The 144,179-nt window shown below is 35.3% G+C and overlaps 1 pseudogene; it reads right to left on the bottom strand.

Moving 5' to 3' along the window:
• Positions 1-47,981: 47,981 nt before the first annotated feature.
• LOC112318983 (bifunctional phosphoribosylaminoimidazole carboxylase/phosphoribosylaminoimidazole succinocarboxamide synthetase pseudogene) lies at positions 47,982-115,391 on the bottom strand (annotated as a pseudogene).
• Positions 115,392-144,179: the final 28,788 nt, after the last annotated feature.

Raw genomic sequence — 144,179 nt, 5'->3', positions numbered from 1 at the left:
AAATGCTTTGGAATACTAATTCTGATTTATGTTCCATTTTCCCACTTTTTGAATATATATCTATAAATGTTATATATGTATGTCTTACTATCTTGTGTTGGAAGCAAATACCTTATGTCTTTAGATTTATATATTCACAGAGGGGGAAGAATTGTGCCTCAGCAATCGTTTAATGGATTAGAAAAGAACTCCATCCTCATGATTTAGATGATTTAGTTGCATCCGATTACTTAGAGGCTGAGATTGGGAATTTCTGAGCTGACGAGAACGGAAGGGGACCTTTAGGAATTTAGGATGGGATGACTGTATTTTGCGCTCGGGAAGAACATGAACCTTTGGGAGTCAGCAGGTAGACAGTGATATGATTTACTAATTACATTCTCTCTCTAATCCCTAGGTCCTGCGCATATGCTTCATTGCAGGCAAATAGGTCTTTGCAAAAGTAATTAAATTTATGGACCTTACACTAGGAAGATTATCCTGGATTGCTTTGGTATATGAACCTTTAAGAGTAGAAAACTTTGTACTCCAGTTGGAGTAAGAGAGATGGGGAAGAAATTAAAGTTGGAGGATTCAACTTGCCGTTGCTTTCTTTAAAATTAAAGGGAGCAAATGGATAAGGGATGCAAGATGCACTAAGGATCTGAGAGAAGTTCCAGACTGAGTCTGCAAAGAGACAAGGACCTCAGTTTTATTGGTACATTCAACTAAATTTTGCCAACAACCTGAATGAAACTGAAGACAGATTTTCTCCCATAGCCTCCAGATACGAATTGTGCCAGACTAGGCAAAACCTTGACTATGCTTATGACACACAGAACTTTGAATAATACATTGCTGCTCTTTTCAGCTGCTAAATTTGTGGTGATTTGGAACAGCAACAATGAAAAATTAATATAGCCTATAATTCAGATGTAATATTGAAGATGTCAAAAGGTATCTCAATCCAGGGAGGTATTCATTGTTACAGTTGTATCTGTTTCTATAATTAACATTGCAATGGCAGAATCCCAATTCTGCCATCGTAGAGTATCAGATACAAATCTCGGTTCTGTGCCTCCTTCCCACGCAGCCTGGGCAATAACCGAGACTGGCGTCTATACTTATCTGTCAGAGGATTATCTTTTTCCTAGTAAATACACAGATACTTTACATTCGCAGTTCTTCATAAGTGATAAAGAACCTTCACATATAATATGTTACTTGATACAATAATTTATTGAGTGTATATTGTTGTCCATCTATGATGTGAGAAACACTAACTTAGATGGATTAGTTGACTTTCCAAACAAACACACATCTTAGCGTACTCTAAACTCTACTCAGCAAAATAGCCTAATATTCTTTTCAAATGGAGCTGTTTTCACAGTGTCTCACTCAACTTTTCTTTATATCAACAGAGTAAATTTTTAGTTGGGCAATTAGAATTAAATTTAGTCAGTTGTTTCTTTTAGGGGATTTTAGCTCTTTTAGTCACAGTGTGAATAGTCAAATTTAGCTGCAAACATTGGGATGTCCCGCTTGTCCATACCTTTCTTATCGAATTTGATTATTTCATTTGTTTTATTAGGTGTCCATCTTTGAGTGAGTAAGGTCCAACACTAAACATTACTTTTTGACTTGTGTCTTCTGTCCAAGTTCTATTTATGTTTCTTGGCTTTATTATTATCTTGGGTTTATTCTTCTATTCTTTTATATCTGCCTAGAGCAAAATAAAATAATTTCTTTACTGCTTTCAAGAAAAGATCATATTTTGTATTTTCTTTAAATTATTATTCTAGAAACAAAGTATTCTTTTCTCCTTTATGCTATTTTAATCATCTACGTATCATCTGTCTACCTATTACTTCATGAAGACTCTCTGAAAATATTTTCTCTTTACCCATGTAAATCAATTATGTAAATATATTTGTTTTAATATTATTCCAGAGATGTCCTATACCTTCTTATGTATTCTAAAACGAGAAGGTGGGAAGCAACCCTGGAAAATACTTCCTGCCAAGTTTTGGACTATTTAGTGCAGAAAAACACCGCATGATGAATTTGGGCCTACCTTCGATATTGTTTGAAATTTAGGTAATGATTTCAGCCCTACAGCTCAATATGAATTCTCAAAATCCCAGGATTTTTTAAGACATACTTTGTAAAAAGACACAGGAAATCCTTTACTGATTTTTGTCATTGGCTAAAGTGAGACCTGGGAAGGCTGTGGCTTGTTTTCCTTCTCTCTGGTTTCTTGTAAATGAGTTGACTCATGAGAAATTTTAAATAAATATAGTTTTAATAAAATGAAATATGAGAAACCCTGTTGTTTTTTTCTAAGCAAATAAAAGAGATCAGTTAGCTGATCTAAAAAGAAGACATACTTCGTATAATAAGGTCAACATCAAAAGGTATAGCAACGAGGCTAGTAGAAATAAGGTATACTGTTAAACCTGGGTCAGAAGACAGGGCAGCATATAGAAATAAATCTGTATATAACTCCATTTTAGGAGCATACACAGTGTTTTATTCCAACTAAGAAACACTTGAAACACTGATAATTCTGTCATGCAACTGGTATGTGGCACATAGAGTTTTATCTTTAAATCTAATTTTCTGCACACACGCTATCTTGTCCCCTCAGCAATTCCCCTCATTCATATAAAAGCAAGCTCTGATACTTAACCATAACTTGCCAGAGAAGTAATACTTAATATTACCTTAAGTAATCTTTTTAAAAAGTGAATAAAGAATAGAGACAAGCACAGACTCAGACAAAGCCGATTATGACTTTAGTAATGGGAAGAAAAGGATTAGGATGGGGGAAACAACAAGTACTGTGACTGTAATTTCTGAGACGACTTTCGAAAAGTAATTGTGTCTTTCTGTGAACAGGTTAATCAATTTTAAAAATGATACTTAAAGTTCCTATTTTACTTACTAAACAGGTTACTGTGAGAATGCTTAGCCAGACAACATACATGCATAACCCATAGACACAGATGACAGTGTGGTGATGGCCAGAGGGAAGGGGTGGAGGTGGGTGAAGCAGGGGAAATGGGGACGTCTCTATTAATGTCAACAATAAAAATAAAGTTAAAAAATGCTTTTCAAAGTTATAAATTTCTAAACCATTTCTCCTTTGTTTTTTTTTTTATATCATAAAGTGAGGGTTGTCTGAGAAAGATGTATGATGGCCACATGTAGGGAATTCAGTCCATAGGGATAAAAATGGAATATAGTCAAAAACAGTTTCATAGACCATTTTTTTCTATGGTGCTACAATGAGGCAAAAATAGTAGAAACAATGAAATATTAGCTCTTTATGAGTACTACTAATGAGATCATTTCAAAATGGCTTTAGGTCAATTGAGAGAAATAGAAGAAATAAGGAAAAGTAGCAAGTACATAGGATTAAAAAAACATGAAATAGCTTTCCTTGGATGAAGAGCAGGATACGCAATCTGCATTGATGAGGGTGTTTAGGATCTCAGTGTCAACAGGGGCAGAAACAGGGACAACACTGTAGACCTCTGAGACTATGTTGAGGTGTTTACGATTCTGTCCAGTATTCAATAGTTTTTGAATGCTGTGAGTTGGAATATTAAAAAAAGAAAAAGTTTGGAAACATGAAGTAGTAATGACTAATGATACTTTGTGCTATAATTAGTCTCTTTGCTTAAACATGACTAGGTGACACATGTCATTCTCCTCTCTGCCTGCCCTATCTGAGTGTAGCAGATGATCTGTACATAAATAGTACCACTGCCCATCATCTGATGCTATTGAGGCAAATATTTGGGAGCTAGGGAGGGCTGCAATTTTGTAGTATAACTACAAAAAATATTGCTGGTTCAGATGTTGACATCTTTACTACTATGGGATCTTATGTTTCTGTGTAATCTTAAGAATTTTTGGTAATGGATCATTAACTTGAAAGCAATAAAATGCCAATAAAGACCTTATTTTCTAACAATGAAAATCTAGAGAGTTATGGCTTCTTATGTCTTGTTGTTTGGGAATTCCTCTAAATATTAATTTTTTTATTTTAATTATGTATTTTTAAGTAAAATATAGAATATTTTGGATGATATTCATAACTATTATCTATAAAGTTATATCTAAGGTATCATAAATGTATAAAATGTTTTTCTAAGATTTATTTTACTTATTTATTTTTGGAGAATGGAGAAGGGAGAGAGAAAGAGAAGGAGAGAAACATCAATGTGTGGTTGCCTCTAGTGCACCCCGTACTGGGGACCAGGCCGGCAACCCAGGTATGTGCCCCAGCTGAGAGTTGAAGAGGCAATCCTTTGGTTTGTAGGCTGGCACTCAGTCCACTGCAGCACACCAGCCAGGGCAAATTATAAAATGTTTTAAATTATATTCCATATAGATATTTACTTTTGTAATTAGGTATAATTGTTGACTATACATATTTATAGGCAATGTATAAATTATTTTAGCTATTTTATTCTGCTAGCTTGTTTTTTAATAAGTGTAATGATATGTTTAAAGCATAAATTCCAATCCATTTTCTGATATTTGAGCACAATAGCCATTTCTCTTCATGTGTAAATACATTTAAGCAAGTACAAAGTTAGGAAATCTAAACTTCCAGTTATGTATTTAAAAAATGTTTTTAAACAAACGGATTTTTTAAAGATTTTATTTACTTATTTTTAGAGAGAGAGAGAGGAAGGGAGTGAGAAAAAGAGAGAGAGAAACATCAATGTGTGAGAAATAAATCAATCGGTTGCCTCTCCCAAACCCTGAAACGGGACCCAGCCTGCAACCCAGGCATGTACCCTGATTGGGAATTGAACCAATGACCCTTCAGTTCACAGGCTGGAACTCAACCTATTGAGCCACACCAGCCAAGGGATGTAATAAAAAAATTTTAGGTTCCTGGTAGACATTTTAAGGTTGATTTATATTCCCTATTAGAGTTGAAATTTTATGCATGTTAAATATACATATTTATGCCCCTTAAGGTAGATACATTTAGCTAGTTACTATATAAATACCTTCTTTTTTCATCAATAACTAATTTATTTCTATAATGGAATGCCAGTTTACAAAAAAAAAATTCTTCACATAATACAAATGAGAAATTAGTGTACGAGTTCTCTAATAATTGAATAATTTAGGCAGAATATAGGAAAAATGTAATATATGCAAAATACTGAATCTGCCAAAAGTAATGTGAAAAGGGAAAAAAAAATTAGGTATTATAGGGAGAAAAAAGATTTCAGAATCACACAGTTTCAAAATCTTACCATTAAGAAAACAATCCAAAGGTCAGTTTTCCACCCACTTATTAAGATACTAAATTGTAGTCCAAAGGAAATAGAACCACCCCAACAAGCTTACTGTAATAAGATTTAAAGGATTACTAATATAAGACTATTATGTAAAGCTGACTGATAATACCTTCTAAATGTCTCTTTAGGCCATTTGCTTTCTTGTGTAACTTCAGGGGCTCTCATGATGTTGTTCAAGAGAGCCAGAGTTCTAATTAGCATTATTTATTTATTTATTTACTTACTTACTTTTTATTTGTTATATTTTTTACCATTGTTCAGTTACAGTTGTCCCGCCTTTTCCCCCATTGCTCTCCATCCCTGTCCCTGCCCCCCACATCCCTACAATCAATCCCCACATTGTTGGTACCAGTGAGTTCTCTATTCATGTTCCTTGGCTTGCTCCTTTCCCTTCTTTCCCCCTTTCTGCCCTAACTCCCCTTTTGGTCACTGTCAGTTTGTTCTTTATTTCCATCTCTCTGGTTCATTTTTGCTCATTTGTTTTGTTGATTAGGTTCCACTTATAGGTGAGATCATATGGTGTTTGTCTTTCACCACCTGACTTATTTCACTTAGCATAATGCTCTCTAGTTCCATCCATGCTGTCGTAAATGATAGGAGTTCCTTCTTTCTTCTGCATAGTATTCCATTGTGCAAATGTACCATAGTTTTTGATCCACTCATTTACTGATGGGCACTTAGGCTGTTTCCAGCACTTGGCTATTGTAAATAATGCTGCTGTGAGCATTGGGGTGCATAGGTTCTTTTGAATTGGTGATTCAGGATTCTTAGGGTATAATCCCAGCAGTGGAATTGCCAGATCAAAAGTCAGTTCCATTTTTAGTTTTCTGAGGAAATTCCATACCGTTTTCCACAGTGGCTGCACATGTCTAAATTCCCACCAACACTGTACTAGGGTTCCCTTTTCTCCACAATCTCGCCAGCACTTGTTGTTTGTTGATTTGTTAATGATAGCCATTCTGACCGGTGTGAAGTGGTATCTCATTGTGGTTTTAATTTGCATCTCTCTGATGGCTAGTGATGGTGAGCATTTTTTTCATGTGTCTATGGTCCCTCTGTATGTCTTCCTTGGAGAGCATCTTTTCAGGTCCTTTGCCCATTTTTAATTGAGTTGTTTGTCTTCCTGGTGTGGAGTTGTGTGAGTTTTTTATGTATTTTGATGATCAAATCTTTGTCTGAGTTATCATTGGCAAGTATGTTTCCCCACACAGTTGGTTCCCTTTCCATTGTGTTGATTTTTACTTTAGCCATGCAGAAGCTTTTTAATTTGATGTAGCACCATTTATTTATTCTTTCCTTTATATCCCTTGCCCTAGGAGACATATTGGTGAAAATATTGCTGCGTAGCGTATCTGAAATTTTCCTGCCTATGTTCTCCTCTAGGACTTTTATGGTATCATGACTTATATTTAAGTCTTTTATCCATCTTGAATTTATTTTTGTATATGGTGTAAGTTGGTGGTCTAGTTTCATTTTTTTGCATTTACTTGTCCAGATCTCTGAATACCATTTATTGAAGAGGCTACTTTTACTTCATTTTATGTTCCTGTCCCCTTTTTCAAATATTTATTGACCATAGAGACTTGGGTTTATTTCTGGGCTCTCTATTCTGTTCCATTGGTCTCTGTGTCTGTTTTTCACCAGACTGTTTTGACTATAGTCACCTTGTAATACAGTTTGATATCAGGTATGGTGATCCCTCCTATTTTGTTCTTCTTTCTCAAAATTCCTGAGGTTATTTGAGGTAATTTGTGGTTGCATATAAATTTTTGAAATATTTGTTGTCTGTGAAATATTTCATTGGTATTTTGATAAGAATTGCATTGGATCTACAGATTGCTTTGGGTAATATGGACATTTTAGTGATATTAATTCTTCCAATCCATGAACACAGTATATGCTTCCATTTATTTGTGTCTTCCTTAACTTATTTCTTCAGTGTTCTGTAGTTTTCTGAGCACAGTTTTTTTACCTCTTTGGTTAAGTTTATTCTAAGTATTTTATTTATTAAGCTTACAAACTCACAAAAATAAACGCAAGATTTTTCCTCCTATATATAATAGCAGTGATGCTATTTTATGGATGAAATTCTTTCAATAGCTATGAGATCCTTCCCAGAATTAATGTTACAATCTGTGCTTTCCCACGTAGAATGTAGAAAACTTAGAGAAATATTATTGAATTATGAAGATAATAAAAACCTTAGGTGGTGATTTTTAAACTAAGAAAAAGTTAAAGGATGTATAATGCTAAAGTAAGAAGACTGTAGATCATTTTATTAGACTTCATCTTTGTAAGTCAGACCATTACCAGTTTTCAAATACTTTAAAATCACAAAAATATTCTAGGACAGACTATATGACTACTGAATACATAAACAGAAAAGATTGGCTCTATGCTAAAAACCTGTATAATTTCATGAAAAATTATATTTGTTTCAAAAGTTCTTGAGAGTTTGTGGAAGAATGCTGATGTTTTTAGAGAAATAAAGAATGGCATGTATTCTGCTTAGAGAAGTGGTTAATATTTATAAGATAAAAAAGTCTATACAATCCTTCTTTTTAATGTACAATCCTAACTGAGAATGATATCATCAGCTCTCCACTGGAAAAAATGTTAACACAAGTAGTAAATGGAAAAACTTACAGTACTATGTTTAATATATAAAGATGGTGGTGATAATCTACTATGAATAGTTTGGCATGATTTTTTTCTATTGTATTGATGCATAAATTGGCAATTTAAAAAAAAACAAAAAGCAAACCAGGATTATAAATCAAGTAATCTTAATAGTTTATTAAGTATGGAAAGATTTTTACATTTCTAGACTATCTAAGTTTTTACTTATTGAGTATATACATTTTGAAAAGGTTTTACTACAAATACATATGGGAATTCAAAATATTGACATTCATTTTTTTCTCTTTAAATTACAGTTTACATTCAACATTATTTTATATTGGTTTCAGTTTTACAGCATAATGGTTGTACAATCATATACTTTCCCAAGGGTTCTCCCCCAATATTACCAGTACCCACCTGGCACCATACAGTTATTACAATATTATTTACTATATTTCCTATGCTGTACTTTATATCCCCATAACTATTTTCTAAGTACCAATTTGTGCTTCTTAACCCCTTCACCTTTCTCATCCTGCCCCACAACCCCTCCTCCTCTCTAGCAATGATCAGTCTATTCTGTATGAGTCTTTTTGAATTTTTTGTTTGCTTATTATGTTTTTTAGATTCCACATATAAGTGAAATCATATGGTACTTCTCTTATCTGATTTATTTCACTCAGCATATTACCTTATAGGTCCATCCATGCCATTTCAAAAGGTAAGATTTCATTTATTTTTATGGCTAAGATTCCATTGTATACATGGTCCACTGCTTTTTTATCCACTCTTCTATTGTAGGTAACTTGGTTTGTTTCCATATCTTGGCCCATTGTAAACAATGCTGCAATGAACATGGAAGTGTGCATATTTTTTTAAATTTGTGTTTTGGATTTCTTTGAATATATACACTCAGAAGTGTCCAAAGGAACCCAGAATCACTGGGTCATAAGGCAGGTCCCTTTTTAATTTTTGGAGGAAATTCGATACTGTTTTGCATAGTAGTTATACCACTCTGCATTCTCACCAACAGTGCACTATGGTTCCCTTTTTTTCCACGTCATTACCAACACTCATTGTTTGTTGATTTATTGATGATAGCCATTCTGAGAGGTGTGAAGTGACATCTCAGAATAGGAGTACATAGGTTCTTTTGAACTGTTGTTAAATATAAGTCATGATGCAATTAAAGTCCTAGTGGAAAACATGGTAGTAAAAGTTCATATATCCCACGTAGCAATATTTTTGCTGCTATATCTCCGAAGGCAAGAAAAATAAAAGAAAAAAATAAACAAATGAGACTACATCAAATTAAAAAGATTCTGCACAGCTAAAGACAACATCATTAAAATGAAAAGGGAACCAACTGTATGGGAGAACATATTTGCCAATGATACATTAGACAAGGGTTTAATCTCCGAAATATATAAAGAACTCATATGATGCAACACCAAGATGACAAACAATCCAATTAAAAAATAGGCAAAGGATCCGAATAAACATTTGTCCAAGCAAGATATACAGGTGGCTCACAGACATATTGAAAGGTGCTCAACATCACCAGCCATCAGAGAGATACAAATTAAAACCACAATGAGATATCACCTCACACCTGCCAAAAGTGGCCATCATTAATAAATCAACAAACAAGTGCTGGCAAGGATGTGGAGAAAGGGCACCCTAGTGCACTATTGGTAGAAACAAAGACGGTGCAGCCATTATGGAAAACAGTATGGAATTTCCTCAGACAATTAAAAATGGAACTGCCTTTGACCCAGTGATTCCTCTGCTGGGCATATACTCTAAGAATCCTAAACTATAAATTGAAATGAACTTATGCATTCATGTATTCATTTCTGATGTTATTTATTTGGGTTCACTCTCTTTTTTCTTTGAAAAATCTCATGAAGTTTTATCAATCACATTTATAATTTTAGAAAACAGTTCTTGGTTTTATTAATCTTTTTATCATTTTCTAGACTTTATTTGTTTATATTTTTTTCTGCTCTAACCTTTACTATTTTCTTTCTTCTACTTTCTTTGGGCTTTATTTATTGTGCTTTTTCTAATTTCTTTATGTGCAAAGTTAGATTGTTTACTTGAGATTTTTCTTATTTCTTGTGCTAGACCTGTATTGCTATGAATTTACTTCTTAAGATTGCTTTCCCTGCCCATAGATTTTAGGTTGTTGTGTTTGCATTTTTAGTTGTCTAAAGGTATCTTTTGATTTCTGTCTTCATTTCATTGCGAACCCATTGTTTAGTAACATGTTATTTAGACTCTATGTGTTTTTCAGTTTTTTTTTCTTGTAATTGATTTCTAGTTTTATACCATTTTGGTCATATAAGATTTTTGATATGATTTACATTTTCTTAATTTTATTAAAAATTTTTTTGTTCTAACATGTGGTGTTTCCTGAAACATGTTCTATATGTACTTGAAAAGAATGCATATTCTGCTGCTTTGGATTGAAATGCTCTAAAAATATTAAATCCATCTTGTCTAATGTGTCATTTAGGGCTGTTGTGTCCTTGTTTGGTTTTGGTTTGCAAGATCTATGCATGGATGTCAGTAAGGTGTTAAAGTCTTGTACTGTGACTGTATTACTGTTGCTCTTCTTTTATGTCCTTCCATATTTGCTTTATATATTTAGTTGCTCCTATGTTGAATGCACAAATGTTTACAAAGTTTATATTCTCTTGTTGGATTTATCTCTTTATCATTATCCATTTTTGTCTCTTATTATATCCTTGTTTTAAAGTCTGTTATATTTCATATAAGTATTACTATCCCAGCTTTTTTTGTTTTCGTTTGCATGAAATAGCTTTCTCCATTTCTCTACTTTCAGTGTGTGTCTTTTGATCTGAAGAGAATCTCATGTAGACAGTATATATATAGGTTTTATTTTTTTATCCAACTACCCCATGTCTTTTGATTGAAGCATTTAATCCATTTAAATTTAAAGTAATTATTAATTGGTATGTGTTTATTAATATTTTGTTAATTGTTTCCTGCTTTCTTTCTAGTTCCACTCTAATCCTTTCTCCTACTTTTCCTCTTTCTTTTTGTGGTTTGATGACTTTCTTTTTTAAGATTTTATTTATTTATTTTCAGAGAGAGGGGGAAGGAGGGAGTAAGAAAGGGAAAGTAACATCACTGTGTGGTTGCCTCTCATGTGCCCCCTACTGGGGACCTGGCCTGCAACCCAAGCATATGCCTTATACTGGGAATTGAACTGGCTACCCTTTATTTGGCAGGCTGGCACTCAATCCCTGAGGCATACCAGCCAGGGCTGATGGCTTTCTTTAGTGGTATGCTTATATATTTTGTTTCTCATTTTCATTTGCATATTTACTATAGGATTTTGCTTTGCAGTTGTGGAAATCATTAAACAGACTACCTTCTGATTTGCAGGGCACATTTATTGGCTTGGGCTGAGCATCCTACTAATTTTTATTTTCAAATGTGTATTTCTATTTCTTCCATTTTCTATTAATTTCTAATTTTCTATCTATTTCAAATCCTTCATTGTGTATTAACTCACTTCTTTCAGTCCTCTTTTCCTCTGATTTCTAGTAAAGTACTACTTTTTAATATGCCTTTCCTGCTTACCCAATCTAAGAATCTCATCACTCTGAACACTACCTAACTCTCTCTCCTACTTTGATTTTATTCTTAGCACTGATTACTATCTAGTGCTTGTATATAGCATTATATATCATATATGTGATATAATATATACAATGTTATAGAATATAATATATACAATATGTATATATCATTGTATATATAAAAGCAAAGTATTTCCACGATTCTCCTATATTTTAGTGTAATAATTCTTGCCAAAGTTCTTCATTTAAAGAGTGCTTATACAGAGTATCCTCAACATTGAGGATCAAGTATTCAGAAGCCATTTTAATTACTACACAAATAATTTAAGTTCAGTAAGATAATTGATTCCTTGACAGGATAAGTTATTTAAAATAATAGAAAGAATTTTATGATGGCTTGACTAATCTTCTTTGGAGAAAGGACATGATTAGATAATTTAAAAATCTCTATATATAATTTTTAAGTGTTTTTTTTGTGTGATAACTCTTCTAGTTTTAAAACAGATACATATGCAAACTCTTTTAGAAATCTGGGCTATGTGGATTAGTTCCATGGTCCACTTTGTAAAGTTTTTGATCAAAAGCTGCCATTTGCATTAAATAAAATTGAATACACTTTGATATTTTTATATGCTTTTAATATTACATGACATTGAAATTACTTATTGTGAAAAAATTTAAATAATTTACTTATAAATTCTCTAGGTTCAAAAATTCTTTTTTGGTGTATGAAGGTTAGAGACACAATTTAAAACTATTTTATATATGCATTTCTTTGTCTATACATAGGTATGCATTTGTATCTTTCTTATGATGATTTTTGTTAAACTTTCTAAAAACATTTTTGTTTAGATCAATTTTATGCTGTTGGTTAGTAGATATATTTATAGATACATATTTTATTAGAAGATATTTTTTGAATTACACATTGTTTCAATTTAATATATTATTTTATTTAATATTAAAAGTAATGTTGGCTACTTTTTTTTGAAATAAATCAATCTATGTCTTTGCTTTGTTTTAAACTTTGTATTTAACTATATTTACATGTGTCTTTTGGAAGAAAACTGGTGTTCAATTTTAAAAGTCATATATGTACATTTTCTTTTCTTAAAGAATAGTTTGGTTCATTTATGTTTTACATTATCAGAATACATCTGAGAGAACTAGTGGAATGATGGAGTAATGACATCCAAATAGATGCTCTCTCATACAAACAAAAACTCTGGTGAAAAATTGCCAATATAAAGTTTTCCCAATTCTGGAGATGGCCCAAAGGCTTGCAGAAATTCAAAGAGTGTTTATTCAAGAATAGTAGCTGTATCTCAGTAATAATTAGCTTCATCACATTTAAATTTACCCTATTCTCATCCCCACGATAACCTCTGGCTGTCAGAACCAGTAGCCTGATAGCCTCTGAATACCTGAGAAGGAATTACTTTTTTACCTCTAGCTGAACTTGAGAATCCACACAAGTGTGAAATGAAGGCTTACAAACAAAGTTGCAAACTGCCTGCCAGAGCATTGAAAGCATACCCCAGCACACATACGGAGAAGATAGAAGATTTATTGTTCTAAGGCATTTAATGAAATACTTACCCACTCTTTGACTGGCCTTTAAGGTACGTATGCACAAACTTCAGGGCTTGCACATGGCAAAGGATGCAGTCTTTAAATGTATAGCTCAGTGAATTCATTTGGAAAATAACAAAAATGAACATCAACAGAAACAATTCCTGGGTCTCGGGCAAGAAAAAGTTAAAGGAGTTCATCCCCATCAAACTAGTATTAGAAGAAAAGTTAAAGAGGCTTTTAAGGAGAAGGAGAAAACATTTTAAAATATGAGTAAGAAAATATCACAAAGAAAAAAATAACTCTCACTGACAAAGGCAAGCACATAACAACAGTGGATAAACCAACATTAAAGCTGTTACAAAGGTTAAAAAGCAAAAATAGCAAGATCATGCATAATTATAGAAGTAAAACAAAAAAATACACAAACATATGAAAAGGTAAAAAAGATAAAAATATAAACATGGAGAGGGTAAGTGCAAATTGTAGTGATTTTATAATGTGTTTGAACTTAAGCAACCGTGAACTTAAAATAGACTGCTATATACATGGCTCAGTATGTATGCAGCTTATGATAATTACAAACTAAAAATCTACAAGAGATATAAAAGAAATAAAGAGGAAAGTATCTACAATACTACAAAAAGTCATCAACATATAAGAGTAGAGAGAAAACAAGAGAGGAACAGAGAACCACAAAAGCTGTCATAAAACAATTAATAAAATGTTACTAACTGTATAACTATCTATAATTATTAAGTATAAATGGAGTAAACGCTCCAGTCAAGAGATGGGAAGATGTGGTACATGCATATAATGGAATATTACTTGACCATAAAAAAGAATGAAATCTTACTATTGATGGCAAGATGGATGAACACACAAACAAGCTCATACATACAGAGAACAAACTGATGACTGCCAGATTGCAGGAAGGTTGGGGATCTGGTCAAAAAAGGTGCAGGGATTGAGAAGTACAAAATGGCAGAAACACAATAGTCACTGGGATGTAAAGTACAGCTTAGGGAGTACAGGCAACGATATTGTAATAACTGAGCCTGGTGTCAGGTCAGCGTAAGACTTATCTGGGGGATCACTTCTTAAGTTACACAAATGTCTAACCACCATGCTGTACACCTAAAACTAATATAGTATTGTCAACTGTAATTAAAAAATAAGCAGAAAACAAAAACAATTACTGAGTATCAGAGAGGGGAGACTGATAGCCAGAGTTGCCATATTATATTGTTAAGTGTACATTTTTTTAAATAAAAAATAAATTAGAAGACACATAAGAATTAAGAATGTATAAACATGCACAGTACATGCATATACATAAATAATAGCTGTCTATTGAAACTTCCCCAAAGAAACTAATATTTTCTGCTTACTAGAAAAATATTTTAAATCAGTTATTATATTTTTAAAGTAAAGGAAGTAGTATATAAAAAATACAAGGAAAGTATGAGAATGGTGTCTCACCAAATAGAAAATGTTAACAAATAAGTACAAATTATTTAAAAGAAAAAAGAGAGAGCAACAAATAAATATTTTAGACTTTACCAAAAATTGTTATAGATGATAAACAAATACAGTGAAGATGCAGGATACAAAATCAATACACAAAAATCCATTTCATCAAATCTGAGGCTCAGTCAGTTGGAGCCTTGTCCCGTAGACCAAAAAGCCGTGGGTTCCATTGCTGGTCATGGCATATGCCTAGGCTGCAAGTTCAGTCCCTGGCTGGGGAGCACACAAGAGGCAGCCAATCAATGTTTCTCTCTCATATTGATGTTTCTTTTCTTCTCTCTCTCTCTCCCTCTCTTCCCCTCTCTCTGAAATCAATAAGCATGTCCTCAGGTGAGGATTAAAAAATAATAAAGTCCATTGCATGCCTATATACTAACAATGATGTTTCAGAAAAATAAATTAAAAAATTTTTTTGCAATTGCAACAAAAAGATATAACACCGAGAAATAAACTTAACAAAGTATGTGAAGGATCTATACACTATAAACTACAAAATATTATTAAAAGAAATTGAGAAGACACAAAGAAATAGAAAGATATTCCATCAATGATTGGAAAAAATGGTAGTTAAAATGGACATATTGACTGAAGCAATATATATGATGCAGTCCCCATCAAAATCCCAATGGCATTTTTTAAAGAAATAGAACAAAAAAAAATCATCATATCTGTATAGAACCACCAAAGACCCTGAATAACCAAGGCAATCCTGGGGAAAGAAACAAAAAAAGAACAAAGTCTATGGTATCACACTCTCTTGACTTCAAATTATACTACAAAGTGACAATAAACAAAACAGCATGGTACTGGAAGAAAAAAGAAGATGGATCAATGGAACATAACTGAGAACATAGAGATAAACCCACAAGTATGCAGGCAAATAATTTGTGACAAAGGAGTCCAAAACATACAATGGAGAAAAGGAAGCCTCTTTAATAAATGGTACTGGGATAATTGGAAAGCAACATGTAAAAAAATGAGATGAGTCTGCTATTTGTCACCATACATAAAAATTAACTCAAAATGTATCAAAGATCTAAATATAAGAGCTGAAACCATAAATTACATAGGAGAAAACATAGGTACTAAATGTATTAATCTTGGCCTTTGAGAGAATTTTATGAATTTGACCTCAAAGATAAAAGAATAAAAGACAATTGAATTATATCAAACTAAAATGTTTCTGCAGAGCAAAAGAAACCATCAACAAAACAAAAAGGCAACCAACTGAATGGGAGAAGATATTTGCAAACAAAACCTCCAACAAGGAGTTAATATTCTACATGTCTAAAGAACTCATACAATTCAACAACAATAAAAACAAATAATTCAATTTTAAAAATGGGAAGAATGCACAACTGAAACTAATATAATATTATATATATCAACTATACTTGAAAAAATATTTTTCAAAAATGGGTAGAGAACCTCAACATGCAGTTCTCCCATAAAACCTACAAAGACCAACAGGTACATGAAGAGATTTTCCAAGTCACTTAATACTACAATGAGATACCATCTCACACCTGTTAGAATGGCTATCATCAACAAGACTAGTAATAACAAGTGTTAGAGAGGTTGTGGAGATAAGGAATCCTCATTCATTGCTGGTGCAACCACTACAGAAAACAGTATGAAGTTCCTCAGAAAGTTAAGAATGGAGCTACCATATGACCTAGTAACCCCTCTTCTAGGTATCTACCCCCAAATTTGAAAATACTCATTTTCCAAGATACATACACCCCTATGTTCATGATCCAGACATGGAAACAGCTGAAATGTCCTTCAATAGATGATTGGATAAGTATGTGGTACATATATACAATGGAATACTACTCAGCCATAAGAAAAGACAAAATACTGCCATCTGTGACACGAATGGATCTTGAGAATATCACGCTAAGCAAAATAGGTGAGACAGAAAAAGTTAAGAACCAAATGATTTCACTTATATATGTGGGATATAAAACTGAAAGAAACAAATGACCAAACAAGACAAACAACAGGCGCCTCATAAACAGACCACAGTATGGTGGCTTCCAAGGAGAGGGAAGGGTGGGGGGAGCTAGTAAAGGGTAAAGGGAGGCAAATATATGGTGACAGAAGGTGATTTGACTTTGGGAGGTGAACACACAATGCAATATATACATGAAGAATTACAGAATCGTGTACTTCAAGCCTGTATAATCTTATTAACCAATGTCACCCCAATGTATTTAGTTTAAAAATTAAAAAAAAAGAATAATGATGCTATGCTAAAAATCCAATGAAATAACTGAAATTCCAGTCTTTGTCCCTGATACTGAAGTCTAGGTCTGGACTATTCAGTGGGTTTGAGTCTTTCAGCAGGTCAGCTATTCTCATATTTGGAAACCTGGAGCCTGGAATCCAGGGAAGGAGCCATGAGAAAAAAGAATAATTAAAATGAACTGAATACTACATAGAGACTAATACTAGATTTTCCTAAACTTTAAAAAAATTCAATTCTAATTCCTTTATTTTCACAGGGTACTTGACAGCCACTGATGATTCAAAATCATGCCAGTTGGTTTTAGTAAGTAGTTAAGTCATACTCTGCTTTTTAAGATATCTAATAAGTACACGATGCTTTCTTTGTACCTTAAAAATATATTCAAGTATACAATTTAAATTGCTGTATATTCTGTTTAAAGCATGGAATCTTAAGAATAATAATATCTTTCTAAATTCACTTAATTTGTCACTAATTATTGTTTATTATTATTTTTTATTATCTGGCAATTATGAAAAAATAGAGGAAAGACTGATTAACTCCAATCATGGCAATTCAGAACTTGAAAAAAAACCCTGAAGTATAATTAACCTATGTAGTATTTAAACAAAATAGTATAATCAAATCTCTTGGGAGGGAGTGAAAAAAGCTTACAAAAGCCCAGTTTTCTGGACCTCCGTTATTTCACCTGTGAAAGGAGGAATATGGACCAGCATGGACAGAGTTCAGCTTGGGAAGGGTCTGTTACACGAGGGTGTTTGAACATGGGAAACACATTTTTTTGTTTTGGGTCTTGTTGTTTTCTTTATAACTGACAGTGCACTACTGGCTTTTAATGAGAGGACTAGGACTATACACATTTGTAATATTCAGTATGATTCTGTTCAGTGAATGATTTCATTTGCCCTCCATTTCTTTTACTTTTATAATGCTTTAGCTTCCTAACGCATGAAAAGAGGGAATATAACAATGTTTTGGACAAAATGCCAAGAACACTGTATTAGGGAACAATGAAATTGAGTGTCTTTGAAGTCCTCCATAATTTCACTATTAATGAATCTATGAACACAATACTTTATGGTTATTTAATTTTTTAAGCAGTGGTTGTTTCACTTTTAATCCATATTCCCAAATAACATCTACTCGGTAATACTCCTCCAGAGTAAATGATCTATACCTTAGAATGTTTGTACTGTTCCCAGTGTTTTGCAATCAGTGACTGATACACAGGAGATTTTTAGTTACTGAATGAAAACTAATGAGTAGTTTAATTACTTACTGTATATTCCTATTAGAATAAACTGGTGTTTCATTCCCCAAATTCAGACTTTCCCTTGGTTTCATGACCTTTCTCAAAGTGTTAGTTAAATTATACTACACTGTAAAAACGTCACGTTAGCTCAATTCTTCTATTGCTTCTGCCACATTAACTATTTGTATTTTCCTTTTAATTTTTATCATTTCTGAGATGAATAAAAAGTATTTAAGTATTAACCTGTGTGATAGTAAACACTGTATTTAAAGTGGAAAGTGATTTAGAGTTTGAGTCTCTCAGTAGCTTATAATTTCATCAAATAGTCCTTTTGAGCTGAAATTTTATTCGTTTCTTCTAAACCTAACGGTAAAATATTTTGGGAGTTTTGGTCAAAATCAATTTGATAGGGTTTTATTTTTTCTTACATGAGAATGAAAAACGTTAATATTCTCATTCTTACAAAAATCCCTCCAGCATCTATTTTTACTTATACCACTCCAGAGCAGCTAAAATTTAAGGCTGAAATTTGATAGGACCAGACCCTTACTGTGGGGAAAAATTTATGCACTTATGAACGTTTTTCAGGGTTTTTTGGAAGTTGAAATAGTTTTATACATATAAGTTTGTGAAATGTATTATGGATATTTTGTTCATTTTTTCCAGTGAATAATGCTACATAGTTATAGATTGAATATAGAATTAAAGTCAGAAATTCTCAATTCTAATTTAAATTACTGCTGTCAACTTTTTAAACTTTATTTTCTCAGTCTCTATTCCTTAAAACAGGAGAAAATAATAATAATCAGTTTGGTACTCTGTACTATTATGAAATGTGAGAAGTTATTTTACTGAGAATTTTCTGAGGATTGACATGTATATGAACTTCACTGAACTTCAATTAGAAGATGTAATTAAAGTACATTAAGGAAATCAACTGGAATCACAGAAGTGGATTACTTTCCGTTCAGATACCTTATTCCATGCACTCTGCATGTTTCTCTGAAAATAAAATCTTCATTCCATTATTCCATAACGTTGATTACAGTGCTTTCTTGATCTTATATAATTGAAGTTCTCTTTGTCATAATTTACTTGAATATTACTAGTGTTAAAAGAAGGACAATATAGATATGGAAGAGGTTTGAGTTTGACATAGAATTTTTAAAAATCTTTCTTTGGTAGCAAAAACCAAAGTCAAAGCCTTTTAATAATACCTATGTGGTGACCCAATGCTAAAATTTGGCCTTCGTGTAACTCTATGGAGACTTCTGAGTTTGCCTGTTTTTAAATCAGTGTTTGTGTCATTTATTTCACAAGTGTACTGTCATAAACAAAGAGTTGTGAATAAATTTTTCCACCATTTCACTTCTTAGGCAATAGAACTATTTTAATTTCACAAAGTTGAGATTAGTTCCTCTGTTGTGGCTCTTAACATACAGTAAGGTCTTAGAACAAATGAGTGCACGTTGACACCTCTGACACACCATCTCTGCTTCTTCTCCTGCGATAACAGCAAAATTCATTACCTAGAACTCTCAGTGTAGCCTCCTGATTCGCATCCTATCCACTTGCAACCTTATTTTAACTGATGCACATGTTTGACAACCAAAACCGATTACAAAGCCTTATTAAAGCCTGATACAATAAAAATGTTATTTTACTGGCACCTTATTTTGTGACGCTGCTATTTTAGATTTACATTTGTTCACTGTGGGCCGTATGATGCCCTATTACAGGGACAAACGAAACAGAAAGAAAACTTACTGAAATCTAAAAGAGCGCAATTTGCCACACAGCATGCCTTCCGGTACGCACAAACAAGAACTTGTCATAACCATCTGTAGCTCTGTTTACACGGAGATAAACACACTCCAAAAACCAGAGGAAATCTGTTTGAATGAATCGATGTGTGGAAGACGAGCTTGCAAGACATTCATGTTTAACAGATATGGGCAAGTCTGACTTCAAGTGCAAAGGAACTTGTAATCAACTAACGTTCCCTATCAGCCTAAGTTTGTTTTTACTTTTGCTATTTCAGAAACATGCCATGATATCAAAAAGATGTTCTGGCAGCAGGAGAGGTAACTAAAAAATGGTATATTTTAGTTGTATATACGTCCATTTCTGATAATTTGATTTGTTAATGCTCTAATAATGATAAAAATATAATAATGATAACATTAATTGAAATTTACTGTGAAAGAAATGTGGGGTGCTTCATAGTCTATCACTTTAATCCTGAATGCTACATTTAGGCTATTATTTTCTTCATGTTAGAGATGGAGGCCCTATGTGCTTACGAAGGTCACCCAGGCAGCACACAGAGGCAGGGCTGCCATCAGAATCTAGGCAAACAACGGCATCACACCTCCTGGAGTCTACAAATGATCTCCTGAGAGCGAACACTCCTTGTCAAGAAGTCAATGGTCAAGAAGTCAAGAAGTATGAACTGCATCCTGGCACACATTCAAATATTTATTGAGCGATAGGCAGTAGGTATTTGTAGCTGACTAGATATTGGTTATGCCTGGGGCATAACATGTGCCTTAATAGAAAATGAACTTAAGATATAGATGCCAAATCTAGAACTGTGTGTACAGAATAAAAAAATTCATCAATATTTCAGTTTTCTAGAGTGACTAAAATTCAAAATCTTTATTATGACCTGCAAACCCTACATAATCTACCTGTATTCCAACCACACCTCCTACTCTTCTGCCCTTTGCTCATCTCTTTGTGGTCACACTGTCCAGGTATGCTCTACCTTAGGAAATTTGGAATGCTGTTACAACAGATATTTGCATGGTTCTCTCTCTCAATTATTTTAGGACTTTTCCCAAATGTCACCTTGTCTGAGAGGTCTTTTCTGGCTATCCTATCTAAAAGTGCATTGCTCCCTCTCCCCCAACAATTATTTACCTACCATGCACTAATTTACTGGTTGACATTGACCATGAGCTAACAAAATATATACTTAAATATTCCACCTTTTAGTATTTGCTTCTCCCCCTGGGATGCAATCACTATGAGAGTGAGGAACTTTGTGTGCCTACTTCAGAATAGTGCCTGATGTATAGTATATGTTCAATACATAACTGTTGGTTGATTAAATAAATGAGTAAGTGCTGCATTTAATCTCTTATCCTAATTTACACACAGTAGTTTCCGACAATTCTCTGCCTACCTTCTTTTAATTTTTAGAAGATTTTATTTATTTAGTTTTAGAGAGAGAGAGGGGAAGGGAGTGAGAAAGAGAGAAACATCGGGTGTGTGAGACATACATCAATCAGTTACCTCTCACTTGCCCCACTTGGGGACCTTGCCAGCAACCCAGACACATGCCCTGGCTGGGAATCAAACTGGCGATCTTTTGATTTGAGAGCTGGCACTCAATCCAGTGAACCACACCAGCCAGGGCGCCTACCATCTTTTATTCCCTGGTTCTCTGTTATATGGAAAGTTTCTCTCACCCTTATGTCTGATGCTAGGTGTTCCAGATATTGCTAACTTGTCTAGATGTCTCCATTTTGTGGTAGATTCCCTCCAATCCTGTTGAAAGTGGCAAATCCTTTTATAATCCAACTGTAAATTATCCCTCACTTCTACCAAAAAGTCTACTCCAATATCTAGGATATATTCATTGTAGAAAATTATTTCAGTTACTGCTCAGATTCCCCCACTTCCTGGCTATTTTCGGGTCTTCTACATCATAACTTAATAATACTAGACCCTAAAATGACAACCCTCTGGAAACACCTGGTTGACTTACAGAGCCTCATCCCTCAGCACAACTGAGTGTTAAAAAAATGACAAGACTGTATTGCAAGGGACATTGCTTTCTTGTCAGTTTTTTCCATATTTCTGTGAGTTAGTTTTCTTGTTAAATTATTCATCACTTAGTAATTTTGGCAAAGCCTCCTAAGCATAACTTTATCACATTAATATACGGGAGTGCACTTTGACAAATTCACCATAGAATACAGACTCTACAAATATCTTCCTCCCCAAGTTTGTACTTGAATATGTCCTTCAATAAGTACTGCTTTCATTTCAAAAAGAGACAAAAAATTTATAAATATTCTTGTAATTTTACAAAAGCAAGATGTTACATATAAAAATACTTTCTTGATATCTGGGATTCATATTTTGTGCATTTCAGTTTTGACTAATACAGACACTCATGTTCATCTGAAGTGGTGTGAGTATTCGTGCTTATAAGAAGGATTTCTTTTAAGTACTTGCATGAAAATTAAATCTGAAGCACTTTTATAACAAACAACATAATAGAGAGCAGGACATTTTGTTCATGTTTGATTAGTTAACGCAAACCCAGAGAAACCTCACGGGATGCCCTCCCCCACACACTGCTCGGCATTTTCTCTCTTCCTCTTTATATAAAAACCCTTCTACAACCAGCTTGTGGAAAAGTGTTATTATGAATTACATAAAATTATCTTTTCCTATTATTGTTGTTTCACATATAAGAATGCCATGGACTAGCAAATTTTCCCGACTTTTTAAGGATAACAAAGTGACACTTAAATTGGAAAAAAACTTAAAAAAAACTACTTATATCAGGATGAAAGTCACTAAGGACCCTTTAAAATATTTGCGTGATATTGGGTTAGGAGACTATCACAATTCTTATCTTTCAAAACATATCCCCAAAATCTTGGAAACATTTTCTATTAAACCAGGCGCTTCACAGTTAAAATTCTTTAACAGTAAAGTAGCAAAAATGATCTTTTAGCAAGTACAAATGGCATTAACTGTGTTAGCTATAAACGTTGTTCATAATTTCCCTTCGTCCCTAGCTCAGGGACTAAAGTCACCAATGGTTTTATATTGTGAGCCATTGATCAGGATCTGCACTGCTTTCCTCTAACGCAGATCATTCCAATGAAGCTATCCTTTTTTTCTGGAACTCTTCAGAAAGACTTTCCACTTAGAAACCACTCTTCCAATTACAGCTGCACCCAGTTTTTAGCCACCGTTTCTTCTCACACACTCCGCAAGTGGTACCCATAGACCTGTACTGGTGTGGTCTCAGTTTTGCAGCCCTTAGAGCAAACGTTTGACTGTATGAAAGGTCCTAGAATAAAACAATCCATATTTCAATATTGGTTGTATTCAGTTATGCTTAGCAAATAACTTAATACAAGGCTTTGGTTTTTCTCATCACCAGAGTTTATAATGTAAAAGGAGTGAAGATAATGTATAATCATACAGGAAGCAGTTACATGCAGGAAGTAGATAAATACCACCTCAACATTTATTAGCTTATAAATTGTTATGACCTATTTATAAGGTCATACTCATTATCACCTTGGTAATGATAATGGTACAAATGATCATAAAATATTCTTCATCAAAGAGTGTAACTATTACTTTTATAATTGTGTATTATTAGACATTGTCTGCCTAATAATTTTCATTATCACATTAACACCATGGTTAGAGTAACCTCCAAAGTAGCCCTTACGTTTGAAGTTAGTTTACTTCAGAAATAGACTCTGCAAATTAGATTTGTGTGCAGGTCACACAAATCTAATCGGCAGGTCAATTATTGGGGAGTTCTTCTAGGACACTACCAGTAACGGTGTGAGGGAAACTGTACCAGTAGTGGGGAAAGGAAAACTGTGATTCATCAGCAAAACACAGTTTCAACAGAGGACAACGCTGATCCTATGAAGGACTCTGAAACAGAGATGGACGTTCATAGCAGTTCTCAGGCAAGACAAGGGAGCCAGACCTTTGCACCCCAACATGGACCAACCATGAGGTGCATGCAGCTGCTGTCAAGAGATGAGGCATGGTCTTGGGCAAGGCAGGTCCCTTCAGATCAAGCTAATTAATTCAGCTGTGGTCTGTCAATAGCTAACGTGCCAAGTAGCTAGAGGAATTAATGTTTGGGTTCTGAAGGGGAAATCTGGGTCTTATACCAGACTCTAACTGTGTCTGCCAAACTGATATATTTCATATATCCATATTTTTTTAATTGGACCACAAAAAATGTTGAAAAGCTAAAGCAATCATGAGAAAGAACAGAGTAGTTAAATATATACAGTGGAGAAAAGGCAGTCTCTTCAATAACTGGTTCTGGGAAAATTGGACGGCCACGTGCAAAACAAAGAAAGTAGACTAGTGTCTTATACAATACACAAAAATTAACTCGAAATGGATTAAAGACTTGACTATAAAACCTGAAACCATAAAACTCCTAGAAGAAAACATAGGTGGTGAGCTCCTTGACATAGGTCTTGGCAGTTTTGTTTTGTTTTGTTTTGTTTTGTTTTTTTGGATGTGATGTCACAAGCAAAAACAAAAAAGCAAAAATGAATGGGATTAAATAAAACTAAAAAGCTTCTGGTAAGTAAAATGAACCAGACTTAGAAAGACAAATACCATACATTTCACTCACATGTGGAATCTACAAAGCAAAACAAAAACAAGCTCAGAGATAGAACAGATTGATGGTTACATGAGGGGAGCGGGGGGTAAGAGGTGGGCAAAATGGGTGAAGGATGTCAAAAGGTACAAACTTCCGGTTTTGAAACACATCATGCCCATGTAATATACAGCATGGTGACAATACATATTCCCTATATCTTAACAGAATATTTGAATACTCTTATTTTGAAAGAAAATATTTTTTCTAAAATTAAACAGAATACTAAATGATCCCTATCAAAAAATCATAGATATGCATTGGTAAAAATGTTATAAAGATATTAAATGGGACACTTTGTAATCAGTTCAATTATTTTTTTAAGGCATACTGCATGATGATTTAGTATACTTATATATTGTGAAATTATTACCAAAACAAATTTAGTTAACACATCCATCACCTCTATTGTTATAAAATTATTATTACTATTTTGGTGAGAACATTTAAGATCTACTGTAATAGCAAATGCAATATAATATTTTTTAATTTTTAATTTTTCTGATTATAGTTTATGGTCAATATTATTTTGTATTAGTTTAAAGTGACAACACAGTGTTTAGACAATCAGGTACTTCACAAAGTGTTCCCCTTATATGCCCAGTATCCACCTGGCACCATACACAGTTTTTATATTATTGACTATATAACTTGTGCTGTACTTTACATTCCCATGACTATTATGTAACTACTAATCTATATTAATCCCTTCACCCTTCTTTCCAGGCCCCCAATTTCCCTCACCTGTGGCAAATATCAGTCTGTTCTCCATATCTATGACTCTGTTTCTATGACTTTACATGAGGTAAAGTAGCCTTGTGTAACAGGAGTCCTGTAGGGCCCAGTGGCACAGCCTCCCCAGTTACCCGAGTGAGGCATTCCAGGTGGGCCCGTGTGGGCTGTGCCCTGGCCTGTGGTCGTTGACCTTTGATTGCTGTTGGCATCACTGGGAGGGACTGACCTCCAGGCCAGTTGCCTGTGAGGACTGGCAGCGACTGCAGCCGGGGAGCCACTGTGCAGGAGTCCACCCTGCACAGCGGGAATTGCTTCAGTGGGACTTTGGTGTTCCCCAAATTCACGTCTTGAGTGTGTTGCTCGTGGAGGTGGCAGAGTTGTCTATGGCATGGTCTGAAGCTGTTCTTAATTATTTTCTTTAAATTGGTGACTAGTTCCTTTGTTGTTATATTGATTTTGCCTTATTGGACTATCATTGGGTATCTAGCTGAATAGTATGGGTGACTGAGATGTCACTCTCTCTCAGAAATGCACAGAGTCTTGGGAGCTTTGCTTCTTCTTGTTGCTGCCTAACATATAATATAAACTGAACAGAGCCTTTTTATTGATAGGGACAATTTTCCAGAATTTAATGATTAGCACAGATTTTGTGCCATGTTTCTAGGCATCTATCACTTGCAGAAGACAAGCATATAAACATGTAATTAAAATAAAATGAGATAAATTTCATAATAGTGGAAGGTAGATATGCTAAATGAAATCTTAGAGTGTAACATCTTCCTGAACTGGGACTGCAGTGAAACTGGGCTGTTCTCTAGAGATGAATAACTGATCAGATAAAGAGTTTGGGAAAGAGAATCTAGGCTTAGGGAACATGTAAAGGTCAGTGACTCAGAAGAGTCTAAATTTTGAAACGGGTATTTGGTGTGCTTAACTATAAAGATGGTGTGGCATGCAGAGATTGGAGAGAAGTAAGCAAAAAGGCTGGGAATCGATTTAAATTATGAAGAGCCTCAAAGCCTCTAAAGAGTTATTTTTTTCTGAATGCCAGGACAAGCCATTAAAAATTTTAAAATGAAGAACTTGTATATTGGTTTGTGTGTTTGACAAAGTTCACTCTGGTGGTAATGAGGCATATCCATTGAAGAAAAAAAGCTGAAGTTAGAGAAATGAGTTTTAAGTCTATTTTTGTAGTGCATGTGATAAATGTAAGGGTCTCTCCTAGACAATGAAAATGAGACAAGAAAAACATTTATCCAGTGTCCTTACTGGCCTTCTAATCTTAAATTTGTACTTTCTTCAACCCGACCTGGCAGGCACTAGATTAATCTTTCCCATGCAGAACTGGAAGTTTGTCACAACCATGTACAAAAGCATTCCTTGGTGGTCTCTTCCTTCCGAGTTCCATCTTTGCCTTTGCATCAAGTCTTGTATTCTAGCTTTTATTTTATTTTTGATTTTTTTATTATTTTCCTCCACAACCATAAATCTAGTCAAACCAATTCTTTTTTGTGTACCCTTAAAATGTGTTCTCATAGAAAATAGACTTAACTACAGAATTGTTATGAAGATTAAATCTGATAATCACTCATTTACATCATGAAGGTACTAATCTAGAAAAGGTTATTTATGAGATCTTGATGCGGGCACTACTGAAGCCTAAAAAACTCACTGTGTTTGTCTAGGTGACTACAGCAGAACTAATAAATTATCATTTTGAACTAAGTTGAGTTTCTTACACGCTAACGCCATGTACAACTTAGAATGTCAGATAATTAACTGAAGGTCTGTCAATTATCAGTTTTGATTGAGTTTATTTTTGGTAAACTGTGCATAACAACCCAGTTTTTTCACCCTTGAGGAAAAGCACCCCATGCTGCTGAAGGGGGAAAATGAGACTTGTGAGTCTGTAGCTAATGTTAGCAGATGAGGTGGGATGACTGGGATGCTCACGCAGTATAAGAGGAAGAAGAAATGAGGATCGGAATATGGCATGGTTTATAGAGAAAACACTCAATTCTAGATTATCATATAAGAAATGTAAATTATCACATAGGGACCTAAACTATAATTTTTGGCTAATAAAATTTTGGTTAGTGAAATTAATGACTCCTAATATATTACCTTAAAACAGCCTTATTAAGTAAATTGGCTAAGTGAATTACTGATTGCTAAATGACTATTGCTTAGGAATCAAATATTTATTTTTAAAACCCAAGAAAAGATGATTACTGTAACTAATTCATATTCAATTACAATGTCAATGAAGATACTTCATTGTTTACTTTTTTAAAATTTTTATTTGTTTATATTTAGAGAGACGGGAAGGGAAAGAGAAAGAAAGGGAGAGAAACATCAATATGTGGTTGCCTCTCTGCGCTCCCAACTGGAGACCTGGCCCTCAACCCAGGCGTGTGCCCTGACTGGGAATCGATCCAGCAACCCTTTCGTCCACTGAACCCTTTGGTTCAGTGAATTGAGCACACACCTGCTATTCATTGTTTAATCAATAACATTTTATTATTTTCATATTGTCAGACACATGTTAGAGGATTGAGGTGAACCTACTCAGAAGCAATAGTTGTTATCACTTGGACAATTCTTTTAAGATATAAATGCTTGACTTTTTAATCTTAAAAAATAATTAATGATGTATTCATTGCAGTTATTATTTATGAAATTTTGTTTTGATTCGACCTCAGATAGAACCTATTTTACACCTTGCTAGGTAATACAGCATTCATCTGAATCTATCAAGTTTTTCTTCAGAAAATCCAATATGAAGACACTACTAATTTTGCAGAAAAATAACCTAGAGTGTGGTAGAAATTAACAAGGAGTTATCTACTGATACAAAATAATTTTGAATCTCATTTGTAAGAAAAGTATCATTTTTAAACAATAGTGTTAATAATTTAATTTTGATTTATTATATGATAAACAAAAATGTATTAGTAAAAAACTTATAGTCTATTACCCATTTATTTTCTCTGTGGCTTCTTCACACATAAAACAGTTAGCTTTTACATGGTAGAGACTCAAAATAAGTTTGTTAATTGAACTGAATATCAAATGAAATGACTGTTTTAACTCTGAGTGTGACAATGACTAGAAATTTAAGAACATATTTTATGTCTAAGCTCATTAAATAAAATTAGCTTGTAAGATTTTTTTGTTGACTACTTGCTTTCATAAAATATATTGCATTTATATGAAGAAGAGATTACTAACAAAGTAAAAAATTTCTGCTGTTATTGAATAAATTAGCCAGATTTTATTCTTCCCCATAGAACACTCTTTGATAATGATTAGCATCTGATGGATAATAGACACAAATTCATAAAACAGTTTGTCAAAATATGCAGTATAAAATATTGTATAAAACCCCTAGCAGAAAATCAATAAGGTGCTAGTATATTAAGTTTCCTGTAGAATAAAACATTAAATTATAATTATTGAGGGTAAATATCTAAACAAATTCTGAAAAAAAGCTGGAAATGACATGCACAGCTTTCTGCTAAATATATTGTATTTCACTATTTAATTTTTGTCATAGGATACTTTAAATAACTGAAGTCAGTTTTCAATGGAAAATGCATTTGTTTGTCATTAAATTTCAAATAAAACTATCCTTCAGCAATCTAATTTCACTTATAAGTGTAATAATTTCAATAAGCATAATGATTTCAATACATTTTGAAAATATTATCTAAAATTGAAGTGTTATAAGGAAGGAAAGTAAATACAATATTCCAGCTTTGTGACTTCTAACCCAATATTCCTTTGGTGTTCTGTCCAGAGTCAGTCTTGCCAGGACTTGCATGGCATTTTGGATCGGGGGCACCAGCAGTTCATTGGCCGGTAGGAAGACCCCCGGCCCCTGGAGAAGCAGAGAAAGAGGGCAGTTCAGGCTGACAAAGTGAGTCCAGGTATCCTGGTCCCAACCCCACCTTCACATCACTGGAACTACTGAGTTAGTTTTCATTCAAAATGTGTTGCATAGAGAATGAATCAGGCAAAATGCCTTCAATTTCTCTCCACAATTTACGTACTAATTATTAATTTCTGAAATACCAAAAGATTGTTAGATGTCACAAAATGGATGAACCGTATAATTGAAGGTGACGAACGGTAAGGATTGTACAATCACGCCCACACAGCCACAGGCTGGCCGGGCTTCGCAAAGATAAGAAATCCTATTATGCACCGTGAGATGAGGGCACCAAAGGTCCCCAGACCAGAAATATATTGCTGGGGGTTTACCAGAGATTACCACCAACACTCACTCCTTGGCTAAAGCAAAATGGCTTTGTTGATAAATCATACGGAAAGCAAAGTCAGGCATGAAAAGTGTTCCCATTCTTATTGTTTATATAACAGAGTCTCTACCTTCACACGAAATCTTTCCAGATGCCCACATCATCAAGTAGATTTCAGAGCCAACAAATTATAAGTGAGGACTGATTCATAGTACAGAAAAACTTAAACAGCTTCCTGCATATTACTAATAATGTATTTGTATATTCCTCATATGTAAGGCAAATTCCCTTTTTCAGCTCATGTGCAGAATGATATTTTGTTATTTATAAATGGATTTACTTTAAAATATATTGTCTGCTCGATACGTGTGGAGCACCACTGAATTCAGTATATGGGAAACAAAACATGGACCTTGCCTTAAAGATCTTCTAGTCTAAACATTATGACCTAATGATTGTTTTAGATTATTGCAACATTTGAGATTTAACCATGTCTTTATCATGGCATTAAAAAATAAGAGTAACATCACTGTCATTGTGAAAAATCTAAAAGAGAGCAAATATTATGGTCTCTTTAATAAATTTGTCTATTTCTATATTCATAAAGGAGAAGCTTGAGCTCTTCCTACTATATTAAAGTTTCATACGTTTCTAATCTAAACAATATTTTATAATATATATTTAGTTCAATAAGAAACAAAAATAAAGAAAAATATTAAAAGCAGCAAAGTAAAATAACATTATCTTCAAAGCATAACAGCATGATTTAAAGCTCACTTCGAGATGTAGCAAGGTTTCGGGATACAAGTTAACTAGCTAAGAAGGGGAAACATTCCAAATATTCATCTAAAGGGAAATGAATAAGTAAAATATATTATATCCATACAATACAAAGTAATATGTAAAAATAATGAGCTAGTGATATATAAAACACCAGGAATAAATCTCAAAATAATTATACTGAATAAAATAATCCAGACAAAAAGATTACAGACAGTATAGTTCCTTTTGTGTATGTTTGTAGACACTGCAAACCAGTACACAGTGACAAGAAGTAGGTTGGTGGTTGCCTTGGCGTGAGCGGTGTGTAAAGGGACAGGAGGGGGAATTGTGCAAAGCTTCGGATCAGATGAATTTGTTCATTATTTGGATTGCGGTGACAGTGTCCTGCATACACACATATGACAAACTTATCAAAAGGTAGTTTATTGTATATTATTTGTCAGTGATATCATAAAGACATTTTTTAACAGAGGCTGAAATCCTTCTAAAATATTTTCAGCCCTGAGGGAAAAACAAAAATGGTAACAGGGAATAAATTCGCTTCTGTTCTAATGAAAGAAACATCAGTGCAAACAGTTGAATTATTGCCCACTTGGGAAGTGCTAGGAGAGCAGTGTGAACACGAGTGTGGATCTTGAGAAAAGGAAACTGCCTGGGAGAGTTAGGGAAGGAACTGCCTGATTTATTTGGGAGTTATTATTTTGTTTTCACTTCCTTATATACCATTCAAATCCTAAAAATGGTAGTTGGGCAGAAAGACAGATATGAAAGCCTCAGAATGTATTGAATCCTTTTATGTAGGCGGTGTTTCTTAGGGCACATGCTCCTGCTTTTAGATGCAGTGCTTGGAATCCAGTGAGCCCGGGAGGTGTGGTTTTTACAGCGGCTGGGGAAGCCCTGCCGGCCTGCATGTAGGAGGCAGGGCTGGTGCTGCCAGATGTCTTGCGATGCCAGGAGAGTGATACGTAGGTCCTGTTAGGCAATCACAAACAAACGCTTTATTGTGTATCTTCCACATTCCTAATTTATTTTAAAAATCTTAACTCACAGGATTGCTGTGAAACTTAAATGAGACAATATGTAAAAAATTAGCAAATTGCCAGACACATTGTTTACTAAATTTTGGCTATTAGTAGCTATCAGGCAAAATTAGGCTTATTGAAGGAAAAAACCTAAAAGCAAGATAGCAGTTCCCACATGTAACCACCCGTGGCTACGTCATTTCAGACTTTCAAATAGCTGTAGCTCGGGTAAAATGCAGTCTTTTTTTTAAAGCACATCTGAGGGAAAATAAACAGCCTAGGACAATGAAAATAAAAAACAAGTTATTTCACAAATGCGAATGAATTAGAATTTTCTCATCTGGACAACTGTAATTTAAAACAAATCCACTACTCTTAGAGATCTATTGGAACATGGAGAATAAGGGTTGTTATGTTATATTCTGTGCAGACATATACATGAATGATTAAGACAAGAGGGAGTTATGGTTTATATGTAACATTGTAACATTATCAAATAAGATCATTTATATTTGCCAAAATATGTTTATATTTTTATTAGTTTTTATGCTATAGAATAATAAGGAAGATTTTGGTTAACATAAAATGACCTTTTATATCAAGAAAGTTATATAAAACACCAAATATCACATGTGGAAGTCCAAGCTATTGATACCATAATATACATTTAGGAAGCAAAATTACAAATTCTATTTTGTTCTATGATGTTAGGTTAGTTTGTCTGCCAGTTGAAACCCAATACAGTCTAAATAATACAGCTAAGGGCCTAGATTTCCTAGGAGACTCTAGCATTTAAAGATACTGTGTTCTTGAATTAGACAGTGTATATCACCATACATTCACGCAATTCTATTCTATTCATTATATGAATTCTATTCATTAATTCATTATATTCTATTAATTACTATCTAAATGCCCACATGCCATGGGGCTTGTGCCCGATAGGCACAATATGACAATGGCTAAAGGGCATTGCAGGGTGAAAGACTGTGTTTACTTAGTGTGGGCAGGGCAGGGGAGAGCATGGGGGAAGAATGAGGGCAACTGTAACTGAACAATAATAAAAAATAATTTTAAATGTGTGTGTGCTTTGGAAACAGAGCAAGGTTTGGCAAAGTGTGGAAGTACTTCAAAGAAGAGGCTTTAAACACTGGCATAAAAGAAACTCATCTGTATAATGTAGGAAAGGTCAAGGAATACGGACCTTCTGTCCCTTGAATTTTTCATTTTTAATATGACAAATTGAATGAATGAATGAATGTCTTTTTTCTTCAGTTTATATCTTTAAAAAAGCTCATTAACTTAAACTGACAAACAAACAATCTAAGGAATAGTCCATTTATTTTGGGTTTTTTTGGACAACTTTAACTACAATGTAGTAACTGCTATGCTGTCTTTAAATCAAATTAGTTTAAAGGCTGCCCAGCACAGCATTCTCATGGTTCAGGCATTTAACCAGATCCAGGTGAATATTTGATCAAATGTAATATAGATTTAATGATTAACTTGAATTATTGAATAAGTGTTAGTTTACTTCATTTAACTATAAATTATATATTCAGAATATATTTCAAAATATGGGGAACTCTGATATGATAAGTTGCACATAACCCAGCTTTCCATACAGGTACAATTTCAATTAACTTACAGTTTATGTATATGTAAAAATTGTATATTTTAATTAAAGGAAAAATGAAAGAAGAAAGTGAAACACTAAAATATGCAAGAGTAAAAAGTATAGATCATTCTAACACATGGATAACAGATATTTAAAGGTTCATTAAAATAATACTTCCTATTTTTGTATATAATTTGAAAAATTCCATAGTAAGAACATTAAAAGATTGCTGATGGGCCTAAACAAGATGAATAATATACCCCAAAAATATTTTAAATGTGAAGGAGTTTACAGTTAAATTACCATTGTACACTTACTAAACTACATAAAATAGTCTAATTTTTTCTCTGCAATATAAGGTAATATATTTCTCTCTTATACTTTAATTAAATACTTAATGTTTTGAATAACATGGATGCCTTCAAATTATGGTTCTAAAGAATAAAAAGCCATTAATTCTTGATACACTATACAGGCAAATTGAAAGCACTTGGCATCCTTTTCTTATTCTCAAATGATTTTCTAAATTCTCTTCTGCATTTTGTCAAAGTCATTACTAACATGGAGTGATTTGCTAGCAAACATTAAACTATTTCAAGTCTAGATTGATTCAGTCTCATTTTTTGCTATATTTTCACAAAGAAATATTTTTTACTAATTAATTTTTGTCCTACCATTAAATTATATCATCATTCCAAATAGGTGACAGCTTTGTCCTGAGTGGGTGTTGTGTCTGTGTAAACTGTGAGATTCATGCATGGATTCAGACAAGCATTGTTATTATCAAAAACCATTTTGTTCATTTGACACTGCTCCTTGAGAATTACTAAATTTTGACTAGTACTAGTACAATGGGAATTTCCATGTATTTTTACAACCTAACTTCAAATTTGCTATTTGATTCTTTGTTACCTCCATAACATTAATTAGATCATATTTTGTGATCTATGAGACCTAGAAAATATGCATATGTTACCATGGCATATTTTGAAAAAGAAACAAATAAGACAAGATAGCTATAAATACTGATTTTGGATACTTAATTTCAAAATGTGATAAAGTATGATTGTAAAATCATCTCTTAAAAAACAGAAATATGAAAGTAGATAGTTAAGCATGGCAGCAAGCTCTTTCTTTTTTTAGATTTTATTTATTTATTTTTTAGAGAGGGGAAAGGAGAAAGAGAGGGAGAGAAAGATCAACGCATGGTTGCCTCTTGCATGCCCCCTACTGGGTACCTGGCCCACACCCAGGCATGTGCCCTGACTGGGAATCCAACCAGCAAATCTTCAATTTGCAGGCTGGCACTCAACCACTGAGCCTCACCAAGCAGGGCTATGACGGCAGCAAGCTCTTAAATTATTTGTCAAAATTTAAGAAATGACTTCAACTGAGAAAACATAGTAGCCTTTCTACACCAAAACCCTAATAGATAAAGATTTTATACTTTTATTAATATGTCTTTCTTTTGAATGGAAAAAAGTGATACATTATATTGAAATCAAAAAAGAAATTCCAGATTTGATTTTTAAGGATTTTAATTATAGTTATAATCTTAAAGCATAGACATTGATCACTTTTCAAGAGAAAAATTGAATAATAATTTGTGTTATAGAAACTGAATTGCCAAATAATGTTTTTAAGTATTAGGCTCTTCATCTAATAAATTTGGGGGCATCCATCACCGTTAACCTCTTTAAAAGGAATCATTTGTATTTTTGCAACCACCATTAAGTAAAATTTACCTTATATTGATTTTCATAGAATAGCAAAAATATATAAAATTATTCTTTATAGCATGACTTGATCTTGTAACTTTTGAATTTTTAATGTACAACCTAACTTGCACTGATACAAACTAAATCTTCTTGTTCAAATTTTACTGAAAAATAGCAGACCATAATATATATATTTCTAGATACATATGAATGTGGAGTAGAAGCAAATAATTCAAAAATTTAGGTACAGCTTGTTGCCTTTTGTCCCTCAGCAAAAATAATCTGCCAGTTGGGTATTATAGCATCTTAAGAAACCATGGCAGAAAGAATAAGGAAGGGCTGAAGTGGAGATTCTCAGACAACAGTGTTGCAGGACTTGGGTTGTATATGTTGACATTGTCATTTGTCAACAGGATGATGGTAAGAGTAAATATCAACTGGATAAATAAATATTCTCGTTAGTATATCAGGTCTAAATTTTTTTTGCCAGAGCAAATAAATTATTTGCTCTATAATTTATTGTGTTGAGCAAATTATTCACTGGAACTTGCTCCGCTTGGGCCCTTGGGGTAGAGGCGCTGGGAAGCAGGCTGGGGGAGTAGGTGAGACAAACCTGCAACTGACAAAGCGCCTGAGGATGTGCCGGCCTCAGAGAATGGCTCTTTCATGGAATCAGGCAACTTCAGTGAAGGCGCTGTACACATTGTATGGAAAGGTCAGAAACGCTCTTCACTCTAGTGCTTGGGGGAGGTGTCAAGGTGGAAGTAGCACTTGGCGTGGCTTTGAAGGACAGGTGTGCATATCACCTGTCAGTTGAAAAGACAGGCATGTTACCTGTAAATAGTAACTCCACAGGAAACAAAATATAAATTTTTAAAATAGACTCTATCTATGTCAAGTAGCTCTGTATTTTATTTCCCAAGTATATTACTTCAAGATAGAATTGGGCTTGCCAGTGTAAATAAGCATTTTATTTTAAGAGTAGGCGTACTTTTTACTAGATTTCTGACACACTATTTTACTTTAGTTAACAGTGATCAACTATGAAATTGAAATAAATTTAAACCAGCACTTATAATGACCGATCTCATTGAAGTGTCCAGGTAAATATTGACAGCCATTCCTACCTAGCCAATTAATACATTCCTGAGCAACTTTGGCTCTGACCAGGGAAACGCCACAAAATTGCATGACTAAACAAGTACTGAGGTAAAACCCACATCTAATTTTTAGATTGAAAGAGATTATAAATATAGTAGATGCTCAGATGAAGGACATCTGAATTAGAGAGTTGTAGAGAAAAATAGAAACATATAAAATTATAGTGATTTATCTAACATTTCTGGAATCTGGCAAGTAAAATGACTAAATAAAGGGAACCACATTTTTTTCTGTGTATTGGTTGGTACAACAGGCTCCAGGGTATGCGGACACCTTAATTGTCAAATTATGATGTTATGAAAATTAGTTTTTCTAGGATAAATTTTATCAACAATTTATGATAATGCCAGACTTTTTTTTCCATTTGATTAGTATAGTGTGATATCAGAAAAGTCAAGGTGAAAATCAGAGTGTGTATGTTCATTCTAACTACATTTAAAAACCAAATAAAATATACCTTTAAAAATCAGACTTCCATTACCTGTGTTATTCCTGGCCTGCATTAGAATATAATTGAGAGTTAGTGTAAGTTATTATAAGATAGAAGCCTGTCTTCATTTGTCATTGTCTATTTTTTCTCTCTATGCACATATCTTGTCTCCAAAATTTATCAACCCTCTATTAGAATCCCTTCAACTAAATTTAATTGAATAAATCATCTATAAAATTTAATGGGCAATGTCATACATCTGCTTTTTTGCTCTGGTGTTGAAAAAATGTTGTTTTGTAGTAATAAGTATATGGAAATGGTGCCAAAATTAAAGTTTTCTAATATACTGTGGGCCTGCAGGGGCTCATGCGCCGGTCCTGTATCTTTACAGTGTGTTGGGATTCACACTGATTCAAATTAAACATATATTATCAATTTTCATAAAAAGCAATCTGTTTCAATCACTTTCAGACTCAGATATATGTACTATGCGAGACCCATCTGTATCGCAGTCTTCTTCTAATACTCTAGTAGCATTATTTTAATCTAAATTATCTGATATCAATTTTAGTAAATTACTTAGATGTGTAAATAAAAAACTCTATGTAACTTTGAGTCACTGCAGTAAAATAATCATTTCAGAAAATAGGAAATAAATCTTAACCACTGTCTAGAAATCTCAAATGCAGAATGTAAAAAGGGTAATCATATCAGTTTTGTGTCCTGAAAAGCATTTTGGTTTTCATACCACACATTTTAGACAAGGAAATTAATCAGACCTTAAGTGACTATTCATTAAGCATTTTAATTTGATTTAGATTTTATAATTTTCATTAGAGGAAATCAATTAATTGAATAAATGAGTGACAGTACATTTCTAGTTTTCAGCAAATTTGTTTGGTTAAAGTTAAATTAAATATAGCAATCAATTTTCCATTTGTTCCTCCTGATACCCATGGTTGGTATTGGTAATTGATTATAGCAGTCTTTCACAAAGAGTACATATTTGATCATAGAATCCTTTTTAATATTACACTTTGGTCAGTTATTGTGAAACAATGAGAACTGGCATTCAATATTAAAACCACATGCTACATTTAGCCTGGAGCCAAAGAAATATAAATGGTCAAGGGAAAATACAATATTTAAGTGAGACCACTGGTCTTTCAAAGCCTGATTTTGTAACAAAACAACTTGCAGGTCAGCTTTCTAACTGTTAGTCTTGCTACCTAAGATATTTGAGAATGCACTTGCCACAAGTGAGCAGATATTCCTTTAAGAGAGGTTAGTCATGACCTTATCTGGACAGACCACGCTGCTCCCTTCCCATTGAGAGTAGGTGTAATATTTGCAACAAAGGCACATGCTCACATATATGCACACACATGCACACAATTTTCTTCACTTTATTCCACATTTGCAGATAACCTAAACTGTGAATATATTTTCCTTCCCCAATATTATGTCTTAGGTAGAAGCCCCATCCATTTTACCCAGAAATACAGTGAATACTGTTGAGTAATACAAAATCTAGGATAACCTAGTTCTAGGGAATTGGAGGCTGCTGACATCTTAGTTATAGAGTCACTTTTCAGGTAAAAAAGAAGAAGAAATCTTGAAAAATAGAGTATGTTCTAAAACAAGTGACAAGTAGCTTCTAGACAGTCTCTCGGGTGTGGATTTAAACATACAGTACTCCACCTCAGCCCCACTAAGAAAAGCAGTTAAACAAAAAGAATGAAGGTCCAAGTATAAAACTCTGAGAAGAATCATAAGAAATTAGAGAAGAGCATGTCAGAAAGGTGTGTAAGGAAAAACTACAGAATAAAATGTGTAACCCTAGGAGCACAGTGATTTGAGAAATCAGGGTGGATCAAGGTAATGATTGAAATTTCTTACATTTTTCCTCTTGGTATTTGAAAACAGATTTAAAAATAAATACATAACATTACTGGAAAATGAAAAAAATGTCTAAAAATGATCAACATTAAGAAATTCCCCCAAATTAAAAGAATATGGAATTAGACCAAGGGAAGAAATCAAACATTTGTGCAGAATATGAGCGGTTCCAAGGATACTGCACCTTCAAAGCAACAAACATAGAGAGCAAATCAGGGAGGTAGAGTGAGTGTTAGGTACATAAAAGCAACTATTACATCTGTGGTGGTTAATCCTATCAGTTAGCTTAGAAGATGGTTTCAGATGAGATAAACATTTAAATCAATGAACTTCGGGTAAGCAGACGGCCCTCAATAAGGTGAGGGGGCCTCCTTATCTACTCAGGTGAAGTCCTGAATAGAATGAGATGTCTGGTCTGTCCTGAGCTGTCTCTCTTTCCTCTATCTGTCTCTGTCTCTGTCTCTCTGTCTCTCTCTCTCTCTCTCTCTCTCTCTCTCTCTCTCTCTCTCTCGATAGATAGGTAGATAGATAGATAAATAGATAGATAGATAGATATAGTTGCTAGAGTGGTTCTAGAGGAATAGAATCTTGCTGATGAATCTCCTGAATTGGTATTGGTTCTAGGATTTCTGGAATTGGCTCTCTAATCAATTGGACTTGAAAGAATACTAATTGCTCTATTTCAAGCATTGAAGAGATCCCTCATGATCTGGCTACAGCGACAGGTGGGATATCACCCTTGGGCACTCTTAACCATTTCCAAAAAGGAAGGGTCTGGATGATCATGACTCGCAAACACTTTTGTCAAACTTAGGCATATTTGATATTGGTGGGTTGCTCCTAATGTCACTGGATAAATCAAAGGTAAAAACAAAGATGAATTCAGGAATTTCAATTATTTTAAGCACCACATAAATAACCTGAAATCTTCTATGTCTACCATGAGAGAGACCTTTATCTGCTGTGGCCACAGGGCTAATATTGATGAAAACCAAACCTAGAATCTCATCCTGCCAGTGGAAGAATTAGAATGGAAATTATATTTACAGCTTCACCAGATATCTACTGTTAAAGTGAGAGCAATGACTGGAAAAGAATGGGATTCTGAAAGCTGGAACAGAAACATGTCTGGGGATATTTCGCCCTTAAATCCATGATGATGACTTCAAGAATTCATTGATGACTCTTTTCAGTAGAAATGATCTCTATCCCTAGTAAAAGCAGCCTCCCTGTTCCCGGGAGAAGCAGCCCCAATATTCTCATTGGAGAAGATTAACCCTGCACTCTGGCTGGGGTGGCTCATTGGATACAGTGCCGGCCTGTGAAACAAGGGGTCGTTGTTTCGATTCCCAGTCAGGGCACATGCCTGGGTTGCAGGCGGGTCCCCAGTTGGGGGCATATGGGAGGCAGCCACACATTGATGTTTCTTTCCTTCTCTTTCTCCCTCCCTTCTCCTCTATCTAAAAATAAATAAATAAAATCTTAAAAAAAAAAAGATTAACCCTGCATTGCCCGAGGAAACAACGACCTCCCTGAGGCAGTTGCCTTGTAAGACAATGTTGATTCTTTCAAGAGCCACCCCACTACCTCTCTTTGCTCCTAGACTTAAGTGCTAAAAGACCCCTGAAGATGAGGACCATGATGTGATTTATAAGAAAGTTTGCTATCCCCAAAAATAACTACTTGAATTTTCAACTTTGTAAAGACAGAATACCAAAGAATTCATTGGGAATGGACATTTAGCATCTGGAGTAGAGGTGGAAGGAGTAAAGATAGATCGGGCTGAAGTTATTGTCACGGGTTCACTAAACACAGATTCTGTCTTTAGTGTTGCAATTCAGGGAGTTAGAACACAGAGAAAGAGAAAAGGAGTCAAAGACTTACAAACATTGTAAAGTTAAAGTGTATTCATCATTTATGATTTACTCAGCTACCACGGGTGGATCAAGAAGACATAACTTGCACTATGACTGCGTGAAATGAATTTGTGAGAGGAGCCTCAGCATCACTGAAGAACTCGTGATCACTCTTCTCTGCAGGCCAGAACTTACAGTGAGAACGGCAGCCACTGACGCAGGAAACTTAAATGTGGTGAGTGTAGTTGACTCAAATATAGTGCATATGATTGAATCCCAAAGTGCAGGGGCTATGTGGCCACACTCAACCAGTAAACTCAAGGTGGGTGTGCCTACCACAATGGACCGCACAGTCAAAATAGGAGTCAGAAGTCTGAATTGCACAGACCTATGGCATTGGCCAGTGCATCATGGTGTTCACAGAAGTGAAATAGACAGAAAGTCTACGTTCTTACTTTATCTGTATAAAGAGAAGTGTTCTAGGTCAAGTGCACGTAAGTTTTACCTGTGTTATAAAAACAGAGCATTAACCTCTCAGTCAATTCCTGGACTTCAGCAGTCTGTAGACCCAGAACCCCTTGTGTAAAGGGGAGGCTGAGTTCCCCTGAAGAAGGATCCTGTTGGACTGTTAAAAATTTCTGCTGTTACCCTTTCTCATAGCCTTCTGCAAAGGGATCTATAGCCTTCTGCCAGGCTAACTGTGCATTGGGGAAAAGAAATTAAGCAGATCTTTTGGGGACTATGAGACACTGGCTTTGAACTGACACTGGTTTCAGGAGACCCAAAGTGTCACTGTGGTCCATGAGTCACAGCAGGGGCTTATGAAAGTCAGGTGATCCATGGAGCTTTAGCTCAGGTTAGTCTCACAGTGGGCCCAGTGTGTCACCAAACCCATCCTGCAGTTACTTCAGAGTTTGGGAATGCATAATTTGGATAACTATACTCAGAAACTGGCAGGATCCACATATTGGCTCACTGACCTGTATGAGGAATATTATGGTGAGAAAGACCAAGTAGAAGTCAGTAGAACTTCCTCTACCTAGAAAAAAATAGTAAATGAGAAGCAATATCATATTCCTGGAGGTATTGTGGAGATTAGTACTATAATCAAAAACTTGAAAAATGCAGTATAGTGATCCTCACCACATCCCCATTCAACGCAACTGTTTGGCCTGTGCAGAAGACAGATGGATCCTGAATAAGGACAGTGGGTTATCATAAGCTCACCCAGATACGGGGACTTCACCGCAGCTCCTGAACCAGATGTGGTTTTATTCCTTGAGGAAGTTAACACATTCCCTGGTACCTGGTACATGGACATTGCGCTGGCAAATTCCTTTTTCCCCACCTGTCAATAAGGCTCACAAGCAGCAGCTTGCTTTTGACTGGAAAAAGTAGCAATACGCTTTCATTGTCTTACCTCACAACTTAATACACTGGTCCACTACATCGATGACATGAATGTAGAGACATTGGCAAGTCTCTATATGTGAATCACAATGCAAACTCTTAAGATTTTGGTTCAAATTCCTGCCATCCTTTATCGATGAACTGCTCTCTTTTCGAGAAAGACCTTTGGCTTCCTACTGGGCCTTAGTAGAGACTCCATGCTTAGCTATGGTCCGCCAGGTCACCATGCGTTTTGAGCTGCTCATCATGAACTGAGTGTTATCTGATCCAACAAGCCAAAAAGTTGAGCATGCACAGCAGCAGTCGTCATCAAAGGGAAGTGGTGTATGTAGAAGATTGGGCCTGGCCAGGCCCTGAAGTCACAGTAAGTTGCTTGAAAAAATGGCTTAAATATACACAGTCCTCACTTCTGCCCCACTTTGTTTTCTCTCTCATCCTGCGACTGGGGCCTCATGGGAAGCTTCCTACTGTCATTTGACAAAGAGAAAACGTGGGCCCAGTGTATGGATGGTTTTGCACAATATTCTGGCACCACCTGCAAGTGGACAGCTGCAGCGCTACAGCCCCTCTCCGGGATCACTGGGACATCCCTGAGAGACGAGAGTGAGGACAGAATAGTCCTCCCAGTAGTAAGAACTAAAGAAATGAACTTAGTTGTTTCTTTTTCTAGAAAGGAGAAATGCTTAGATGTGTAATTATATACCAATTCATGGGCCCCGGGACAATGGTTTGGGAGGAATGGTCAGTGATTAGAAGAAATGTGATTAAAAAATCGGTGACAAAGAAGTCTGAGGAAAATATATATGAACAGAATTTTCTGAATAGGTAAAATACCTGAAGATATTTGTGTCCTATTTCAATTGATACCACAAGGTGACCTTAGCAGCAGAGGATTTTAATAATTAAGTGGATAGGATGACTTGCTCTGTGTACTAATCAGCCTCTTTCCCCAGCCACCCTATCATTGCCCAATGAGATCAATTACAAATATGGTAGTTATTAATCCACAGATATTAATAATCACTTTGAGCCCTGGCTAGTGTGACTCAGTGGATTGAGTGCCAGCCTGCAAACCAAGGGGTCACTGGTTCGGTTCCCCACCTAAGGCATATGCCTGTGTTGTGGTCCAGGTCACCCGTAGGGGGGTGTGTGTGAGGCAACCACACATTGGTGTTTCCCTCCCTCTCTTTTGCTCTCCCTTTCCCTCTCTAAAAGTAAATAAATAAAATCTTAAAAAAATAATCACTTTGGATGCCAACGGCCTAAATGAATCAATTAAACAATGGAGATTGTCAGAGTGGATCTACAAGAAACTTAACATATTCCTTCATTCATTTAACTTTAAATTACATGTATAATGATGTAGATTAAAGTTAAATGAATGAAGGAATATGTACCATACTAACACTAATGAAAACATAGTAGGAGTAGCTTTGTTAATACCAGACAGAGCAGACTGAAAAGCAAAGAAGGTTATCAAGGATAAGAAAAAGGGCATTATATAGTGACAAAGGGGTTAATTCTTCAAAAAAAGGTATAACAATCTTAAATGTGCATGTGCTTAACAACAGAGGATCAAACTATGTATGTGAGACAAAAATCTAATAGAATTTGCAAAGAAAAATAGATGAATCATAGTTAGAGAATTCCATATCCCTCTATCACAAATGCACATACCTAGCAGGCTATGTGTCCATATGTCCATACTAGTAAGGACATAGTTGAACTCAGTGCCTCCATCAACAACTGGACATAATTGACATCTATTGACCACTTTATCCAAAAAAAAGCAGAATATGCATTCTTCTCAAGATTACATAAACATTCAGCAAGATAGAGCACATCTTGGGCCATAAAACACTCATTAACAGATTTCAAAGAACTGAAATCATATAATGTCTATTCTCAAACAACAGTAAAATTAAACTAGAAATTAATAATAGAAAGATAATTAGGTAATCCCCAAATACATGAAAATTAAACAAACTTTTCCAAATAATACTAGTTTAAAGAAAAAAGTTCAAGGGAAATTTTTAAATATTTTAAACTAATTTAAATTACATCTTATCAAAATTTGTAGGATGCAGAAAAAGCATTGAATGCAAATGTTGGAAAAGGAGAAAATTCCAAAGTTAAAAAACTAAGCTTTTAATCTTAGGAAATTAACAGAGAAGAGCAAGTTAAAAGCAAAACAAGCTGAAGAAAAGAATAAGTATTAGAGAAGATGACATAAGTTGAAAATAGTAAATCAATAGAGAAAAATCAATGAAGCCAAATGCTGGTTCTTTGAAAAGATCAATAAAATCAGTAAGCTACTAGTCAGTAAGTCATGACTCCTTATCTAACATCATTGGAGGAAGATTATATATATATATATATATATATATATATATACACATGTATACACACATATATACATACATATATATATGGTTGCAATTTAATATTGATTGTCCTGGGTATAACAGTCTTCTAAAGCTATTAATAACTGTTTCAAAGTATATGATTTGAATATATGGATTTGGGACTCTGGGATTTCTGCAAATGTGTAGGGAGATAACTGAATTAATTGTTAATGTTCAGAAGAAACATCACTCTAAAATCTAGCCAGGGGAATTATTTGTGTAAAAACTACAAAATGCTAAAACACTAAGTTTTATTATGTTCAGGATAATTCATATTCTTAATATAGTGATTGCTATGTCCAAGATAATTACATTGTAGTGTTATTATTAATTGGTGTTTTTAAACCACATATTTTTTAAATGAAAGCTTAGGTAGAGTCTTGCTTGCTGAGAAAATGAAGTACAATACATGAGATGGAAACTAGTAAAAAAAAAAAGGTTATAAAAATGTATTCTTTATGGTTAAGTATTAGATTTTTAAGAAATTTTTCACCCCTGGTGTTATTTTAAAATTTTGGTTTGAGACCATAACTTGGGAACTCAAAAAGTGACTCAGAAGAGTTCACACTGTATAATTAAAACTAGAGGTTTTGCATGTAATAATAATTTCAAATGAAAATTTCCATTAGTGGAGTATTGAATAGTCAGTTATTATTCTAAACCAAAATTCAAGAGGTGGTGGATATGACTATATGATAGAATAAGATGGTTGATATATAGTATACATTGGTAATTGGCAAACTGGTTCACCTAAAAGGAACCAAAGCTCTCATAAGAATATCGCATTCCATGTGCTAGGCTGAAACAATTAACTGAAAACTAAACTCTTTGGGAACTGTCCAAACCAGATAACTACACAAACAATTGAGGTTATAAGAAGTAGTAGTAAAAAGACAACTTATTTTGAAGATTATGACAATTTGGTCTTCCAAAAATAATTATGACAGTCATTTAAAATAAATTGATGAAATAAAAATGGTCATCAATCAATGCTGAGAAAAAGACCAAAGTAACATCAATTGTGTTGAAGGGTATTTTGTTTTTTAGAAGATGTTAAACTCAAATCATTTTAATTGTTCTTGTGAACATGGAAAGTTAAGAGCACATAATTTTTATAATGCCCCCTCTCAGACAGCTAGCCATAGTACATCAGATCATAAGGTAGTGTGAGGGAAATAAGGTATGAAATTATATTTTCTCACTTGAAATGTATAATCCAACAGAAAAATAACTACTGTAGCCACTGTGGCTAGAGGGCAGTAGGGCACGTTTTGTAGAGACTGAAAATATAGGTCTAGTAACTAACAAGTAGATTTTAATGACAGAAATGAGGATATAAGAAACAAAGGTACAAAAAATGATAGTCCAAATATCATAAGGAAACAAGTTCCCTTGGTGGGTTATAACAATTCTTAACCTAAAGACTATGGATAGACTTCAAGGGGACCCAAGGACCAATTGGATACCTTGTAACTTGTGTATGTACATTTCTCTAGAGAGTGGGTAAATTCACATTTTCAAAGGAGTCAATGTACAAAAGATATTTTAAGGATTTATGTTGTGAGTCCTTAGACAATCAACATCAAAAAGATTGGGTTGAAAGCCTCTGCACAGACAATTGGTAAACAGGGTAAATTCAAGACTTGGTGATGAGTTAGATGTAAAGATCAAAAAAACTGAGGACAAAATCAAGCCTCTGATTTGGTACAGTGAGTGTAAGTTACAGGCTTGGTGGAAGAAGAACTGAGTTTTGATTTGGAACACTGAGACAGAGAGAAACAGACAAGTAAAAATACCAGTTTACAGACATAGGTGGGAGTCAGTAATGCTAGTTGTAGCTGAAGGAGTTAAGATGATCCAACCATAATTTGTAAACAATGAAGACACTCAATAGAAAAAAAAAATCAGTATTTAAGAGTAGTATAAGAGAAATGGTCAGAGAGGTTGGAATATCTTGGTGTCTAGTCCAAGGAAGGACTGGTTAGGTCAAGCACACCCTGCCAGAGACCAAGTGAATGTAGTGATAATGTCAATGAATGGAACCCATGGGGTACTGTTACCAAAACAAGCCCCCTCCCCCAGGGTCTTTCTGTACTATGGATCTTCTTGCCCCCTGCCAGCTGTTAGGGACTAGGACTCTCAGTGCCAGAATTTGGTAACAAGGAAAGGATATTGTAATTCAAAAGTTATGCAGGTTTAGAGTAATGGTGGCATGTTGCTGTTAAAATCCCAAAGTCCCTTTAAAACATCCACAACCACACACACACACAGTCCTGCCTCCTCTTGCTAAACCAGGCCAGTCAGAGATACCACATCTCAGGAAAAGAAATAGAAGTTCATACCTCGGCTAGACTCCCGGTTCCTCCCAGTAATCCATGCTCAGCTGGGCAGGTCTCCCGCAGTCCCTAGCACCATCAGCTGTGTCACCTCCGTCTCCAGTTCTTAATCCAAAACTATGTGGCACCTCCCCATGGTCCATCATTGAGAGTCCTTTCACCCCTTTCCTTCCTGCATGGTCTTGCATTGTCCTCTCTCACCGTCCTGCATTCTCTCTGTCCCACTGGTGGCCCACCTTTGGTTTAAATCCCAGCCTGGAACCTCTTCCGTAACCCCATTTCCGACTCCTCCCACAATTGGCCACACCTGCCAGCACTCCCATATTTTCAGCCTTTCTTGGCTACCATATTAAGTCCGGGCAGGTGTGGCCCTGCGGCGTGGAGCAAACCATCTCCAAGCTCTCCTGCAAACACAGTAAGGGGAGCTGCCTTCCAGTTACATCATGGGCTTAAGTCATATATATCTTTCTGGCTCCACTCAGGCTGGAAGACTAGTCTGCTGTTATTGTTACACAAAGTAACTCTCAGTGGCCCTGCTCCATGTCTCCCAACCCCCATCCAGACTTGTGGGGGGTCCCTGGCTGCACCCCATTACAATAAGACATGCTGGCTGGTTAACATTTGAGAGAGAGGTTAAAAAGTGTAGACTGTGTATGCCATTGGCAAGGGTCTTACCAAGATTTCATTTGTAGTAGACATTTTTAACATTTTTTGATAAAATGAATTGTCCCTTTTCATAAAAGGGAGCATGTGCATAAAGCTTAAGGGGTTTCATGGACACGTGGATGAAAGTTTAGTAGTCTATAAAGTCCTCAGGGCTGCATCATGTAACAGTGATTTCCAGTCTAAGATTTGTAGATTGATGATGAACTGTAATACCTCTCAGTAACTGCTGCTCCTTTACAAGTGAATCTTGCTGGGTACGCTGCTCAGACTTATACTATTATAAGAAAGAAACTAATTATGGTTATCACCTGGGAAATCCGATTTCTGAAAATGATGGTATGCTGGGGATTGTTAGTGTGGCTAAAAGAGTGCATTATCAGAATTTAAATAATTATATGATCCACAGAGACCCCACCACAGCCAAGCACGGTTCATTAAATCTTTCCTGTGGAAACCAAAGGTGGCTCTACTTTTTTCCATGGAAATTTGCCTTAACACCTGTCAGATGTTCTCATAAAAGTCCCCTTTCCATGGCTTCCACATCATCCCCTTTCTCCCTAGTCCCACCACCAATCCCAACTTTTCTTTAAAAAAATCAAAATCAAAACATCTCTATCAATAGCTAGAGATACACCCCATTTTCTGAGATACTGACTGCAAATGAAAGCATCATGTCCTGAGAATTTTGTAAAGATCAAACTGAGAAAGAGCACTCTGTTGCTCTTACCACCCTTTCTAAGATAAAATCATTTTAATTTTCTAGAACTTATGGGCTGACATATAGGTCAAATAGTTACTTCAGAGCTCTGTTATAAGACATTATTAGCATTTAAGAAATATCTTTATTACCTACCTAGCAATGACCATATAGTGGGTAAGAAGTTAATTTTAGAATGTCTTTAAATATGTACATATATTATATAAGTCCATGAATCTAGAGAAACATTTATTCACTAACAAATTTTATGTTTTCTCTGATTTAAAATGTTTTCCTCTTGCTTGATATTTTTGTTTCTTCAGCTAAACTAGAAATTTATAGTTTTTTCTCCCCAAAAATGAAACAATGTTCTTTCCTATAAATCGCCCTCTCAGATTTTCTGGTCAGTCTGCTTCAAGGAAATCCCCTTATTCCATATACTTTCTGGCAGTTTGGATCATACCAAATGGTTGTTTAATCCAAATATTTGAGCAGCAAACTGAGCTGCTTCTGGAGAAAGTATGGCAGAACAGCCGAGACCACTGGGCAGCCGAAGAGACCACACACCCTGAGCTCCACAGTGTGGAGTGAGAGGACAACTAATAATTGGATATGCAGTGTTACCAGATATCACTGGTTCCAAATTATTGATTCTGCCTGCCACTGCCACAAATATTGTAGGCATGCCTTCCCCTTCACACTCAGCTCTAATCCTCAGAGTTTCATCTGGTCCTTTAGGGGCAGAGGTTACCTGAGGTTCACATGAAATGCCCAAATTTCCACAAGCCTTCTTGATTTTTTCAGTGTCTGAGATCAGAAGTTGAGCCCATCAGTACAACCCTGCATTTCAGCAACCCACTCAAAGTTTTTCCTTACCATCTGGAGCCCTTCAAGAGTCACTGCCTTGAGGTCAGGTCACAACCGTCTTTCTGTTGGCTTTGATCTCCTGATGGCCAGCATCTACAGGAATCATTATCAGTAACATCAGCAAAAACAATTTTTTTTTGGTGGTGACATCAACGCCAAATTCAGCCTTTGTATCAACCAGTGTACAGTCCTGGTGCAACCAGGATTCCTCCAGCATTTCAAAATTAGCCTGGGTAGCATGACTCACGATATCCGCTTAGTTTGACCTGTGACAAGTCCAGCAAAACAAAGTTTTGCAGCAATGAGCTGTTTCTCAGACCACTGTGGGCCATTGTTGGCACGATCCTTAAAAAAATCTCCACTCTAAGAGGGTAAAACTTGTACCCTTTCTTGACACCAAGATATCTTCTGAGAAAAGAAACAGTTGCTATTCTACAAACCCGTTCAATTGGAATCATTTCACACTTGGATGCCATGAAAGCTGTTTCCCCACATTTTCTGGTGAAAGCAGTTTTGATACCTGATTCTTGTAACAACGGAAAAATACAGCTAGTAATTTTATTTGAGATTGCAGCTTTTCCATCCAGGTAATCCTTTCTGCCTGTATTTCCTGCTGTAATTGGGTCTTGGACTGAAGAAGGACTTTTTGTGGGCTATCTAACAATTCATATGGACTTTTTTTGTTTTAGCCTCCTAAGTTTTTCTTACCAACATTCAGTAACTCAACTGTCACCGTTACCCTGCATGGGCCGAGGGCAGGGGCAGCACCAGACAGTCGCAGGACTCGACATGCGGAAGGGTATTTGAACACACACAAGTTCTTAGGTGTAAACAAGAAACTCGATGTATTGATCAACCAAAATTATATAATTTCCTATTTCTGCTTAATATATAATTTGTGTTCATAAACAATTTATAAATTTTATAATAACATTAGATCATATTTTAAATGTGTACATGTTATGGATATGATTTTTAAAATAAATGTATCTTGAGACACAGTGTGTGGTATATAGATTGGCCATGGAGAATGTAGAGAATGGAAAATTACAGATTTTTTCTAAAAAAGAAAATGAGACATTTAGGCAGAATCATAAAAGGAGGAGGAAATTAAGATTTTACTAATAAAAAGAGATTCTTAAGTCACTGAATTTAGGAGATTATGTCTCCAAATTTCCCAAGCAAGATCTTATCAAAAGAAACCATCAAAACAAAGGAATATTTCAGAGATTTTTTGTAAAAACTAAAAAGGAATGAGTTAAACAAAATATCAAGATGTATAAGGATCAGTCTTTAGTTTTAATCTAAGAGAGAAATGGAACCAATTTTTCACATTTCTTTTTATTATGTCAGTGTTTGTCGGTCTATTTCATATTTAAGTTATGGTGATCATTCTTAAAACCAGTTCCTGACCCATTTAAATTAGTTCTCATTCTACTTTAGACTATTTTTAAAAATCCTATGCTCTTTATTATAATATTTGAAGTGTGCAGGGTAAGTGGAGGCAGTCTGGCTTCCTCACCCACATGTCTGGATAGTTAAGGGGAGCAGTGTTCCCATGGCCTTGGAGACACCTGATAACTAGTGTTCTCCTAGCCTTGAGACTGGGTCCAATAAAGTGAGCTCACATGCATGGAATTATGTTACATAATTTCTGGCATCTTGCAGGCTTTGTTCCCCTCTAGTACTTAAACAGGTAGGGACTCCCTGCTGGTGGTGGTGATGATGAGAGACACGCAAGGGGAGCAGGGGCCACGACATGAGACGTGCAGATAGACGCGCGGCTTGCAGCGTGCCTGGCTCACCCACCCATGGATAAAGGCATGCCAGACGTCCCAACGGCTCCGTGAATATTTTCCTGTCTGCACGAATACCCGTCTGCATGAACCTGCTGGACTTGAGGGGTGGCAAAACAAAGTGTTTAACATGAATTGCTCATATCAACTAGTATAATACATATGCTCCTTAAAACTGAAAACTTAAAAAAAAATAGTTAACAAAATGAAAATATATCTTTCTTTCATGTGGAAGTCCAGAGATAGGGACAGTAGAGGCTGGTAGGATGGCTACATAGTCCTTTTACATTCTGTAGCCAGTATAGATTTTATTTTCCACTGCATTATTCTGGTTCATGGCCTCCATCCAAAAGTGTAGTTTATAATTAAATATGGCTGCTCAAGCTCCCCTCATCACCTCTGTGTTCCTGGAAAAGCTTACTTACGTACCACGGTTACTTATGTGCCACAGGAGAGCCGCAAAGAGTGCAGTACTTTTTAACTCAAGTCATTTCTGCTTCAAACAAAATCACAATTGTATTACTAAAGTTAAAGAGGAGAAGAAAGAACATTAAGCAAGCTTTGCCGTCTGCTGTGACATCAGAACGATTGATCTGAATTCCTTTCTACGTGTGAAATGTATCAAAAGTTTCAGTTGTTTTTGTTAATTACTTTATAAATTTTTAAGATGCTAGCATTTTATTTATGGAAAAATTCAGTTAAACTCCATCTATAATAAACAAATGTTTAAAAGGTGAAAAAGTCTATTTTCAACAACATAAAGAGAAAAGTCAAAACTGTTAAAAGCAAATTAGTAAATATGTCAAGATTAAAGAGTGATATGATGCTTGTAATACTGTGTTCCAGCAGTCGTAATTCAAACTTACTTAAAAAATTGAGTCTTTTATTATAAAAAATCTATATGACTTTAACAATATTCTTGATTTAAATATGTGCTTTAAAAAAGTTTCACTTGGAAATGAACAAAAAGTAAAGTTAAAACAAGGCAAAATAAATGAAAGTACTGACTCATATTACAAAGACCTATATGAAAAGACCATATATAAATAAACACATATATAAAAAAGCTTGAAAAAATTTAGAAGAACATTTGCTAAAAATGGGTAGAAGTAATTAGATAAATTTTATTAAAAAATAAAGGTAAGCAGTACATATAAAAATACTTGAACACAAATATAATAAGAGAAATGTATCTTAAAAAACATTAAAAGCTATTTCTTATCTGTCAAACTGGCAAAAATCCAAGTTTGAAAATACAGTTTGTTGAGGGACTGTGAAGAAATAGGCCCTTTTGTATATAGCTTACGGAATTCCAAAACCCATGTGGAAAGGGAGTCGGCAGTATCTAACCACACTGTAAGTGCATTTACCCTATAACCTAGGAATCTCCTTTATATAAATCTCTACTGAAAATCCGCCTCTGCAAATATGATTAACAGATACGGTTATTCCTTAAAATATTATTTGAATTAGTAAAAGATTAAAGGGAGTCCAAATATACCTCTGGATATTGGTTCAGTAAATTACAGAACAGCGGCCTACTACTCACTAAACACATAAGAAGGGCACCCAGGTAATAAATAAATTAATTTCCTGGATTTTTTTCGAATTCAAGTTTGAAAAAGTGTCCAAATGGTGGAGAGATCAGGAATGGTGAAGATATTCTCTTATAACAACTTTTAATACCCTTGCTAATTTTGAAAGATATATATTAACTATTTTTAAATCAAATCAAATAAAAATATATCACGGAAAACAATGAAACTATAAAAATATATAAAAGTAAAATCACATCCACACATATAAAATATTTATGTCAAGTAACTTTGAAAATATAGTATTCTGTACACACTTGGTATTAGTTTGTTTGCTTTGTTTCAGTTTGTTTTTAATAAGGACAAACCACCTAAAAAATGTTAATTTTCACTCAGATGATTTACATGTAGTAGAAATATTAATTTTAACATTTTGAAGCTAAATATTAAAGGATGAAATGTAAATAATACATATATTAAGGTTGCTAAGAATTAATATTTTTAGTATGAAAGCAAAGAGCTATATTTTTAAATTGAGAGTAATAATAAATGATAAAAGAAGAAAACTGTAAAATACAAAATTTGAAGTTAAAATATGAATGCAAATTAATATTTTTACAAACATTGCAAGGGCCTGCTGGAAGATCTTGATTTCAATCCAAAAAGCGACAGGTATTCTTGGAAACATGTCTTCCCAGGTCTGGGGCAGTGAGTATATAGGTGAGCTTAGGCCATTGTATTGTGGAAGAAAATGAGAAAATCCTCAATAAATAATAGTTGTTTTGGTGTCCCTCTCCCTCAAAAATAAATAAATAAATAAATAAAAACACCATAAGTCTAAATTGAAAAAGTACAAATTGGCTAAATTTGGAAAGACCTGGGCATAAAAAATTATTATAGTTACATATAGCATATTAAATAGTTAAAAGCAATGATTCCATACAATATACTCATTAAAGTAAGTCCTGTTTCTAGGATTGCCAAGTTAGCTTGTAACAAACTTTCATTGACAATTAAAACATTATTGATTCTGAACAAATACAAAATAAAACAGAAAAAAAAAGAAAGCCACATTCTAGAGGGTATTCGATTCTTATAAAAAGGAAGTGTTTCTTTGAGTCCCTAGATCATCTCTCCTGATATTCGTGCCTTGATAATCACCTTCCCTTGGATGACATTGAGACCTGTGAACAGGATGGCATGGCCCTACTAAGATACGGTTTTGTTACAGGGCAAAAGTGAAGAGATTTTTCAGCTGCTATTAAAAGTCCTAAATCTGTTGATTTTGAGATAATCAAACAAGAGATTACCTGACGGTTCTGGATTAATCAGGTAAAATTCCTCAAAAAAGGAATAGACCCTTGTTAGAAGGAGTAAGTGATGCTCTCCTGCTGGTCCTGAAGGGACAAACAACCATGGTTTTGACTGGGTATGGATCAGAGTAGCCTTTAAATACTAAGGCCTTTACTCTTGCAACAACTAGGAACTACAGTTGGCCAATAACTCAAACAATCTTGAAAGAAGATTCTACACTCCAGAAGAAAGTATTTCTTGGCTGACCCTTTCTTTTCAAGTTTTTGAGATCCTGAGCAGAAGTTCCAGATGAAGCCACACCCAACTACTGACACATCTGTGACATATAAATACCACTTGTTTAAGTGACTAAATTTATGGTGATATAGTATGCAATAATAAACAACTAATAGAAAGAAATGGGCATGAGTGGACTGTCCCGTTTTTAAGGCTTTTGGTCCGAGAGCAACTTTGCAGTCAGTACCATAAGGGGTAGATGAAACTGACAGACAAACTTCAGTGTTTCTGGGTCTGAAGAGCCAAAAGGTGAAGTCTGAAGGGAGAGAGATGGACTGGGGAGGGCACAATTTCTACGTACAAAACCTAATATTTGGGTAATCCCTGAAACATGCATGTTCAGGTTAGACTCCAAGCAGCTCAGCTAAAGAAAATAAGCTAAGATTAATATTTAATGTTATCAGTATTTGCCATCTAATAAAGATAAAAGTCTTCTAAAACAAAATATTAACACTCTTCAGAAAATATAAGGATCCACAGTTACCATCAAAGTATTAAAAAATTCTAGAAAACAAACTACGGTTATTTGACCTGCAAAATCAGGAAAATATGACCAATTTTCCTGAGAAGAGCAAATCAACTCCAAGGTGACTCAAATGTTGGAATTGGCTGAAAAAAACTTATGAGGCTAGCATACTCCAATAAATAAGGTTAAGAAAAATGCTCAGGATGCATATAAAAGAGAAAAGCTAATTAGAAACATGGCAATTAAAAATATAATACATAACAATAGAATTTTAATAATAAAATGCCCAAAAATTGAAATAAAACTCAAAGAGTTTAATAGTAGAATGCAAACTAAAGCTCATACATTAGTGGTGGGGGAATAATTGGCACAGCTACTCTGGGAAACAGCTTGCCAGTTTCTTACAAAATTAAACAAGTCATTATCATATTACTCTACAGTTACTTTCTTGAACATTTACCCCAGATAAATTAAAACTTATGTTTACACAGAAACCTGTATCTGAATGCAAATAAAAGCTTTATTCAGAATAACATGAAATTGGAAATATCCCTTCTTATATCCTTAAATAGGTGGTACATCTATTTCATGGAATATTACTCAGCAATAAAAAAGAATGAACATAAAATGTCAGAGGGAAATAACAGAACAGCCAGTGAACTTAAACATAGCTCTATCAAAATTATCTTAGATGAAGAAAAGGAACAAAAATATTTTTAAAAATTGAACATATGTGTGGAGGCATGAGGAAAAATATTAAAAACCCTAAAATTTGTGTAATCTGAAGTCTCAGGAGGAGAAAAAAAGAAAATGGTGCAAAACAACATTTAAAGAAATAATGACCAATAGTTTCCCAATTTTGTGAAAAATACAATTTATAGATTCAAAAAACTCAGTGAACGCCCAAATGAACAAAATAAAATGGCATCATACCTATGCACATTATAGTTATATTGATGAAAAAGATGAAAAAACAACATTGAAAGCAGAGAATAATGATGAATAGCACATAGGACCAACAATATAAATGATTTCTCATTTCCAACCAGAAACAATGGAGATCATAGAAAACAATGGTTTCATATCTTAAAAGTTCTTAATGAAAAAAAGAAACTTTCAACCCAGAAATCTATACTCAGGAAAAGAAACAAAAAGACTTTGGATATGAAATCAAAAATGAATGCCTAAACTTTGGATTCTTAAAACTCTAGAATTTATATTTGTAGGAAATTTGAGATTTATATGTGAAGTGACATTAAATAATATGCAATTTTGTTAATTTTATTAGATGCGTGATAAAGATATTTTGGTCATACTGTATATGACAATGTTGATGATGATATTTACAAGTATTCTTCAAAGTTTCAGAGAAATATAGTAGTATAAAGAGATATGCACATTAATAATCACAGAATTAACATGGATGGACTAATTTCATGGGAAATTACTGGAATTTATTTACTCTTGATACTTAACTGGTACAACTACTCTGGAAAACAAAAGGAAAATAGAAATGTTTTTCTATTGTTGAACCTAATCAGACCCAAAGACCCAATATTTCATTCCTAGGTACATCCAACAGAAATCATCTCTATGTGTTCCAAGAAATACATCCAACCACTCAGGTGGATTATAATCAGCAGTCACTCCATACTAAACAACAAAAACGTCCATTACCAATAAATGGAAAATGCTTCATGGTGAGCATTTGTGTAATAGGATTCTATACAGCAATGATAATCATTGGACTAGAGCAACACAGCCACACTTAAATGGTGTGAAGCTAGACTAGCCAGACACAAAAGAATATACTTGTAATTTTATATACATATAATATTAAACTTGACAACTACACAATCTTATAGAAGAAGTAAGGACAGGTATTACCTTTGAAGAAGAAGGAGGGGGTTAGTAATTTAGGGAAAACATACAAGGACTTCTGGGGTCTGGATATTGTTATATTTCTTGATCTGATGTATTTATTCAGATAATTCATTGAGCTGTACATGCATGATTAGTACATGTTTCTATGTGTGTGTCATACTTATTAAAATATGAATCTCTCTCAATCCTATATCATCTTCTTTGTCTCTATTAACATCCAAATTTAGGGAGAAATAATCCACATTTTCTCACCTTCAACTTCCTCTGCCAATTTGTGTCTATATCTTTAATAACAAACACCTCTCTCAAATGTCTTCTAATTACCTTAATGTGTTTTACAATTCTTTGGGGAGTGCATGAGCAATAGGGAGTGAGCTGAGACTTTTAATCTCAGACTACATGACTGGTCTGCGCAGTTTATAGAATAAATTCAAGTTTGAAAATGACTCTTAAAACTGTTTATAGACCCTCTTCTCTCTTCCACAACACATGTGTCTTTTCTTTTTTTTTTTCTTTTTTAGTGGACATCAAATACGTTACTATCTGCTGTTTCAGGACCTGTTTCTGCATATTTAGTTTTCTAGCTTTTCATTCTCTGTGTAAGTCTTCAAGCACTGAATTCCCTTATGGCTCTAGCCCTTCCACTAGCTGTTATACATCATTTCAGCCTGGCCCTGTGGATATTTTTAGGCCTAGGGAGTCCACCACAACTATGAGCCTCCATTATAGGGGGGAAGTTAAGGCTTCAGACCTGACCTGGTTTTGTTAACTAACTGCTCCTCCTTAGGTAAAGCTACTTTTAGAGATGTACAAGTGTTACAGTCAAAAAGAATAAGAGATTAGGTAAATGGCATTTCTTGAGTATTCTTGAGTAAAAAGGCTAGCAGATCCATAGTGGAAACTAAAATATGCAGTCAGCAAAGAATGAACTCTAACTGGGAACTCTCTTTTCTATGCCTGACTTAGAATCAATTAGACATAAGCATAAGAGTCAGAGATTAAAAATCAATGCTGTCCCTGCAATGGAGACCATGGCCCGGGAGAAGCGGTTATCAATGGGCTTCCTGATATTTAACCTCCCAAAACATAGAGTTACCGATGTGCTTGGACAGCTGCAGGCTTCCCTTATTGGAGGAGCTATATTACTTAGCACAGGAGAACAGATCAGGAAAGGGCTAAACTGAACATGTTTTCTCTCTCAAATTCCAAATCACATAAATCATTTTTGTTTTCACTGAGGAAAAGTGAATGAGGGATGAAAAGGAGACCAGGAGTGGTACTGTTAGGTAGCAGGTAGGAATGAGCGGCAAGAGGGGTAATAAAGGCAGAGCCCTCACCATTACAGCCTGACAGATAACAATATAGGAGGCTAGAAGCAAAGGGAAGGCAGGTCTCAGCAGTCAACTCAGCAGTCCTGAGCTCGGTTTGATTAGACTGCCCGGAGTCCTGGATGCCATAAGCAAAAATGGCGCAGAGAGGGGGAGGGTCCTTGAACCTGTGCTGAGAAAAGGGGTTTCTGTACCTATCTTACTAAGATTGCTGGGTGTTCTGAACATGACAAGTGGGAATTGCACAGGAGGAAGAGGGGGGCCTATGTTGGGAAAGGGGGTCTCTAATAATTTCTCTAAGACGAAGAGCTTTTATTAAGTGAGGAAGGAAAGCCTTTGTAACTGTACATTTTTTCCCAGGGGAAGAGGGAGGAGTACCTGGAAGCTAGCTAAGATATACAACCCGTGAACCCCAAGAGTGGGCGTGCTTAGATTCGCTAAGTACCCACTTGTAGCTTCGGCTCAAGTTAGAGAGCAAACTTATTAACAAACTTAACTAACAATTTTATAGGTGCCTACTTGCCGCTTAATGCTCGTGTGTTTCATAAATAAACTTGCTATTTCATTTCCACAATATGTGCATGTCTCTCACTTCAATTATTCTCTTGCGAGTGAGACAAGAACGGAGGCGGGGGAGAAAGGCATCCTGACTCAGGTCTCTCTTGCCCCGTGACAGTACTATGTGAATTCTCTGATGTGGAGATGAGGGAAAATATCCCTACTACTACACACTGTAGTTCAAAACTTATGTTGGTTGAGACTCTCCATTTAACACCCACACAGAGCTTAACATTTTTGAGATCTATACTCTTTTTTTAAAACTCCTTCTTTACATCCCTTCAATCCAGTCTCATGTTTCTTTTCTCTTTCTTTCCTCCCTTCTCTATCTGCTTCTCTAATTTATTTTTCACTTCCTGAACACCACGTGTTTTTACTTTTCAAATTTTCATCCTAACTTTCTCCTCCCCTCCCCCTGTTCTGCCTTCTCTTTTTTCTTCTCTTCTGTTCTCCATAGACTCTTATTTGACATACTTTATTCTTTTTACATGGCTTCGTATATCACCTCCACGTAGACCAATCACGACTTCGTCAAACATTTATTGTGCCATTACAATGAACAAATATCTTAAGTGTTCCAAAGTGATATAAAGCCGCATTTAGTTAAAACATGTTCTCCTTAATGAAGTTTTAACTTCACAGTTAATAACTGGAAAGCATTTAGCGCATGTCCTCTGAAGCCTGACCTGCCTGAACAACCCCAGCTCCGTCGCTGTCGAGCTGCGCGGCCTCTGACATACTACTTAGGCTTTTTGTGCCCCGAGTCCTTTGTTTCTGTGTATGCGTGCTCATTCTCAGAGTGCAGTAATTATCTAAGGTTTAGATTTGAACATTGCATTTTAGATTACAAAGCATTCACCATACCGTATATTCTTCATTTTGCAATAAAATCTGAGAGAAATTATTATATTTCTTTTAAAGTAAGTAAAATGCTGTCTCATTGAGATTTTTTAAGAGGTTAAGAAATTTATAAAACAGATTTTTAATCTTAACGGCTGACTTCAAACTCTCATTCAGCTTTTACCTCACAGCAGCTGCTCTACATTTATCTTCACCTCTGTTCTTTCTCCTAAACTCCAACTCCACAGCTGTTACCTGGACATTCAACACCATAAAATCAACCTAAAGGAAAGCAGGTTTTAAACTAAATTATCTAATCCTAAAATCTCTTTCTCTAGTTTAAATTACTTATCTTTGAGTGACAGGAATTTTCCCAGGCAAAAATCTCAAAATATTAGTATAATCTCCTGTTCCCCCCCATAATCTCCATAGATATCTCATCTTCTAGACAGCCTCTGTCTATGGTCTATGATATTTCTTTTGTTATACGTCACCTGCCAGTCCTGCAGCAATAATCTTAATCAGAATTATTAACTCTAGTTAATACTAATTAACTTTTTTTTTTACCTGTGTCTAGTCTCTGTAGAGATTAATCTATTCCCTACAATGTTGGCTTTTAGGCTATTACTTAACTTTTCTTTTATCCTCACTCAAGGATGTTTTTTCATAGTTTTTTTAGAGAGAGGGAGGGAAAAAGGAAAACATCCATAGGAGAGACAAGCATTGATGGGTTGCTTCTTGTAGGTGTCCCGAGCAGAGATAGTACACACCAAACCGGGGACAGAACCTGCCATCTAGGTTCGTGCCCTGACGGGGAATAAAACCTGCAACCACTCAGTTACCAGATGATGTTCCAACCAACTGAGCCACACCAGCCAGGGCTAGGCTAACTGCTATTGACTGACATCTAATATCTGTCCATTTTGCACATAGGTGTTTCACACACATTATTTCACTCAATTTTTGCAACATTCTCCAAAATATCATTTTCCAGTCAGCTTAAAAGATGAGGGAATTGAGGCTGTTTTTCCCGTTTATACAGTTGGAGTTGAAACACACACATGCCTAATTCCAAATTTGTGTGCTCTCAGATTTTTTTCCCTTTGATCACTTTGCTCCTCAAATTACCACTAAGACTCCCACTGTGTCACAAATTATACCCAAATTCATTAGCCCATTAGTCCAATGATTCTTGATGGGGCCTCATTTACAGCTTTAACTCCATTTTCTTTTTCTTTTATACATATTCTGCTAACACACTAGTCAATCGAGATCAACACATTTCACAATGTTCTACTTTATTCTGATATACCAATTAGTTCTTCTATTCAGATTGCCTTTCTGCCTCTCTGTAGCCGTCCAATTGACTCATCCTTTTAAGGTCTAGCTAAATGCCTCTTTCACAATGTAATTGTCTTTGAGCTCTTTCAACAGAATTATTCATTTCCCTCTGAACTTTCACAGCTTCTGTAACTTTCTAATTTGTATTTGAACTTAAAAAAATTATCTACCTTCCAAAAATAGCATATGTCTGCATCTAACTACCTTTGCATCCTCTAGGCCTCTAATTGCATCAAGAAGAGATGCAATTATTATTATTTTTACCTAATTATTATTTTTCATTCTGCATTAAAATATTGGTAAGATACTATAGCCAATAGTGGTAAAATAAACCAATTATATTTGGCATGGAGTGACAGGCACCTAAGTTCAGTTAAAAGATATAATAAATTAAGCTATACATTTCAACTTCTCTGTCAGAAAAATCTCTCCAAAGTGTACTGGAAAATTCAGCTAAAAATAGTAGGTGCAGCTAAAATGTTTCTAATAGCTCCTTACAATTTCTGCATTTTGTTGTGTTTTATTGGAGATCAATTATGGACTTTCACCCTTTTAAAATACATTTTTACAGATAATTTTCTTTGTTAGTGGGCTCCAAATTATTCATGAAGAAAAAATCTATAAAAAAACAGTATTGAAAATTTAACCATAATTGCTTAGAATGAGGTTTTTAAATAGAGAACAATAAGGGCATTCAGAACAAGTCTCTTAAATATTAAATATGAAGTATTTATTCTTGCTACTGCTTAAGAATTAAGCAATGACCAGAGTTTGAAAGGAAACATACAATGTTGAAAAGTCTAGTCTTGCCCATTACAATCATATTACATATCTAAAGTTAGAAAGAATTCTTCCACATAATCCAATTAAAGTTGCAATAATACATTTTATATTATTATACCAAAGTATAAGCATCTGCTGATTATTTTCTCAGTCACTATTTAAACATAAATTTATATGCATATTATATTGAAAGAGCAGAAGATGTAAGGGAGGATTTATTAAGATTATTTTGCACCAGCTTATAGCTTAAGTGCCCATCAGTAAATGAGTGGATCAAAAACCTGTGGTACATTTACACAATGCAACACTGTACAGAAGAAAGAAAGAAGGAGCTCCTGACCTTCATGACAGCATGGATGGAACTGGAGAGCATTATGCTAAGTGAAATAAGCCAGGCAGAAAAAGACAAATACCATATGATCTCACACATAAGTGGAACCTAATCAACAAAACAAACAAATAAACAAAATAGAATCAGAGACTTGGAAATAAAGAACAAACTGACAGTGACCAGAGGGGAGAGGAGAGAGGAATAATGTTGAACAGAAGGGGAGGGGGCAAGCAAAGGAAAATGAATAGAGGACTCGTGGGCTTAGACAGTGGAGGGGGATTGGCTGTGGGAGCAGGGAGGGACAAGGTAAGGGTGAGCAAAGGGGAAAAAAGTGGGAAAACTGTAACTGAACAATAAATAAATTAAATTAAAAATTCTTTTGAAAATAAGGTACATGAGAAAAAATTTTAATGTTGTCTTGTCCAAACTTTATTAAATTAGTGCTAAGGTTTAAATATTTAGTTAATTTAGTTAGTTTACTTTGTAGTATTGCTTAGTTAATTTAATTACCTCATATCTATATTGTTATATTATTTGGGGTTGGTTCAGTTCTAGTCTATTCACTTTGACTCATAATTTTTATCAAAAACCTTTGGTAATGATATTCTATGTAATGGCATTTTAATGTGCTTTAGAATTTGTAATATAAAAATTATGTACTCACTTGGGGGAATACTGATGACATAGTAGAGGTATTTGAGATTTCAGGCCAGTTTTTACTACAGTATAAAATACGCAAGTTCCAAACTAATAAAGAATCAAGAAGTTAAAATAAGTCATGTAGTACCTACTGCAGTACATGAAACATTATACTAAGAAATCGTATAAAAACATATGCAAACAAAATAAATCAGTTGAACAAACATACAGAAACAAACATAAAACACAACAAAAGGAAAGTTTGTTTTTGAATGAATATCTATAGGGTATTCAATATGTCAGGTTCTCTTTGAAGGATATACAGTAATTAATTCATTTAGTCATCTTTTGAGAAAGGTACTATTATTAAATAAAATGCATATGTGTCCCAAAGAGGTTACATAAATAACTCAAAGTCATCTTCTCATCTGTTCAATGTATTAGTGGAAACTTTCTGAGCAAGTAATATGTAAGTTGAAGTAAAAATTTTAATTAGGAATTTCTTAGAGACTATCAAACTTGTGGGCATGCAGTTCATCAAAACAGGAAAAAAGTCTTTTTCAAGTATCATTATACATGAGTTACCCTTCCTTGATATAAGAATCCCTAGAGCTAGTGTATCCAACTGATTGAAGTACATCTCTTTAATATTACCTCTATTAATTTTAGAGACTCACTTCTGCAAAGGCTCAAATTTCTATATTATAGTCTTCACCAACTAAAATTATATAGTGTTAGTATTTGGTTACTATTAACTATAGTAGTGACATACTCTTCAAAATATGAACCATAGCTGGTGACAAGTTTCTTATTCTCTTGTAATTGCTGATTCAAGTGCACAGATTTGTAATAAGAAAAGAATGTAAAGGTTTAACAACCTCTTGATAAGTTCTATTTCCCTCTCTACTGAGGTATAATTTGTATACAAAAACTTAACATAATTAGTTCATTCAATTTGCTGAGTGTAGACATATGTATATACTTGTGTTATCACTACAATGCAGGTTATGAACATATCGATCATATCCAAAGTTTCCTTGTATCCTCTCCTTTTGTGTGTGTGTGGCAAGAACACATGTCCTGAGATCTATCCTCTTAAAATACATTATTTTTAAATAGAGGCACGATGTTGTAACCCAGATTTCTGGAACTTACTCATCTTGTAACTAACTTTAAACCCATTAAGCAACTTTCCACATTGTGCCTCCTTGTCTATGGTAAACTTCATTCTGCTGCTTACTTCTATACTTTTTTTTAAATTTTAGATGCTTTATATAAGAAAAATATGTAGTATTTACTTCACTTCACTTATTTAATGTCTTCCAGGTTTTTCCACGTTGTCACAAATGGTAGGATTTTCTTCTTTTATAGGCTGAAAAATATTCCATTGTATGTATATATCAGACTTTCTTTATCCCAGAAGTAGAAATTCTGTATCATATCGTAGCTTTATTTAAGTTTTTGTATGAAACTCTATATTGTTTTTCATAGGACAGCACGCCTTTACATTTCCACCAACAGTGCACAGAGTTCCAATTGCCCAGAACCTCAGCACTTTTTTTTTTTGTAATAACCATCCTAAAACAAGGTGAGATGATATTTTATTGTGGTTTTGATTTGCATTTCCCTAATGATTAGTGATGTTGAGCCTCTTTTCATTTATCTTTTGGTTATTTGTACTTTTTCTCTAGAGAAATGTCTATTCAGGTCTTTTGCCCAATTTTTAATGAGGTTATCTATCTTTGTTGATGAACTTTAGGAGTTCCCTATATATTTTTAAAATTAACTATCAGATAGATGATTTGCAAATACTTTCTTTCATTCTATAGGTAGTCTTTTAGCTCTGTTGGTGTTTTTTTTCTTTCAGAAACTTTTTAGTTTGATGTAGTTCAACATATCTATTTTTGCTCTGTTGCCTATTCTGTTGGTATCATTTCTGAGACAAATTTGAAGAGCTCTCTCCTGTTTTCTTACAAGAGTTTCAGATATTATATTCACATATTTAGTTCATTTTGTATGTGGTGAATGATAAAGATCCAATATGTTCTTTGGAGCAGCATGGGTTTTGTTATTAAAGCATTTCACTTTGTTTTGCCTTATTAAGTTGGTTTTTATTATTATTCTGTGAGTTATAAAAGTTTCACTATTTTTCAGAAGAGAAAATCATGTAATATGGTGAAATTTGATTAGTAACATAGTATAAGATCACTATACAATAAAAGCTCAAAGAAAGGAGCAACACATTCTGAATTGGGAGATTTGTATTAGAGAAACTTAACTAACATCCGAAATGTTTCTGAGTCCACAAAGATAAAACTTTTCAGATGGCCACTGGAGAAAGATCAATGCAATGGAAAGAGCAGTAAGAACAATGACAAAGATATGACATCACAGGGATATTATTTAGAAGGGGTTTTGAGAGTGGTATGGGGGTGAGAATAATATTGTGAGATAAACTCATTAAGAAGAAATGGGTCTCAAAGTGTCTTTTAGACTCTATGTCACTGTTTGAATGTTATTTTCTGGATGAAAAATCCAGTAGTGGATATTAGCTTAATTAATACATATGTGGTTTTTATGTGATGAACTCAACCAAAACAAATGGTAGTAGAAAAATGAGGAAGAGTGAACAAATACAACAGGGTCTGAGGATAAAGTAGAGTTAATGAAACTTTATCACTTGAAAGATGTGGACTGAGAGAGAGTAAAGCCATTCCATTTTCTAAATGTAGAAACATTAAAATGAAAAGACTTCAGGGAAAGAATTTAATATATTTAATTTGAGCATATTGAAATATGTTAACTTTTTGCCCATTAATTGAAAAACCCATCAAAAAGGTTGACATGAACAACAAGAATTTAGGAGGTTTCATATCTTATGTGGCAGTTAAAGCCTTCAAATTAGATGAGTTTCCCAAGGAAAACATAGAGAGATGTGAGAAGAAGACAAGATGCTGGTGATACTCAAAATTAAAAGATATTCTGATATGAATTTTACATAAGATGTCAGAAAGGCAATGTCAGAGAAATAAAAGGAGAATCAGAAAAGAGCAAGGAGAAACTTGAATCAAAGAGATACTTTTCAAGGTAAACAAACAAAAACTGTTGGATAATGTTCTATTTTTTTTCAGGAAAAAGAAAAGAAAGGCATCTATTTATTTAGCAGCATAAATGGCCATGCTAATATTTGTCAAGAGAAGTTCAATGCTGGGAATATTGCCACAGTGTAATGGGTAGAAGTTGAAATGAAGAAGGAAAAACAACGACTAGCTAATGAAAAATATTATTTGAAGGATCTGTTTTTTTAGAAAAAAGATAGTTTGTCACTAATCAGAGGACTCAATGACTAATGGAGACATTTCTCTCATGGAAATGTATAATAAGCTATTAACTGTAAAGAATCATTGAAATAGGAGAGACTCAGGACCCAGGAAAAGGTGTACAACCAGTAGATAAACTTCCTTAGGGGAGAAAAGATGACATGTTTAAGAGCACAGAGGAACAATTAGTATTGGAAGAAAGCAGTTTCTAAATAAACACCTTTCCTGAGAGTATTTCCAGCCAAGATGGAGGCATAGGTAGATACACCTTGCCTCCTTGCAAAACCAAAAGAAGGACAACACATTTAAAAACAAAAAACAACCAGAACTGTCAGAAAATTGAACTGTATGGAAGTCCAACAACCAAGGGTCCAACACTCATCCAGACTGGTAGGAGGGGCAGAGATGGTCAGTAGAAGCAGAGAGGACCTGAAGCAGGGGTCCCACAATCGCATGCAGATAATCTGGGAGCAACAATTGAGGAGCTAGACAGACCACACTACTGAGGGTTCCAGCATGGGGAAATAGCCTCAAAACCTCTGACTGTAAAATCCTATAGGAGTTGTGGCAGCAGAAGAAACTCCCAGTCTCACAGCAGAGTCCATTGGAGAGACCCACAGGGTCCTAGAATGTACCCAAACCCACCCACCAGGGAATCAGCAGCAGAAGGGCCCAATTTGCTTGCGGGTAGCAGGGGAAGTGACTGAAAAGGGGTTAGAGCTGAGCAAGTAGCATTTTTCCCTTTCAGGTACTACCCCCATATACACCACCACAATGCAGCATAGTGGGTTGCCACACTCTGGCAAATACCTAAGGCTCTGCCTCTTACAACATAACAGGTGCACTGAGACAAAAAAATATGGCCCAAATGAAAGAACAGATCAAAGGTCCAGAAAAAGAGCTAAGCGACAAAGAGATAGCCAACCTATCAGGTGCAGATTTCAAAACACTGGTAATCAGGATGCTCACAGAAATGATTGTATATGGATGCAAAATAGTGTAAGAAGTATAGGCTGTACAAAGTGAAATAAGGAAAAATATACAGGGAACCAACATTGAAAGGAAGGACACTAGGACTCAAAACAACAAATTGGAACAGAAGGAAGAAATAAACATTCAACCAGAACAGAATGAAGAAACAAGAATTCAAAACAATGAGGAGAGGTTTAGAAACCTCTGGGACAACTTTAAATGTACCAGCATCTGAATATAGGGGTACCAAAAGAAGAAGAGAAAGAGCAAAAAATTGAAAACTTATTTGAAAACATAATGAAGAAGAACTTCCACAATCTGGCAAAGAAATAGACTTCCAGGAAGTCCAGGAAGCCCAGAGAGTCCCCGAAAAAATTGGATCCCAGGACATACACACTAAGGCACGTCATAATTACATTAGCCAGGATTAAAGATAAAGAGAGAATCTTAAAAGCAGCAGATGAAAAGGAGACAGTTACCTACAAAGGAGTTCCCATAAGACTATCAGCTGATTTCTCAAAAGAAACCTTGCAGGCAAGAAGGGGCTGGAAAGAAGTATTCAAAGTCATGAAAGGCAAGGACCTACATCCAAGATTACTCTATCCAGCAAAGCTAACATTTAGAATGGAAGGACAGATAAAGTGCTTCCTAGGTAAGGTCAAATTAAAGGAGTTCATCATCACCAAGACCTTATTATATGAAATGTTAAAAGGACTTATCTAAGAAAAAGAAGATCAAAAATATGAACAGTAAAATGACAACAAACTCACAACTATCAATAACTGAACCTAAAAACAAAAACAAACTAAGTAAACAACTAGAACAGGAACAGAATCACCGAAATGGAGATCACATGAAGGGTTATCGGTGGGGAGGGGGAGGGGGGAAAATGGGGGAAAAGGGAAAAGGTACAGGGAATAAGAAGCATAAATGGTAGGTACAAAATAGACAGGGGGAGGGTAAGAATAGTATGTAGGAAATGGAGAAGCCAAAGAACTTATTGTATGACCCACGGACATGAGCTAAGGTGGGGGAATGCTGGTGGGTGGTGCAGGGCAGAAGGCGATAAAGGGAGAAAAAAAAAATGGGACAATTGTAATAGCATTAACAATAAAATATACTTTAATAAAAGAAACACCTTTCCTCTGAGACTTTACAGAAGTCTATTTCAGACAACTGATGATTTAGCTTGCAGTAGAGGAAAATGTACTCTGTTGAGGTTGAATATAGAACTTTATAAGATTTAAAAATTCCCTGGATGGTAAGCCACAACACACTGATACCCCAATAGATTGTGTGCTCCAATACAGTAAAAGTAAAGCTCTTCTACTTACAGCTCCTAATGAGAGAACGGTGCCATTCAGCGTCGTGTAATCTGAGGACAGGGGAAAGCAAGCTGGCACAGTAAGAGGCAGTTTATGTATGACCAGTGAGGTGGGGTTAAGTAGACCACAATGGCTCCCCATAGTTTGACTAATCTGAATAATTTATCAGTCTCTGGAGCATGGAGAATGCCCCCATTTATCTGGCACCTGGTCCAGGGGCAATTAAGGATGGTGTATAGTTGTCAGAAGCATAAGAGCCTGCTAAGGGAAAGTGAATGGAGGGTGGCCTTAATTAGGTTCTCAGGAAGGAGAACTGACTGGCTTCTAGCCTGAGCCTCAAAACAAGGTCAAGACAGCACTTCAAACAAACAAACCAAAACCCATTTTCATACACATGAATAAAAATAAGATTAGTGAATGTATGTGACATATGTCATGGGTAAATTGGGTAAGGAATATGACACACACACAAATAATAGCTAAGCTTATAAACGACTTTACTCTCAGCCCCTGTGTTGAACATTATGCTGTGTTACTTCAATCTTTACTACAACATGAGGTAAATACTATAATAACATAGATTTACAGATGAGCAATCTGAGGTGCAAAGACCTTAAGTAATATGCTCAGAGTTCTAAAAATTTTTTGTCAGAAAAAGAGAAGCCAAGGCAATATTAGCCCTAGATTTCCCGCCCATACCTCCTTCTCTGTAGCCATGCCCATTCAGTGCTGACGGTCTCCCTAAGGTAGAATTTATGAAGACTATACAGGTGTGATTACATCCACACAGAGATCTATGTCATTTCTCCCAGAAATGTTAAGTAACACACAAATAAGAAAGAAAGAATTGAGGTTTATAGGACAAATCACTGGCAGGAAAAATGATGTGTATATTATGAGTTAGGGTAAGGTGCAGGATTATGAATAATGAAACTAATATCTCACCCTACTTACTATGAACGGTGATTACAACATATAGCTTTCCTTCTGCAACCAGCAAAATTGTGAATTCCTCATCCTCATGTTGATATACTTACCCATCACTGGTGCAGCTGATTAACTAGTTTGTGCTCTTCCCCTTCAAGGGCAGATTTCTTTCTATAAGACAGAAAGCAGGTAATTATGCAAGATCTATTTAAATAGACTAGCTCCTAAAAGGGAAGAGGCTGAGACAAGCATACCCAGTTTCTTCTCTTAAAATCAAAGATAATTCACTTTTCTTTCCCAAATAAAAGTGTGTGAAGAATAGGAGAAGACCCTACATGGAGACAGAAGGAATGGAACGCAATCATCTTCCCCTCTATACCCTCTTGCAATTTTGAGCCCAAGTGAAGTAATTAATTAAGGACTATAGCTTGTTGGAGAAGGAAGTGAGGTCATACTTAAAATGTAGACTGAGAGAAAAGGCTGAATTTGAGGTCCTGGAAGTCACTGGTTGTGGTGGTGGTGGTGAGGTAATAGGGATATATTTGTAGTAGAACTAGTAGGTAGCAGGTGGTGATGGAGATAGCTTGAGAGGCCTTTTTATTAGAGGAAAAGGTATTTTTTAAAAAAATTATAATAAGGATATTAACAGGAAAGACAAGTTTCATCTTGCTAACCCAAGATGGTTGGCATGACCACTTAAAATACTCTTGAGGGAATTAAAAAGCCATATTCTATTTGCGTTTAAAAGACTGCTAACACGGATTTTTATTGAAGGGGGAAATAGAGGTTTATATGCTGAATGCTTGCTATTCAGTATAAAAGCAGAACTAAGGTTTGAAATGAAATGAAGTTGAATATTTTTTTGGTAAAAAGAAAATTAAAAATTATTATTTGAGTATGATTTATTCATTTAATGAATTTTCTCAGAATATGTTAAAAATAGAGTGGAATAGATATTTATAACTAAAGACAAAATTCACAGTGAGTGCATAGAGTATTTTAACTGGTTTATTGCAGATACATAAGACTGGCTGAAACTATTAAGAGGCAGTAGAGAAATAGAGACATTTTATTTACTGCCCCTTCTTACAGACCCCTGCTTACTGGAGACTTATATTTCATTGCTACCCTGACTGGCAGTATGTAAGTAATTATGAATGAAAGTGTTGCCCTGTGTGTCTCCCCGTGAGCATGTCAGTGTTCCAGGAGACAGCATGTCCCAGACAAGGGCAGCACCTTCAACAGGGGGTGAAATAGAGAGACAAGAAAGTAGAGTCACAATTGCATCACGACAGACATCAATATTTGTCAGTTTTAAGCCTGGTGTTTGTTTTTTCGGTGTTACTTAGATTGACATATCGGACATGGTGCCTATGAGTTTGAGAAGGTTCAATGTTGCTGCTTCCTGCACACAGAGAAGTACAATGTAGTTAAATTAATTAACACTCAAGCTTTGATACAAATGTTGTAAAGATAACTGACCCTAATGAGGATTAAAATATGCATTCCTCAGTGACCATCAAGTGTTTAATTTTAGTCATTCTGTGGCTAATAATATTAATGCTGAAAGTTAAGCCAATGAACCTATTAAGCATATTGAAAACTCAGCAATAGCTTCTAAATAGATGAATGGCGTAATGTGCTAATTCATCAAGACTCTCATTCTAGTACTTTTAACTAAGCCTTCTTTCATTGCAAATGCCCACAATTCAGTTGACTCTTACATTTTCTGAAGCATAGTGAAAATGAACTTTTTAGGAAGCAAGATCTAGTAAATTATTTTGTAAGTGTTTCTTTCCTATTCACACCTAACAGATGCTTCAGTTTAGAAATGTCCATTATACTCAAAAGAAAGAATTGTCATTCATGATTAGAGTATGCTTAAAGTTTATAAAATTCCCAGGTGGTCCTCAAGTCACACTCCATGTTCCCTTGGCAAATACAAAAGAAAGTGGGGGAAATCGCTGCAGTGTGTGCGTAAGTCAAAGTGACAAAAGAGACAGAAAAGAACATGAAGTAGGAAAACAAAACAATGCAAAAGCAATAGAGCGGGGGCATTGAGGGAACTGAACTTTTCCTCACTGCACAATGCCTGGATGAACGGTTCTTTGTTGGATATGTTTTCAAGGACCACTTGGATTACTTTTCCTGTTGACCACCCTCCTGTATTTAAACCATGCAAAGATGGTGGTCTATGCAGAGTACCCAGGTTTTTTCTAGAAAAGAAGGGATTTTCCACAAGTATGATTGTTTTGTAAAATAGAAATTTATGTCTACTTTTTAATGCTTTTCATGTTGTTTCCTTTTTGCTGTGTATCTATTTTCCCAGCAAAATGGCTCAGCTAGACTATGGCAGGAGATATTTCATGTGTATGATTATATTCTCAGTGTTTAGCAGTGAATTCATTACACATGGTAGATGTTTATTAAAGGTTCCTGAGAACTTTCTAAAATGTCTCTGTTTTTCTGAACATCAAAGGTTATGGGATATTCATTGGACTTTATTTGTTTTGCTTGTGACAGCATTGCATGAGTTTGAAGTGGTAAATTAGTCAGTAATTGGAGATTTCAAACTCTGTCAGGTATATGTCTAATTATTTATAAATTTTCAATATGGATACTAAAAGACTCAAATATTTTTCTATAGATTGCTTCTCCCCTGATTAGTATATCTGCTTAATCTTACCATGCTATATCCTAATTTTCAATTTATTATTCCATAAACTAGCCTCAAATTTTTGAAAGGAAACTTCATTAGTTTTTAACACATAAGTACATTGAGGTAAAATATGTTTTGTTTGTTATGTTGTATGTTTGCTAATTTTTCACAGGAAGAATAAAGTCACCCTTTGTTTTCATAATGAAAATTATTTTGTATGCAAAAAGATAAAGCTTTCTTAGAGATATTCTTGTCTTCCAACACTAATGCATGGATCTTATAAGTCTAAAATTACAATTACAATAGGAGACTGAAATATTAAAGTATGATCACCCTTAGATATATCTCAATAAGCACTATAATGGGAACATCATAAGTATATGCCACAAAACACCCTACATATGAATCTTGTCAAAGATATTATTCAAGCATGATTAAATACAGAGCTGGTGATTTCTCATAGTGTGAAGACCAAGTCACTGGTTTGGAGAATGATGAAAGGATTAAACGTGGTGAAGTTTAAAGAATTTTCATGATATGCCTCACAAAACATGCAAATAAATTCCAAATAAAGCTGAGAGTTCTGAAATAAGAAATATTCTCGAAATTATCCCATGGGGGCCTGACTTGATTAACACTAGAATATTTAACAAAGTATCATTTGAAAGATTTGGAAAATAGGCCTTGGAGAAAAGCTGGGGCATGTGCAAAGGCAGAGTCTCTCCAGATCTTCAATAATTCTAATTGGTGGTCGGTCCGAACCCGTGAATAAGAGCGAGGATCAAAGTTTTCCTATTTTTGAAGACATTTCACTACAGACTCTCACACACACAATCTATATGTATATGTACACATATACAGCACCGCATACAAATGATATATGTAGATAAATGTACACATGCATATATCACATATGGATGTACTCGTTTGAATGTGCTAGTACACATATCCATGTGAGTACATGTATGTAAATGTCCAAAAACACTATGTGTGCATATGCATGTATATGATCTCTAAGCTGAACAATTACCCCACATAGTAAAAGATAAACATATGGATTCTGTGACATGTTGCTATTTTGACCCACTCTCCCAATTCAAATAGCTTTTGTCAAGGAGAATTTTCAATTATTTTAAAGTAAATCAGCAGCTCTGTTAAAGACCTTTGCTACACATTAAGATATTCCAAACTGCAAACATAAAATTTTAAATTGAAATGTAATAGAATGTGTTCTCTCTTTTATTGTTCAGATCCTCCCTTGTCCTTTTAGTGACACATTTTTGTCTTCCTGTTGTACTAGTTTATCATCACAATTTACTAAAAGCCTAAAATGCTGATATTTTTAGAGTTCCATTTGAAGAACACAATTAAATATTTTAAACTAATATTGAACATGTGGACTACAGTTTTAAAAGGCTTACTGTAAAGAAGTCCAGTACTTTTTAGCACACCCAGTCTGGTTTTAAATACATCTTTTGAAAGGCTCAAACATTTAAAACATCCAGCTAATGATGAACAACATAGAAGGAAGGTATTATGACTAGGTCAAAGTATTGTTTAACATTCAATACCAGCTTTGTAACAACCATTTGTATTTCAGTAACTATAATTATAACTTGAGTTTGTATTACAACCTATTGCAAATTATTTCTGTCTTTGGTATCTTAATTAAGGACTTTTTACAACATTTCTAAATGAACTTTGCTTATCACATTTTTAATTTGAATTATTAAAAACAACTTTATCTTCAATATTGAACCTTTAAATCTAAAGTTTTAATAGCTTTTCCAGTAATTTCCAGGGCTTTATTTTGACAAAGAATTTTCAAAAAGCTTTATCTCAATTTTAATTTATTACAAAACAAAATCAAACCACTCTTGCGATTAACCTGATTTTCTATTTGGAGAATCTGATGTCACCAATATAAAAACCGGTATTTATCTGTTTGCAAATTCTTCTTTTGTAAAAGGAGCAATACATTAACATATGTAGAGGAAAACTTAGATATGAAAATGAATAAAAATAATTTAGAAGGGTCACTTTATAAAAAAAAATGCACGGTTTCATGGAATGATACTGTAAATGCACCTTCTGCAGCCGCCTATATACAACATCAGCTTTAAAGAGAGACAGTCCTCTTAAACGAACTGCCAACTTTCAAAGTAAGTGCTGATGCTTCTTTAGCAGATTTGTTCTGGTTTTATTCAGTCATTGATATCACCAAGTTCCCTATGGTGGATGAAATCAACTTTCTTGAAAAATGGATATTTATTATATGTATTTTTTAATTAAACATGCATTTTTGTTTTTAGTTCACTGATTCAGAAAACTGTTATGAAAAACCAAAACTAAATTTTTAGACTTACAGCATAGTATGTGCATAAAATAAAGCACTATAACACAAATATTCAGACTACTCTCTATTTGGTCCGGGGCACTCATTTTTAGTGTCAGTTTCCTGCACAAATTTGTTGTACACCTAAATTATCGTTCACTTATTCTCGTCCACTGTCTGATTCCTGGATGCCATACCCACCGGTGCACCAAAGTGGTGCGAGTTGGCCATGGAAGTGGTCAGCCCTAGCAGGTAGAGTATTTTATCACTGCCATTGTTTAGAATTACGAGCACAGAATGGCAATAAAAAAGCAGAAAGAGAGACTGATTTTTAGTTGGCTTTATTATTGTTTTTAAAATCTTTGTGGGTGGCATATAACCAGAGACATTGAAATTAAGAACAATCTAACAATAGCCAGAGGGGAGTGGGGAGGGGATAGTTGGGTGAGGTGTTTACAGGAACTACTATAAAGGACACATGGACAAAATCAAGGGGGAGAGTGGAGGTGGGGGAGGGAGGTGGTTCTGGCTGGTGTGGGGTGGAGGGATGGGGAGAAAGTGCAGACAAGTGTAACTGAATAACAATAAAAATTAAAACAACAACAAAAAAATAAATAAAATCTTTGTGCACAGATCATCTCCTATTGCATGCACCAGGAACAATCTGCATTCCTCCATCTCAGTACCATCCTATGATAACTTCCTGCATCTTACAGACTGATGCACTGACCACAGAACAGGCCAATGTTACAACTAGTAGCCAGGAAGGGGCAGGAGTGTTGAATGAAGACTTTTCCTGTAGCAAAAGGTTAGCATTTCATGGCTGCTGCTTTCAAAAAACTACAGATTCTGTATTTAGGACAAAGGTGTTTGTTAGGTTCTATTTGGAAAAAACAGTTAGATAAAGAGATGTATGTTTGTGCTTGTCTGGTGGTCTTTCAGACTTAACAAAATGAAAACTCTATTCACTACTCATGCACGTCACGGTTATTAAATGGAGCCATGTAAGAGGTTGGACATACACGTGGGCATAGGTAAAACCCATGTAGCCTTTCAACGTGACCGTTAAAAAAGATTCTTTTAAAAATATGACAAATCCATGAAAAGGTTAAATAGAAAACCTCAAAACTGCATTCTTTTTAAAATAAATTGGGGATCCTTGAGCATGCTCTTAATGTGACCCTGTGCTTGAAAAGTATAAGGCACCAAGCAGTCAGGGTCCCCAGTGTGAGCAAGAATAGCTATATTTCAGACAACTGATAGATCTCTGAGAAAAACTTTGTGATGTTGAACTTTGGTTCTATTAGACTACACTCAACAACAACAACAAAAACATAAGATTTAACAATTGTCCTGCCCTGAGCTCCATTACAGCCAACACATTCTGAACTAAAAGGACAAAGACTTATTCACATCCACCATGTTCCCTTGTGGAGAGCTTTGGGGTTTTTGCCTTTGTAAGGTTGATACTTTACCTCGGTCACAGAGACTGTGATCTAAAGTCTCTCTCTCTCTCTCTTTCATCTATTTGTTATTTCTGTATGTTTACCTATCTGTCTATCATCTATCTATCATCTATGATCTATCTGTAACACATTTTCTCTGAGGTATTTTTTTGACAATTAATCTGTAGGCACCATTTCACTGAGTCCAAAACCTTTGCATTGGATTAGGTTTTTCTGACTTACTTCCTTGTTTTGAAGCATAAATCAGAATTGCTCTAGGCAAACCAGAACCCATGGTCCCCTTAGAGTTAGCGATGTGAGTTCAACTCAGTCCCTCTTCTACTTAATTTGTGTCATTCAGATGGTGTCAGAACATTCTCGTTTGATGACTAAGAATTGATCAATTTCAAATTGGTCTTTTGGAAGACCAATTGGTATCCTAAAATGTCATATACTGGAGATTTGAAATATTTTGTTGACTTTTTCAGCAAGCCTAACTACAAATAAGACATATGTTCTCATTTATGTTGAAGGAAAATCAGAAAAAGAGGTTTACACAAAATAGTGGTTAAAATAACTTAGTTATTTCTTCTCTAAAAGCTCCCTTTCCTACCGATTTCTTTCTATCAATTGTTTAAATCTTAGGTTCCACTTCATTCTTAATTTACTTATCTGCCCTGACTTTCTTTTAGCCTACTAGCTCTCAGTCAATTAGCAGAGGGAATTAAGCTTAGAACTTTAATTCAGCTGCTCAAGGGATTGTCTGTGCTCTTTAATAGCAAGTGCATTTCATTAGTATTTTTTTTTCTAGCACAGGAGAAGCAAACTCTATACAGAAGCTAAAAAGCAAATTATAACCTGAATGAAAGGAATGGAATGCTAATGTTGAAAGATGTAAATATCGAGTGTAAAATGGCATTATTTAAGATATTAGGACCTCAAGTAGCAGAGTGAAAACAAGTATTTCAGTCAAGGTCAGTAAAAAAAAAATAATCGTTCTGATGATGGTTTCTTGACAGTGATAAGTGTATAACGCTCTCTCCAGGCAAGAAATGAAACTATCATTTAGTTTCTTCCTAGTTTAACAGGATGAAGGATAAACCAATAAACCACTAGACAATATCCTTTTAAGGTTAATATGCATTGGCAAGTAAGATAAGATGGACTCAAATTTAGAATGGAAATAAATTTATGACACTTTTTTCTATGCTACAATTTTATATGTAAAATTAAGCTCTCATTCACTTTTCTGAATGATAAAACATATCTAACTAAAATTACTTCTTCAGCCATATTTGAATGAGAAACTCAGCCAGCTACCCTTTCTTGGAGTTACCTGCCTGATAGCTAGAGTTATCCTAAATGTTTTTACTGGCAGGGTGGGTCCAAAGTAGGTTCACATTAGTGAGTACGGAAAACACAGAGTTTATTCTTATACTATTATTTATTATTATATTATTTTTCACAATAACAACTGTAAACCTACTTTTTCCCCACCTTATATTTCACCAAAGTTAGTTACCACATTCTCAGCTAAGGAGATGCCAAATGCTGAAAAGCCATCACATTTGCTGGAAGGGAACCCAGAAATCCTGTTCCATGTCAATTAAAAATGTATCCAGTGTCAGTTACTAATATTTTCAGCCACATGAAAAGTAGTACCATCTACAAATTATGTTTCAATACACAAAACAATAATAAGTTATGTCAAGATTTCCAGCAGCTTGCTGATCTCAACTAAAGCACTTTAATTATGTTCTTTGACTACGAACAATATGAAATTTTCAGGGTCGTGATGTGAAATGAGGTTGTTTTCTTTGTAGAGAAAAGGCTTTTTGATAATTATTGCTGGAGTTAGGTAGGAATGGAGAGCAACATATAATTTCACAGAATTCTATTATTCCTTTGCCACTTAGAGTAAAATACCCTAGACATGGTTTCCTGCCAAACAGAACACATACGCATCACAAGACTTTGTTTTGAAAAATATTTTTGATTAGATTGAGACCAGTGTTTGCATGAAACACACATTCCAAGTGGGCTGTCAGAATTCTCTCCTTCACACAGGTGTCTGTTAGGGGTGAAAAAGGAAAAAATAAAAACAGAAAACATGTGGATTTCACTTGTATTTTGTGAGATAGTTTATCATTGAAAAGTTTACTTTATCTTTAGGAGAAAAGACTAAATGGTAAGCCCCCTTAAAAATTTCTGTCAACGAAGAAACATTATTTCAGCTTTATGTGTAACTCCTCATAAAGGGTTTCGGTAGGTATGTGTGAGAGATGATTTAGTGAAAGGAAGCTTACTGCTCAAAACATGTTTTAACAAAGTAACTAAAATCAATAACTGGATGTCCTATTTATTGTTATATGCTATTGTTATATGTTATATGCTTCTGGAAATCAACAAATGTTAATAAAAAAACTCCCTAAAAAACCTAAATTGAGATCCTCTGGTCAATGGCAGCACATGGGCTATAGCTTATTACATATTGGGAATGTCTCCTCTACTTCCCTGAACATTTTTTAAAATTAACAAGTAAAACAAAATTATGCCGAACATGCAAGAGAATATTAAAGTGAAGTAACCTTCTGTTGAAGTAGTAATTTTTGTGTAAAAATAGGATTGGTTGAAGACTGAAAGGTAAGTGAGCCACTGGTATTAATTTTCTAACACCTTTATTTATTAGGCACGAATTTAAACATTCCACTAGTGTATGTCAGTAAAGTACTATGTAATTATAAGAATGATCATATTGAAGTAGATTCTATTTATAACAATTATAAATTACAGAGCACTCTATTTATACAATCTATTAAACAGACATTTATTCAAGGCTGCATTTTTGTTCAGAAGCATTGAAAACCTCTGCTGAGAAGTTCTTTTCACGGTGAAACTTCCTATTTGATGCAGTTCTGTTCCATACAACTTTCTTGATTACGCAAAATATTTTTTGCATTTTTTTGTTGCTAAATACAATGTTCATAGGATGGAACATCATTTCATAATTCAGGGTTCGTGGCATACATATCTTTAGAATATTTTGTGCCCTTCCTGTCTCCCCCATATTTTCAATTCAGGTAGCTATTTATATGAACCAAATATAGATGGTGCTCAGACTGCAATCATAGTGATCATTAAAATCAGAGTCTGGATGGTATAGGAAACACACCAGGTATCTATTAATTTGTGCAAGCATAACAACAATGAAGTGTTAACTAGCACCTACTAGTTAGTTCTGGAATGTGTGACTCTTAAGAATTCTTCAATGTTCGAAGAATCAACAGTTGCCAAAGGTCAGCTCTAACATAAACATAAGATATATTTAGATCAAGTCATAGAGCTGGTAATTCATCCTGTGATATACACTTTAATCCCCTTATACATTCAAAGCCCACAAGCAGGCAGGGCAGGACTTACCCAGGTTTCACTTTACACTTAGCTTTCCCACTCAGTAGCATTAACTGAAACTCCCAGAAGATAACAACAAGCTAAGATGAGCTCATCTAAATTCAGGACAGTCATTCAGATTTAGAGAATAGCCACTGTCAAGATAATTTATGGTTTTCAACACTTGTTAGCAATGGTAACCAACCAGGCCTTAGCAACTGTATTAAGTCAGGAGCCGACACAAGTGCGAAGTAATTTGCAGCGGCTGGAAAGGCGAGCTCCAAAGAACTTCAAAGATGTAAGTTTTATTTGAACTTTGTCATCACCATAGTTTACAGAAGTTAATTCTTACCCTCAGTTTCAAAAGACAAAGATTAATTGACCCTCCTTATCTGAGTGTTCTTCGATTAGAAATGTTCTTTTCTCACCTATCTCTTCCATCATAGATGGTGGTCGCTCAATAGAAAGACGTGCCCTGAACCAATACTTCCTTTTTTCAGAAGAGCGATATGTGGCTGCAGGTTACTGCTTTTGTAAAGCTATTACTTTTACTGTCAACACGACTGCTGCCCTAAGATGTCTCATTAGGTGGAATAAATTGAAGCAAACAAACGCAGCTGACCAAACACCCTCCTCCCAGAAAATATCTGCTGTGATGATAAAAAAAAAAAAAGAAGAAGTAAATGAAAACTTCAATTATCAGACACTTTAAAGGAAACTGAAGAATGGGAGTGAACTTTAAGTGTACCTCCAAGGGAAGGGTTATTGGGTAAGAGCAGGAGAGTAACAAGATCCCTAGTGTTACTCTGAAAGCCAGAAAATAAGGAGCTCTTCTAGTAGACGCTGTATAATAACACAAAAGTGCAAGGAAAACTATTTGAAGAATGTAAAGACAAACCAAATACTCCATGCCTAAAAAAAGCAATTGCTTTATTTATGAAAGTTAGTTAATCATATCATTTGCCCACATGACAGATTTATTTAAATTCTAATTTCTGAGGGAACACAGATGAAAGATTGGTCCCTTCAACTGAGCCAACACTGAAGCTTGTCACTTGTGCTGTCATTTATAATTAGGACTTTATGCTTCTAGCTTGATTTCTTAGTGAGAAAGTCAAATCTCCTAAAATATGCAAAGCTACTGATTCATTTTTATAATTTATTTTGTGAATGAAAACTGGCCAAGAATCCTGTCTTGAGCTTATCCAGATCAACATCATCATTAACCCCTGCTTCTATTTAGAATCACTCACATAATAGCCAATGACTAGGTCTGTTTCATATAGATTTTAGGTTTTGAATGACAGATACGCAAGTAATTTAAATTTAAATGATATTTAGATACACAACCTGCTTATCATTTAGACTCATACTTGCTCTTCAATATTTTGAGGAAAAATATTTATTTTGTATAATTCTATCTGTTGGTCAATACATAAATAAGTGTTACAGGTTGAGCTGATTCCTCCCCTCAGAAAAGATGTGTTGAAGTCCTAATACAGAGCATCATCATGGGACCAGTACTTCAGAATGTGACCTTGTCTGAGAGGAGTATTTAGGTGTATTTATTTAAGATAAGGCCATATCAAAGTAGACCAGGCTTATAGTTCAGTATAACTGGTGTCTGTATAAGAATATGCCATGTGAACGAACACACAACAAGGTAGAAATGAAGACAGATATTGGAGTTAAGTAGCTATAAGCCAAGAAGTGCCAAGAACTGCACGTGTCAATAACACCAGAGGTTAAGAGAACGTGTGTGGAATGCACTCTTCCCCAGAACACGGTTCTGCTGGTAACTGGATTTGGGTCTTCTAGTCTTAAGAACTGTGCAACAAGTTTCTGGGCTGTTTTGTTTGTTTGTTTTTAAAGCTACCAATTTTGTGGTACTGTGTTAGAATAGAGCAGGCCCAGGAACTAATAAATAAGTTAGACAAAATAAAATTTTGTTTATTATAAAAACTATCAAAGGACACATGGACAAAATCAAGGGGGAGGGTGGAGGTGGGGGGGGAAGGTGGGTTTGGCTGGGGTGGGGTGGAGGGATGGGGAGAAAATGCAGACAACTGTAACTGAATAACAATAAAAATTTTAAAAAAACTATCAAACCTAGATTTTCTTCATCTCTCTCTTTTCCCCTTAGCTATGCCCAACACTTTTTCATGTTTTGGAATAAGGTATTCCTGACTTCCTGGACCCAACCTAACAATGTAAGAGCCAACCCATGTTTTATTGTTAGAGAACACATCTGGTTCTTCTTACTCTAAAACACAAAAGATAAACCTAAAACACAACACTTGAAAGAAAACTGTGAACACGGACTGAACATTTCAGTAAGCGGTAAATCATTGCCATGCTGGAATACCATCAGTGGGCCTGAGTAGGACAGAAAAATTGAGGAACTAGCACGGGTTATAGAAGGTACAATTTTTAAAGGCTACTTACGATTCACATATGATTCAGGCAAACTACTGAACTGAAAAAACTATTAGACTTAGTAAAAGCTGAGATTTCATCATATGACCCCAGACCTAGAAGAAAGCTAGTTGAAGGCAGGTGGACAAAGAAGTAGACTACAAATGAGATTCAATAAGAGAAAGCAGACCTACAAATTAGACTAACATGAAAAGGGAGGCTAGAAAATAATTACACTACATCTTCCCTGTCATCCAGGTCACTACAACGAGCTAGGAATAGAGCTTGAATCTAAACCTGTTGCTGGCTAACTTTTGCATTACTCTTTACTTGTTAATTTTTCTCCAATGACTAACATCGAAAGTGTCCTAACCTAAGCCTGTAGAAGAAAACCATGTATTATTAGATTCAGTTGTCAGGAGACAGGCCTGCTAACTAAGGAAATGGAGAGCCTATTCATTATCTAAGAGCTAACATTAAATCTTCAATTTGTTCTTTATATCTTATGGGCCACCTATCCAATTGTAGTCTTGCCGATGATGGATTCTCACCAGAGTAAGAACACCTGAAACTCAGAAAACCAACTGGTTTATTAATGATACTCTTACTGTGGGTAACATATATCCATTCCTTCTCCTCTGTTTCCTCAAATTCTCTAATTCTATTCTTTGTGATATAGTTCACTTTGACTTTTCATCTTGTGTTTCTTAAAATTCTGCAAACACAATAACTGTTATTAACATGAGAGAGAATATAAAAATAAACCTCTGTGGTGAACCTACGCCAAACACCATGTTAGGTATTTTATAAAGCATCATTTCCAAATTTTGACAGTTTTAAAGACCCCCATTGTTTTTTTTTTTATCTTTAGAGTTACTATCTCTGCTCTCTACTTTTTTATTTGCTCTCCTGATTCTGGAATCTTTTGCTGTTCTTACTACTTTCAACTCTTACTTCATTTCTATGGCAGTGCTGTTACTTGCTTCTTGCTGTCGTCTTGTTGCCTTAGTCAAAAGTCTCACTCAAAGCAGTCTTTCATTGTATCTTTCCTTGTAATTTGTGAATAACTACTGAGGGGAAGTTCCAGAGTCTGGTTAAGTTTGACATTAATTGCTTTCAAACTTTGCGAATTGATACCAATGAGAGTGAGCATCTTGAGGACTAATGTAGTTTCCTTAGGATGAAAAGTGACTCAAAACACTGGGATTCACACTGTGGGCTTTTCTAGATTTAGACATCACACATTATACTATGAAAATAATAAAATATAAAAACAGAACTAAATATAAATTATTGGACAATGTCAGAAACTGAAAAACCCTAAGAAAATGCAAAAACAAAACAAAAAAACCTCTCTTCAATTAATTTCAGTAAACATGCATTTAACAAACAAAACTATTATAAGTCAAGCACTATCGCTAGTGCTATAAATTCAAAGAGATTTATAAGCTTTGACTTTGGAGAATCTACTATGTGATAAAAGTTATATATATATATATATATATGAAACGATAATAAACACTGTTAAGGTTAAACTGGTGCATGTTGATTAAGAAAATATTAAAAGTTCAAAAAATGAAAATATTTAGTGTTGAATAAGAATGGATTAGAGTTAAGTGGTTGTATGAACTCTCCTACAAATGACAATTATAAAAACTGAATAAATTATTTTCAGAGAGCAACTATTTAAAGACACCAGAAAAATTCCAAGCACAGACAGAAGCCCAAAGAGAGTTTACTTTTAGAAAGCTGCAACTAGGAAGGGTAAGATCATTAGCATGTAGCTTTCTGGTTGTGATGGTAAAAAATGATAACAAAAGCTGCAAGTAAGTTTACTGATGCTGTGAGAGAACTACTGGAATGAGACTAAAAATATGATTATATATAAAATCTGCCTCAGTCCAGGAATGGCAGCTAAATTATGCAGATGCAAGAGAGAGCCCAAGGGGCTCAGTGGTATTATTTCCTCATTTTACCTGGTAAATGTATCACCTCCTAATGTTTATAGTTGACAAAGGAAGTTATCATGATAAAAATTATTTCTTCCCCCTTTTTAAATTGAGCATATTTCCCAAATTTACACAAAACACATTATGGGGAGCAAAATGGTGACTCCTTAGAAATTTGACAAATCATAAGAGAGACGTAAACTGGCAGAACAATTGGAGTTTCCAATTGTTCAAAATAAGAATTGTTCAAAATAAAGAGTCCCAGGGAAAGAAAGCCCCCCAAAATGAGTAAAATATTTACTTAACTCTCTGGCTGACCACCAAATAGTGCAGGCACAGCAGAGGAGGTTCATATTAAAGCCACAGAATTGAAAAGACAAAGCAAATACATTAGAAGCATCCTAACAAAAAAAGTTTGTACTTTGAGTCTTGGCAAGTTTATTATCTACTAGAACTAAGAAACAAATAAACAGAGAATCACCAGATAGAATACAGAGCGATTGCAAGGGTATTATCTCCAATGTCCAGTTTTTGTATCTCAGGGCAAATATTCTCAGATATTTACAAATTAACTAATTCTAAAAATAACCTTATGAGGTTAATACTATCATTATCACCCACATTTTGCACATGAAAAAAATCAAAGTTTTTTTCCTCCCACAGAATTTCTAATACAATGTATACTACTTATATGTGAGAATTTAGGCACACAATCATAATGAATGCAGTTCTGCCTAAAGCAAATTATTGGTAGTTTTTTGCCAAATATATGAATAATAGTTTTCAGAGCTTTAAAACAAGCACATATTACCATTGGTAATATTTCTGTGATTAAAGATAAATAAACAGACATATCAAATATATATTTATATGCATATATCTATATATCAATAAATTATTTTAATTTACTTACTTTAAATTTTTAGTTTCTATACCTTCCAATTATGATTATAAATTTATTCCAATTTATAAAATGTGAATCATAAAATGTATTTTTACTTTAAGATATAGCATCTGCCATCACATTGGATATTAATCATGTCTTTTATACGTGTTTAAATGGTTTATATGCTCCTTGTCAAATCACGTTCATTCAGAAATAGAGTAACTTTCTATAAGATCAGAACACAAATCCATATGACAGTTAATTTTTATATAAATATCAAATTATTTCCAACACTTAGATCCCAGAACTGTAGTTTTTAAACTTGACTGTGAATAAAGTCATTACTAATAATGTTAAAATTAAATGTACCATCCTTACTCCAAAAGTTTCTAATGCAATAGATCTGGGTGGGCCTTAGAACCTGTATTTTTTTAATTGTCAAGTAGCTGTATTTTTAACAACTATTTCATATGCACTGCACCTCAATTAACGGTAAAAACATCTGTGTGCCAATTACTCTTTAATGCCTTCATTTCATTTATTTTCAGGTCTTGTTTAGGTCCAGATGTAATCCTGGATATTTTAGAGAACCACTTTAAAACAATGGTCTTTAAATCAAAATCATCTGGACTGTTATTAAAATTACGCAGACTCGGTTACCAATTCCTGACAACATGAGAACTAGCAGGGGAGTTCGCCCTGCTGCTCTGAATCTCGGCCCAACAATTATCATAGGAAGAAGGAGAGCCTTAATTAGATTCATTGCTAACAACAAAACACTGTTCTGTGGCAAATAAACACGCAAACAAATATATAAATAAAATTAAAAACTAAAAACAAAACACCATTAAATATCCGAAGGGCATTCATTTTGAGAGGGAAATGATGGCAAAGGGTAGTGTCAGTAAACAGAGATGAGGCATAGACTGAAAAAGAATTTATAAATTGCCTCATGACATTTTCCTCCCCCGCATTATTACTATATATCATGAAAGCAGATGGTCTAACACCAGATTCGTGGGAAGCTGTGGATGATGGATGGTAAAAATGATTTTGGCTAGTATGTCTCGTCCTTAGAAGTGCCCTCTTCCCAGCTGCAACCCATCCCTACCTCTAGGTATACATTTCTAGCCAAAATTGTTCATAGTTCCAGGAGATATACAGTTAAGCAGTAAAAATAACAAGTTGTTTATGGAGTACCATCACTATTAAAGAAAGAGAGCAAATGGAAAAATCCTATGCCAACAAATAACACCAGTTCAAAAACAAATATAAGAATAAAGTTACAAAGGGTAGAAGCTCTTTCTTTCTCTCTGCTGTGTAGAATTCCATTGTGTAAATGTACCATAGTTTTTGGATCCACTCATTTGCTGATGGGCACTTAGGTTGCTTCCAGTACTTGGCTATTGTAAATTGTGCTGCTATGAACATTGGGGTGCATAGGTTCTTTTGGATTGGTGTTTCAGGGTTCTTAGGGTGTAATCCTAGCAGTGGAATTGCTGGGTCAAAGGGCAGTTCCATTTTTAGTTTTCTGAGGAAATTCCATACTGTTTTCCACAGTGGCCGCACCAGTCTGCATTCCCACCAACAATGTACTAGGGTTCCTTTTCTCCGCATTCTCTCCAACATTTGTTTGTTGATTTGTTTATGTTGCCACTCTGACTGGTATGAGATGGTACCTCATTGTGGTTTTAATTTGCATATCTCTGATGGCTAGTGATGCTGAGCATCTTTTCATATGTCTCTGGGCCCTCTGTATGTCTACACAGCAGAGAGAAAGAAGGAGCTTCTACCCTTCGCAACAGCATGGATGGAACAACTGGAGAGCATTATGCTAAGTGAAATAAGCTAGGCAATGAGGGACAAATACCACACAATCTCACCTTTAACTGGAACATAATCAACAGAAGAAAAAAGCAAACAAAATATAACCAGACACATTGAAGTTAAGAACAATATAACAATAGCCAGGGGGGAGTGGGGAGGGGACAGTGAGGAGAGGGGATTACAGGAACTACTATAAAGGACACATGGACAAAATCAAGGGGGACGGTGGAGGTGGGGGAGGGAGGGGGTTTGGCTGGGGTGGGGTGGAGGGATGGGGAGAAAATGCAGACAATTGTAACTGAATAACAATAAAAAAATAAAAGTAAAAAAAGAATAAAGTTACAAACATTAATGCACCTGTATGTGCAAATGAGAGATCATTTAGATGGCATTATTAAAGTATATATAGTATATGAATAACACAATTGATAAACTTTAATAAACTTAATAGAACAATATTTAATAATGTATCTTCACTTTAGGTCATCTCGTGATGACCTAAAAAAATTTATCAGGTTATTTTGATAGGGGTTGGAAATCATTACATTAAAATAACTATTTAAAAACTATTTAAAATAAATTTTAAAAATGCAAAAAATGATTTAAAACTATTAAAAATAAATATAAGAAAACATCCTTAATATAAAAGCTATCTATTCTTGGTTGCAGGCCTCTGGTTCTCATTACTTAGAATATTTTTTGCCATTCTCTTCTGGCTTGGAGCGTTTCCATTGAGAAGTCAGTTGCTAACCTTATTGGGGCTCCCTTTTATGTTTCACTCCAGGAAGACAAGCAACCCAATTAAAAAATGGGCAAAGACTTGAACAGAGACTTCCTTGGAGAAGACATACAGAGGGCCCAGAGACACATGAAAAGATGCTCAGCGTCACTAGCCATGAGGGAGATGCAAATTAAAACCACAATGAGGTACCAGTCAGAGTGGCCAACATAAACAAATCAACAAACAACAAGCATTGGAGAGGATGTGGAGAAAAGGGAACCCTAGTACATTGTTGGTGGGAATGCAGACTGGTGAGGCCACTGTGGAAAACAGTAGGGAATTTCCTCAGAAAACTAAAAATGGAACTGCCCTTTGACCCAGCAATTCCACTGCTAGGATTACACCCTAAGAACCCTGAAACACCAATCCAAAAGAACCTATGCACCCCAATGTTCATAGCAGCACAATTTACAATAGCCAAGTACTGGAAGCAACCTAAGTGCCCATCAGCAAATGAGTGGATCCAAAAACTATGGTACATTTACACAATGGAATTCTACGCAGCAGAGAGAAAGAAGGATCTTATACCCTTTGCAATGGCATGGATGGAACTGGAGAGCATTATGCTAAGTGAAATAAGCCAGGCGGTGAGGGACAAATACCATATGATCTCACCTTTAACTGGAACATAATCAACAAAAGAAAAATCAAACAAAATATAACCAGAGACATTGAAATTAAGAACAATATAACAATAGTCAGAGGGGAGTGGGGAGGGGATAGTGGGGAGAGGGGTCCAAAGGAGCTACTATAAAGAACATAAGGACAAAATCAAGGGGGAGGGTCAAGGTGGGGGAGGGAGGTGGGACTGGCTGGGGTGGGGTGGAGGGATGGGGAGAAAATGCAGACAATTGTAACTGAATAAAAAATTTTTTTTTAAATTGCTTTGGGTAATATGGAAAATAAATAAATAAATAAAAGCTATCTGTAAAAATATCCAGTAAGAAACATTTGTGGAGGAATATTCAACAATCCTTCTAAAGACAAATGCAGATGAAGGAAACCCTTCGTCACTGCTCCTGTGCAACAGCTGTGGGTTTCCTGATCCATGTATTTAGACGAGAAATAGAAACGGATATGTAAAGACTGCAAGGAAGCAGGGCAGTGTCATTACTTAAAAATAATATAATTGTGCTCATGAGTCAATAAACAAAATTTTTGAGATAAAGGAGATTTCAGCAATTTCAATCTCAAAAATCCATAGCTTTCAGATCTACCAACAATAACCAATTAGAAAATGTGAAAAGAAATTAAAAATTATACATAGTGGTAAAAAAATTATGTTATCTTAAAATTAAATATGTTCAAGAAAAATTAAAACATAATTAAAATACTTAAAAAATATGAACATATGGAGTTGTATGTCATCTTTTTGGATAATAAAAAAACATCTTAAAGGAAAAAGAAGACAATATCTAAAATATAAAATTGACTTTGAACAGTTATATTAAAGATTAAGCATAGTTGGCTAAATTAATGAACTGATTACCAGTTTAGAAAAATATTTACAATGTATAAAATAAACAAGGAATTAATATCTGAAATACTGTGGACCTTCCACTTCAGTGAGAAAGTACGTGGGAAGAAGATAAAATGAACAAAAGAAAACATAAGAAAAAAAATGGACAAACAATAGGAACATTAATTTCACAGAAGATGCAGCATTAATTACTAATAAATATAGACAAATACACTATATCTAAAAATAAAGCTAAATTAGAACAGCAATAAAGTAATTATACTTATCGCACACAGTAATTTAAATTAAAATACTACCTACACATATCATTTTTCAGGATTCACCAGTAACCAAATATGGAAAGAGGTATATTAAATACTCCAGAGTACCTATGTAACTTCAAAAGAGGGGCTTTGTCTGGACCAATCATTATAGTAAGTCATAACCACTGAAGAAGGAATATCTCAGAGTTTTTGTTTGTTAGTTTTTTCTTATCCTTGAGGTCCTTAAGCAGAAAACTAAAATTATAAATGAAAATAAGACGTATCAGCTCCAGAACTACTGAAGTAGGAGATCCAAGCATGGGACTCTTTAGTCTGTATTTGAGTAATTATCAAATTACCATCACAGAAATAATCACAGCAGTTTAAATGAAATAGTGTACTCTCCTCCCCTCACATCACTGTTTAAATCTTGATTTCTAAACACTATTTTCTAATAAAAAGAATCAGGAAGAAGTATATATGAATCTATACTGATGTAAATAAATTATTAAATAAATGAATAAATTGAATAAAAGAGGCAACTTTTCTTATAGAAGGTTTTCAAATTATGTACGTAGATACTCCCTCCTCTTGGAGATGAAGCTTAATCCCTTTCTTCTCCCCCTTAAGTATGGCTTGCTTTTAGTGATTCACTTCCTAAGAAAAATATTAAAAAAAGAAGAAAAATAACTTTAAGAATCCTGGCAGACACTACCTTAACCAAGGGTCCAGGCTTAATATCACTGGTGATTGCAGGTGTCCTCTGGCACGCTGTGATGGGAAGGACATTCATTTTTGTAATGTTCTTTTTAAAAATCTTCCACTGTTATCATGAGAAAGATACCAGGCAAACCCAAATTAAGAAACATTCCGAAAAATATATGACCCATACGTCTCAAAACTGTCAAGGTTAGAAAAGAATGAAGAAAAATTGTGAAACAGTTACAGTACAGAAGTGACCAAGGAGACTTGACTAAATGTAACACGGGATCCTAGATTGGATCTTAGAATAGAATAAGGACATTTATGAAAAAAGTAGCGAGATATGAATAAACTATAAAGTTGAACTGATAACACTGCACCAAACATTCATTTCTTAGTTTTGATACCTGTACCATGGTAAACATGAGATGATAGCATTAGGGGAAACCAGGTGAAGGTCTGCAGAAATCTCTACCATCTTGGCAACTTTTCTACAGATCTAAAGTTATGCCAAAACAACAAGTTTATTTACAAATGCATCCAACACACATATGCACGCACAATTCTCAGAAGAGTTGATTCAGAATTTGCTGACTTCCTGTTAGAGGACTAATGCTTCGTCACTGTCAAAGACAAAATGCAAAATTTCACTGGACAGAGTTAAGCAAGGACGAAATTATTCAAGACTACTTCAACAGGAGATAAAGGTTTAACTCACCTCCACTGAAACAAAAGGGGGGAGAAGGTCTAAGTGCTACAGTGAGCTCATAGAAACGTGCTGGTGGGTGATAGGCGTGACGAGGGAGAACCGTCAGTCAGCATGATGAGGCTGTCTGTGCTTGCCAAGTGTCATCCGCCGGAGTTAGGCTCCTGCTGTCCCACAAGGGGTGGGAGATGGGGGCACTAACTTTCTGGATAATGACATTTCAAAGAAATGGCATCCAGGTCCTTGTGGAAGGTATTCTTGCATTGTAAAACTGGAAGGAGGTTGGGAGAGGATTTATATCTTAAAGTAAATGCTCTGATGAAAGGCCAGTGGCCTATAGTGGGAGAGAAATCTAACTGAAAGTTCGAAGAAGATGAGGGAATGTTGAAGTCATCTTGGTCATCCATGTTCTTTGTCTCCATCCATGCAGAAAGCTTTCCTTTCCTATAAAACTCAGGTCTAACTAACTAACTAACTAAGTAACTTACTAACTTTGCTCCCCTACTAACTCTTGCCGAGAGAAGAAAGACTACCAAATTTGATTCACCAGTTTGGGAAATTAATGTAGGAATGAGTCCTCAGCCTCTTCTGTGTGCTCCCCTGAGCTCTGCCTCCTTGCTTAGTACCTACATCCTGCTCTGGAATCTATCCACAGTTAGTTCTCTAGATGCAAGCCTATGGTTTCCAGATATGCAATAAAAAAAATTACTCACATTTGTTCTTTCTCTCCAGATCTTTGCTATTGTTTATCCCCATGCCATTGATACTGTATTTGGCTACATATTTGCTTTGACTAATGGACACTGGAAAAAAGGGATAGGCTTTAGGAAGGATCATGTGATTCTGCTTGCCCTTCTTGTACTTCTAACATGGAAACAGCATGTTCTGGCAGCCTGAAGCAGAGCCACTCCAGCTAACCCACACACTAATGAAGGGGAGAAATAAATCCTCTGTTAATTAAGCCACTAAGACTTTGGGATTGTTTGTTTTACAGCATTATCACATGGCTATGCCAAGACTGAGTGAATAAGAACACCAGTTCTGACCCTGGCCAATGTGTCTCAGTTGGTTGGGTGTCATCCTGCAAACCCAGAGATGGCGGGTTCAATTCCTGGTCAGGGCACATGCTGGGTTGCATGTTCCATCCCCAGTTGGGGCACATGCAAGAGCCAACAGATTGATGTCTCTCTTTCACATCGATGTTTCTCTCTCCCTTTCTCTCTCTCCCTTCCCATATTTCTGGAATCAATAAAAGAAAATTAAAAAAAAAAAACAATTCTCAGCAGGGGAATGAAGGTGAGAAACACTCTTGGTGAGTTCCGTTAAGTGTAAATTTAAAGCCAAGTCCCTTAATTTAGATTTTATACTTAATAATTCTGAAATTATTTTTATCTGTCCCATTATTTTATTCCTCATTTGATTCATTATTTTTCATTCCAGACAAATGTATTCACTAGAGGAACAATTTAGAATAAGAAGGACTTAATCAGTAAATACTTTTAAAATAAAAATATTTAAAAAGCAACAGTGTTTGTGGGGGGAGGGTGCAGGTAGAAGAGAGTATAGGAGGGGTAACTGATAATAGAAAAAATTACAATAAAAAATGAACTGTTTAAAAAAAGTAACAGTTTCACTCTTACAAAAACCATTTTAGAAAATGCAAAAGAAGACACACTTCCTGACATGTCCTATGGAGAAAAATAATTTTTATACCAAACTTTATAAATAAACAAACAGCAAAACTTAAAAAGTAAATATTATTTTTGATTTTAAGTAAACACTGATATAAAAAGATATAACCTGGTCCATGGATACAAAAAAAATCAAATCAATGTCCATTCATGATTAAAACTGTTAGCAAAATTAGAAAATATTTTCTTACTTTGACAAAGATATCTATGAAAACCTACAGTAAGCATCATGATTAATAATAGAATGTTTACAGTTTTCTGAGTGCCAAAATAAAACAAGGGTGGCTACTATAACCTTTAGATATTGAATATATTGACCATTTACCTAGAGTTCTAAGCTGGTACAATAAGGAAAATAAATGAATAAATGACATAAGGATAGGAAAATAATACATATAATTAATTGTCATTATTTAAAAATTATTCTTAGTATCAGTAAGCATATTAAAAACATTTTCTGGATAAAAACTTAATAATATTATCATCATATTTCTATTTATCAAGAAGAATTACTTGGATATATAATTTAAATAATAATTATGAAAAACAGTCATTAATACAAAGCATTAGGAAGATTTCAGCATGCTTATATTAAGTATTAAAATTAATAAATACATTTAACATGGTTGCTGAATCAAAGTCTATGTATAAAAATTAATTATATTTCTATATGCCAGCAGGAACAAACTGGAAAATAAAATATAAAATATGTTATGAAAAGATACACATTGAACTAATATTTAGAAAGTTTTAAACAGGAATTTTAAACTTATGTGTGTTTCTCCTGCTGAATTTTCTGAAACCAAGTAGACATCCCAGCACTAACCTGAATGAAAGATCATTGCTCTCACCAATAAATAATTTATCTTCAGAAACCGTCAGACCTTGACTTTTCCACGTTTTCAGCTTCAATTCATTCTCTTAATATTATTTTAAAGAAAATATTTACCCAGATATGCATAGCAATATTAACTGCTCTGAACTGCATGAGCAATGCCTCTGCCATAATTACCTATTGGATGTCTGAATTTCAGAAGCAAGATTTCAGTTTCAAACAGTCTAAATGAAATGTTGGCTAGATGGATACATTTGGTTGTTGGGCTGTACGTTTCCCGCTCTTTTTTCCAGGAGATTTATCCCATCTTATAAATGATCTCAGAAAAAAGGAAAATAGAACCTGACAAATACAGCATAATAGTTAGTCAAGCATTAGGCAAATGATCATTATTTAAAAATAAAATTCTAACAATTTTGTTGTCTTTCTCCTCACAAGATGTATCAAAATTTCATGACAATATTAACTTTTCATTCTGAGCCGGCCAAAACTGATTGGGGAATTTAAAATTAAAGAGAGAAATATACTCTACCAGTATTCACGGGCAAGACAAGTAGGTTAAAAGATCAAACCCTTTGTGAGTTTGGATAAAACTTCGACAAAAATGTGAGTCCTAAAATATTCCATATTTAAACTGCAAATATCCCCTCTCCTCCTATGGTACTTTTCCATCACCTATGACCATTTGTATTGAGCCATTAATTCAAATATTTTACCCCACTATGTAATATGCTATAGTAAAAATGCAGTTTTGAGGGGCCTTTGAAAATATTTGATGTGTAGTAAACGGCTTCTTTCTGAATATTTGGGCAGGGATTAGGAGAGCAGATGTACAACAGAGAGAGCCGAGTATTCTCCATTATCAGTGTTGATATTAGAGCTCACATTCTCTGAAATTTCACATTACAATCCCTACATATCTTCTTATAAGTAATGGATCCACTTAACCCACTGCGATAGAGAGATTAATATATTCCTTACCCTCAATGGGAGAGGCTCCAATTTCATAACTCAGTCACTAGTTTGTCATTTTCTTCTTAAGGATAATTTATAGCAGGGGGATTCATTGTTTTCAAAGAAAACATCCTGTCGTATGTGTTTGACCCCCACGTTCCAGGGCACCTCTCGGAGTCTGACTTGTCGGAACTTAAATATCACGATGGGCTGGACTCCAGAACAAGCTGTAACAAAACTAGTCTTGCTAAAATCTTAGTCTTGTTTCGAAGGTGAGGGGAAAAGCGTGTGCGTTTACATGACGCTGCTGGCACAGTTCTCTCCTCACAATCTCACAGGAATAAATGCTGGAGTAACAAGACCCCATATCTCCTAAGGTAACTGTCCCTATGACCGAAATTCTCAGAGACTCTCTACTGTAAATACTTGCTTTGAAATTTAAAATAACAAAAACCTTAACACTACTACTAATACAGTGGATGTACATTACTAAGTGCAACTCTTAACTGCTAACTCCGCAGCCTCTACTTTCAGACTGATGAATGGGTCAGTTTACGCCAGGAAAGCTGCAGGTGCGTTGCTTTACATTCTGTACCAGAAGGGCCTGTTATGGCTTTTTATAAGTTTGCTTTCGATTACATTATTGATTTGGTCTCCACTTTTTGTAAGAAGTGATTCTATTACTAAATTTAAAACTTAATTTTCCCTGAAAGTACAAAAAAATAAAAATAAAAGTAAACAAGCCAGAAGTCCCAAAGCACTGTGTTGTGTCCATTTTAGTGCCTTTACCAGAAACCCACCGTCCTCCAGGCTCAGCGACAGCCTCCCACATTCAGTCGTGTTTCTTTCCTTTTTAGAATAATCATACAATTGAAAAATTGTGTAAACAGTAAAAAGGCACGACTCTTTACTATCTGTTGTTTCACCTTCTTAATAACATTCATTACAAGTATTTTGCTTAAGAAATTTTCTCAGGTTGCTGGAATAATGAAAGACATTCAATTTTAATTTTTCTTCATTTATCCATGTGGTAACTGATCACTCAACATAATGCACTTTATAAAGGAAATGGACTTTATAAATTAGGTATACATGTATATAAATATGTAAATATGTATATGTATACACACATCTGAATATCTGCTTATTCACTTACTTTCAATCTTTTGTGCTCTTTAACTTTCTCCTTTTCAAAAACATAGAAGCTTTTGCTTTGTTGTCCAACCTGAGACTTTTTTTTAACAGTTTAATTCACTGTGATCACTGATACATTTGGTATTAATTCTACCATATTATTTTACATTTATCGTATATCCCTTTTCATTTCAAATTTTTGTAAAATTAATCATACTTTGCTTGTTCCTTTATTAGTCTTTAGAGTATTTCTTATTTTAATAATGGTTAACTAAATAAAATATATCTGTTCTTACATAATCTTCAACCCAAAATTTGATGAGGTTCACATATTAACAAAATGCTCCGTTAGAAGGATATATAGCTTATTTTGTACATAAACATACCCATTCCAGTGATATTCTGCTGGCTTTTATGTGGTGATTGTCTATTAGGAAACATCAGTCCTTATTCTCTGTAAAAAGTAGCATAAATGGTAAATAGACAATAGACGGGGAGGTTAAGAAGAGTATAGGAAATGCAGAAGCCAAAAAACTTATATGTACGACCCATGGACATGAATTAAATGGGGGGGGAATGCAGGTAGAAGGGGGTGTGCAGGATGGAGGGGAATAAAGGGAGGAGAATGGGACAACTGTAATAGCATAATAAAGAAAATATATTAAAAAAAAGAAATATCAGTCTTTAAAATATCTTTAGAAGCTGCCAACATCAACCTTACTTATACCACAATTGACCTTCATATCAGAAAGAATTGCTAGCAAGTGTAAGTTTCTCTAATTAGTGAAATATATATATGTATAAATATATATACATACAGTTATTATATATATTTATATAAAGCTATAGACTGGATCTTGAACATAGAATCTTTGATAGATTTTTAAATTTTAAAGCTATTCTTAATTTCTTTCTGATGCTAGAGTATCAGGTTTGTTGTGTGAAGAATACAAATACATGAATACATGTTGCCAGCCTCTAGATTATCTTCTAAATTTCATAGACATTCCCTAGCATTTTAACTGGAATTTGGAAATGGCTTTTCAAGATCATGTGAAAGTTAATTCATCTTACTTTTACTGTCAAATATTTCTGTTTTATCCTTGGCTATTTTTGAATGCAGCTTTGAACTCGAAGAACAGTAGTCTTTTATAAAAGTCAGTCTTCTGCATAATGTCTAATGGTTAGATTTATCCCTGAGGAAGGATGTAAATTCATTGCAAATGATACTTTAATGGAGCCTCGCTTTATTGTCATGCAAAGAAATCCAAATGAAGTTGGCAGCCAGCAGCAATTCCTATGGGAAGCAGTTCAACATGAAGCATGTGATCTTGTCAGAAATAAGTAAATAAATACTTCTAGCTTTCCCATTCTAACAATTTTATCCCATTAAGGAAATGCAGAACATGATTTACATGTTGTTGATAATCTTTTTTAAAGAGCAAGTCCATGTACTAGTACTCGTTTGCACTTATTGTAAGAGATTCGACAGGTGTTTTATTCATGATATGCTGGAGACATTATTAGTACCCACAAAGTTGCAAAATACTCATAAGCGAACATACATTTATTTAGTTTAGATAAATGACCCCCTTTCATTGCCATGGGTTATGTGAATTTGTTGAGTTTCTCTTTTAAAGCATCGTGGCTAACAATAGCAGGTAGCCCCCTCATAGGCAATTCTTCAAATTTAAGCATCTTTTACCTTTATCAGATTAAAATGGGTAGGGAGTTTGTTGTAGTGATTTTAATGATGATTACTTGAAATCTTGAAATATACCGGTCTACTTAATCTAATGCCAAATTTCTAAGGGAATTGTGTGCTATGAGAATATCTGATTTTGAAAGCAGAACAAGTTTTCATGGTTTCATAAAATACCTGACTAGAGATAACATTCTCTTCAGAGGAGGGAAGCAATTTCCGTGAGAAATAAGTGTTGTAAACTTAATGAGATTCCAAATAGTTGCCATAAGAGATAACAGTGCTTTTATATTAGAGTTAATCTTCATAGAAGATAAATAGCAATTTTATTACAAAAATTTGCTATGCTGTTCAATTATTTTATTTCTATTTAATTATTTGATATATAATCCCTATAGAAAGCATATAAAATAGATATGTGTAATGTACAAAATAATGATAATGTGAACACCTATGTACTACCACACAGGTCAAGAAATGTCATAGAACATTGTTAACATGTCATGAGCCTCCTAGGAGCATCTTTTTCAACATAAATTCCTTCCTCCCTCCAGAATTAACCCATATTGTGAGGTTTGTGATAACTACCTTAGCTTCTTAAGAATAATTTACCCCCTTAATTTGTGTCCTAATACACATTCGTTACTAATACAGCATAGATGTTTTCAACACTTTAACATTTATCTGTTGTTGCATGTTGTTCGTGTGATTATTTTATTATTACTATATTTCTGTATATTATCAAGTAATAATTTTTATTATTGAGTTCCACTGTATGACCGTACTAGCATTTATATATTCATTCTGTGCCATTTCCAGCTTTTGTAAACGACACTGAGATGTACAGGTGTACGCACAAGAGTGTGTGATTTGGAAGGCATGAAGGGGGCATGCAGAATGGGCACGCGGTTTCGGCAGCGCACTAGTATTCGGTGCAGTCCCCGGACCCGCAGTAACAGCATCACCCTGGGGATTTGTTCCAAGTACTCATTCTTAAGTTCTACCTCAGATGCAGTTCATCAAAAATTCTGAATTTGGGGTCCAGCAATCTTTTTAACAGGGTTGCTAGTTAATTCTGACACACTCTAAAGTTTGAAAACAAGGTATGACTGGACGGGAAATTGCTAAATTGCAGAGTGTGTACATCTACAACTTTATTCGATGATTCCAAGTGGTTTTTCAAAGTGGTGGTACCAACTGACAAAACTCCAGAGGTGCCTGACACTTCGCATTAGTTGTGCACATGGAGGTGCACTCCCTGAGACTCCTTCGAAGAAGAACTTGTTGGCCCAGCTGTTGGCGGGGCTGACAGGATAGCCTTCAGCTGCTGATGCCTTCTGGGACTGGCTCAGCTGCACAGAGCTTTCTCACCGTGGTCCCACCGTTCCTTTGGATGGCCTGCATCCAGTGACTTATTCAAATAGACATGAGAAAGCCTCGCCATTTCAGCTTTCTATAGGACAACTCTGATGAGGCATTTTAACTGCAGAGTACTCTGTAGTGTCTATAAATTCTGTCTTCCGGTGACGTTTCACAGCTGGACATTTCCAGTTTCCCAATCTTGCTTCTTTCCCCTCTTTTCCTAAAAAACACTGACTCCAAATCTACTTCCAGAAAATCTTAACTGATGCCATACTCTTAACACTTGGTGATTAACTGCATTGAACATTTTATCCTTCTTTTGGGTTTTTAATAATGCTTAATTACACTTTCCTGATTACTAATAATGTTGAGCAGCATTTCATTTGGAATTTCTCTTTCATGTAGTACCAGTTCAAGTATTTTTCCTATCATCCATTATGCTGTCAATCTTTTTCTTATTGATAGAATTTTTGTATATGCTAAATACTGGATCTTTGTTATTACAAGCTTGACAACAATACAAATCTTAATAAGCTTGAATGTAAAGATTGATGACAATCTTTATATTTATGCTAATTAAGTTTGTGTTTTAAGAAATCTTTTCCTAACCTTAAGACACAAATATATTTCATGGATTTTTTAAGGGAATTAAATGAGATAATCAGTTTTAAAATAATAGAAATCTTCACCACTTTTAATCACCCAATCAATGAAAATAATCTATCTTTCCATTTTGTAGTTTTTTCTTCATGTCATTGCCTAATGTTTTATATTATTTCTTATAAATATTTTGCACAATTCTGGTAAGATTGTTTCTTATAATCTTATATTTTGTTCCTATTGTGTATTTTGTGTAATATTTTCATTTTATACCTGTAGATTTTCTAGTGCATGGAAATATTTCTTTATTTATTTTGGAAGCAAAAAGGCAAACTGAAACACAAATTCAAATGTGAGAAATTCTAAAAGGTGGAAAAAAGTAGGCAAATTAGGGAACTTAGGATCCAAGAAAAGACATGACAGAGTGTTCTCTGGGTTTTCTTTTTGCCTCAGACATCCTAGAAAATAAGTTGAAGAAATCAGCAGCCCAGAAATGCCAGCAGGTGCAGATAAAACAAGCTTCAAAACTGGCCTGCTAGAGTTCTGGCCAAGATGGAGGTGTAGGTAGAGACCCTTCGCTTCCTCCCACAACCTAAAGGAGGACAACAACCAATCTGAAATCAATAAACAACCAAAAGCACCAGAAAATCAAACTGCATATAACTCTGACAACCAAGGAATTAAAGAAAAAAATCAACCAGAATAACTAGACTAGTAAGGCGGCAGACCACGTGAGCTAACTCAGAAAAACCCCAGCGACTTGCAGATATTGGAGGTGGGGCTGGCTGCCCAGCTCCGCAGGCTTGGAGGGAGGGGCTGGCTTAAGGGGACTCAGAGGTGGCTGTGGGTTACAGCGGTTACAGTTGTAGGAGAAGCTCCCAGTCTCACAGGAGAGTCCTAGAGTCCCTTGAAAAGTGCACTAGAGACAAGCAGGGGAACTGCATTGTTCCCTCTCTGTCCCCTCCCCCACAGGCAGAGCTACTGCGGAGGGTTGCCCTGTCCAGGTGAATACCTAAGGCTCCGCCCCCTTCCAACTTATCAGCTGCATCAAGACAAAGAAATATGGCCCAAATGAAACAACAGAGCAAAGCCACAGAACTAAGCAATTAGGAGATCGCCAACCTATCTGATGGAGAATTTAAAGCCCTGGTAATCAAAATGCTCACAGATCTAATTGAGCTTGGTCGAAAAATGAAAGAACAAATGAGAGATACCCAAAGTGAAATAAAGAAGAATGTTCAGGGAACCAACAGTGACGGGAAGGAAACCAGGACTCAAAGCAATGACTTGGAACAAAAGGAAAAAATAAACATACATTCAGATCAAAATGAAGAAACAAGAATTCAAAAAAGTGAAGAGACTCTTACAAACCTCTGGGACAACCTGAAACATTCCAATATCCAAATTATCGGGATGCCAGAAGGACAAACAATGGCAAGAAATCGAAAACTTATTTGAACAAATAATGAAGGAAAACTTCCCCAATCTGGCGAAGGAAATAGATTTCTAGGAAGCCCAGGAAGCCCAGAGAGTCCCAAGGAAGCTGGACTCAAAGAGGAACACACCAAGGCACATCATAATTACATTACCCAAGATTAAAGATAAAGAGAGAATCCTAAAAGAAGCAAGAGGAAAGGAAAGAGTTACCTACAGAGAAGTTCCCATTAGACTACTAGCTGATTTCTCAAAAGAAGCCTTGCAGGCAAGAAGGGGCTAGAAAGAAGTATTTGAAGTCATGAAAGGCAAGGACCTACATCCAAGATGACTCTATCCAGCAAAGCTTTCATTTAGAATGGAAGGCCAGATAAACTGCTTCCCAGATAAGGTCAAGTTAAAGGAGTTCATCATCACCAAGCCCTTATTACATGAAATGTTAAAGGGGCTATCTAAGAAAAAGAAGATCAAAAATATAAACAGTAAAATGACAACAAACTCACAACTATCAACAACAACAACAACAAAAAAAAAAACCTGGCCTGCTTTCTTTAGCAAAAGAGCCAGGAAAGGGGTAGTCTCAAAAGAAAAAACAAAAACAAAACCAAAAACCCTATTAAGCAATAATTACTCTACTAAGCTAAACATAGAAAAACTTGTGGCACTTTATGTAGATGCATGCTGGGGTATTTCTTTTTTGTTTTTGTTTTTGTTTTTATATAAACTGTTTTGGGGCAGTTTCAGGTTGAAAGGAACATTAAGCAGAAACTAGAGTTTTCCTATGTTCTCTGCCACCCACACACAAGCCATCCTCTTTCACTATCAATATCCCACACCAGAATAGTATATTTGTTAAATTGATGAATCCGCATTGACACATCACCCAAAGTCCATAGTTTACCTTAGGGTTTGCTCTTGGTGTTGCACCTTCTATGAGTTTTGACAAATGTTTAATTACATGTATCCACCAGTATGGTATCAAACAGAATACTTTCATGGTACTACAAATGTTCTGTGCTCTGCCTATTCAAACTATTCTGGCATACCTATGAGGCAAATGTTGGACCTCTAAAAGTTGTCCCAGAGGGTGTTTATACTATACTCATTTTTTTTTTTTTTGATTCCTTTTTCTTCTTGTTGTTCTGATTGGTTGTTTTTTCTTCCTTATGTTCCAAATCATTGATTTAGTTCTCAGCTTCATTCATTCTACTGTTCTTTCCCTGTAAATTGTTCTTTATTTCAATTAGTGTAATCTTGGTTTCTGACCGGTTCTTTTTTATGCTGCTGAGGTCCACTCTGAGTTCCTTAAGCATCCTGTGTTTTGAACTCCTCACCTGATAGATTGCTTATCTCCATTTTGTTTAGCTCTTTTTCTGGAGTTTAGATCTATTCTTTTATTTGGGCCATGTTTCTTTGTCTCCTTGTTTTGCCAGCCTCCCTGTGTTTGTTTCTATGTATTAGGTAGAAATGCTTTGACTCCATGTTTTGCTAGTGTGGCCTAATGTAGTAGGTGTCCTGTAGGGTCCAGTGGCACAGCCTCCCCTATCACCCAATCTGGGCACTCAAGGTGAGCCCTTCCTGTGGGCTGAGTACACCCTCCTCTTGTAGTTGAGCCTTGGTTGCTGTTGGCAGATCAATGGGAGGGAATTTACCCAGGCCAGTCAGCTATAAGGACTTTCTGTGACCACAACCACCAACCTCCGCCCTCTGTGGAGGATCAGCTCTGCAGGGGGTGGTGTGGTGGTGCTCCAACGTGCTCTGTAGCTGTACACTGGGCCCTAGGGTTTCCCTGGTGGTTCAGGCCAAGGTCAGCCCCTACCTGTGTTTTGCCCAGGCACCTTTCCTGAGCTGTAAAGCAATCTGAGATGGCTTCTGCTTGTCCTGGGCTTGGAGATTCCTAGGTGAAGCCAAGCTATAACTCTACTCTGGCTCCTGGTAGGGCTGACTGAAGCCAGCTATTGCTTGTTTGATAGGAATAAGGAGCCAAGACCAGCCGTTCTAATGAAAAAAAACACCTTGGGTTTGCTATTAAGTTGGGTGGGGTAGAATGTCTCTAGATCTGTAGGGTGGATCACACAGTGTTAGACAGGTTGATAGAATCTCAGGTATGGCACCAGCCTACCAGCTCTGTGGGAGGAGAGCTTAGCAAAAGGCCAATGGCCTCTGCTCACCCTGATGCCAGACACTTCATTCTCTCCCTATATACCACTGGTGGCCTTCCAGCTGACACCCAGGAGCTAGAGCTCAGAGGGAATTAGTCTGAGTAGGTTAGTAAGTGTGTGGGTTCCCCAGGAGGAACTGCTTGGGGTTCCAGCAGCTTCCTCCACTGATTCAATCCCCACTAGTTTTCACAGCCAGATGTTACGGGGACTTATATTCCTGGCACTGAAATCCGAGGCTGGGGGACCTGATGTGAGTCTGGGACTCCTCATTCCTGAGATATCACTTCCAAATTTTTATCCAAGTGGGTGCAGGGCCAGTCCATTCCACATCCATACTCCTCCTACCAGTGTGTATGGATATGGTTTCTTAAATTCCATAGTTGTCAGACTTCCATTCAACCCGATTTCTGGTGATCCTTGTGATGGTTGTTCTGTATTTTAGTTGTAATCTTCATGTGGTTGTGAGAGGAGGCGAGCCCTGTCTGCCTACATCATCATCTTGACCAGAATCCTCTTGCCCAGTTTTTAATTAAGTTGTTCATTTACTTTTTAAATTTAAGAGTTCTTTGTGTATTTTAAATAATAGTCTTTTATCATATAACTTTATAACACTATACCATTTCACAAGTCGTTCAAGTACCTATTAATAATAAAATAGTCTTAATTCCCTTCTATCCATTGCATCATTGATGGCATTCATTTCTCTCACACCTAAATTATAATCATCCAATTTATTACATTGCTGCTGTTATTTTAAACAACTTACTTGTTAGTTCAATTAAGAATAAAAAATAAATTTTGTATTTTACCTTCATGTATTTCTTCCACGATGCTCTTCTTTTATTTATGGAAATCTAAGTTTCTGATCTATATCATTTTCCTTTGCTCTGATGAATTCCTTTTAAACATTTCTTACAAGGCAGATTTACTGGTAACCAATTCCCACAGTTTTATGTGTCTGAGAAAGTCTTTATATCTCCTTCACTTTTGAAGGATAACTTTACAGGGTACAGAATTCTAGGCTGGTGGGTTTTCTTCTCTGAATGCTTTAAATATTTATTGATTCTACTCTTCTTGCTTCCATAGTTTCTGAGAAAAAGTGAGATGTAATCATATCTCTGTTCCTGTGTAGGTAAGGTGTTTCCTCCCTCCTCCCCCACATCTCTAGCGACCTTGAAGATTTTTGCTTTATCTTTGATTTCCTGCAGTTTGAATATGATATGTCTAGGTGTGGTGTTGTTTTGTTTTGTTCGTTTGTTTTGCATTTATTCAGCTTTGTATTCTCTGACCTAGCTGGGTCTCTGGTTTGAGGTGTGACATTAATTTGGGAATTTTTAGTCATGATTTCTTCCAATATTCTTTGTTTCTTTGTCTTCTTCTCCTTCTGATGTTCCCATTTTGCATATGATAAACCTTTGTAGTTTTCCCACAGTTTTTGTATTTCCTGTTTCTTTCTTTCCCCCATCTTTCCTCTATTTCATTTCAGTTTTGGAAATTTCTAATGACGTATCTTCACGCTCAGAGATTCTTTTTTCAGCCACATGCAGACTGCCAATGAGCCCATTAAAGGCCTTTCTCATTTCTATAATGATTTTTACCTCTAGTATATAAGAAAAAACAGAATACTCTGGCTCGTTTATCTGGCTACATTCCTTTTCTCCTTGATAAAAGTCAAATGGATTTTTCTCTGCTATTCACTGTAAGAACCTGGTAGAACTCCAGGAGATAAAACACACAATTGTGGGCCCCCTAATCCCACCTCAGAGTTTTTAAATCTCAGCCTTTTCACACCTAGCCTCCATCAATTCATCAGTTACACTTCAGATTTTCCTACCCAGACATTGGTTCCAGGGGAGATTTCAGCTTGTCAATTTCGGCTCAGATAAGCTGATTCTCTGTATCCTCCAGTGTCTTCAACTTTGGAGGCAGGGGTTCACTCTGTGAGCTTACTTCTCTGTTGGATCTAAGAAAAAAGTGTTGATTTTAAGTTTGTTCACGTTTTTACTTGTTGTTAAGGTGGAATGGTGATTTCTAAGCTCTTGATATGCTGAACCAGAAACTGAACATCTGGATGCCTTTCGTATGTATTGTATTTGTGATTTGTTAGTTCTTCGATGTGCAGATTGGTTCATTTTATCATCTCAAGCAAATTTTCAGACAGTTATTTCTTCTGAATATTGCCTCTACCCATTCTTTGTCTCATTTCTTTTTGAAAACTTAATGAGATATGTTAAACTTTTACTTTATCACCAGTCCATCTTGACTCTTTACCTTTCATCTTTTCATTTCTATGAGTTGCATCCTGTAAAAATTTTTTGTTCTCTTTTCCAGCTTGTCAGCATGTGTTTCTGTCTAATCTGATGTTAAGTGTATTCTTGGAGATTTTTATTTCAATTATTAGGGAGAAAGTATATACATATGTTTCTAGAAGTCTTGGTTATTTTCCTTAAATATCTTAATTTTCTGTAGTTTAAGTTCCTAGCAGATATTTTTAAAACATGTATTTTCTTTGGATATCGTGAAGCTTAAAAATATTTTCAGGTAATTTGTGTCTGATAATTCCAACTTTGAAGTGTGTTACAGATCTTTACTATTTCTGCTAGTTTTCAGTCATGGCACTCACATGCTTGATTTTTTTTTTTTTTTGGTGTATGTGATTTTCATTTTCCTCATGAAATTGTTTGTGAGAAATGCCTTATCTACTTTTTGTACATTTTTGCTCCTTAATTACTGAGAATTAAGCAAAGAAACAATATTTTAAGGGAGAGAAAAAATAGAAAGATTAGAGGAGAAAGAGAGAGAATAAATTAGAATCAACATATATATTCTTATATTGACTATAGAACTCTGCAATATGTAGCTGGCACAGTCAATAATTCCTCAATTTCTTTGGGATGTCCAATTTTTTATCAAAAGTATTTCTGATGCTTCTTTTCATCAGTGCTCTGTGGTACTGAGATATTTATTTTCTTTCTTTGTACACAATTTATTAACCTATGTATTGCACTAGCTTTTACCTCTCTTTTATAAGAATTGAGTATATTAGGCTTATTTTCTCCTCTGTCAACACACACCAATTATAGATGAAAAAATTCTTCAATTTTCTAATTAGCAGTTTACATCCATTTATATTGTTCTAAAAACTGGAATGGGGTAGGAAGAATGTGTTCAAAATATGTGGAAATTAGTGCTAAAAGCCATAATGAATATCTAAGTAAACATAAAGAACTAATGTGGGAAAAGGTAAAATCCTTCAATATATCCATTCCCTTCTTAAATGTTTTTATTTTTCCCCATTGCCTTAACAAGGCAATGAATGCACTTATAAATATGTACTCTCTTTCACATGCTATTCACGTTATTTACTGGGTCTTGTTTGTTCTTACCTCATTCTAATAAGAAAATATTACCTCTTGACCTTCTTTCTGCTTATCATCCAAAATTTATGCTTCAGCTATGTTGGTATATTTTAGGCTGAAACTTCTAAGCTTGCCTACCACACCACATTCTCAAACAGGAGAAGTTAAATATGAAATCCCTCAATTCCTCAAAAGTAGAACTACAGATCTACCTATATTCATGCATCTTTTACTATTTTTCTCTTATTCACAAAACACACACTGGAATAGCCAGTTTCCAGGGAAAGCCTCTATGTTCTATATGTTGGAGACAATCTACTTCCGGCATTTAAGGAATCCTCCGCTGTTAGTTATTTCTTCTTTTTTCTTTTTGAAACCCATTTTCTGTTCATATGTTCAGTCTATGAAGGACAGAAACACTGTGGTTTTTGCTTTCTTCTGTATATTAAAACTGGTTTTTGTCTTACCTAAGAGCATTCCAGTATGGACTTATAAATGATTGCCCCAGAATATATCATCTTCCATTTTTTTCCTTTCTATTTTTGCTTCCTCTTGTGCAATGCCATTGCTCTAAATGAAGTCCCCACCAATAACAAACTTGACCACATTTCTTACCAGTAGCCTTCTCTCTTCTCTATTCCAGACACGGTGATCTCCTCTTTTTGATTTCCCCTCTCCATCAAGACCAATTTTATTAAAAGAATTATTTATACAGGGGTCGGCAAAAGTAGTTTTACAGTGTGTGTATGTGAAAAAGTTTATTCTTGTATTATTTCTTTTAGATTTTTTAAATATTTCATATTTTAATATATTTATTCCATTATCATTTAGTCCCCTTATCCTTTTCCCCCCACAATCACCACACTGTTGTCCATTTAATAATAATAAAACTATTGTTATAATCATAACCTACATCTTTATGAATGATGTAGGTTATCATCATTCTTTATGAATAACTGTGAACCTACTTTTGCTCACCCCCATATGTCCGCATCTCTCACTAACCCATACTCAATTTCTTTCCTGCTCTAAATTTAATTATGTGCCAATTCTAGCTGCTGACATGATTTTATTTTTACACCTATGTGCACATGAACTTATACATTTCTTTTTTCAGCCCAGAACTCCTATGAGCTGTGAAACGTATACCTTATTTCCTCCTTTACATTTCCCCTAAGTATAAAAAAAGACACGTCAAACTTCAAATATCCAAAACCATAAGTAAAACCTTCTGTTGTGCCTGAACTTACCTCTCCTCTAATATCCTCCAGTGAATGCCACAAATATCTATAATTCTAGAACGCTATGATTTTCTTTGGCTCCAGTTTACCCATTTCTTCACATGCAAACTATGTGTTTGATTACTTAAAGATCTTTTTAAAGAAATTAAAGTACAATGCATATATAGGAAAGAGTACAACTCATTACTATACAGCTTAGTAAATTATCACATAATCAACAACTAAAAAAAGAACTATTTCTGTCTCTTTCTGCCTACTACCCTTCTATCATCTCCAAAAATTAATACCTAAATTCTAACAACATTGATTGGTTTTGAGTAATTTTTAACTTTATAAAATGGAATCAAACACTTTGTATTTTTTAAATCTATTTTTAATCACTCAATATTATGTTTGCCACATCCATTTACATGTTGCTTATAACTGCAGTTCATAAATTTATTTTTATATTGTTCTATTGTATAAATATACAAAATTTAATTATTCATTATTCTGTTGAAGACTTTTTCAGTTATTTCAAAATTTGAGCTATTATACTAAGCATAGTGTTAACATTTTTATGAGCATTTTTGGTGGCCATATGTATATGTATTTCTGTTAAGTGTATCTGTAAGTCTAATTCCTATATTATAATGTATGTATAGATTTGACTTTGATAGATAATGGCCAGATCTTTTTGATTTTAAACGTGTAAAGATTTTTCTTTTTCTTCATATATACTCATAATTTTTCTTCATATATACTCATAATTTTAAAGATAGCAAAATTACTAAATCATAGCAATAATCTCTTCTCTGGTCTTCTGAGTCAACACAGGTTCATCTTCAATACTATTGCTTTATTTTGGACTCATTAATCTTTTTGGAAATGAAAGTATGGCCCTTACTTACACTTCCACCACAAGACATTTGACTATGCTGTGCCTTACCCCCACTTCCTGTGCAACTACCTCCACAACCACAGCGTTTGCCTGGTCAGCTCCCAGTCTTTCCCTTAAATTGCTGCTCATATATGTATACACTTATAGCCCAATGCACATGATACGGTTATCACTGTGACTCTTTTATAAATGCCTCTCTTTGCGACATGACTGTAAACTCTGTGCTGGCAGAGACTTTGTATTTCTCCTCCAATCTAAGATCCCTAATGCATAGAACAATGGATAGGACACAGTATGTGTTCAAAATAGATGGGTGTTGAATGAATGCATTTGTGCCAGAAAGCATGAATAAATGAGTGCTATTTACATGGAAAACTCTTTCTCTTCCCTCTTTCTTCTCTAACTTTGTTGGTTAATTATTATTCATCCTTCATATCTCAGCTTATACACTGTTGACTATGATATTTTTCTCAACCAAAACTTCATTATAGTGCCTCTCCAGTGAGCTTTACTTGTAACTGATTCTTTCTTATTCTAATTTAACCTATTACATAACAATGCTTACCTTTTGTCTGTTTCCCTCACTAGTCTGTAAGCTTTGATATGATCACAAGAACACCCCACATTCCAGAACAGTTACTAAAAAAAATCAGAAAAAACTTAAACTTTTCCTTTCCTGAGTCTAGCTTTCTCATTTAAAAAAATTAAGTAATGTCTTCATTTTTTATTCAATCTAAGGGTGTCATATGATTCATTACATTAATCCAAGTTGATAAATTTGAATTACTTCAGGCATGGCAGCTTCAAAAGTAATTAATTATCTGAGATGATGAAGACAAAGATAAAGATGAATGTGAGTAGGAAGAAAAGAAAAGGAGAATAAAACAGGAAACGAAGGAAAACATGTGTAATAGGAGCAGAGATGTTTGTAACATAAGAATAAAAACTTCTGTCCCTCCCTTCCTGTTTTCATTTACACTGACCTCAACTTTCAATATTTCCAACATACCTTTCTTTTCACTCCAAAGTTTGAGCCACAATAGATTGTTCTAAAATACCAGGAAATATGTTATTTTGAATATGTTATATGTTTAACTCATTCCAGAAGTACAAAATCCTAAAAGTATATGTTTATATTTTCAGTTTCTACAAAGTTTTTTCAAGGACTCATTAGTCAGGTAATTCACTTGGGACCAAATACACTTTTGAAATTTGAATAGGTCCTCATTTTTAGAAATGATTAGAGACTGAGTAGATCAAATAAGCAGGTAAATGTCTTTCATCTGACCTTGATTTATATTTATGTAGGTTCTCTAAAATTGTACCAAAGTTTTTTTATCCAATTGCAACAAGTTATGAAAATGCATAATATTGATCAATAATTTTTTGCAAAATTTTAAGAATTCTGCACATCTGATCTTTATTTTTCACTTACTGTGGACAATTAAATGTGTCCCTTGATATTAAATTATGCAGCTTTTAGGAATTATTTAAAAGAGAGGGAGGGAGACTTTTTATTGCAATGCAGAATTTCAATGTTGCTTGAAATGGGAATCATGTCCTTTACTCTATACAAAGATGATATTTTTTCACAGATGGCAAAGATGATACTGCCTAGTATCATGACAACTATAGTGAACGAATAAGAGTAATGGTAAACAATCCATAGTTTATGGGGACATTATTAGACTGACTTAAGGGTTAAGAAACCTCTGAGAAGCTTATGATCAATAACTGTCAGTATTTATATTGATTAACTATGTACAAAGCACATGGTAAAGTATTTGAAGACCATGCTATGAAGTACATCCTCTGGGCAACAGAAATATTATTAAAATTTGAAAGAAAAAAGATGAGGTTAATTCTGGCTTGATTTATGCTATTTAAACCTAAATGTTTTCTTTCACATTAGTGATTCCTTTCAGCGTTAAAATGATCTCAAATGTCCACTAAAACTATAGGTATTAATAATTTTTCCTTTCAAATAAAATAATACAGTTATTACTTTGCATTTGAAATCTTTAAACTTCAAATTAGTAATTGGGTTAACACAAAAGATGCAATGTAAATTGAGGTTATTGGGGAGTTGAGTGGCTTCTGCTGATTAAAATAAAATAGGCATTTATTATTCTTATTTAATGTCATCAAATAAATCCAATGTTATCTTTTCAGGTGATTAAATGAGTCATAAAAAGAAATAAGTCCTCTAAAATAACAGGATACTGGGAGAACCAAGATGGTGGCATAGGTAGACACACTGTGCCTCCTCGCACAACCAGAACTGACAGAGAATCGAACAGCAAGGGGGACTGACACCAAGGAAACAGAAAATAATCATTCATCCAGACTGGTAGGAGGGGCGGAGATGGGCACCGGGGTGGAGAGGACTCGCGTGGCTGTGGCGGGACTGAGACTGGCGGAGTGTGGGACAAATGGCGCAGGCAGTCCGAGCACTAGCAGACCCTGTGGTCCCACATTTGCACAGATAAACCCAGAGGGCCGGACTCAGAGTGGCGGAGAGTGGGGCAGGCAGAGTGGCGGGTAGCACCTTGCGGCACCACATTCGCCCACAGATAAACCTGACGAACGGCAGCGAAGCAGACCGCTGCGCAACCCAGGGCTCCAGCTCCGGGAAATAAAGCCTCAAACCTCTGATTGAAAGCGCCCCTGGGGGTTGGGGCGGCAGCAGGAGACACTCCCAGCCTCACAGGAGAGGTTGTTGGAGAGACCAACAGGAGCCTAGAGTGTGCACAGGCCCACTTACTCAGGAACCGGCACCAGAGTGGCCCAGTTTGATTGTGGGTATCGGAGTGGAAGATCGAAATCCAGAGGAGAGTGAGGTGGGCGCCATTGCTCCCACTGGGCCCCTCCCCCACGTACAGCGTCACAGCGCAGCAACCAGCATTACCCCGCCCTGGTGAACACCTAAGGCTCCGCCCCTTAAAGTAACAGATGCGCCAAGACAAACAAAAAAAAAATGGCCCAAATGACAGAACACTTCCAAGCTCCAGAAAAAATACAACTAAGCGACGAAGAGATAGCCAACCTATCGGATGCACAGTTCAAAGCACTGGTTATCAATATGCTCACAGACTTGGTTGAATCTGTTCGAAAAACAGATGAAAAAATGAAGCCTATGCTAAGAGAAACAAAGGAAAATGTACAGGGAACCAATAGTGATGAGAAGGAAACTGGGACTCAAATCAATGGTATGGACCAGAAGGAAGAAACAAACATCCAACCAGAAAAGAATGAAGAAGCAAGAACTTGGAAAAATGAGGAGAGGCTTAGGAACCTCCAGGATACCTTGAAACGTTCCAACATCCGAATTATAGGGGTGCCAGAAGGAGAAGAGGAAGAACAAAAAATTGAACACTTATTTGAACAAATAATGGAGAACTTCCCTGATCTGGCAAAGGAAATAGACTTCCGGGAAGTCCAGGAAGCTCAGAGAGTCCCAAAGAAGCTGGACCCAAGGAGGAACACACCAAGGCACATCATAATTACATTAGCCAAGATTAAGCAGAAGGAGAGAATCTTACAAGCAGCAAGAGAAAATAACACAGTTACCTACAAAGGAGTTCCCATAAGACTGTCAGCTGATTTCTCCAAAGAGACCTTACAGGCAAGAAGGGGCTGGAAAGAAGTATTTGAAGTCATGAAAGGCAAGGACCTACATCCAAGATTGCTCTATCCAGCAAAGTATCATTTAGAATGGAAGGGAAGATAAAGTGCTCCTCAGATAAGGTCAAGTTAAAGGAGCTCATCATCACCAAGCCCTTATTATATGAAATGTTAAAGGGAGTTACCTAAGAAAAAGAAGATCAAAAATAGGAACAGTAAAAATGACAGCAAACTCACAGTTATTAACGACCACACCTAAAACAAAAACAAGAGCAAACTAGGCAAACAACTAGAACATGAGGGTTGTCAATAAGGGAGTGGGAGGGGGAGAGGGGGGTAAAGGTACAGAGAATAAGTAGCATAGATGATAGGTGGAAAATAGACAGGGGGAGGGTAAAAATAGTGTAGGAAATGTAGAATCCAAAGAACTTATAAGTATGACCCATGGACATGAACTATGGGGGGGGGAATGTGGGAGGGAGGAGGGTGGGCAGGATGGAGTGGAGTGGGGGGGGATGGGACAACTGTAATAGCATAATCAATAAATATATTTAAAAAAAATAACAGGATACTTTCATTTTATTTCATAGTAAAGTTTTAAATTATTCAATAATATGTTTCCCTTAACAAAAATGATTCTGACCAAATATTTACATAAAAATTACATATTATAGACTTATTATCTTTAAAGTCTTTAGCTTTATGTAAAAAATACATTTTCTTATCTCATAAATTCAACTCAGGAAACAACATTTAGTGAACTTCTGTGTTTAAAATTAAATAAGACAGTTGTAGATTTCTTCATAATTTTCCAAAAGATGAAGTAACACTATATCTTACAGTCTTTAAAATGTTGATCAATACTGAGAACTTAGTTTTCTATTCTTGAATACAGACAAAAGTTATAGTTTTAAATCTTTGATTACACTGATGCAACCACAAACCTGTCTGTTAGCACGACCATGCAACACACTTTACCCTTTGGCTTCCACAGCACTTTAAATTCAATAAAGTACAAAAGCCTTCTAACTCCGGATAGTCTTACCCTCTCCTTGTTCACAAATCATGGTGAACGCCATTGCTCAGAGTCAAATATGTAGAAGTAATATTGAATAGTTCCCAAGAATAAAACTCTGAACGCTATCTAAAATATACTTGTACGTGTGATTTAGGGTCACATATTCAATTACCTGTGTCCAAATTACCTAGCAAAGAATCGGTCCTTATTTTTATGGTTTCATCATAAAAGTTATGTTTTACTGTCTTTTCTTTGTACAGTATAACTGGAAATCCCCAAACAGTTGCCTATATTTAGCAGCCACTGAAGATTTGGTCTTGAAACACTGACTGGAAGTTTTGTGTTGACATGGCTAATTCGATAGGGTACATGCAATTATGGTGATATATATCAAAAGTAATATCAAACTACACGGATCATGTGATGTAATGGCAGTAGTAAAACTTATTGAAAGTAATAAATAAAAGGCATGGTGAAATATCAATATATTTTTAAAAATCTATTATCTACACAGATATATGAGAACCTTCACTTACAATGTTATGAAAACTCAGTCATAGCAGTAAATCCTACTAAACTAGCAAGAGAGTAGTGAAGAATAAAACACTGACGAATGGCCGATACCACAGTATTTTAAATTGTGCAACAAAACTGAGAATATTGAGAACCATTGATTGACTGGATAAGTACTGGGTTAGAAACTGAGTAGTTGTCAGATCCATGTTCAAATTTCATTACAATAACCACATTGTTTTGGTTTTGTTGTATATATTTACTCATTTATAAAACTAAATTGATAATGCCTGTATTACAGAAATATTGTAAACTAGAATGTCTCAATGCTTGGAAAATAATAATAAATAAATATATATTTGCTTTCTTCCTCTCCTTTTGATGAAAATAATCAGTCTTCCAGGTAGAGAAGAAGTGATGTCATGTGTCTCTTTTCTGATGCACTGTGTTAGTGTAGTAATCTGCATGTCCATGAGAGTAATCAAAGCATTTGTCGTATGGAGACAGACAGTGGTAGTCAGATTGCATCTCAAGCTCATGAATAGTGTGTATGTTAAATGAGTGAATGGGTCCTCTCAAATAATTTCTTTGCTATAGTTGTTGCTAACTCACAATGTCTCAATTTCCTCACGTATAAAATCAGACAGAAGGCACAGATCAGAGGTCTGCAAACTACATACCACAGGCCAAATACAATCTGCTAGTTATTTTTGTGTGGCCCTTGGAGCACCACTCAAGAGAGCTAACTTTCTCCTCTGTCCCCAGGGCCTGCTTCCCCTGCTTTTGTGTCCCACTGTGGCTGGGGGCCCCAGGGGCTGCCACCTTTTGTACTGATATCACTGCATTTAGTAGCCATGTTCCTTTAATCTACTGTTACATAGTGGAGCTTAGGTGGCTTCTCTGCTTCTTCCCACACATTTTAGTCTTTGTTATGGCAGCGCCCTACTCCAATATCAAAATGGCATCTGTTATCGATTGCTGTGTATAAATACCCACTTTTCTGCTTTAGCAGTCTGCTGGGGCTACAGATATCCCTTGGCTCAGCTGGGGAGAGATGTATTTTCAAGCTCACACACCTGGTGTTCCGTAGATAAGTTCTTAAGGCTGGAATAAAAATAAAAACTGAAATTGACATAACACTAGATTAACAGGAGAAAAAACAATTATGTGTCCATGGGAGAATCACAATATGATGCTCAGATTATAAAAGAAGCCTCTAAGAAATGATCAAATTAAGCATCTTTTTATACTTTTAAGCAGAAATAAATATATTTGTGAGAAATTGTAGGACAGACAAAGGTGTCGCCCATTAGAAAGATGTCTAAGCAAGTTTGGGCTCAGCGTGTATGTTAGTAAAGGGGTTATAAGCTTTGTATATAAGGTATACAAAAAGCTATATACAGGCTTTTTGACTCCGAATGCTTTTAACTCCTACGATAAGGTTTTCTCTTAGCCTTGAGGAGCTGAGAGGGCACCTATGACATGAAGGTTTGTTTCCTGCATTTAGAGAGACAAAGAGTTAGAGAGCTCCTCCCTCTCCTGCTGCGTGCCAAGATTTTAATTTAAAATAATTAATATGCCATTGTGGGGCAGCCTGCCCTGGGCCCCAACACAGGGTTTAGCTGGCTGTTGGCCAGAGGTTACCCTCAAGGGCTCACGATATGTCAACTGGCTTCACCAGGACAATCATGACATACACACACACATATGTATGTATGTATACATATGGAGAGAGAGGACGCGAGAGGTGGTGCTAGAGTGAGTTGGAGCAAGAGAGAAGACACAATCTTTTGCATGAGAATCTTGGGAGTGACATCTCATCGCTTATTACCCCATGATTTACCAGGAAGAGGGTTTTATTGGGAGGCATTTGAGAAACTGCCTCCAACACTTTTCATCAGGATCCCAAGAAACCATGTCCCTTTCACATGCAAAACACATTCACTTCCTCTCAAATGCCTCGAAATTTTGTCCCACTGCATCATGTCAAAGTCCACAGTCTCATTATCTAAATCAGATCCAGGTGTCAATAAGCCTACTAGAAGAGAATTCCTTTGGATTTGTAAATCTATGAAAAGAAAGAAATTAAAAGACAAGTCATTGGCCCCCCTCACCCGCACACACTTAGCATACAATTGTGAAGCAGGCACAAGATAGCTGCTGTAGACAATTGTGTTCAAAACAGGGAGCAGTAGGAGACACAAAGAACCCAGGGTCCATAGCAAGTTTGGTGTTTATCTGAACAAATGTTGGAAATACACTAGGTTTCAGACCTGTGAGTAATTCCCTGGGCTCTTGGTTCCACCCTCTGTGCTCTTCTAACTGCCCTGGGATCCTGCCTTTCACTTTTCCAGGCCTGTGTTTGCACCTCAGTCAGCTCCCTCCCAGTGGAATTTAAAAAGTCCTAGAACCTGTTGTTTTGTACACTCTTTGTTCCTTTCAGTCCAAGCTAGATATTTCTTTTCTTCTTCTTTTTTTTTTTTTAAATCCTTACCCAAGGATATGTTTGTTGCTTTTAGAAAGAGAAGAAGGAGAGAGAGGGGGGCATTGATGTGAGAGAAACATAGATCAGTTGCCTCCTATATGTATCTGGACCAGGGAGCAAAGCTGCAACCCAGGTATGTGCCCTGACTGGAATCGAACCTACAACTTTTTGGTGTATGGGATTATGCTCCAACTGAACTGGGCCAGGGCCAAGCTGGCTGTGTTTCTGAAGATAGTTTTCTCAAAAAGTTTATGCACTTCTGTGAGTATTATTGGGGTTTATTTCATTAGATAAAACCCAAACCCATAAATCTCTTCAACATAATTTATTCTCCACCTTGGGATCCTATTAAGATGGCTGAGAAACAATGCTCTAAGCTTCTTAGTAGGCCCATTGTTTGAGCCTGTACTGTTTAAAATACTATATTTATTTATTTTTAGAGAGAGGGGAAGGGAAGGAGAAAGAGAGGGGGAGAAATATCAATGTGTGGTTGCCTCTCGTGCACCCTCTACTGGGGACCTGGCCCACAACCCAGGCATGTGCCCTGACTGGGAATTGAACCAGCAACCCTTTGGTTTGCAGTCCATGCTCAATCTACTGAGCTATACCAGCCAGGGCTGTGCCTGTACTTTTTAAACAGCACTTTATATGACTAAACTTTTATTTTTTAAGCACCACTTTATATAACTAAATGATACTTGATTCTTTTAAAAGCATTCTGAAGTCTTAATAAAAGGTTGTGTATTCACAACCTTTGGATTATTTTTGGACACATCTTTGTGCCAGGGCTCAGATACCATTTCTTAATTTTAACATGTTTCCCTCTCTGGAGAGGCCAAGAATTTTGAAACCATCAAGTTCTCGTTCTCCTTTGTTTAAAGGTAGTCAATCTCCTCAACCTATCTCTCTGAACTTATATTTTACTATAAGCAGCAGGAAAAATTCAGGAAGCATCTTCAACTCTGCTTTGAAATCTCCTTTTCTACATCACAAACTTCATTAGGTACATTTTCTAGTTTCCACATAACTGCGGATGACCGTGTTTCTATTTTTATGCTACCACGTAACAAGTAAACTCCCTTCTCCAGTTTTCAATAACACGTTACTCACTTCATTTAGAGGCTAAGTCTTCACAGTTTCAATTTCTATTAACAGTCTGTGCAGAAAAATTTAGGCATTCTCTAATATGCTCTTTAAATTCCTTACAGCCTTTACACACAGCACATTTCCAAAGCCATTTGTACGTTCTTCGTGTCTGTTACGGTGTCCCAATAAAATGGTATATTTGTATACCATTAAAATGTATACAATGGAATTGGCTATCTATAACTATGTAACAGATTAGTATGCAAATTAGTGGCTTTAATTGACAACATTTATTGCCTCACCGATTTTATAGGTCAGGAATCTAAGTACAGCTTCTTTGGGTTCTCTAATCTGAGTTCTTTTCGACATTGCAATCACGATGTCAGCCAGGGCCCGAGTCATCTCGAGATTCTATTAGGAAGGGATCTCACTCCAAACTCCCTGGCATGGCTGTTGGCAGGATACAATTCCTTATAAACTGCGGGTCTGAGTCCACCCTCAGTTACTTCCGTGTGGGCTTTTCCAGGGCCACTCAGAATAAAGCAGCTGGCTTCAACAAATCAAGCAAGAGTGACTAGAGTGCAAGCAAGACACAAATCAGTCTTTTGTAAACTAATATTATTGGCATCCTATCTCTTTTTTTGTATTCTATGCATCATAAGCAAGTCACAAAGGTCCAGACCATACAAGGTGTTATACACAAGGTGGTTAACCCCAGGAGGCAGGGACACCTGGGAGCCATTTCTGGAGATGTCCTCTCTATAGTCATTAACACTTTGCCCATGATTGATGGGAAAATAAACCCATTTTTTATTATTCTTGGGAGTTACAGAGGATATGAGAAATATCTGTTCAAGGCAGACCATCTGTATTCATGGAAATACAAATTAATTTCTGTGCTTATCATTTAATCAACTGTCTAGTGATAGAAAGAGCAGAAAAGGTAAGGTTGATGAGCAAACCTTAGCTTCCAAAATACATTGTGATTTTGGAAGAAAGAGAGAACTTCTAGAATGTACACAGACCTAAAAGTATTGGAAATCATGAAATACCCCAATTATTCTTCTTACCAGTTAACTTTTCACTTTCACTTTCCCAAAGATGACAAAGCTTACATTCCTGTTAAAAATATCACTCAAATAAGCCAAGACCTTTCATTATTTCAAAAATTTCTTTTAACACTTTCAAATCTTCAGAAATTCTATTTGGGCATGAATACAGCTGAAAATAGTTGAAAAGGTACATAAATTAGATGGAATAAAGTCTCTTGCCAAGGTCCGAATGCTTGGGTCCCCTCCAAATTCATATGGTGAAATCTCATTTCAAGCTCTTAATCCCTAAAGTGATGGTTTTAGGAGGTGAGGCCTTTAAGAAGTGATTAGGTTATGAGGTTGAGCCTTCATGAATGGGATTAACACCCTTATAAAAGAGGTCCCCACAGAGCTAGCTCACCCATTCCACCTTGTGAGAATATAGCAAGAAGGTTCAATCCATGAACCAGGATTCTTGCCCTCACTAGATACTGAATCTGCCAATATTTTGATATTAGACTTTCCAGCCTCCAGAGCAAAGAAATAAATGTTTATTGTTTATAAGCCACCCAATTTATGGTGTTTTGTTATGATAGTCTGAATAGACTGAGATAGTTCTCAAGTATTTTTTAAAGATTTTGTTTATTTATTTTTAGAGAGAAGGGGAGGGAGGGAGAAAGAGAAGGAGAGAAACATCAATGTGCATTTGCCTCTCACACACCCCCTACTGGGGACCTGGCCTGCAACCCAGACCTGTGCCCTGATTGGGAATTGAACTGGTGACCCTTTGGTTCACAGGTTGGCTCTCAATCCACTGAGCCACACAAGCCAGGGCTCAAGTAGTTTTTATGGATATTAAGTCTAAACACATATACTGGAAGAATACACAATAACTTGTAGAACTGAAGTTATTTCTTAAGAGAAGGTAAAGAGGGAATTATGAAATGGTAGAGAAAATGTTTCATATACTTCTGCACCATTAGGGCTTTCTCAGCAAATCACAGTGAAACTTGGGACTTGAATTAAGAGACAAGGCTTAGAGGTTAATTTATGACTAAAAAGAATGTGAGAACTCCAGAGAGAGAGGTGTATTACATTTGAAAGAAGGAGGAGTCACAGGATAATAAGGACATCTTTTCATTTTAAAGTTAAAGACACTGGTTTTATTTTTCCACTGGAGAGATTTATTTACATTCCAAAAAATCTGAAGGCCCAGGACTTTTCTCCTAACATCTTCAAGGATATTTCCTCAGAAGCTGAGGGTAACAGCTGCCTTTCTCTTCTATGCAAACATCAATATTTATTTTTTTGAGGTTTCCTTGTGTAGAGCAGACCCTCTTACATATAGGATGGCATCTGGCTGTCATTGTACCATCTGAGAATTGGGGCATAAGTAAACCAGTAAAAAATCTTTTCTGTAAATAAATAATTGTTTCTTTTGCTTTAGAAATGCCATATCTAAATTTAGGATAATATTAACAAATATAGATACATGAACTATGTTCAGATAGGGATACACATGAGAGTTACAACTGTACCTGTATTATTTTATTTTTCACAAAACAAGGTCTGCAACAAATAAGAATATTAGCATGTTAAAAATCTTGTTGGTTGTACAATGATTACTACATTGGTTCCATAATTTTATGTATCTATTTTAAAAGTTTGTTATTTATTTACTTATATTTTTATTTATTGACTTGAGAGAGAGGAAGGTAGAGAAAGGCATTGATTTGTTATTCCACTTATTTATTCATTCATTGGTTGATCTCGTATGTGCCCTGATCAGGGACCAAACCCGCAGCCTTGACGTGTGGGGACAGTGCTCCAACCAGGTGAGTTCCCTTCCCAAGACTTGGTCCTATAATTTCAAAGACACCAAACAAAAAATGCCTTTTGGTTAACATTTTGGTAAAGAGCCCAGAAAAAGTAAGTAAAGTGAATTAAAGAAAGCTTTGGCCTACACACACTCACGCACACACACACATTGTCCACAGTGGAAATACGAAGGCAGTAAATTCACTCCAGAATACACAAGGAACTTGTCTGCTTTTCAAGGGAGAAAGAGGAGCTGTTTTGTACTTACAACCTTCTAGGAAGTAGTTCATTGAGTATTTAATGTTTTGATTTAGGGACAGCTTCCTTAGAAAACTATAATTATAATTAATATTTTTTAAACATGATAACTGTTTCTCCATAACAAAGCTGATTCATAAAGGCTATTATTAAAGTTAGTTTTAAAATTTTTGAAGTGGATGATTTTGGCTATAAGGATAATATTGTCATAGAACTGGCAAGAGGGCAAGTGAAAAATCATGCAATTTATGTCACATGACATTCACAGAATTGAAAAACCTTTATTAAGTAACTATGAGGGATCATATTCATCCATCTGCAGCTGATGACAGTGCTGACTTCCAAATGGGAACTTCTCCAGAATGTAATAACTTCTCTTGACTAGTTTAATTACAAATCGTGTACCCACAGTCTATTAATTACTTGAACTGCTCCCAAATTGGATCACCAGTTAATAATTTTAACTTCAATATGATTGAAGATTTACCTGCAGGGATCTATTAAAGGAAAGAAAAATTTAATCATATAGCTCAATGATTCTTAAGTCATTAGTCAGCATACCCAGTGAATCAGTTACTAATGTGTTTAAGCAGAAATAGTAGAACATGAAAGTTCACTGGAGCCATCAAAAAGAAATCAAGAGACACACAGTCTAGTAGTCATACTGTGTGGCTCAATGATGTAACTGGGGACCCATAATCTTTTTATGTCTTTATTCTACTACACTAATGTGCTGGCTTTTATTCCCATTTTCAATGGTTCATGGTCTCCAGATGGCTCTTGCTGTTCTAAATCATATTGGTGTTACAGGTAGAAAAAGAATAAAGAAAGAGAAAAAAATAAATATTGAACCCAGATTGGGGGAAAAACTTTCTAAATATCCTCATCTTACATTATTTTAGTAAGCAATGTGTCACATGATTGCCTTAGCTAAGGGAATCTGAGAAAGACAACAGTAATTTGGGCTCAGAACATTTATGTACTTTGAAAATTTTGGGTTCTCTTTTTAAGAAACAGTGGGAAATTGATATTGTATGAACATTCCAACAATATGAAATAAAATAAGCATCTTCTCTGGGTCATGGCAAATTTGGATTATAGAAAATATATCTCATTAAAAAGGATATTGATGTCCTGGCTTGTGTGACTTAGTGGATTGAGTGTCAGACTGTGAACCAAAGGGTCACCAGTTTGATTCCCAGTCTAGGGCACTTGGCTGGGTTGCAGACCAGGTCCCCAGTAAGGGGTGTGTGAGAGGCAAACACGCATTGATGTTTCTCTCCCTCTCTTTCTCCCTCCCTTCCCCTATCTAAAAATAAATAAAATCTTAAAAACAAGATACTGATTTACACACAGTAGAGTGTGATATTGCCTAATATTCATTGATATCTTATTAATTCAAAGTAAAAATGTATCAATAGTTTATGTGTTAACCAATTAGAAACAAACTTTTTCTGTAATGGGAGTAGCCTTAATGTCCTCATTTGTAAATGAAGACATAGCATACACTCATAGTCATCAGAGAAGCATTAAGTGAGATCATAGATGAAACTACCTTAAAAGAATAAGTTCTCAGTAAACTTCAGTTATTACTATCCAATTGCTTTGTTAAATGTTTTTAAAATTCTGAAAATAATTATGTCCTGAGATTGGCTTTTTCATAAATATTCAGTTCCACACTTGACCATTTAAAAACATTTTGACTTTCTATAAGTATATTTAAAAACAGATTAATTAAAACTTTAAAATGATTCAGATAAATACACAGAGCAGGATGAGTACAGAAACTGATTTTCTTATGGATAATTTATAACATATAATCTCACATGTGTGGAAATCTAATGAACAAAATAAGCTGATGAACAAAACAGAAACAGAGGCATGGGCACATATGTGGGGGTACTCAGCCCACAGAGTCTTTCCCCCTCCGCGGTCACCACAGATGAGAATAAGTCAACCGAGACATTATCTGCTTGGGGAGGAAAGGTAGCCAATCTCTCAAAGGAGAAGGCTCTACAGCCTGTTTCTCAGTGGTCTTTTATTGGGTTTAATTTGCATAGGAATACAGGGCATATACGGTAAAGTTCATCAATCATTGCCATGTAGTAATGATCAAACAATAGATACCATTCAAAGAACTATGAGGGCTTATTCTGAATCAGGGTCAGACGGCCAAAGGGCCATAAAACTTTGGGGAACAAACTCATTCTATCCTTGGACCCTTATCATTTAAATTGAGGGTATTAGCAAAGCGGGTTTCACAGGATTTTATGCATTCTTTCTTAGGCTTGATCACCTCGCCCCTGGGAACCACCCATTCCAACATAGGGCCACACCCACCTCCAGCACTGTTTGAGGATTAAAATCAGGTGGGGGAATTAAGGCAGCCAAGAGATTAAGAGACTTCTTACAGATAGAATGAGGACTCAGGCTATGTCAAAGCTGAGGGGTGAAGGTCCATCACCCCTTTTCTATCATCTCCTAAGTCCTTCCCTGATGGCTCCTTCTTGACTGTGCCTGTCTTAGGTCATCCCTCCCTTGAGGAATCTTACCCATCATTGGCTAACTAGTCATCCACCTGGGCAAAGCAGGGTGAAGTAAAGGGCCAGAGGCTGTGCCCATGCTGGGAGGATAAGCTCTGTCTCCTTAGTGGCTTGTGGTCCCAAGGTCTTTTTACTCAGGCCTAGACATGGGGGATTACAACTTCTGAAACCAGGCAGGGTGGTTCCCAACACACATGGAACAGACCGACAGCTGTCAGGGGAGAGGGGGAGGGGGGACTGGATGAAAGAAGGTAAAGGGATTAGCCACAGGATAAATATGCATAACCCATAGACACAGGCAACAGTGTGATGATGGCCAGAGGGGGGAAGGGTTTGGCTGGAGGTGAAGAAATGTGGGGGAGGGTGGATTAGGAACATCTGTGACAGTTTCAACAAAAAAAATGAAGAAAAAATAAAATAAATAAAAATAAAATGTAATAAAAAAATTCTTGCTAAAGTATTGAAACTTCATAAAACAATCAATTTTATAGCGCTTTAAAAAACATAAAAATTATGTTGCTTAATTTCACAATAACTAAACAGGCAAGTTTTTCCCATTTCTAATTTTTAGAAATGATAAAATTAAAACTCTGCATGATTGAATAATTGCCTGATTCAAAAACCCTAGAAACTGGCAGAGGAGGGACCAGAAACCAGTCTGCTCTACTAAATTCTAAATCCAATGCTTTAAATATAACTTACAATAAAAAATATAATGACATCTTACCTTCGTAATTTTGTTGATTTAGGAATTAGATAAGAAAATGAGCATTCATTCAAATGTATAAAGATGAGAATGTTTTCTTTTTTGGCTGAATGATTTTGAATATCTTAATTGTTCATGTGAAAACAGAATACTTTTTGTACCTTGAATACTTCCTTGAATTTTAGCTTTTCAGTGTTGAAACCAGACAGACGTGAGCACAAGTCAATAAAAGCTTAGTGAAAGTACTCAAACTCTTTGTTTAAATATTGCTTCTCCTATGAATTTTCTGAATGGCCTTAGGAAAATGATCGAACACATTTGTACCCGATTCCTGTATTTTAAATATTTATTTTCCCACCCTACCTAGGTGTCATATAAACTAATTAGTCAAATGTATTACCAGGTAAGTGCATGTTCCAACTAGAGAGTGGACTGACCAAGCTTACTAACATTTGCTAAAAAGTAGTATTGATTGAAAAATAATACATGTTTGTCATAAGATATCTTAGTAAATTTAAAACTCATCTGCCAAAAGAAAGAAGTACTTAATTAGGTTTGTTCTTAAGAAAGAATTAAAAAAAAAAAAAGGGGGTGGAGGGATGGGGAGAAAAGGCATACAACTGTAATTGAATAACAATAAAAATTTTTTAAAAAAAGAAAGAATTACCTCTGTGTTACAAAAAAAATCACAACTAAAAAGTTTATTAGAATTTCTCTATTCCAAAAACTTGTAAAAATAATGGAATATGGATTCTTGGCACTAAAATGAACTTGACATTTTCTGGATTCCTACTATTTTCTTATGTTTGAATTCTCTCTTTAATTTACCTTTAAAAAAAGCATCCATCCTGTCTTTGAATATTTACAGTAAGCCCATTACCTTTAAACCTACGTATTTAAACATCATGAAGTAAAACACGCATCACAGAGTGCACAAAATGTAAATGTATAGCTCATAAGCTACACCTCAATGAATCATCAAAAGTAAATACACTTATCACATCAACCTAAACAGAAAAAGAAAAATAATATCATCAACTAAGTCCCTCTCAAGCTCTTTTCCAATCGACACCATCTATGTCTTTCTTAGTGTAGGATTGCTAAGTAATACACAAAGTGCAATATTTGGTACATATTTGTACTAAAAAAATTCTATTTTAACGTAAAATTAAAATTTAACTGGATTTTCCTGCATTTTTTCCTTCTAAATCTTACAACTTAATAAAAAGATAAACTATTCTTGATTCTAACAACATAAAATACTTCACCCTTATGAAAGTTTATGTAAAACAAAATCAATATGTTATGAATAGTTTTCTCTGTGATTTCATTTATTGTACTTTATGTTTGTGAGTGTTTTTCATTGTTCCCTTTTATTGCTGTAGACACAGTAAGCCCTCACTTATATTGTTGATAGGTTCTCAGAAACTGTGACTAAGCAAAATGATATATAATAAAACTCGTTTTACTATAGGCTAGTTGATATAAACAAGAGTTGCATTCCCATGGCATATTTTCAGTCACCCAACTTTTTTTAATTTTTTTTGTTTTGTTATTCAAGTACAGTTGTCTCCATTTCCCCCCACTCATCCCCACCTCCCACCCTGGATCCTACCCCTCTTTGGTTTTGTCCATGTGTCCTTGATGACCCTTCCCCTTTTTTCCCCATTATCCCCTTCCCCCTCCCATCTGATTACTGTCCAAACTTCCAAACAAAAACCCAAAATATCTCTTATATGAAACACTGAAATAAATGTGGGTTTTTTCTAACCTGCTTATTCCAGTTCAGGGTTGTGGGTCCAGTTCAGGCTAGAGCCAAACCTGGACAGGACACCTTTCTATCACAGGGCACACTCCCGCCCATACCCACACTCCTACTGGAATGATATAAACACACCAGTTCACCTCACCTGCATGTTCTTGAGATGTGGGAGGAAATCAGAGTACTCAGAACAAGCCCACATGCTCACGGGGAGAAAGTACAAATTCTACACAGGGTGGCCCTGGCTGGGGTTTAATTTTTTTCCCTATAATGTCATAACGATATGACAATGAAAAAGAGATATTATTCAATGATCTGATGTATTCTATTAGTCTGAACATACTACAGTAAAATTTTCTTTACAATCTTGATGGACATTTGAGTAATATCATGTTTTGGCAATCATAATGCTGAAATTAACATTCTTGAGCTTATCTTTTGCTGCTCACATAGATCAAGTTTTTAAAACTACCATTTTCTAATATCTTCTAATAGCCAAAGCTCAAATTTCTCAAATTATCTCAAAAAATGGCTTTTTACAGTTGGTTGATTCAATACAAGTTCCAAAAAGGATCCAACATTGCATTTTGTGGGCATTTCCCTTGTGTCTACTTTTCCCGTTTGTTGTATTGTGGTAAAATACACATAACATAAAATTTACTATCTGAAGCATTTTAAGAGTGCAATTCAGTGGTATTAAATATATTTATAATGTAGTGCTACTACTGTCATATGGATACATTTTTATTGACCATATATTTTGAAGTAAAATCCCTGGGTAATTGAAGATGCATATATTCAATTTTAGTAGAAATTTCCAGAGTTATACAGATTACCTGTGCCGATTTACATTCCTCTCAGCAGAGCATGAGAAGTTTTATTCCTTCGCATCATTGCCAACACTTGGTATTGTTAGTGTTCCTAATTTTAGCCATCATGGAGGGAGTGCAAGTTTCCCACCATGTGGTTTGCCTCATGGCTTCAGTTTGCAGTTCTCTAATTTCTAATGATATTTTGAATATATTCATAAGGCTAAGCTATTTTTACATTCCCTTCATTCAATGCCTTTTCAAATTCCTTGCCTACATATTTTTATTAATATGTCTGTCTTTGATAGTTGTCTAGACTTTCTTAGTTGTTCACTCTTTTGTTGAACAGAAATTGTTTAATTATAATGTAGTTTAATATTTCAATCTTTTATTATTAGTTCTTTCTTTTATGATTTAAATACCTAATACCTTTATGTAAAATTTAGGTAAGTCATCAATACCCATTAAAACTCTCTTAGACATTTTTAAGAAATGTAGTGAATATAAATATTTGGAATAAATTGACATCTTTAGAAACCTTCCAGTCAGTGACATGGAAATACCCTCATTTATTTAGGTCTTGTGGTAGGCAGAATAATGACCTTTCAAAGATATCCATGCCCTAATCTCCATAAGCATTAGCTTCTATTAAAAAATAATAATAAAATAATTTTGAAAAAAAGGACTTTGCAGGTACACTTAAATTTAGAATCTTCAGGTAGGAAAATTGTCCTAGGTTATAAAGATGAGCTTCATATAATCTGAAGGGTATATATAAAAGGGAGACAAAAGATGTCATACTACTGGCTTTGAAAATAGAAGACTGAGCCATAAGTTGAGGACTGGAGGTAGCTTCTAGAAGCTCAAAAAGGAAAGAAATGGATTCTCCCTTAGAAAGAACACAGACATGCTGATACCTTAAGTGTAAGACTACAGACTTCTAGAACTACAAAATAACAAATCTGTGGCTTTTAAAGCATGAAGTTCATGGTAATTTATAAAAGCAGTAATAGACACTGATACTGATATTGGTACTTGAACATGGAATGCTACTGCACTATATATCTAAAATATAAAAGCGGTGCTTTGGAATTGGGGAATGGACAAAAGCTGAAAGGACTTTGTGGAGCATGATAGAAAAGTCTAGACTACTATGGACAGTTAGTAGAAATACAGTTATTAAAGAATGTGGTAGTGAGGATACAGAAGGAATGAGGGACATGATAGAGAAAACCATAAAGAAGCAGGTAGGAGAGTCAAAGTTAGAATAGTGCCATGTGAAAAAGAATTGATGTACCTTTGCTGGTTTTGAAGATGCACAAAGGTGCTAGAACAAGGAATATAGAGGTGACCAAAATGAGGAAGTCCCCCACTAACCTGGCTTGGGGGAGGCAGAAGTGGAGGACAGCCATTGAGAGTTACTTTGCATATCAATAACAGCTGGCTAGCTTCATAGATATGTTAAATAGCTGTGGCAGAGCTTAGAGCCAGGTAGATGGGTGTGGCTTTGACTTATGATGTAGTTGGGAGGCATTTGCCCTACATCACAGCCATGCTGGCCCAAACTAAAAATGTGGGCAGCTGAGAAAGGTAGAAGAGACCAGAGAACTGGCAGGTGTAGCTGATTGTGGGAGGAGTCAGAAATGGGGTTATGGGGGAGGATCAGGTTGAGGATTTAACTCAAGTGTGACAGCCATCTGGGGCCTCTTGACCATGTGGCTTGTGAGTAGTCTTGGCCATGCAATTAAGAAGGGAGAAGGAGGATGTAGGATGTACTTTATAATGAGGAAAAAGGCCATGTGGCCTGGGGAGCTGCAAAGGACTTCCTTACAAGATCCTGTCTGGCTACACCTGGATTTTACCTGGACGTTAAGACCTGTAACTTTCCTGAGTTTCACCATGATCCAGAGTAACATGGAACATGCTTTTTTGGACAATTATATAGAGGCTATAGCAACGTATTCCAGATCCTGCACAGATAAGGACATAGGAAACTTTGGGGGAGGCCTTTGGCTGGTAGCCTGGTGGGGAGCATGGGAAGTGCTGGGTCTCATGGGAAAGGAGGGCTCTGAGCTGAGGTGTTCTGAGCCGTCCAAGGTTGAAATGTTGTAAATAAAGATCTGCTCCTTCCAGCATTAATTGTTGGGTCTTTCACCAAGGTGCTACATGGGTGGGCCCCAGTCTGCTCATGTACAATTTTGGCAAGCTCTATAACAGTTCCATGAGGCAAGAAATATTTGTAGACTCCAGAATTTGGAAAAGGCAAGGCAAAGATTGCTCCCCAGTGTCTCCACAATGCATAGGGGTCTTAAAATTTTTCCAATGTCTTTTAAATAGTATTTAAGGAAATTTTTAGGTTTATTTTTCTGTTGTTGCTGAGAGGTATATATAATGAATTTCTCTGTATTGACATTTTTCCCATAAACTTGTTAAACTAGCTAGCAATTTAGGAGTTTTTTTAAAAAAACTAATAATGACAAAATTATTTTTTTCCTTTTCAATGCTAGTGCTTTGTTTTTTCTTCTCTTACTGTACTAACTAGGACATTGAGTAAATGTCAAAGACAAGTGGTAGTCTCTGTGTTGATCCTGATTTTAAAGGAAAACAACATTCTGTAAAAACATATTATGCTTGATGTAGAGTTTACATAGAATTCTCTTTATTAGCATAAGCAAGTTCTTAATTCACAAGTATTGTTATTTGCATAACATATCCTAAGGATTCTACATGAAAGATACTAGAATTAATATTTACAATTAACCAGTGCAAAGGACAGATGCTCAATATACAAAAGTAAATGGCGTACACAACTTGCTCCCACATCTTGGTTTCAAGTATCAGCCTTCAATTAAAAAAAAAAAAATCAGAGCTCTTAAAAGTAATGGCTGATTGTTGGTCTCAGCAGGAAATACACAAGATGAGTCTGGAGTATCTTACAAGGTCAAAAAGTAAGGAAGTGTGCAAAACAAAACCAAAATTGATGAAAGTATGTTAGAAGGACATAAGAACCAAATGGAAAAGCTGGGACAATTGGAGAAAGAAAGAACGGAAGGAAGGAAGGAAAGAAAGAAGGGGTGAAGGGAGAGAGGAAGAATGAGAAGAAGAATGAGAGGAAGAAAGAGAGAGAAAGAAGAAAAGGAAGGAAGGAAGGGAGAGAGAAAGGGAGAGAGAGAAAGAGGAAGGGAAGGAGGGAGGGAAAAAGAGGGAGAAAGAGAGAAAGAAGGAGAGAAAGGAGAGGCAAGAAGATGGAAAGAAGAAGAGAAGGGAGAGAGAGAGAAACAGAGAGAGAAAAAGAAGGAGGGAGGAGAGAAAGAAAGAAAACTGTTTTACAAACCAAAGTGCAAAATAAATACGAATGAGTCCATACTGATATAAATAAATAATTGAATAAAAATAAATTTAGGAGTACAGACAAGTTCCCATACAGAAGAATTTCAAATAATTTATGTAGATATTTCACTCTTGGGGAGACGGAGCGTGACTCTCTACTTCTTAAATGTGGGTTGCACATATTTACTTCCTTCCAAAGAGTACTTGCAGTAAGGAAAGGAGGGAGTAAAAGAGTGGATTTACAGCAGAAAAACTGAACAAACCTTACTTCAGTAGGTTATCAAGGTGATATCTGTCAGAGATAAAGAAAGCTAGACATCTCAACTGGTAAGGACAGATTTTAATCAGTTATATTCTGCTGCAATAGGGAGAGCACCTGGCATAAACCGAACTCTAATTTGTATAGAGGTGACTGGGCTTTCTAAAGGGAGAATTGGGGCGTAGGCAGGGGTGCACAGGGGCTCGGTGTAATCAAAGAATTGAAAAATTACAAAGCATTAGTCAGGATAAATGCTCATTAGGCTGGCTGCATCTGTTAGCTGGCATTTATCAAAGTTAGGATTCTATTCCCCCATAGAGACAGGAAGACAAAAGTCCTATCCTTCCTGATGATAACATTTTAAAAGTGAGGCTTTCAGGTCTTTGAGAAAGATAATCCCGAGTCATAAGTGCTGTATATACATCTCAAAGAAACACAGGAAAGATTTACAATTTTAAACCCTTCTTAGTCAATGCTTTAAGAAAGGGCAGTCCTAAAGCCTATTGTCTGTTCTTCCCTAAACAAACAGTAAATTTTGTTGACAGCGCTGAGTTTTGTTAGGCAGATACTTTAAGGGAGTCTAGTGTCATATCAGGGATGTGGCTTTAGCCTGTTACACACAGCAAAGGCTTGTTTGAGTCTTTAGTGTGTGGGTAGGATAGTGGCTGAAATCACTTGTGTTGAGAGTGTGATTTTTAGAGGCTCAGTTTGAGGCCCAGTCCAGGAAAGGCCTCAGAGGAGCCTGGCTTGAATTTGGTCAGGAAAATAATTTTTGTCGTATCAACAGGGATAAGTCATGTTGATAGTAATATATACTTTGATATGATAAAAATGGTACTTTACTACAGTGGACTTCATCTCCAAAACTCATAATCTCTGTATAATTATGAGAAAGACACCAGAAAAATCCTAATAGTGGAACATTCTACAAAATACTAGATCAGTGATACTCAAAACTGTTAAGGTCCTCAAAAACAAGAAAAAAAAATACATGAGAGAGACTGATGTCAGCATCAGGGAGGCATAAGACATCCCTCAAATTGCCCACCCTCCTTCAACAATAAAAATACAGCATTCATCACAAAAATAGTGCCTGTGTGGGCACTGTGGGATCCCGCACCATTTGCCAAGACACCCAGAAATGTAAAACAACGTGGATTCTTATAGACTCGTTCCAGTTCCATTTAGCCGATGTCTGGGAGCTCCTAGAGAACATTGACTTGGGAAGTTACCACAGAAAGAGTCTTTATGGAAGTCCAGCTTTGGGAGAAGCTCCAGGACTCCATTGGAACAATAAACAATTTGGACACACTGGAATGGGCAAAGGGAACAGCTTCACTTTCTCTACATCCTTCCTCCCCTAAGGCAGTTTAGGTTTGAGCAAGTCCGTTTTTCCTATGATTTCCCCTGTGGGGCAAAGAAAAAGGGGTGAATAAGTGCCCAAGTCCCCCAATGTGTGAATTGGTGTCAAAGAAACCCATTTCTTTTTCGCAGCGTATAGAGTACTAAATTGAAAACTCCATGACTGGGGTGAGGGAGGAGATCAGGAGAGCATCAGAAAAAATACTCAGAGGAAATTAAAGGGACATATACCCTGCTGACTGTGTTGTGGATTCCATCAGAAAGGCTGCCTGTGAGCTGCTAAGAAACAGCCATGGAAAACACCATGAATCCTCCTAAATGGACTGCTGGTGCTCCACATGCTCACCCACACACACCTCCATTCTGTGTCTGGCACCCGATGCATGCTCCCAGGGGCAGTGGCAAGAGCAAGCTTTGACAGATAAATAGGAAGCACAAGCAGAAAGTAGACCAGGCCAGGGTCTGTGCGCCTGAAAGAAACGTAAAACTTGAGCTATAGTACCACCTTCAGGAAAACAAAGGAGATAATATGAGCAGCTGGCCTGGTGCAGTGAAGAGTGGAATGAAGACATATAAGTTTAATAACTCTTTCACAAATGGGAGTAAGAAGCGTGGGTCAGATTTATACATACAGTGTCTGAGAAAACCTCTACATTTCTAGCAGAACTCACTGAAGTTAAAAGTAAATATAAAAATATGAAAAACCAGTCAAATATGACATCACCAAAAGATCACAATAATCTTTTAGTAACAGAACCCAAAGCTATTGATCCACAATGTGCCCAATAAAGAATTTAAAATATGTTTGAAGAAAACCAATGAACTACAAGAACACATACAGAGACAATTTAACAAAATCAGGAAAACAATACACTTACAAAATTAGAAAACTAACAGAGATACATATCATAAAAAATAAAAACAAGCAGAAATTCTGGAGATAATTACTTCAATGAAAGAAATACTGGTAAAAGCACTCCGGCTAGTGTGGCTCAGTGGATTGAGTGCTGGCCAGTGAACCAAAGGGTGACTAGTTGATTCACAGTCAGGGCACATGCCTGGGTTGCAGGCCAGGTCCCCAGTAGGGGGTGCATGAGAGGGAACCACAATTGATGTTTCTCTCCCTCTCTTTCTCTCTTTCTTGTTCTCTGTCTAAAAATAAATAAATAAAATCTTAAAAAAAATAGATAGATGCCCATAAAGTAGTGCAATGAGGAGTAGCAACAACAGAATAGACCAAACAGAAGAAAGAATATTTGAGTTAGTAAATAGGGACTTTGATATTACCAAATTAGAGGGGAACAAAGAAAAAAAATTAAAAAGAAAGAAAGTTTACAGCAGGGGTCCACCACCCCCAGGCCCTGTGCACGTAATGTGTTAGTAACTGGGCTTCACAGCAGGAGATGAGCAGTGATGAAGCCTTGCTCGTATTACTGCCTGAGCTCTTCCTCCTGTTTCCCTCAACCTCATCAGTGGAAAAATTGTCTCCAGGAAAATGGTCCTTGGTGCCAAAAACTTTGGGTGCCACTGATCCATAGGACACCATTAAAAGAACTAATATGTGAATTACTGAAAATTCAGAAGAAAAGAAGGGGAGATGAGAAAAAGCTTATTTAAAGTAAAGATGGTTGAGAACTTCTCAGATCTGGGAAGAGATTTGAACATCCAAGTTCATGAAGCTAATCATTGTGAAGCAAATAGTCCCATTATGAATGAAGAAACAATAATTCAAGAAAATGAAAAGAGGCAAGAAACTCTGGGGCAACTTTAAACATTCCAACATCTGAATCATAGGGGTGCCAAAAGGAAAAGAGGAAGAGCAAGAAGCTGAAAACTTATTTGAAAAAAAAATGGAGAACTTCCTCAATCTGGCAACGGAAATAGACTTCCAGGAAGTCCAGGAAGCTCAGAGAGTCCCAAACAAATTGTACCCAAGGAAGCATACACCAAGGCACATCATAACTAAGTTGCCCCAGATTAAAGATAAGGAAAGAATCTTAAAAGCAGCAAGAGAAAAGGAGACAGTTACCTACAAAGGAGTTCTCAGCTGATTTCTCAAAAGAAACCTTGCAGGCAAGAAGGGGCTGGAAAGAAGTATTCAAAGACATGAAAGGCAAGAACCTACATCCAAGATTATCCAGCAAAGCTATCATTTAGAATGGAAGGGCAGATAAAGTGCTTCCCAGATAAGGTCAAGTTAAAGGAGTTCATCATCACCAAGCCCTTATTATATGAAATGTTAAAGGGACTTATCTAAGAAAAAGAAGATGATCAAAACTATGAACTGTAAAATGACAACAAACTCACAACTATCAACAAGTGAACCTAAAAACAAAACAAAAACAAACTAAGCAAACAACTGTAACAGGAACAGAATCACAGAAATGGAGATCACATGGAGGGTTAACAGCAGGGGCGGAGAGGGGGTAAATGTACTGGGAATAAGAAGCATAAATGGTTGGTACAAAATAGACAAGGGAGGCTAAGAACAGTATAGGAAATGGAGGAGCCAAAGAACTGATATGTACAACCCATGGGCATGAAGTAAGGAGGGTGGAATGCTGGTGTGAAGGAAGTGCAGGACAGGTGGGAATAAATGGGAGAAAAAAATGGGACAACTGTAATAGCATAATCAATAAAATATACTTAAAATACTTTTTCATTAAATTAGAAAATACTAACAGACCAATAATGAATGAGGACAGTGAATCAATAATTTTAAAAAACCAAGAAAAACCCATAACCAGATTGAATTCACTAGGTTTTAATGGTGAATTCTACCAAATACTTAAAAAATTAATGCCAGCTCTTCCAAAAATCTTACAAATTTTTGAAGAGGAGTGAGTACTCCCAAATTCCTTTTATGAGTCAGAGTTACTCTGATGCCAAAGCCAAAAGGGTAAAAACAAACAAATAAATAAACAAACAAACAAAACTACAGCCAAATATCCTTTATTAACATAGATGCTAAAATTGTCAAAAATTTGGAAACCAAATGAAAAAGCATATTAAAGGGTCATCCACTGTGTTCAAATGGGAGAAATGCAGGGATGGTTCAACATACACAAATCAATACATTTGATAAATTCCATTAATATAATGAAAGATAATCACAATATCACCTCAATAGATGCAGAAAACACATTTGACAAAAATACAACTTTTGTTCATGATAAAATGTCTGAAAAAATTGCATATTTTGTTGGAATACACATACAGAAGGAACATACCTCAACATAACGAAGGCCATATATGACAAACCCACAGCTAACATCATTCTCAGAGGTGAAAGGTTGAAAGCTTTTCCTTTAAGGTCAAGAACAAGATAAGAGTACACACTCTCAACATCCTTATTTAACATAATACTGTAAGTCCTAGCCACAGCAAACAGGCAGGACAGAAATAAAAGGCATCCAAATTCCTAGGGAGGAAGAACAATTTTCTGCTCACAAATGATATAATCTTATACACAGAAAATTCTAAAGACCTCCCCCCAAAAGTGTTAGAACATAACCAGCAAATGAAGTAAAGTTGCAGGATACAAGTGATTGTAGAAATCAGTTGTGCTTCACTTGGTCAAGATGGTAGAGTAGGTAAACACTGTACTGGCCTTCTCCCACAACCACATCAAAATTCCAACAAAACTACAGAGCAAACATCATTCAGAATTGCCTGAAATCTAGCTGAACAGAACTCCTACAAGTAAGGATACAAAGAAAAAGCCACATTGAGACTGGTAGGAGAGACAGAGACACAGAACAGACTGGACCCACACCGGCATTTGGTGGATAAACATTTGGAGGGCTATTTCAACTGTGGAGATCCCCCTGAAAAGTGAGGAGTCCCAACCTCATACAAGGCCACCCCATCCAGGGTTCCATTGCCAGGAAGAGAAGTCCTAATAACTTCTGAATGTCAAAACCAGCAGGGACTGTAGTTGAGTGAGACGAAGAGCTTCTGAAGTGCCAGGCATTCCTCTTAAAGGGCCCTTCACTCAGACTTACTTGTATTCACTTGCTCTGAGTTCCAGCACTAGAGCAGCAGCTTGAAGGGCTCCAGGCCCTTCATAGAGGGAAGAACTGAATTGTCTGGCAGAAGGGCAAGAGCTGGCAGGTCAGCTTTCTTCCAGATAGAAGTGCTGGAAGAGGACATTGCTGCTTTTCTGAGCCCTCCCTACACAGTGCCTGCAAACAGGCACAATATTTGAGTTTCCATTAACTTGGCTCACACTGTTTGCCCCACCCTGGTGATTACCTTACCTAAGGTCCCATCCAACCCAACTTGTGGGACCACCCAAGTTATTTCCAGTTCCTTTTCCATATGAATAGCCTGTTTGGGCTCATGCTTCAGACTTTCCTAAAATCTCTCAAAGAAGCAGCATCTGGCCTCAGTGTGCCCCATACTTCTTGCTAAGTAGCTCCAAGCATGACACTACTGGAAGCCAGCCTTGGCTTGCAGCTTGGCCTCCCCTAGGTACCTCCAAGCCCAGGACAAGTAGCAATCATCTGCACATAACTTTGTAGCTCATGCCAGGTGTCCCCAGGTGATACATGACCTTGGTCTGTACCTCCTGCAAGGCCCCAGAGCCAATGCACCTGATGGTCAGCTTCAGAATATGTTGAAGCTCCACTCAACCACCTCCACAAGTGATACACTTAAGGGGCAGACTCAGTAGGCACTAAAGCCCTGCTGAAGTAATTTCTGCTTATTGGGGTGGGCCCCTGTATAGCTGATTCTCCATGGTGGTTTCAGCCAGTCCTTGTAGCTGATCAGCCTGGGGTAAGTCCCTCCCATTGACATGTCAACAGTAATCAAAGCTCAACTACAACAGGAGGGTGTATGCAGCCCACATGGGGTTGGGGTGCACCTGAGGTGCCCAGCTTAGGTGATTGAGGAGGCTGTGCCACTGGACCCCATAGCACATCAACTACATTAGGCCAGTCTACCAAGTCCCTGAAATGAAACTCTCCTATCCAATACATAGGTGGAAAAAAAGAAAACAACAAAAACAAGAACAGGGAGGCTGCAAAAATGAGCAGAAAAAGAAACATCCCAAATGAAAGAACAGAATAAAACTGTAGAAAAAAGAACAAAACAAGATGAGGACAAGATATCTACTAGATGCAGACTTTAAAACACTGATTATAAAGATGCTCAATGAACTTAGAGGAAGAGTAGATGAACTTAGAGGGAACCTCAATGAAGAGATGGAAAACATAAAAAAATGGAACTAGAAAACATACAAAAGAACCAGTTAGAAATGAAGAATACATCACAGAGAATCAAAAGTAGAGTAGTTGAAGCAGAGGATCAGATCAGAGACTTGGAAGATAAGGTAGCGGAAAACACCAATTAGAACAGCAAAAAGGAAGAAAGAATCCACAAAAATGAGGATAGTAAAAGGAACCTCTGGGACAACTTCAAGCATACCAATAGTCACATGATGTGGGTGCCAGAGGAGATAAGGGGAAGCAAGAAATTAAATACCTATCTGAAAAAATAATGATGGGAAACTTCACTAACCTGGTGAAAAAAAATAGACAAAGTCCAGGAAGCACAGAGAGTCCCAAACAAGATGAACCCGAGGAGGCCCACGCCAAGACAGATTATAATAAAAATGGCAATGATCAAAGACAGAGAGAATCTTAAAAGAAGCAAGAGAAAAGCGGTGAGTTACCTACAAGGGAGTTCCCATAGACTGTCAGCTGGTTTCTCAACAGAAACTTTGCTGTCCAGAAGGGACTGGCAAGAAATATTCAAAGTCATGAAAAGCAAGGACCTAAATTGTAATTTAATGAATGACTCTAATATTCATTTTATTTAATAATAGTTTTTATTATTCACTATTATTATTTCTTTAAAATATCTTTAATCTTAACTAATAAACTGAGATAATCCTGATTTATGATATACTACATGAGAAAGAATAATAAAAACAAAAAACAACAAAGTTTACATATAGATATGTATAAAATCAAATATTAATAAACTTTAAAAAATAATTATATTTATTTATTTTTTGAGAGCAGGTAAGGGAGAGAGAAAGAGAGGGAGAGAAACATCAATGTGTGGTTGCCTCTCATGCACCCCTACCGCAGACCCGGCCTGCAATCCAGACATGTACTTTGACTGGGAATCGAACTGGCGATCCTTTGGTTTGCAGGCCACCATTCAACCCACTCAGCCACGTCAGCCAGGGCTAGACTTTTTTCAATAATTTGTGTCTAAACATTATCTATTATAAACTGGGTATTGTAATTTTTTGTTTTAATACATTTGAAAACTTTAGTGAACTATTAAAATAATCTTTTATAACCCATTAAAATCATCATAAAGAGTTAACATTTTGATGGCTAGATGAAAAAAAAGAAATCTCACACATTTCCCCTTTTAAATGCATTAAAAGAAAGGCATTTTATCCCCAGAAACTAGGACAATGCCTATCACATAGTCAACATTCATTACATTTATTATACTGGTCACTTTTGGTTATGTTTATTAACTGTGTTAATTAACTATATTACTAATATTTAACAAGACTGCCATTTTTTGCATGTTATATTATTTCAGCAAGACATAAAAATAATTGGCATATGATTTATGAGAATATTTGTATTTGATTTTATAGGTACTGCTGGTGTGTACCCTTACTAGACCTTTGTCTTTCTTGTGCCATGTCAGAGTTTATTACACTGTATTATATACTAGCCTTATTTATTCAAAAGTTTCATTGAGAGTCGTTTGTGTACCAAGAATTCTTTATAGATGGGATCAGGATACACTAGATTCTTTCAGATTGTAATAAGTACCGCAAAGACGGTAAAACAAATAGAGACATTTCCTTGGTGAAGATGGCAAAGAAAGAATTGCTTGAACAGATATTGATGATCCGGACATGTATGGATGGAAGACACTATCCATTTGAAGACCAGAGGGAAGAACCATTAAGAGGGTTAAATTAGCCAGGTTCAAGGAACAGAAAAAAGGCCAATGACTCTTTTAATGCAGTGAATAAGATGTACACTGGCATGAGATAAAATCAGCCAAATTAATCAAAATGTAAGACAAAAATAACAGTTTTCAATGTGAGATCATATTAAATTCTAAGGTAGGACTGATCTAAGTGTGGCTTAAAATTTAACAGATAACTTTAATTGCAATCTTGGGTATTGAGAATAGAGGTTAGGAGGTTATTATAAATTACTCAGATGAGAGCTGATAGTGACTTAGACTATACTGTAGTAGGGAAGTTAAAGAGGAGTGGATTTTATAAATATGTTGTGGTGTAAGAAACTATAAAACTTGATCATAGATTGGGTTAAAGCCTGAGGAAAAGAGAATAACCAAAAACCATAGAAAATCCATGACATAAGTGCTTTGTAATATCAAGCATTTGGTCAAAGAACAGCCAACTATTTTTGTCTGAGCAACTGGATGGATTATTGTTCCACTTACTTAGATGTTGAAAGCTGGAGAACTAAGTGGAATTATTAATCTCATATTGTAGTAATCAATAAGCAACATAGTACTAATCACAAATGCTGAGAATCTAGGATTATTCAGTTTTTTTAAGACCATGCACTTTGAATATACTATGAAGACATATTCATCTGGATGCTCAAGAAGTCAGATTAATTTGGACAACCCCAGAGCACATATTACCCAGGATGTATTTCAAAGACAAATAAATGAATAACCTCAGTGGGTGAAACATACTTATACAGTATTTGTAGTGTATTTACAAGCTTAGAATAATAGCTGTCATCCATTATAAATTAAATCATTTGGATACCATGGACCTTTATATATTACTGTAATTTAAAAGTTTCTCTTTAAAAAAATTACCTGTTTGTTTTGTTTTCAAAGAAGAGATCATAGAACATTAAGTAAACATAATTAGAGGAAAATAGTTCTTTAAAAATGTTCTTTAACATTTAAGGAGCCTCTTGATTGTTGGAATTTTGTTTGCTACTAAAAACAAAATTGTTTTGTGCTCTTATTTTAAATTAAAAATTAAGTCGGGGAGTATAAAAGAGCTAATCAAAAAATATCAGTCATATAATATTTTTATGTATATTATAAAAATGTCACTATCACTTCTCAAATTATAGCTGTTTATTTTAATGAGTATATTCTATTAATGATGTCAATCTCAGTCAAATTTAAACAAGCCCCATGCTTAAAATAATTGTAGTATTAATATCATTGAATGTTAGTATCTTCTTGATCATAACTTTTTTATTTAATCATGAATTTTATGTGTGTATATAAACTGCTCTTATTATTTAGTTTCTTAGATATTGGCCTCTTCTACACAAATACATATTTAAGAAATGCAATATAAAACTAAAATAACTTGTTATGTCACTAATTAGTGAAATATGAAGCCACTACAAATATGAAATATTCGTATTCTACCAGGTACTAGCACATTCTGGGATTGCATACTACAGTGTGACTAGTTTCCTGTAGGGACTATTGTCAATATATCCTTTAATGCACAATTATATTCTATATCTGGGAATTCAGAGGGGAAAAATAAATAAAGGTTGTTAACCCACTGATTTATAAACGTTCAGGAACAGATGTTTGGAATTGGATTTTTATTATCAACTGGTTGGATATTAACATTTTAATTTATAATTCATCCTCCCCAAACTCTGAGACCTTTGGAAAGGCTGACTGAATACATCCTTTCCCAAACAGTTCAACTCGAGAGAGGAAAACCCCTCTGAGGACTCCATAGGAAATACACATGCGCACTCACACAAGGAGAGCCCTGAAGATGACACTGATGCACTCCATCTAGAGTGCTCAGCAGAAAGGGGAAGGGGCATGGAGAAAACGGACTGTGGTGAAATAGGAAAAATGTGAATCTAGTGACAAGATGATGACTGGGGTGAATGGTGCCAATTCTATCTTGAACTTCGGAGAAGCTCTTGTGAAATCTGTCAAGAATTAGCCACTGGAGATATTAAAAAAGGAAACTCTCACAGAAGAGCTCTCATCTCCCTTTCCTCAAGAATTGTCCCGCAGAGTCGCGGGGTGGGAACTCTCCAACACTCGCCCACAGAGCACAAGGCAGTTTTGAGAAGAGGAGCAGATTGTTGTCATTTGAGACAAGCTAGTTGCTTTGTATTTACAGATATGGTATCATTGAGAACTCCATGAGGTAAGGGCTATATTTTATCAATTTATAGAATGGGCGAGGTTAATTAATTGAATCATGATTGCTGATTGTCTTAGTGGTGAATGTATGAGAATCTATCTCGGACTCATCCCAAAGCCTGAGCTCTTAACCGCCACTTTACCCAGTCATGTTATGATTTACTTCCACAAAAGACCAGCTTTTCACAAACAGTGAAGATATCTGAAACAAGCAGGATAACCCTGGGGAAAGGGAATAACACTGGAAGTGCCCTATGGTGAGAGTGGAGACAGCAAAATATTGGAGTTGTAAAGGCGATAGAGATGAGACCGATTCGCTATACTACTCCAATAAACAAAGTGTGTGAGTGTGTATGTGCGTGTACTTTAGAATATCCAGAGTTATTGACCTATATTTTGTAGATATAACAATAAATGTTATATTTTATTTGTATTATCTTTATTATACAGTATAATTGATTGCATAATAATGTATTTCAAACAGATTTATTCAAAATTCAATAAACTTCCTTTGTTTTTCTCCTTAGATAAATAAACTTGCAGTATTTTTTTTACTTATATGTTAAAATACAATTGGTATTGTGCTAGAGATGAGCTATTATCTTTACTGTACTACAGGATACTATTGAGTTATTGAAAATACTAATGTCAGACATTTAACAGTCTTCAATATTCTTTTGAAGCTCTAGTGACTTCATTGTGCCTTTGAAACTGGCAATGAATTTCACAAACTGAGTTAGCTAAATATTTTCTCTGTTAGATTAAGTGTGGGATACCTGGAGTAGACCAGTCATTAAGAGTTTGTTTATTTATTCCTATAAATAACTAGGTTTGAATTTGAAGGTCCTCTTAATATGCTTCAACACTTGGGTCGTCCTTTCCTTAAGATTGTCGGTGACACTCCCTACCTAGTTTGCCTCTACACCGGCGGTCTGTTGCCAGAACTCAAAACGTTTGAATTCGAAGACCAGAACAACTACTTATATTTTATTTTTCTGAGGAGAATGTTTGCTAGATGAATTCTATTTAGTTGTATTAATATAATAATTTAAAACAATTGTTTTTTTTTTGTCATTTAAATACCTGTTGTGGAAGGGCAAAAAACAAATTTAATTTAGCATCTAATGCTGAGTGGGTCTGATCAGTATTATGGAAGAGGAGTTGTGTAGGTTTCATTAGGTCCTAACTCCAGAGTGTAAGCACATCCCTAAAGGGAATATGATGTAATGTTTCTAACACATTTATAAAGACACTCATCTCTTAGTATATGCATTTACATAGAATAATTCCAACCTGCACCTCTGAGGCCTTGGCTAGATACCTTAGTAAGAATGTCAATTCGTCCAGGAATAAGTGAGATTTTCTGCCCTATGAAAATCTCATAGAAAATCTCATAGATCTGTTAGTATGCTTAATTTTGTCTCAACATAAGCAATGCTTTTCTGTTTGTTTATTTTGTTTTCTAGTTTTTTAGACATGTTTCCATCACTAGTTTAAGCAATACTTTAGATTTTAGTGAAAAAGTCTCCTAGGCTTGCTGAGTACTTGAGCGATGTGTGTGTGTGTTGGCATGGTTACTACCATGCCATGTAGGTGAGGAAGTGAAATGCTGTTTCTTTATTCAAAACATTAGATAATTTATTCTGAGGAAAAAAGTACTTCATTTTTTCATATAACTTACACTGACTTGAAAATTTCAAAGAAATGATTTAGGAATAAAGAATATATATCTGCATAGAGATACTTATAAAATCTCATAATATGGAATACCCTTATCTATATTTCTGAAATTTATGAAGAGTTTTAGTGTAGCTATTTAAATGTAAAAGGGTCTCCGTTAAGTCATTACCATGATTCCATTAATTTTATTGCAGTCAATAATTTAAACTGTTTAAATAAATTTAATTAGTGCTTAGTTATACACTTTGCAATTAATTATGATATAATCAGGATACTTATATCATCAACAGTATTTAAAGAAGCAGCATGTTATCACTCTTGTCAGAGTTCCTTAATGAAATTCATTTCGTTCTCATTAATTTACTTAGGAAAGGATTTTTTGTTACATTTGGAAATGATAATATGACCAAGAAAGAGAACACTGAATAGAAGCATACATGCCATTCAGATGGACAATTTACCAAAAAATAACAATGAAAAGGCCATGATATCAAACTCTTAGTTCCAAGCTGACAGAAAACTTTGTAAGATTTTGTAGTCAGTAATCATATAGTATCTTTTTAAAAATAATATTAGCATTTAACACCAGGCTGTCTTTTCTGACTTGTTAACATTTAGAATTTAGCAGAATTTACATATTTATAAACAATAAAGTCCTTTTCTTGTGTTGGCATCATGCGGTGTGGGTCTCTGTAATACACCCACTGCCATGCCATTCAAGGGCCCTCAGCAGACCAGGGCGGGTCTTTGGACAGACCCAGGAAGAAGGTCACAGCCTTGGCACACTGCAAGCCAGGCAATGGCCTCATCAAGGGAAAATAGCAGGCCCCTGGAAATGATCGAGCTGTGCATCCTGCAATACAACTTATTAAATACCACAATTTCCCAGGCCAGTAATATATAAATATTTATAGTCTTAATAAATTTTGGGCTGGAAGAGTTGAACTAGGTTGCTAGAAATCAGGTCCTCAAATTTGGGTAAAATTCAAGTAATAATATTAAGAAAAAAACATTATCTATCTTATCTATCATCTATCTATCTATTATCTATCATCTATCTATCTATTATGTATCATTTCTAGCACTTGTTTAAGTAAGTAGCTGTTGTTTTGACCACAAGAAAGGGCTGTGTAAAATTGCCTGTGAGTGTTCTTTGTGAATTATTTTCGGAGGTCACGTAAGAACAGAGTTCCCACCTTTCCTGAAGTGCTTGTCACTTGGCTTTCATAACACACCCAACTCCTCCAGTTCCCCATAAGTTACAGCATTTAACTATCTATCATACATGATGAGAAGACATTGTATGATATATATGACAATAATTCAGCAAGTTGTCAAACTAGATTATTAGCTCCATTAAAATTCAATCAGACACAATAATTGAGACACTTGATTAATTTCACCATATGTTGACTATAGTTTGGCCTCTGAAGAAAAAAATTTTCTATATGTTGAAGAGATATCCATGCACGCGAACACAATTATTCAGGAGTAAGTTTTATTTTAAATGGGAAGGCAACAAAAAAGTGTTCCAAGTACCTTTGTTTTGTGAGTTATTTTAAAAATTGTCATTCATTTGGAGTATTCATTGACATCTCCTCATTTATTTTCCTTAAAAGTGACAGGCTAGATTTCCCATCTATGGCACAAGCAAATAAAGCTTGCTTTCTATGTCTGTAAATTAAGTGGCTTACCTGAATGTGAGGTTTTCTGGCAGAGCCGAATGGGCCACATGGCCTATGTTTTTATAGTACAAATAAATTCTTCTGCTTATAAATATTTTTCATCTTTAGAAGAAAATCAAACAAACAAAAAGAATTCTTAGAAAAAATGTGTTTGTTTTTTTTCTGGAGACATTGCTTTGTTTTAGAACATTTTTGTTTGATAGTTGTGTATTTTGACTTGCTTTGTTTTGGGGGATTTTTCAGCTTAATAGAGTCATCACCTGGAGATTCTACTCCTGTTATAAAAAGTAACATCTATCCCTAAAAAACTATTTTCTTTAAGAGTGCAGAAAAAAGTTACTCTTCTGAGTGTCAGAAGACCTGGGTTTACATCCAAGCTCTTCCATTTACTGTTTGTTTAACCTTCATCAAATTATTTAATCTTGTGGAACTTCAGTTTCCTTATCAGGAAACTAGTTTAAGTAACCTATCTTACATTTTTTGTGAATATTAAATACAATTTTGTGTATGAATAAACTTTTGAAGTTTTTTAGGGCTGTGGAAATGCAAATTAAAAGTGCATCCATAATGCTGTCATTGGTCTCACATGGTTTATGAATTATAAGCATAATAGTATATTCACAATATTTTTGTCAGTGTTATAGAAAACCATGTGTCTGAAGAAAATTTAATAAAAATTTCTTTGTATCACTTATGCAAGTTTCTTTCTCATATTTTCCATCCATGGAGGGCAACTCTTCAGCATGATACCTAATGTTAAATTTTGACATCATGCAAAAAAAATTACTGCCATTATGTACACAAATATCTATAATAAGAGCTAACTTTTACATGAGTAACTACCTGAATTTAGACATGCTGTTAAGCATTTTACATAAAATTACCATATTAAAGCCTCACCACCTTATAAATCAATTTCTGTTATTATCACCTCAGTTTTACAGATGCAGAAACTGAGGCATAGGTAGATTAAGTAATTATCCCAATCAGTCATCTTATAAATGAAAAAGTCGGGAATTGAACAAGAAGCTTTGACTTTAGGGCTTACAGGACTAGTCAATATGCTATGCCACTCTTAAAAGCTAAACCAAAGTGTGGAAGTGAACTCAGATGCTCAGATTTTAACTACTGTGATTATTATTTCAAAATTCATGTCGGTCTCAATGGCCATGCAAACACCAGCACTACAGGAGTAATAGCTAAGGGGGTGTTATATGCTCAACAGTTGAATGACTGCCTCATGTAATTCTTATAATATATTGTAGTTATTCTAAACACCCTTGAAGAAGAAACATAAAATTTAAGAATTAAGTAAATCCTCTTACTTATACAGCCAATAAGTGAAGTAGCTGGGATTTGAGTCAATACCTGTCTTGTAACTAACCACTATACCATCTCAGAAGTTTGGAAGATATTTCTTTAAAAAAAGAAGTAATCATTTCTTCATTATATATTATATTCTACAACCTAAAATGTGTTAAATAATATTTAAGCTTTATGATAAAAAACACTTTCCAAAGCACAAAATTGTTGGATAGTTTTAAAATTAAGCATTACCACTTAGGGTGACTTGAGGGGTACTTTATAGGAAATTATGATATTTTCTAAAGTGCTTTGGCATTATAGCTTCATATCTGGGTCTTAAGATTTAGAATAAGATGATTTAGTCACTTTTTTTTCTTCTGTCTACAACAGACTGTTGTGAGAAGAGAAAACGAAATCAACTATTTGACTATAGCTTTATAATAATGTAAAACAATAATTTGCTGTGACTGACAGAAAGCAAGGTTTAGCAAACGCTTTATTAGAAGATTAGAAACCAATTGCTTTCATTAAGAGGACATAATAATTGCAGCTTATTTGGGTGCGTATTAACTGAGGAGTAGCATGCTGTGTCCTGTGAGGTGCTTTAGTACTTGGGCTTTAATAATTATTGCAAGATGTAGAAAAGAGAGTTTTTCGGACCTGCACTCTGTGAGAGAAAACACCCATCTCCAGCTTAGCAGTTCTTGGTTCAAACATCTAGGTACCTATTTTTTAATATGTGTTATGTTTAAAAAGTTAAGTGTAATTTGTTTTGTTAGCAAATCTGCGTTCAACAAAACAACTGAAAAATTCAGAAACTACTCAGCTAAAAGAGACCATATTTTCACTTCCAAATACCTAGAGAAATATACAAGCTTTATAAAAATAGGCCCTTGAGTCTCACTTTTCTTTATCTAGTTTATAAATCAAAATGAGATGATGCAAATGGGATTTTAAACATTTTAAAATTTATAAGTGTTGGATCATAGTTCAGTCTTGGAACAGAAGCTACAAGAATTGCTTTTTCATGCCATTTATTCCATGTACTATTTTCTACATTATTTACTACATTTTCTTATTGTCAATGTATATATTTTTAATTTTTTTCTAAATAGAAGATATGCTTTATAATTTATAAATGTATTTTATGTAGTAGTATTTAGCTTTTGTTTTCATCAAAGCTATAGTAGTATAATTAGAGTCCTCTTTAAAAATCCATATTATACTATCATTTCACTGTTTCTACAGATATTTATATGTGTCTACTCAGGTTCAGAATCTGTCTAGATACCAGATAGGTAGCAATAAGACAAAGATGATTCCTTCTTACTATAATAGAGTACATAGAAAATTCATTCAAAAATTCTTTATTAAAGAATGTTTATAGGCCTCATTTTAAAAAAAGGTAAAAAACAAATTAGAGCTCTTTTTGGTGTTCACATCAATACAATGCAATCTATTGAAAAAACTATGT

This window comes from Desmodus rotundus, chromosome 3 (genome assembly GCF_022682495.2).
Source record: "Desmodus rotundus isolate HL8 chromosome 3, HLdesRot8A.1, whole genome shotgun sequence".
NCBI lineage: Eukaryota > Metazoa > Chordata > Mammalia > Chiroptera > Phyllostomidae > Desmodus > Desmodus rotundus.
This window is presented reverse-complemented; position numbering and strand designations above follow the sequence as displayed.